A 128645-nucleotide genomic window follows, 5' to 3' on the forward strand; every position below is an offset into this window, starting at 1 on the left:
GCCGCGTGTCCGCGTGCAACGCGGTCCACATGACATCTCGCTCCGCTCGAGTAATTCATGCCACCACGCTCCCGGCAGGGCGGCGCGCCCCTTTATTAACCTCAGTCAACGCTCTTGTTGACTCCATCCCGCCCTTCCTCCCTCACTCACCCCCCAATGTGTTTCCTCTTTCTTCTCCTCACCGACACCAATAGCGCGTACTCCCCACGCCTTCGTGGTCCCCTGCCGTTTCCAGATGTCAAAACATTCATACCTCCTTGCCTTCGACATTATTAAGAAAAATCGTTTTCATAAGTGTAAATGGATTGACATTATTTCATATACATTATAAAAATAAAATAAAAAAATTGAAAATGCTTTTAAGGAGGCTTATTCAAAAAGCTAGACACATTGAAAATATTATTCTTAACATATAGCGGATTTTTGGTTATCATAATAAATTTGAAATAATATATTAAATTTAAATTTATTTTATTTTATTTTTCTCTAAATAAATATTATTTTTAAAATTTGAAGGTAATAAATATTTCAGAATTTTAATCCATTTTTTAAAATTTATTATCTTTTCAATATAAAAGTTATTACTATTTTTTATTTTAGAATAAAAATTAGACAATATATCCAAATGGCTATTAAATAAATAGTAATTTAGCATTATTCCTAACTTATCCTAAAATTAATAATAGAGTATAAAATATAATAAATTTAATAGAATATATTTTGGAAACTAAATGCAAAAAAAAAAGGGTCTTATATCACAGAAAAATAAAACCTTGTATTTTTCTAATTCTTGTGTAAAAAATAATATAATAAATATAAAAGATAAAGAACTGAAACTATTTTCCATTTTTCATGTAAAAAATAGGTGAGGTGGGCATTCGATTGGTTGATAGAACTAGGAGAAGCGGCAGAAGCAACAGAAGCCACATCCGTGTGGATGGTAGCATTATTACAAACGCCCGAAAGAGCGTGGGCATGGAAGGCCACCTCCACAAGTCTATAAAAGCCACCTCCACGCCTCTCTGCTTCTCCAAGCCACTTCTCTCTCTCTCTCTTTCTCTCTTTTTCTCTCTCTGTCTCCCTCTGTTTTCGTTTTCATTCACTGTTTTCACAAACACTTGTACCAAAACACAAAACAAATGGCGCCGAGAGACAAACCTACCGGCGTAACCGCCGGCGCTACCGGAAACAAGGAGATCCGCTACAGAGGCGTGCGCAAGAGGCCGTGGGGCAGGTACGCCGCTGAAATACGCGATCCCGGCAAGAAGAGCCGCGTCTGGCTAGGCACCTTTGATACGGCCGAGGAGGCCGCGCGTGCCTACGATGCAGCGGCTAGGGAGTTTCGTGGAGCCAAGGCAAAGACTAACTTCCCTTCGCCTACCGACCTTGCGGCAGCTGCCGCGACTACTGCTAACCGGAGCCCTAGCCAGAGCAGCACCGTGGAGTCCTCCAGCCGCGAGGCGCTGTCTCCGGGTGCGATCGCTGGTCCTCCGGCTCTAGATCTCAATCTGTCACACCCCGCCGCCGCCGGCCAATTTTCCGCAGTTCGTTACCCTGCGGTTGGTGTTTTTCCTATTGCGCAGCCGTTGTTCTTCTTCGAGCCATTTTCCCGTCCAGAAAAGCCGAAGACCCACCGCGATATGTTCGATTTAGATCGAGCGGTTGCCGATTTTCACCCTGCGATTGCCGGTAGCGTTCACAGCGACTCCGACTCATCCTCCGTGGTTGATTTCAATTACCATGACCGCAGTACCAGGCTGCTCAATCTCGATCTCAACCATCCTCCAGCGGAAGTCGCTTGATTTCATCACTTTTACACCGTCCACGGCGACGATAATCGGATCTCTAAAATTTTCTTTTCCATTTGAATTGAATTTCTCCTTTCCTTTATTGCGTCTCGAATCGAAACAGATGACGAAGCAATCTAGAGAGAAAGCAGCAGCCACGTTTGTATTGATGTGCTGATCGATGACTATTCGATGTATATACATAACCGACCTCCTTTTTGCGACTGAGAAACTAGATTTTCTTAATGTTGTTCCCTCCCTATTACTATGTATGCAAGCTTCATAGTTTTTCAATTAAATTTTGCAGATCAGTTAATTTTCCGTTTGTTTACTACGAAAAAAAAGAAGGAACCAAAATATTCGAAACTTTCTATTCGTTGGCTCCGTTTCTCGCAAACCAAACAGACTAAAACTGGATGGCGTACGTTAGAAACCATGGCCGCTTACGAGAGCAAGGGCCTTACAAACGTACGGAAACCGCACTAGTTATAGTTATTTAATTAATATAGTGTGAAAAGTTGTGACAGAGGGCGGCCTCATGATGAGAAGCATGGGCTCCTCCCTGCCTGCACTGTCGGATCAGAAACCGCCTCGTGATTCGCGTTTCATCTTGTCTCTTTTTTAAAGACACGCATCCCTAGGGTGGATTTGATCCGACGGCTGAGACAACCGGTGTGGGTGGGCCCCAAGAAGACCGCTTCTGTGTGAGTGTAATTTATTGTAGACGGCACCGACGGCGAAACCGCCGAGTTAAAGATGGGGGACAGATAGAGGGCGAATCGAAAGTGGTGGGGCCCATAGCCAAGTGTGATTCCGTGTTGATGAGGTACATGTCGCGATATGGGTTATGGTGACGTGGCACTCCACCGTCCTAATTAAATACCATGTTTTTCTCTTTCTTTCGTTTTTTCGGCAAATCTAAACGTCATTTTTGGCCAACTACTTTGTATATACATGACATACAAACAAACAAAAATTTACGAGCGAATTTTTAATTTTGGATACAAAAATATGATGTAAATTATATTAAAACTTGTCGTGGATGTTGATGGCATAGGTTGAAATGGTACCCATTCCAAGGGTGAGAGGTAAACACCCACTTTTTATGTTAAAAAGGAATTTGCCCCCACCACCTAATATTGATGCCCAACTATGCCAAGATTCTCTTTCAATAATCTTACAAATCCTTCTAATAAATTCCAATTATAGACCCCATTCTCATTTATAAATTTAGAACAAAAAAAAATATTAAATCAATTATTGAAATTTGAAAAAAAAAAAAAATCTAGAGATTTTTTCAACTTTCATCAAAGCCATCCTTCCACAAAAAATTTAAAATTTAAAAAAAAAAACAAAAATATTCATATTAAATATATATATATATATATATATATATATATATATATATATATAATATGAATATTTTTATTTTATTATTTTTTTTCAAATTTAGTCAGTGTGAAGGAGACAGCGATTGGGTCCACGTGTGAATGAGTCTTGCAGGTGGAAACGCGGCGGCCGCTTTTTCTGTGGGCCCCAGTCTTCTCCTCCGTCGTCGTCGTCGTCGTCGTCTTCGTCTTAGAATCTATGGACAGGATTTCTTCCTTACTTGTCATGCATGAGTTACATGCAGGGGTACGGTGACGTAGACATCCCGCCAATTATATATGGACGCGTGTCGTACTGTCACGTGAACGCCTGCTACCAGTCTCTCAGATGCTTTGACGGGTGGTGGTGACGTGTCATGTGTAGGACAGACAGTTAAGCCGGCGCGTCGGCGCTGTTCGGTGGCGGTGGGGGATGGTACAGGGACCGCCGGTGATGAATGAAAATGCGGGTGGCCTGGGTGACACGTGGTGGGTCTTAAAAGCGACCGCCGAAAGAGAATGGAAGCGGTGGTTAGGGTTTTTTTTTTTTTTTGCTTTTTTTTGGGGCAGGTGGTAGCTTACCGCGGCCGTTATAACCTCCGTTTGTTGTGCTTTTGGGTCAGCCCACCCGCTGCTGTCGGGTATAATTATGTTCGTGAAAATGAGGTTTGATAGTGAGATTTTTTTAAAAATAATTTAATATTCTCTTATTAATTATTAATTTCAAGCTCACTTTTGGCACCAAATTAATTTATTGATATATCAATTTTTTTTACATCATAAATAGCAATATAATAAAAATAAAAACGTGACTAAAAATAAAATAATATAACCAAAATATGAATTTAAATAGTCCCTTTTTTTTTTTTTTTCTTTTTTATGCAAAGCTCAAACTATATATTAATATTAAAATTTTGGATTGTATCATATATTATTTTTAATTTAATATAAATTTCATTTTATTATATTAAAATTTTAAATTATATAATTTAAATAATACCTATAATAGATGTTATGAATTCAAAGCAAGAAGATACTAAGTGATAAATGTTTTTAAAAATAATTATGAAAAACAATTTTTGAAAATAAATTTTCAAAATTGTTCTCTAATTTTTGTATAACAAAAATCTGTTTAGAAATCTAAAATGTTTTTAACTATTTTAAATGTATTTTTAAAATAATTTACATATATTATTTTTAATTATTGTATATGTTTGTAAAATTGTTTTTTTAAATAATAATTAGAAAATAAATGAAAATAATATAAAATAACTAAAAGACATTTTATGAAAGTATTATATTTTTTTGTTCTTAAAAATAAAAAATAAAAAAATAATTTTTAGTTACTAAATATGTTTTCTGTTATGTAGAACGATATATCAAGAATTGATTCATATAAGAGTGCGCATAGAATACCAAAGGGGGTTATTTATATTCAATCAAGTTTTAACAATACTATTGTGACCGTTACAGGTGTATGAGATCAGGTGGTTTCTTGGTCCTCGGCCGGTACTTGTGGATTCAGGGGTACAAGAAGAGGGATGCCATTTGCTGCTCAAACCATAGCAAAAAATGCTATTCATAGTGGATCAAGGTACACAACGAGCAAAAGTCATGATAAAGCTATTCTCGTAAACTTCTACTGTTTTTATAATTATTTATTATTATAAAACATATATTATTCTCTTTAATTTATTTTCTTCTAGTCATTGTATCCATTAGATTTTTTTCTATTGCTATTAATGGAATTTTTGTTTTTACAATGCTTATATTAATACTAAAAATTTCCTAAAAATAGTATAATTTTTAAAATTTGTATAACTTTTTAAAATTATTTTATTTTGTTTTACTATTAGATAACCATAGGTGGGCCCATCCACACCAGCCCAACTCACTAAAAGACAGATTTCAGGTTTTGCCCTTTGAGATTTTGATTGGGCTTCGGTTGCCTAAACTTTCTCTTGAACAAGCCCAATCCAATCCAATCCACATCTATTAAGACATGAAAAAAAAAAAAAAAACTTATGATGATATTGTTTTATTTGCTTATCATGGAATCAATGAGATTAACTTCTACCATTTGTTAATCCTCCCACCCAAACATATTTCCACGTATGCCATGAAGGTCGAGTAGAATTTTGGGTTACATTAGTCCCAGCCCATGGGTCACTGTTTAAACCCATCTTATAAAGCTGGAGTTTGGGTCGACATTGGGTAATCGGGTCATTGGATCATGTCAAGTGGAGTTTGCAACTAGCTTTTATGTAGTTACTTATATTATGAATGATAATGAAACAAGTTTTTTCGGGTATTTACTTTTAATAAGACATATTTGAAATTAAAATATGTTGGTTAGGAATGGGTTGAATATTTTTTTTTAAAACCGGAAATATGATTTAGATGTTTCCTTATCCCACTTTACCTTGATAATATATATAATCGATTTGAAAAAAATATTTTTTATTTCCGATTTAAACTTTCTTTATATTTTTAAAGACTCTTTTGGAAATTAAAAAAAAATTAGTGAAAACTAAAATATATTTTAAGTACAAAATTTTAAAAATATATTTATTTAATTATTGGATGTTTACCAGATAGAAAATAAACTAAACTTTTAAATTTAATGAAAAATATTTTTATTTTTATTTATAAATTTATGTGATATTTTAGAGAAATAGTGAGGAGAGCAGAGGTGTCCTGATTCTTGATTCTTCCATAAGCTGGCATTCTGATTCTGCCGCACCGTCAGCCTTGGCTTACCCTATTCGCTGTGGACGCTACGCCTATCCAATCCCAACTCTATCCCCAATCTCTCTCTCTCCATACCGTCTCCATCTTCCATCATCTGAACAGGGGAACTGTGCAGTTGAAGGGTTGAGCCTTTTTTTTGGGGGGGGGGGGGGGGGGCACCAAATGGGAAGGGTCTTTGTGGTTGAGCTCGAGGCCAGGGCTTATGAATGCAAGTTCTGCAAAACCCACTTGGCTCTGGCTGATGATCTCGTCTCTAGGGTAATTCTTCCCCCCCTCCCCTCTTTTTTAATGGTCTATTTTTGGAATATCAGGTTTGAATTTTTGTGGGAGTGTGTCTTGATTTGGGGTTGTTGGTATGGGGTGGGATCAGTAGTGGTTGCAGGGTGAAAAAATGGCTTCTTGCTGATTAAGCAAGACCTGGGGGATTTGGCTTGGTGGGCATGGGGTGGTTGAGTGAACCCATTTGTGGGAAATGCATGCTTGCTTGCTTGTTCAGTTGTTTGCCCCATTAGCCTGCTTGATAGTTGAGAGGAGGGAGTGGAGATCTGGCTGTCAAGTGTTTGAAACAATGCCTAGTTTGATTTTAACTAGACCCATGAAAAGGATGGAACATTCATTACTACCATGTTCTGAATCTAGACATCAGTAAAAAATTAGCTGCAAAAAATGGAAATGGAAATAGAATTTTGTACAAAGGTCTCTGTATGTTGTTGGAGACAATTGAGATGTGGGCTGTGTTTTTATTAGAAGAAAAGACAACGCACACTTGGGATTAGGTCTCTTTTGTCCAGGCTAAGGAGGTATATTTTGGTTTGTTATAGTTTCTGGAAAGTTTACTAATGGGCTAATTCTGTTGGCCTTAGCTTATTTCTTTCTTTATGGTGTTTCCTTTTAGACGAGGAATGGCCCCATATTGGAGCCTTCCTTCTAATTAAAAACCCCTTTCTATAAAAAAATATAAACAAATATGAGACCCTGGACCCATCAGAGAGAGCAGCTAGACTAATTACTAATATGTTTCCCATTTTTAATTAGACCTGATAGGTGAAGATCATTAAACAAATCAAGAACTAGAATTTGGCTTGATCCTGTATCATGAGCAGCATAATCAGCTTAGGAGCTAAACTTATGTGCAACCACTATTTTAAATAGCCCATATAATCTTCTTAATCAAAGGGAATATTCTTATGGGCATTACTTATAATAGTCATGCAGGGCTAGAGTGGGGTTCAGGTGTGGGTTCAATTTGTTGGGTTGTTTGGAAAGGGAGAGAGGGGTGGTGGTGGTGGTGGTTTGGTTTGGATGTGGGGTTACACCCATAATAATTTGTTGTAATCAAGTGATGCATGTTGCAACAAATCAGTTGTAACAATATCCACAAGAATTTGTCTGTTGCCTGCTGAAATTGGAAACCTAAATTTTTTTAACATGGCATTGGCTTTTTCTAGTTGAAACGGGTTGATTTTAATTGACACGAGATCTGAAATCTCATATTGTCTTATTAACATAATTCTAGGCACATGGATGCTGTAATTCTTGTGAAAGATATGGAATTGGCGGAAGTTCTGAAGCCATTGAAAATACAACTGATTTTTATAGGCAGATGTATAATTAAACGTGTGATATACTAAGGGGGTGCATGTACATGCCTTTTGTGCGGGTTTAGTACTCTATATCTCTGTGTTAAAGCTAATGATGAAAATATCGGTAATCACGGATATATCGGTACTTGGATTTTACGGATATATCAGAGATATATCAGTCGATATTTTGACATAAAATATTAATAAACCAAAAATTTATCAAAACTTGTGAAAATATAAGAAAAAACTCTTAAAAATGAAATTAGAAATATAATAGATATTTTAAAGTTGTTTTGTTGAAAAAATTGATATATGTATGATATAATTTGTGATATTAAATTTAATTATATAGTGTCGGTTGATAAGAAATATGAATTTTGTAAGTGTACACTCGTTATAAAGTTAAATTATTACAAATATACTAATTATGTGATTCAAATATATTACTACATTAAGTTAATTTACTTCTATTGAAAATATATTAATTAATTGTAAAAATGTACTAATTTAAATTCAATGCTATACTAATTTAAAAATGTACTAAGTTAATTTATTCTTAATATACTATTATTACACTTGAATATCAAAATAAAATAAAATTATTAATTTAAAACTAAATTATTGCAAATGTACTAATTATATGATTTAAATATATTTATGATTTTTATTTAAAAATATTGATAATTTTATTTATGATTTTATATTTGTTTTATATTTAATTAGTATACAAAATAAATTATAAGATAATTAAAATTAACTTATTTATAATAATATAATTTTTTTATCAATTTTTCACCGATATATCTAATATATCTCCGAAATTTTAGCAATTTTTTCCTATTTAGGGCCGATATTTTGCTTGTATCGCCGATATATCCATGATTACCAATATATCGGCGATGTATCACTGATATTTACCGATATTTCTATCAGACGATATATCCTACCTGTATATCATATTCACCTTCTCCGATATACGATATATCGGCGATGTATCCTGATATTTTCGTCCTTGGTTAAAGCAACCTGTTCAGATAAGAATATGGTACATTGGATTCTGAATTTCTCAAAAAAATAAAGTAGGAAACCAAATATGGTGATTCTACTAGTTATGCACTTCTTGTGTTGAGTGTCATTGTTAACAAACAAAGTTAGAGTCATCTTAGGAATCATAGATTGGGCACACCAACTACTTTCTTTACATGGTAATATAGATGCAGTTATATTGATCTATGTTGATTTTGATAAATGTTTATACTTCCATTATAACTAAGTCTATGGAGGGGAAAATCAAATAGTCAATTGCAAATCTTTTCCTTGTGCAGCTGATATTTTATTTTGTGAATTTTTTCTTGGCTCATTTTCACATACACAGTATTTTTATGTTATACTGTCTGCTGGATTTTTCGTCTTTCTGGAATTTCTCTTATTGCTTGGTGATTTCATCAGGCTTTTCACTGCCGCAGGGGAAAGGCATACCTCTTCAATAATGCGTGAGTTTGTAATGATTCTTCCATACACCACTTTGATTGTTGAAAATTGTTTGTCAATTGTGGATTAATCTGCTTAACAGTTGCTTCACTTACTTTTGAGCTTCAGTGTTGATTCCTTTACAGAAATTGATGCATGTTGTAGCTGTTGTACACTACATATAAATTTCAAAATGAAAACAAAGCTGAAGTTGTTGTAATTTTGGTGAAAATTATACAGTTTCACTTGTAAATTACCTCTTTAAAGATATTTAAACACCAGTTTGATTGCTGAAGATAGTTTATCATTAATGGATTTATCCACTTACTGTTTGTTTTGTTAAATTTGTGTATTCATTGTTAATCCACTTCAAGAACTCGGTGTACAGATGCAGTGTATGCATGTTATATAGATGTCAAAATGCAAAAAAGCTGAAATCAATTCTCTGGGATAGTTTAATAATTTAAGGCTCATCCAAGTACATGTCTATTTTCAAATCCCTCCTCAGATTTGTGCTTGATTCTAATAGTTTTATCCATACTTAGAAGGATAAATCAGATGAGCTTTTGTTTAGACACGTAAAAGGCTGCATTGTTAAGCATATACACTAGATATTTATTAATTTGATAGTTTCTCCCTCTTCTCTCTGCTCTCTCTTCTATTCTGATTGCTCCCTTGATCATTCATGTAGTCCCTGAAACCCCAAGTTATCATTTGTTTAACATATTGCTAATGACTTCAGAGCCAAACTTGACGTTAATCTGAGTTGATGAGAATTATTTCCAGGATGCCCCGTCCCTCAAACTACATATGTTAAATTCTTACAAATATTATTATCGTTTGAAGAAATGGATGAGCCAATAGCAGGCAATGGAAAGATAGACATGGTGAGAATAGGAGAATGATCCAACCTGAAGGGAAAGGAAATTGCTATTTCTTGACTTCCAAACTTATAGGACTATTCCTGGGTCAAGGAAAGAACAAATTGTGCTTATGTTGAGAAATTAATTTTCAGGAAGAAATTGCCTTTGTAGAAATAGATCAAAAAGTGAAGGGAATTTTCTTACTTCAAAGAGCTAAGATATGAATAGAATTAATAGTTAGCGATTCCTTATCTGAGATAGGTACTTGAGACTAGATTTCTTATCTCTATGTTGGAGTCTGTGTGCAGGGTGAATATCACAGTTGGTGCTCAAGAGGAGAGGATGATGATTTCAGGAATGCATACTGTAGCAGATATATTTTGCTGCTGTTGTGGACAAATTGTTGGCTGGAAATATGTACTCGCTCTCTATCTCTCTCTCTAAATATCATACCTGGTTTCTATGCATCTGCTTCCGTAATTAAGATCATCTCAATCTCACATTGCCCACAACCTTCAATTTTTACCACCCAGGAGATGGCACACGACAAGACCCAAAAGTATAAAGAAGGGAAATTTGTTCTTGAAAGGTACATGGCACCCTCAATTATTTTAGAGTTGGGATTGTTCTTTTCAGTTTTCTCAACACCCATGATCAAACCTGCACTTATTTTTCTCATCCTGTGCATTTCTATGAAATAGAGGGAGGATCATTGATGGGGTTGACTCAGAATTCTACATCGATACCCGAGCTAACATGAGTGATGCTGAAGATGCTTGATCCGATAATTAATATGGGTGTACCACATTATGAGAGTAAGAAGAGATGCAGGCATGTATGTGAATAGTAGTATGAGAATATGGTTCCAGTCAGTATATGAGCTGCATGGATGGATAGATGGATACTCGCTCTCTTCCCCTTTTCCTTTTTTGGTTTTTAGTTTCTGTCGTGTAATATGATAAGGTGTTGTGGTGGTGAATCTTATAGAAAATGTATACTATTTATTTAGAAATTAGTGTTCATAAGCCTCTCGGCTTTATTTTATACTGTATCTGGAAATATTGGCTGAGAAGGCTTCGAACTTACTTGGCTTTGAGGCAAGTCTTGAGTCCTTTGGTGAAGAAAAATTGATTTTGCTCTCTAACTCGTCAGTCTTTTGCCTTGATCTAGTCTCCAGATTGGGTGGACGATACCTTGGCTATGGAAGATAAAAGGGGAGAGAAAAGGTCGAGGGTGGTGGCTCTTTCTGTCTCCATGTACAAGCCTAGGGCAAAAAGTCCACCTTTCCTTTGATGACACCACCATGCATAATGGTACAACCAATTGACCAAGATTATAGTGCACCTTCATCTTCTACTCAAGGTCAAAACATTCACACAGAAGTAGAGATTACCCAGTGGGGGTCACCGAGACAATTAGAATAATTGGATTCCATAGAGGAACAAAGAAAAAAAAGTCTAAAATTAGTCTTTATTTTATGAAATATAATTTTCTTTAATATTTTATATAATATAATAAAGTAAGATGCTAGTACCTTGGACTTACCATATCATTACGTGTTGTTTCCATGAATTGATATTTATAATCTAATATGGAAAGTGTTATCAATAAAATGGTTTCGGGTTATTCGATAAGTCGCAAGAGAAGCCCACTTTCTTTATAATGACTTGCCATGTCTATATCAATGATAAATATCAAATTCCATCAAATGGAATTACCATGATCATGACCTAATAACCACTATTCACCTTAAAATCACTCAAGAGGATATTACCATCTCTCCTGGAGATATCATGGTATTGATATTGAAGATGTTTATTATCAATTATTGAATCAATGGTTATTCCTAATATAAAAAATATATGGTCGTTTTAGGATATCATTTGCACGATACTTAAAGTGCTCGCTAACCTGAACAACAGTGTAACAACAACTCAAAATTAAGAATCCATACAATGTTAATTTACGAGATAAAACATATCCATGTGATAGTATTTGTGACATTTTCTCTAAAAGTTATGTTTTATATATGTTACATACGAACACATTTATCTAAAAGTCAATCTTTAATAATAAATCATTCTATGTAAAGGAGGTGATTCACCATAATCATTATCGAGTTACCCAAATTGGTGAATTGTTGTAAACAAATTATCAAATTATAAAGGTTCGTGGTCTATTTTTATGTAACAATTCATATATTTAAACCATGTACAATACAATCTTATCTTACGAGGCAAAACATATACTCAAAATATCAAATAACAATCAAAATATACAAAGTCGTCAATGTTCTTAATAAATGATAAATGTTTCAAAAAAATATTTTGCTTTCCAAGACTTGATCCTAACCTTAACAACTTGTACTAAAAATAAGGAAATAAGGATTGAGACCTAATTCTTAAGTAGTAAAACCTTAAAGTAAGTAGGAAATAAGGATATAAGAAAGGGTTAAAGTTGCCTCCTAATATAAATTTTTTTTTTAAAAAAAAAATACACAATCCTCCTACCAAAATTTCCACCAAATGGCCTTTGGGATTTGTAATCGTTCATCAAATCTTATTGAATTCCATCTAAGGCTTTTTTTCTTTTCTAATCCTTCATGTAAGAAGAAGCAATGGTTCACCAAAACCACCACTTCAATGACCTAGTATTTAGACCTAGAGGTTGTCACTCTTTGATAAATGATTGACCAACCATTCAATCAATGAAGAGTGTTTCCAAAATCTACTCTTTGATCAATGATTCCCCAACACTAAATCCTTGAATCCCATGGGGGCTTGGTTGATTTATGCTCTTATAAACCACATTTTTAGACAACTACTCTTTTCTAATTCAATAGAATGATTGATTTTTCAAAGGAAAAAACTAAAATATCAATTTGGTGATTTGGTACTTAATGAATTTCCAATATCTATTATTCACCTTCCATGATATTTTAGTTAAATGCACCTAACCCCATGGGTTTTAAATTTCATCAAAAACCTCTATTATTTTGAGTGAGGGGGGAAGATGAGTAAAAATAAGAAACAAAAATAATAAATGAGGTATTTGATGAAATTTCAAACTTATAGGAGTTGTGAATGTTTAGTTAAAATCTCAAGGAGGTGAACGAAATTAACTTTAATTGAAAATATATGATAAAAAAAACCGAGATCCAATGAGATTTAGGTACAAATGTAAGAGATTCAGGTACATATAAAAAGTACAAACCAGTACAATCAAAATATATGTGTTACATGACCTAATTGATTGTATATTTTCATAAATTATTAGTAGCAAGATTTTTTTTTTCCTTAAAGATATTATTAAATTACTTCTTTATACTCTATTTCTCAATCATGCATACATCTTATATCTCTTATATTTAAGTTTTGATTTTTTGTAATTGTGTCTCATTGTTTTATACCTTAAAATTTTATTTACTCGTAAGGAAATTTTATTTCTAACGTATCATTTTTTTATACTTTAATCTTATTCATTCCGACTAAATTTTATTTCAAGAATAAAGGGCACAGATTAAAAATTTCATGTGAAAAATGGAATTTTCCTATATTTATAACATCGCCTTGCATCCTAATAGGCCCCATACGGCCATACTCAATCCCATCTGAATACAGAGCATAAGGTCAATGTTGTTAAGCCCAAATTGAATCTGACTCAGGGATAAGGTTAATGGGGTTGGTCCAATGGTCCTAAATTCTTTCTTTTAACCTCTACATGTATATATATATTATATATATAAGGAGGAAGAGAGAATTGGGGGAAAGGAACAGAGCATGAAACAGTAACCTTTGCCCGATCCTGCAATTTCCAGAGCCATTTGTATCAATCCATTCTTTATCCATTAAAGGTTCTTTCCTTTTCTTTCTGGGTTTTCCTTTTTTTATTTTTTTTTCTCTTTTTTTGTGGATTTCTTTTAATGATTTGTGGCAGGTGAAGATCAAAGCCAAATGGGAAAGTCATCTTCTTCTCTCAGGAAGAAACGCTCCAAGAATTCCTCTCAGGTTTTCTTCTCTCTCCCTGCTTATTCAATCGTGTTCGAAGCTTTTCTATCTTCCAGTTTTCTTTCAGTGGATTTTTGTTTTTGCTAGTTTTAGGGTTAGATTTCCTTTTCTTGTTTAAATGATTTAATTTGGGAGGCTTACACTCTGTTTGGTTGCTGAGAAATTGTGGGGAAAAAACCAGAAATTGAATTATGGGTCTAGTGGTTCGTGTTGAACTGAATACTATACTGTTTTTATGATAAAAATCGAGTTGCCCATAGTGTAGTGGTGGGCATGATGTAGATGTCTTGGTACAGGGTCCATAGCTCCATCTGGGATCTTCAATATCTACAGATTTTGATTGTAATTTGGAAGCTTTGTTCAAATTTTTATTTTTGCTATTGATTTTTACTGTTTTTCTTAATTAATTCTGACAATGGATCAAAATCTCCATCAAATTTCCATTTCTAAATGCCTTTAGATGAATCAACATTTCTATGGATATCCCTGATATCTAAGAGTTGACTTCTATTTCCCGAAATCTTTGTTCAAATTTCCATGTTTGCTATTAATTTGTACCATTTTTCTAAATTAATATCACTTTCTTTCAATATCTCTGAATTTCTGGAACCTTGATATGATGATGGATATTAATGTTTTACACCTTGGTGGGGGATTTGGCTTGCTTGGCCCTTTTAATTACGAAAAATATGGTTTGGAATTTGTTTATGATCCTTTTGTTACTTTTTCTTGGCAACCAAAGGGAGTGTTGGGTTTTTAAATTGAATTGATATAATTATGGGCTCTCTGTTTTCAATCTCAATGCCTATTTCTGCATCTATATACATGTATACACTAGGTCCGCAAGCGGAAAAGAAGTAAGAGTAGAAGTAGGAGGAATAAATCCAAGAAGCTCCGTCGTCATGATGATTCCCTTTCTTATTCTGATGATGATACTTCGAGAAGTTCAATGTTAGTGTCATCCTCTAGTTCTGAGGAAAATTATAGGAGTAGAAGGGCTCGGTCTCGCACTCGAAAGGACGTAAAGAGTAGTAAAAAAAGGGCTCGAAGGAGCTCTCCTAGACGTGGAAGCGTAGAGGGTTCACCCCGTGCAAAGAAAAGAAAAGGGTCAAAGAGGAATGGTGATTTGGATGCAAGGAAGAAAGCCCACAAGAAGAAACCGAGGAGAGATGTAAGTGATAGTTCCATGAGCAGCGGTTCATGGAGTTGTTCGACATGTCAAGGTGGGAATAGCAGCAGTGGTGAGAGTGAATTTGAGAGGCCAAGGGGTAGGTCTGAAAGAAAGGAGAGAGATAAGAGAAATTTGGGAAAAGTTAAACATGTTAATAAAAGGAGTAGACATAGGTCAAGAAGTTGTTCATCATATAGTCGATGCAGTGAAAGTAGTGGTTATCAAAGTGTGGAGAGATGGGATGCTGAGAATAATTCAAGACGTTTAAGATCAGTTATTACTGTTGTACGAGAACCGGAAGAGGAGGATGGAAGAGAATTGGATAAGGATGCACATAAAGAAGAGATTATATATGATCATGATGATGGTTACCCTTCTTGCAGAAGTAATGATAGTAATGATGGTGGGGGGAAGAGGGAGTTAACTTATCATTCAGAGAAGAGAAAGCAAATTGAATCAGGGAAAGAAGCTTTTGTTTCTAACATTAGAACCACTGAGGATAAAGAGAGTGACAAGGATTGTGGGACCCAGAATGATGGAAGTAATCCAAGCTTCCATGGGGTCAAGGAAAATAAGAATGAGGCTTCTGATGATATTGGTCATTTGGAGTCAATTTTAAGACAAAGAGCTATAGAAAATCTGAGAAAATTCCGAGGGGTCCAAACAAATGCAAAGACTACTCCGAAAGACGTGACTGCTGCAGTTAAGCATTCACCCACTTCAAAGGCTGAGTTGGTGCAAATCAAGGCCTCCAGGGTGGATGGGACTAGAGCTGTAAGTGCAAACCCAGTAGTAGAGCAGAGTAATATGCCTACTGTCGGGAGAGAGTTCACTTATTCTTCACAGAATCTTGGAAAGATTCCAGATGGAAGATACAGTGAAAATGAACCTGGAGCTTCTGAAAGAGGAGTTGTCTGCCCACCAGAAAAGGTGGCTACCACTTGTGCTCCCAATGATGACAATAGTAGCAAAACTGCTGTCAATGCATTTGGTAATAAATCTAAGCCTGGAACATCAGTACTGAGGCGAGAATCTTTTGGCACTAGCACCCCCCTGAAGCAAGCATCCATTTCACAGGAGCCTCATAGACCAAATTTGCTGGTGACCAGGCCAAGTGTAAATACAAATTCTGCTGCAACTGCTCAAACTGTGCTGTGGAGTAGCAAGGATAATGGTCAACAAGTTAGTGATACTGCTGGTCCTGCTGCTTCGAACCCGCCTCCTGAGCTTAAACCTATTTCAGGAGAACAAAGCTCAAAAGAAGTGCAAGGAGAAGCCAAGGAGGGCTCACAGTTTGAGCAGAAGACAATGTCTGTAATGCGGGGTGGTGAAATGGTGCAAGTGAGTATTTTCATCTGTTATAAATTTGCATGCCACTCTTTGGACCGGTGAAGCATGAATGCTACTCTATTTAGTTTATTTTAGATTTATTTAGCATCATACTTAATATCTCTTATCAGGTGAGCTACAAGGTTTACATCCCAAAGAAGGCCCCTGCATCTGGGTGGAGGCAACTTCCGCGCTGATGTTTGATTTGTGATCATGTCCCCAATGGAATGGCTTTTCATGGAAGTTCTACAATGACAGACAACTATTGAGTGGCCTGCCCTGCAACAGCTGAAAGAAAGCTTAAAAAGGAAGTATAATAATTGAGATTAATAGGTTATTTTGGTCTTCGCTTTAATCATGGAAATGACTCTATATACACACATCTGTCTCAGATATATTCATAGTTTCATTCCACTTGTTTCTCTGCCCATGGTTTCTGTGACCTCTATTTTCTTAGTCATGCATTTAAATTTCAAATATTGCTATGTTGAGGTCTTAGGATGAACTGTTAACTGTTATTGGAAATTGTTTCTGTAAAAGAAGCAACTCGGAAAAGGTGTCATTTTCCCCATGTTGTTCCTGTGTGCTGCATAAATTTTAGATCAGAAGAGAGGCCAGCAAACATTTTTCCATGGTGAGCACAACTGACCAGTCAAGAAACTGAGCATTACCAGATCACATAAACAAGGGAAAAAATGGACAAAGAAATACTAATTTTCATAATTCACAAAATCTGCACATGCTTCAGCGGTTTTAAACTCTTAAACACAAAATGAAGGTATACTGTTTTGACCGCTTCTAGGTGAAAAACAAATAGTCAAGAGTCTGAGCGCAGAAAAATTTGATGTCATGCACCATCTTGACAGATTAAGCATGTTTTTTTTACATAGACGTGAATGTTTCTGGTCGAAATAGTTGATAACTTTAGAGCTTACTAGATGGTCAAGCAGGCAATGGGCATAAGGCCATGACTTTTAACATCAGATGGCTGCCAAGTTGTTAATAATCAAAGCAAAGTCATGCTTCTGCCTCCTGTTTCATTAGACAACGTAAAAATCATCTTCTTCAGTTAACTGTGAGACCCCTTCTCTTTGTGCCACACACGCAGGCCCAGTCATCGATCTCAGTCACAGATATGCTTTCCAGGAGGGGCGAATATCGTTCCATAATGTATGGAACCTGCATCAAAATGCAATTACAAAGGAATTAGGCCTAGCCCTGCTCCAACCCTGACTTCCACACATTTCTTGAGTTCCACAAATTAAAAAAAATGTTAAGTATAAAGCATGACCTTGTGGGTGGGTTTCCCACAGTGGCCAAGACTTACACATTATCATGCCTTTTTTTTTTCTTTTGATATCCCTAAAATTTATCCAACTAGATCTTATAAATAATACCATTGCCACAAGAATACCTGCTCGGATATGATACCAGAAACTGCAACGACAGCCCCAGGCTTGGCATGAGAAACAATGTCATCCGCCAAATCTAATAGAGGATTCAAGAGTATGTTTGCAATGACAATGTCAAAACTCTCTGATTCAGTAGTGACTCCCATGCTATTGGGGCTCTGTCCTTCCACAACTTCATGTGTCCTTCCATCCGGTGGAACTAGAGTTAACTGCATTTTATTAGGGCTTATCTTGTTCAAAGCGGCATTCTGAGTTGCAGCAGTGATTGCTTGGGGATCTACATCAATTCCAACTGATGAGGCAGCACCAAACTGCACCCGAATGTAACAAAGAATTAGTTGGCAACACGAGTAATTCATTATTTTATAATCATTTGAGAATGTATCGATTGAGTTCATCTGTCTGGCACAGAAGGGATGATACTGCATCAGACGTGGAATTTTAGCACCAGAAAAACAACTAGAGATTAAGTTTCTTCATCTCTCATATCTTCTTTCTCCTTCATGTGTTAAAGCACACAGAAGCTCTGTCATTTTCTTTTGGTTTGTAAGATTGATTTGTGATGCTGCATGCCTGCTTTCCTCTTTCTGATCCTTTTGGATTGTATTTTGCCTATGATTTGCATCGCTAAAAGATGACTTCAAGAAACTGTTGAAACCTCACAAGTACAATATGTATTCTTGCTTCCAAGTTTACACTCCAATAGGTAGCATAATGTCACGGACTTAGTCGTTCACTAAGCTCGTGCGGCACTTAGACCAGCCAAGACGCTTGATCTTGCTAAGTCAGCCTTGCTCCCAATACTTAGCTCGCTCGGCTAAAACACTCGCGACTCAAAAGCTTAAGAAGCTTGTTAGGCAACTCCTTAAAGAATGGAAGCTCTTATTAACTCGAGAAGCTTTTACAAGTGCTTGGATGCTCACTTGCTTGGTGCCTTGGCCAAATGAGGCCCTCACCTATTTATAGGCACCAATGGAACTCTCTGGAACCTTGGAGGGTTCCTTACATCTCAAGACTATTCTAGAATGTCCTACACCATTCTAGGTACAAGCCTATATACAAGTATATACAAAAGTCTTCTAGATTTCTCTAGAAAGCCCCGGACTCCTCTTGTGCCTTCCACCATAGTGTAGAATTGTGTGGATTCCTCCAGACTTCTCTAGAACCTTCCACACTCTTCCCCCTCTAGGAGTCTCCAGAAGCTTCCTGGCCCTATATAAGGCCATGGGGAGGCTCATTTGGATCAGCTTGTGACACTCTCCCCCACCTATGCCGCAGACGTCCTCGTCGCGCCTTCTGCCCGGAACCGCTCGATCTGCTCCTGGAACTGCCATAGTGCCTCTGCTGGCTCCCAGCTGGCCTCACTTTCTGGTAGTCCCTTCCATTTCACTAAGTATTCCGTAGCAGGAGGTACCCCTCGTCTCCTGATGACCCGGTCTGCGAGGATGAGTTCTACCTCCTTATCATAGGAGGTCACGACCGCTGTAGGTGCCCTCTTGGACAACCCTCGGCTTGGATCATCCTTGTCTTCATGATAGGGCTTCAAGTAGCTGGCGTGGAAGACAAGATGAATCTTCAACCTCGGGGGCAGCTCAACTTTATAGGACACCTTGCCGACCTTCCCAAGTATGGGGAAGGGTCCTTCATACCTCCTCACAAGGCCCTTATGCACCGGCCTTAGGGACTTGAATTGTTGAGGAAGGAGCTTGACAAGCACCATGTCTCCGACCTTATACTCCGTGTGTCGTCGCTTCTTGTCAGCCCACTTCTTCATTTTCTTAGCGGCCTTGTCCAAGTATGAGCGTGCTATATCAGCTTGCTCGTGCCACCCTTTTGCGAACTTGAAAGCCGCTGGACTTTTCCCCGTGTAGCCAATTGTTAGGGTGTGAGGAGTTAACGGTTGCTGTCCCGTAGCTAGCTCAAACGGACTCTTGTTGGTCGCCTCACTCCTTTGTAGGTTGTATGAGAACTGGGCTACATCTAGCAACTTAGCCCAATCCTTCTGGTTGGCACTCACGAAGTGCCTTAGGTAGAGCTCCAATAAGGCGTTCACCCTCTCAGTCTGCCCATCCGTCTGTGGATGAAAGCTTGTGGAGAAGTGAAGCTCCGAACCCATAAGCTTGAAGAGTTCCGTCCAAAACTTCCCAGTGAAGCGCGGGTCGCGATCACTGATGATGAACTTAGGCAACCCCCAATACTTGACTACGTGCTTTAGGAATAACCTTGCCGTCTCTTCCGCCGTGCAGTCAGTCGGGGCTGCTATGAAGGTTGCATACTTAGAGAACCTGTCCACCACCACTATGATAGACCCATTGTCCTCTGACTTGGGTAGCCCGATGATGAAGTCCATGGTGACGCTGTCCCATGGGCGTTCTGCTATAGGTAGTGGCTCTAACAGGCCTCTAGGTTGTCGCTGCTCCACCTTGTCTTGTTGGCACACAAGACAAGTCCTCACATAGGCCTCAACCTCGTCCCGTATTTGAGGCCAATAGTACGCCGACTCGAGTAGTGCCCTAGTGCGTCGTTGCCCAGGGTGCCCAACCTACTTGGTGTCGTGGCACTCCTTAATCAGGTTCCTCCTTATGTTCCCCCACTTAGGCACGTAGAGTCGTCTCCCCTTTGTATAGAGTAGGGGCCGTCCTCCACCCAAAACCGCTTAGTCTTTCCTTCATGAGCCAGGGCGATTAGGCTTTTAGCCACTGGATCATGTTGCAGTCCCTCCCTTAGAAGATCCACTATATCTCCTTGGGGCTGACTCGTCATGGACGCTAGCTCGGCTTTGCGACTTAGGGCGTCGGCCACATGGTTAGCACTTCCTGGCTTATACTCCAGCGTATAGTCGAACTCGGCCAAGAAGTCTTGCCACCTAGCTTGTTTAGGCCATGGGGAGGCTCATTTGGATCAGCTTGTGACACTAAGCTCAAAACTGACTGCAGACCAAGAGGATAGGAACCCAAGAGAGTCCCAAGTCAAGGAATTGCAGATACTCAATGTTTTGAAGTTCAATGGAATTGAAAGAATAAACAAGTCTGTGACTTTGCGCTACAAGTCCGAGCAAGTTCCTATTGAAAAGCAATTTAGTGATGTCAACAACCATCTCAGAGACAACATATGTAAAGCCTCTCAAGGGGGATTAACCATCAGGATATTAGAGGTAAAAAGTAGCACAAGATGGACATGAATTTTTGCCAATGAACCATCCAATAATTGAACTTTCTGATGCATTAATTGGTTTTAATCTACTATTTGATAGGCAAACTTTCACTTGAAGGAAATTTAGTAAGACAGGTAACTTAGTTTACATCAGTTGCATCAGTATTTCCATAATTTTTTAAATTTTATTTTCCTTTTTGGTTCTATGGTTCTAACACTAGAAAGACGATACTTTATTGATGAAGGAATTGTTCTGTCAGTTTCATGCCACTGTCAATGTTCTTAATCCCTTTCAACAGAAGAACACATTCAAAGATGTCTGATAGTTGAAAAAGAAAGTTCTCTTGGACCCATCTAACTTTTGATTACATTCATTCATCAAGCAATGATCGTTTCAATTTTTTAAAAAAGAAAGACTATATAACAAGGCAACCCACTTAAAAGTCTAAAACAAACATTGAAAAACAAAGAAAATATGCATAAATATGGTGAATATGATATCGATGTCGCAGCTAGATTAGTTTATGATAACATTGATGCACTTCCAGATAAGCTGAAAACTAAAGTTCGATTGTAAAATAAAAACTACATACCTTAAGTGCTGCAATTGCAAGAATTCCAGAACCTGTGCCATAGTCAAGAAAGCGTTCTCCTCCTTTTATCAAGCCATGTAGCAACAATAGACACAGCTTAGTTGTAGGATGTTCACCAGTTCCAAATGCAAATCCAGGATTTAGAATTATATTTGTTGCATGAGCATCCTGTAGCATTGAGAAGAAAACATAATATCCTTCAACAACATCAAGCGTAATATTCAAAATTTATTTGTGGAAACCAAAAACCAATATTATAGTGAGCTCATAGATGTGGAGGAGACCATCACATCAGATTAATACACTAGGATATATTTGTATACACATTTACATAAGACAAAAATGAATGCATGCATGCATATGCTGTGTCCAGAAGATCATTCAAATAGCATGCTTAAATGTTCTCTGCTTAAGCCAAATAAAAATGAAAAACCAACTACAAAGAAAACACATTTTAGATTAAAAAGCTAAAAAGAAGGGACTCCTACATATAGTGAACAACAATTGCAGCAAAACCTTTAGAAAAGATAATTTGAGATGATTAATCATACTGGAGGAGTTCTCCACTCAGGCACAATCCAAAGTCCTTCAGTTACTTCCACTGGACAAAATGATTCCTGTAATAGATGAAAATTCAAAAGCAAATTAAAATGAAATCTCTGACAAGATAGGATCAGGAATTAGAGTTATCAGCATTGGCTGTTTTCTGTGACAAACTTAATTCTCCAAAGAATTAATTAGAAAATCAAATAAATCCAAGAACATAGTTTGACAAATTAAAACCTTGCAAGAGAAAAAACCTAAATGGTTTTCAGCTTCAGTAGCACAGAAGTATTGCATTGCAGTAATCTGCTATGCATGGACAGTACCCCCTACTGTAATTACTACATAACTGCTACAATAGGTTGAAAGGATTTTTTGATGGGCTCAATAATTCAATCTTCCTTACTTTAAATATAAAAATAACATGTGAATATGTTAGACTCAAAATAAAGAGACTAAAGGACCCAAAGAACTAATGAAGGTAGTATTCCAGAATAAAAAGCCTTCTTGTCTGCAGTCTGATCAATCATATTTGTCTAAAACACAGGGGGGTTGGGTTTGGTCAACAACCAACCCAAAACAGATTTCAGTATAGATTTCAATGCAAAGATCATAGAAGCATTTTACATTATTTTTTTAAAGATCTATCGTCCATATATATATATATATATATATATATATATATATAGAGAGAGAGAGAGAGAGAGAGAGAGAGAGAGAGAGAGAAGCAAATTCAACCTGAGTCTTCTTTATCCAGTCATACTGCTCACCCACTCTGACTTCATAACTTGGTAGCTCCTTCAAACCTACGGAATCAGCAGCATGTGAAATGCACACATCCACATCTTGGCGATCAGAAAATATAGAATCAATGCAAATCTGCATGAAAACAAATTTCAGGCCAAATTTACAAAATAATGATTTATTCCTTCTAATTTTTACTTGCATTGCTCAGTGAACCAAAAAGCGTGATCCACTCATAATTAGTCGAAGCAGGAAAGCAACTAAAGTTGAGTGATTATGGACTAATTGTGGGGGAAAGACAGCAAGTCATTACAAGCCCTCCATAGAGTCTCCATAGGAACTTTTGTGTTATTATAAGCTTCAAGTTTATCAAGCTTTGTCATCAAGTGTCTATTATCATCATCGATAAAAGTGATAAAGACATATGAAGAGTGAGATTCTTATCAGGTACTCTATAGGTGTATAAGGATTAATGTTTGACTATTCGTGATTCATGACCACTGCACTTTTCATGATTCAATAAAGAATAGCACAGGCCTTGTTATCTCTTACGGCAGCATAACCTAAAAAGATAAAGGCCTTGTTATCTCTTAAAAAGCTTGCCATATTGCACATGATATCAGGGAAAGACACAAAGGAAATTTGTAGTTTCAAGAGCTTCAGATTGTAACACCATTTGACCATAAAAAAGTAGCCATCGGCAGCATCATATCACAATTATATCTCGAATTCCAAATCTACTTTTTTTCACTAAGGAAAAATGACAAGAAATCCTGAATTAATGACACAAATTATTTTTATTTTTATTTTTTTTATCAGTAAATGAGATTTGTATTAAAAATGCCAAAAAGGGTGCACCAAAGTACACACAATGTATACAGCGGCAACCAAAAAGTGCCAAAAAAAGGAAGGGAAAACAAAAAGATACTCCCTCCCTCAAACCGACCCCAACCAATCAAAGAAATCTACTATGGACATCAATCTTTCACCTATAAACAGTTTGGTCCAAGTTAACAAGTATTACACAAAAACAAATTACACAAATTATAACCCAGAAATCAAACATAAAGAGTGTGTCGAGTCTCTACCTTATCATTACCCTCATCACTGCCTTGTTCATCCATACTGGTAGAACTTGCACCAAAACATAAAAGAGCTTCCGAAAGCATATCCTAACCATCACAACAGCATTATACACAAATCAGACACGTAGTTCCCAAAACTCACCTCAACAAAAACATAATCCCAACCATTCATAGCCTGTCCACCATAGAAATTTTCTCCTCCCCCACCAATAAGATTTCAAATTTTCAGGAAAATTTCCCATTAAACACAAATTTTGTTGACCATCATCCCCAAGACAGCACAAGCCAGAAGTTCTGAAGATGTTTGAGTTTTCAAAAAGGTTTTACACTAAACGCCTGCATAACACAAACCTCCTCCTTTCTACAGCCTCAAAACCAGACTAGTATAAGATAGAACAAGAAAAAATAAAACCCAAGAAAACTTTTGCTGTAATAAGTGACCTTAAAGACTCCATTTCGGCGTCAGGAAAAAAACGAGTGAATTGAAAAGGAAAATGCCAAAAATGGCTCAGACAACCCACTCTCAGAATTTTCCCTCTACTTTCCTAACCTTTCCCACAGTCCAAACAGAACGGACCCAGAAGACGAAGAAAATCTTAGATTGAAACCAAAAAGCAAAAAATAAATGAAATGCAGGATTTGGGAATAGGTTCAAGCTAATGATGCTCACTGCGCTATCTTTTGGGCAGCTGATGCGAACGGAGAAGTAAGGAGATGTTAACGAGTGGGTGGTTGGCAGAGAAGAAGACGTCGAGAAGTTTCGGAACACTGAGCTGAGCCTCCGTTGAGAAAGTGGAGATGGAAAAACCCCATGAATGAGACGGCGTGGTTGTGAGGAAATGCGCCAGGATGAGATGAAGGAAAGGTGTTTGAAGAAATGAGTCCCCCGCATTTTTTAAATCGGAGTGTGCGCGCGCTGCCTCCGGTCGCAGACTTTATATGTCTGCGATGAGGCTATACAACATACATTCATTTCCGAGCTTAAGGGTAAGGCTTCCTGTCCGATAAGGAGATGCCACGTGTATAATTCAAGTCTTATTATTTTATATTTATTACATCATTTTATTAAATCTCATTAAATTATATTTTAATCTTATTTATTTATACTTTCATCTCTTTTTTATAACTTCATCTAATCTATTTATATCGGTTTCGTATGTTTAATTGTTTATACTCGCTCTGATACTTTTTTCCATTACTAAATAAAAAATTAAAATATTAAATTCATTTGAAAAAAAAAAAAAAGTTCATGAAAATAATTTTAATATTAAATTTATTTTACATATAAAAAATTAAATATAATGTATATTAATTTTATTATTTATATTAAAAAGCCCGCAAAAATAAGAGCAGTGGGGTGGCACCGCGGAAATAGTGTAATGCCCATGGCGTTTTCATCGAACCCCTTATCTCTGAGCGTCCCGGACGCTGCCTTCGAGACATGGCTCCGGGACACCGGCTACCTCGAAGTCGTCGACCGGCGAACCTCCGATCTCCACCGTCTCTCCTCCGGCGGCGACTCGTCCTCCACCACCGCCTCAATCCCCTCCAATTCGTTCTTTTTTGTCTCAATCTTGTCCCACCTCGGAACCCTACTCTCCCTCTTCACTCTCAACCCCTTCTCCAAGCTCACCTCCGATGACTTCTCCGGCCCCACCCCCTCCTGGACCCTCGCTTTCGTGGGTTTCTGCGACTCCTATACCTTTCCGTCGTCGTCGTCCCAGGCTCGCCTAAGGGTCCACGAGAACGTCAAGCGCTATGCTCGGAACTACGCGACTCTGTTCATTATCTGCTTCGCATGTACATTGTAAGAGACCACTTTTCTCTCTCTGTTCCTCAGCATACTGAAATTTGTCCTTTGGTTGGTTGCTGGGTAAAATAGAAAAACTTGGGGTTTGAGTGTTGATTTTTTTAATATTTTTTGTCGAGGAAATAGAAACACAAATGTGAAGAAGCTGAATTACGAAAATTTGAGTGGGGAGTTTTGTTTAAGTTAAAAAGCTTGAGATTCTGAAAATATTTTGGTTTCAGTTTGGTTGCTAGGAAAACCTAGGAAAGAGAAAAGAAATGGTAGGTCTGACTCTCGTGTTTATTGTTGTTTTAGTTTTCAAGGAAAGGGAAGAAGAGAAAAATGAGGTAGTTGAGTGGAGATTTTGTTTTAGAAAAAAATTGAAATTCAAAAATTGCTCAGTTTGGTTTCTGGGTAAACGTAGGAAAAGGACAGAGAAAGGAATGTTTTTTAAGTTCATGTTTATAAGCATTCGGAGCTAAGAAAAAAATATATATCCTGCACTCAAATGTTTCTAATGTAACTATTATTTGTCTAAATCAAGATGGGTTGAGAATCTTGGGAATCAAATAAAATGAAGCACACAATTCAAAGTATGTTTTCTTATCTTCTCCTTTCGTTTCCTCAGTTTCCTTTCCAACCAATATAGGGTATGGGTTAGGAGTATCCTTATAAATGAAGGTTTTGGGTAGTCAAGTGCTAAGTGGAAGATATGAAAATTTGTATGATGTTTTGCCCTCTTAAAATGCCATGGAGGAATCAGCTTGTAAGAAGGAGGCTAAGGAGGTTTATGCCAAGTGGGTTGAACTGGAAGAAACTCACTGGAGGCAGGTGTCTAGGGAACTCTGGTTGAAGGCAGGTGATAGGAATACGAGGTATTTCCACAGGATGGCGTCTGCCCATAGGAGAGTTAACCACATGGACAGAATCAAAATTAATGGGATTACAATGATAGAGGAGAGGGAAATCAGAGAGGGGATAGTTAATGCTTTTAAGCAGCAATTTTCCGAAAGTCCGGAGTGGAAGGCGGACATTGGAAGTCTCTCTTTTAATCAAATTTGTGTGCAAGAGGCTGAGATGCTGGAGGTTCCCTTCTGTGAGGGTGAAGTCCAGACGGCCCTGATGGAAATGAATGGGGATAAAGCCCCAGGTCCTGATGGGTTCTCGGTTTTCTTTTGGCAATGTTGTTGGGATTTCGTCAAGGAGGGAATCCTGGAGTTTTTCAAGGAGTTCCACGACCAGAATACGTTCCTCAAGAGTATCAACAACACATTTCTGGTGCTGATTCCTAAGAAAGGAGGGGCCGAGGAGTTTGGTGATTTCAGGCCAATCAGCCTTTTGGGGGGTCTCTATAAGATGTTGGCAAAGGTGTTGGCCAACAGGCTTAAGAAGGTTATAGACAAGGTTGTGTCCCATGATCAGAATGCGTTTGTTAAGGGTAGGCAGATTCTTGACGCTTCCCTGATAGCAAATGAAGTGATTGACAACTGGAAAAAAAAGGGGGACACGGGGGTTATCTGCAAGCTTGATATTGAGAAGGCCTATGACAGTATTAATTGGCAATTCCTCTTGAAAGTCATGGAAAAAATGGGATTTGGCGCTAAGTGGCTGAGGTGGATGTGGTGGTGTATCTCCACAGCCAGATTTTCAGTTATGGTGAACGGAACGCCAGCTGGTTTCTTTCCGAGTTCCAAAGGGCTGCGTCAAGGAGATCCCCTGTCCCCTTATCTTTTTGTTATGGGGATGGAGGTGCTAAGTGTCCTAATCAGAAGGGCTATGGAGGGGGGTTTCATCTCAGGGTGCAAAATTCAGCGAAATAGAGGCCGGGTTGTCCACATTGCGCATCTGCTCTTCGCCGATGATACTATAGTCTTTTGCGAGGCAAAGAAGGAGTACTTAACGAATTTAAGTTGGATCTTGTTTTGGTTTGAAGCCGCGTCCGGGTTGAAAATTAACTTGGCTAAAAGCGAGGTTATTCCAGTAGGAGAGGTTCAAAGGATAGAGGAGCTGGCTGTGGAGTTAGGTTGTAGGGTGGGGAAGCTTCCGTCCGTTTATTTGGGGCTGCCGCTGGGGGTGCCTAATAAGGCGGCTTATGGATGGGATGGTATAGAAGAGAAAATGAGAAGGAGGCTTGCTCTTTGGAAGAGCCAATATATCTCAAAGGGTGGGAGGATCACGCTTATTAAAAGCACTATGGGAAGTATGCCAGTTTACCAGATGTCGTTATTCCGTATGCCCATGTCTGTGGTTAGAAGATTAGAAAAATTGCAAAGAGACTTCTTATGGGGGGGGGGGGGGGGGGGGGGGGGGGGGGTCTCATGGAGAGGAAAACTCATCTGGTTAAGTGGGGGGTAGTGTGTGGGGACAAAGAAAATGGGGGGTTGGGAATAAGAAAGCTTACTATCATGAATAAAGCGCTTCTTGGCAAGTGGACTTGGAGATTTGCTTCGGATAAGGAGGCCCTTTGGAAACATGTGTTGGAAGCAAAGTATGGTCAGGAGGATCATGGTTGGAGGACCAAGAAGGTTGTGGGTGCGTGTGGTGTGGGGGTGTGGAAGGAGATATTAAAGGAAGCTGGTTGGTGCTGGGATAAAATGGGGTTCAAGGTGGGGAAAGGTAATAAAATCAGCTTTTGGACTGATGTGTGGTGCGGGGATTCAGCGCTGTCTCAAAGGTTCCCGCATCTCTATACCTTGGCAGCCAATAGAAATGCAAAGATTGAAGATTTGTGGGACCAGATTGTTGGGGAAGGCGGCTGGAATTTGCGTTTCATAAGGGATTTCAATGATTGGGAGGTGGGGTTGGTAGGTGAGTTGCTCCAAGCGTTGAGAGGGGTTAGGATATCTTGGGAGGATGACTCGGTTTTTTGGAGGGGAGGGGGAAGTGGACAGTTTAGAGTGAAAGATGCGTACAGCTGGTTGGATAGGCCTTTGGAGGTCAACTTTGCGAAAAACAGGATTTGGGTGGGTAGAGTCCCAACTAAAATCATGTTCTTCACGTGGGAAGCGACTTGGGGAAAGATCTTGACTCTTGATAGGCTCCAAATAAGAGGTTGGCAGCTCCCGAATAGGTGTTTCTTGTGTGCTTGCGAAGCGGAAAGTGTGGATCACTTACTTATTCATTGTACAGTGGCTAGAGAGCTTTGGGATTTAGTGTTGGGTTTAGTTGGGGTCAAGTGGGTGTTCCCTAAATCTGTAAAGGAGGTGTTATATAGTTGGGGAGGTTCTTTTGTGGGAAAAAAAAAGAAAAAGTTTTGGAATTCCATTCCATTATTCATTTTTTGGATGGTTTGGAAGGAAAGGAATAGGCTAACTTTTAGGGGGGGGGGGGGGTTTAGCAATTCAGAGGTTCAAATATTCTTTTGTTTGTTATATCTGGGGTTGGGCTAAGTTGTATATGGAGGAGAGGCCGCATTCCCTTTTAGATTTCCTGGAATGGATAGCTTCCAGTTGAGGGGTGGTTTGTTTTTTTTGGTTTGTTGCTTGTTCTTGGCCTTTGCTGCCTGGTATACGTCCTGTATACGTTGAGGTTTTTTTGCCTCTTTAATGAATTGTGTTTACTTATCAAAAAAAAAAAAAAAAAAATGCCATGCAATAGACTAAGTAATGTGGAGGCCAGCTTCTTTTGAAGTGGCCATATTTAAGAAGATAGTTAGTATCTAGCCTATAAAAAAGGGAGATGGTTACTATCTAGGTGGTTTCTTTCTTTCTTTCTTTCTTTCGTTTTTCAAATCTTTATTGCAGTTAAAAGAATTTTTTTTGCTTCTTATTTGGGTATAACTGTTGGTGTTGGTCATATCTGGTTATAGGTATCAGATGCCCATTGCTCTAGTTGGGTTGATTTCAAGTTTGGCACTTTGGGATCTGCTCAGGTTTTGCAGTGATAAATGGAGAGTGGATCGATACCCTGTTGTTCGGCAAGCTTTGATTCACACTGTCCAATGTGGTGAGTTATTGTTCCCTTTTGACACTTCTTGGTTGACAATACATACATGTTTCTGTATCGTGGGAAGGAGCATTGGCTCATATGTAGCTTACTCAAAATTCCTGTATATGGCCATAAAAATATTGTTTGGACAGCCTCTGACATATGAGCTGCCCAAGAAGAAATTCTTGTCATAGCTTTGCATAGTGAGGTTCATTAAATGACACTGTTGTTTCCCACTCTACAGCCCATTCAAATTTTAAAGCTAACAATTGATATTAGAAATTTTTTAATGCACTTAGATGCCAGAAGACATCTTCCAGTCATTCCTCGAAAGCAATTAGCTTTTGGGAAAATGATAAAAGTGATAGCAAATTATCTAATTAAGCAAGTACCTCATCGATTGAAACTTTTGTAGGGAATTTTTTTTAATAATTATTTTTAACCTTGTTGAGCACTAAGCTGGGCTTTTAGTTGCTGGGATGTTTTATTTTGAAGGGTTTCTTGTAATTATTGCTTCTAGCACCTCCTTAGTTTGTTTTCCTTTCTACAAGGTTTTCTTCTTTTTGGTCATGTTGTGTTTTTTTTTTTTTTGTGAAGGATAGTTCATTCTTCTTGATATATGTTTTTGTAATTAAATGACATTAATTCTTTATTTGGGGAAAAATAGAATCGAAAGGATTTAATTTTTGAAATCCTAATATGAAATTACATGGGTTGGAGAAACTGATGCCAATTGCTTTTGAAAAAGAATATATATTCAAATGTGATGCAAATCAAAATAAAGAAAAATAAAAATTCATTGCCACTTCAAATAGTTTGGTTTGTACTACCACACACTACAATGTAGGGGCATTATGAAGGATTGGTTTCTTTTTTCAGCTGTCTTATTTGGAACTTTGGTGTTGAGGTGCTCTTTTTGTGCCCTGTATTACATATGTTTTATATTTAAACAAACAATTTGTTTGATTGAATTGCACAAAAATATACAAAGAAAGATTAGTTATCCTTTGACTCAACCAAAAAGAAGAAAGAAGTTGTGTGTCCTATGCTATTATTTGTATGATTTCAAATGAAATACATTTAGGAGTGTGAAGTTGTTTGGGTTGGTGTTTATCTAAGAAATGATACTTGTATTGGATTAGATAAAAGAAATTTGGATAATACAACGTAGGATGAGAAATCCTTGTGAAAAAAAGAAAAGAAAAGAAAAGAAAATAGACATGAATAAAAGTAAAAGAGAGAAACAAAAGTTTTCATAGTGTAAAGTTTTTTCCTTCCCACTCCTAAGGTGACATATTACCAAAAACTAATGGGGCATGATATCCCTAACAAAGTCAACAAGCGAAAAGGCTTGTTTCTTGGCTATCTTATTAGCTTCCTAGTTTGCTGATCTAGCAACTCAACCCCTTGCTAAGATCCTCAATCCTTTGCATCCAATGGTTGTATTTTTAAGACCATGTCCAATTGTTAGCCACCTAGGAAAAATCCATCACCGAATTCCCCTCCATTGGGATATTAGTGATGCCAAACTCTTGCAATTTTGAGACCTTAAAGTAGAACAAAGTGCCTCTGCTGCATTAGCTATTCCAGAACTAGCTTTCTTTGGGAAAACACAAATATATATATTTTTTTTATAAGAAAAGAGGGGACCAAAAAACAGTGCCCTTAGAGTATTCAAAAAGTATACAAAAGAAGCTAAAAAGCTCAAACCAAATGGGGAGGGATAGAAACAAAAAAATCACCTACCCTTACTTAGAGCCTAACCAATCAATAAAGCTTAAATGCGAGAAGGGGCTCAAATCTACAAATACCCTAAACCAAGACTACAGGTTACAAAAGAATTTTTCAATCTTTGGAGCGAAAGATCCTCGTTCCCAAACACTAACAAATTCCTTTCCTTCTATACTGTCCAAAATATACATAAGGGTGTCATTTGCCAAGTCTTTTTACGAGCTTTACCCACAAACGACCCATGCCACCCAAAAAGAGTATCTTTCACTGAACAAGAATCCAAGACATACCAAAGAGGGAGAAAAGAAAATTCCAAAGAACCCAAATCTTTGCACAGTGAAGAAGGTGATCAACCGTCTCTGCTTTAAAGAGACAGAAAATACCTCTTTGCCAAAAAGTGTCTCTCCTTTGAAGTTGGTCCAGAGTTAAGACTTTCCCCCAAGAAGCCTCCCAAGCAAAGAAAGCCACCTTATGAGGTGCGCTTGATCTCCAAACACTACCACTAGGGAACAAAGGAGAATCTCAGGGCTCCAAGATAGAGTAAAGAGATTTGACCAAAAAGGTCCCATACCTCGAAGCTATCCAAATCACTCTATCTTCCACATCCCTGTGCACCTTAAAAGCTTGGATCTTTTGTAGCAAACGCTCCACCAACTCTAACTCCTAATCACTAAAGGCCTTTGAGAAAAGAGAGGTCCATCCCCTCCCCTTATCACCTTCAGGGTTCCAAACATCTAAGACCCAAGCTTCCTTAAATGAAGAAAAGGTAAACAAGGAAGGGAAAGACTTACAAAGTGGCTCATCTCCACACCACTCGTCCATCTAGAATCTCATTCTCTGCCCATTACCCACTTGGTAGGCCAACCTGCCACTAAAATAATTCCACTCCTTCCTAATAGCTTTCCACAACCCCACACAAATAATCTTGCCTTTATGATCCTATGTTAGTCTAACCCAAATTGTCTAGGATCATGTGTCAAAATTAAACTTTAGAATGCCACTTAGCAAAGAAACCACTTAGCCTTTATGTCCATCATTCTCCTAACTAGGAGGCAGGGTGAACTATAGTACTACAAAATAATGCTAAAAAGAACTCGAAAAAACTCCTTGGAAATTAGTCCCCACCAGTAGCTCAATTAGTAGATGCTTTTACTTCCAAAAAGGGTGTTAATATTTTTTTAGTGTTAGCTAAATAGTATATAGAGATTGATTCTTTGTCTTTACCTTATTTTATTGAGTGGCTTGATTCTGGTTAAGGGAGGGGGTTGTTGTTAGGGTTCTTTTTCTTGTTTGTGTGCTATTAGGCGCTTTTTGCATATGTCTTGTGTACTTTAGAGTGTCCTTATGGCGTTTTTATTTTTTAATGCATTTAGTTTTATTTATCAAAAAAAAAAAAATTAGTGTTTTTTTTGATAGATAAACAGCCAAATATATTAGAAAAGGCTAAAAAAGCCGCATGTATACAGGGGGTATACTAACCAGCCCCAAAGAAGGCTGGAAAAACAACAAAAAAGGGTAAAAACCTCACCCACCCTCAAGTGGTCCCAAGCCACTCCAAAAAACCTAACAGAGAGTAGGTTTCCTCACCAATGTACACCTTAGCCCAACCCCACAAGTTACAAACAAAAGAATTCTTGAATTTCTGAATATCTAAAGACCCTCCCCTGAACACTATCCTATTCCTTTCCTTCCAAACCGTCCAAAAAATGCACAGCGGTATGGAATTCCATATTTTTTTTCTTTTTTTTCCCACAAAAGAACCCCTCCAACCATGAAGCACCTCTATAACCGACTTTGGGAACACCCATTGAACTCCGAAAATGACAAGGGTAATCTCCCAAATAGTTTTAACCACTGTACAATGTAAGAGAATATGATTCGCATTTTCCTCTTCGCATCCACATAAATAACACCGATTAGGTAGCTGCCATCCCCTTCTTTGAAGCTTATCCAAAGTGAGGATCTTCCCCCACGCTGCCTCCCAAGCAAAAAAAGACACTTTTGTTGGAACCCTATCCATCCATATGCGTCTATTCGGAAAAGCACCAACTGAGTAGCCGCTCAAACTTCTGTAGGCCCCCTTGGCCCCAAAAACGCCGTTGCCTTCCCGCTTCATCTCACTGAGTCCTCCTCCTGAGAAATCCTGAAATCCTTCAGAAGATTCAGCATTTCTCCTATCTGATCTATCTCCCAATCATTGAGATCTCTAGCCAAACTGAGATTCCACCCTCCTTGCCCCAAACTAGCATCCCACACTTCGCAAACTTTGGCATTCTTATGACCCGCCAAGGTAAACAAATGAGGAAAAGTTTGAGAAAGCGCCTCATTGCCACACCACTTATCCATCCAGAACAAAACTCTATTCCCCTTCCCAACCTTAAGGTCCATGCTCTCCCAACACCACTCCGCCTCTTTCATTATCTCCTTCCACAACCCCACCCCATAAGGCCCACAAACTTCCTTAGTCCTCCACCCACATCCCTCTTGACCATATTTCACCCCTATCGCCTTTTTCCATAGATTATCCTTCTCATAGGCATATCTCCATACCCATTTGCCCAACAATGTTTTGTTCAACAAATCTATCTTTCGGATGCCTAATCCCCCCTCCTCCTTAGGGCTGCAAACCACTTGCCAATTAATCAAATGGCCTTTCCCCTCCAAACTACCTCCCCCCCGCAAGAAATCTCTTTGGATTTTTTCAATCCTTTTTGCCACCACCTTAGGAATTCGAATAAGTGAAAGGAGGTAGATGGGTATGCTGGCCAAAGTGCTCTTAATAAGAGTCATTCTTCCCCCCTTGGAGATATATTGTCTTTTCCACTGGGCCAGTCTTCTTCTCATTCTCTCTTCCACCCCATCCCAAGAAGAGGCGTTTTTATGATTGGCTCCAAGGGGCAGCCCTAAGTAAACAGCGGGTAAAGCCCCCAATTTACAACCCAGCTCAGCCGCCAACTCCTCCATCCCATCCACTTCCCCCACCGGAATAAGGACACTCTTAGCCAGGTTAATTCTCAAGCCGGAGGCAGCCTCAAACCACGCCAAAATCCAACTTAGATTGGTCAATTGCTCTCTTCTAGCTTTGCAGAAAATTAGAGTGTCGTCAGCAAAGAGGAGGTGCGAAACAGTCAGCTCATCCCCCCCTCTTCCCCGCATCCTACAGCCTGAAATAGAGCCCCCTTCACCAGCCCGGCTAATCATGGTGCTAAGCACTTCCATACCCAAAACGAAAAGATAAGGAGAGAGGGGATCTCCTTGCCGCAGCCCCTTTGAGTTCGAAAAGAAACCAGCTGGAACCCCATTGATTAATATAGAGAATTTGGCGGTAGAAATACACCACCTCATCCATTCCTCCCACCTAGACCCAAATCCCATCTTCCGAAGAACCTTCATAAGGAAGTTCCAATTGATACTATCATAAGCTTTTTCAATATCCAACTTACATATCAACCCTTTCTCTTTTCTTTTATACCAATAATCAATCACCTCATTAGCTACTAGAGAAGCATCCAAAATCTGTCTCCCTCTCACAAAGGCATTTTGGTCAACTGAGACCACTCTGTCCAGCACTTTCTTTAGCCTATTTGCTAGGACTTTGGCTAAAAGTTTATACAAACTCCCAAGCAAACTAATTGGCCTAAAGTCCCCCAAGTCATCAGCACCTCCTTTCTTGGGAATAAGAACCAAAAAGGTGGTATTAAGAGACTTGGCAAAGGATCCATACTCAAAGAATTCCTTAAACAGTTCCATCACCTCCTCCTTCACCACATCCCAGCAATCTTGCCAAAAGGCCATTGTGAACCCATCCGGACCTGGAGCTTTGTCACCCCTCATCTCCATTAGTGCAAAATGAATTTCCTCCTCAGAGAAGGGCACCTCCAAATTTTCAGCTTCCCGGGAATTAAGCTGTTTGAGCTGCAGGCCCTCAATATCTGCTCTCCACCCCGGTTCTTCTGAGAGTAAATTCTGGAAAGCATTCACTATCCCCTCCCTCACCTCTTGATCCTCAGTCAACATCTCCCCATTAATTGTAATCCTATCCAAAGAATTATTCCTGCGATGAGCATTGGCCATACGATGAAAATAACCGGTATTCCTATCCCCTTCCTTTAGCCACAGCTCCCTAGATTTCTGCCTCCACTGAATTTCCTCCATTAGCACCCATTTATAAAAAGCATCCTTGGCTTCTTTTTTCTGCTCAGCTTCAGCCATGGACAGCCTCCTCTCACTTTCCACTCCATCCCAATGTTCCAACTGCTGAAGGGCAGAATTTTTATTGACTTCCACCCTTCCAAACACCTCCCTATTCCAGACTTTAATATTTTGTTTCACAACCTTCATCTTATAGGCCAATCTGAAACTAGCCCTACCTCTTGCCTCAATCCCTTGCCACCACCCCCGGAGAAGACCCTTAAAGTCGTCCATTTTCAGCCACATGTTCTCGAATCTAAACGGAGTTGGGCCTCTCCTTAACCCCCCACCCATCAACAAAATAGGAAAGTGGTCGGACGTAGGTCTATGCATTCTGCATTGGGCTACCCCACTGAACATATCTAGCCACTGCTGGGTCACCAAAAACCTGTCTAGCCTTGCCCAGGATTGATTATTCCTTCCCCCACTCCAAGTGGCAATGCCCCCTTGCATAGGAAGATCAATTAGCTCTAAGTCATCCACAGTTTGGGCGAAATTTCTCATGGCCCCAGACAATCTTCCCTGTCTACTCCTTTCTCGCTGAGACAAGATGACATTGAAGTCCCCCCCAATACACCATGGCTCCTCCCACAAGCCTCTAATCGCCCCTAGCTCTTCCCACAAACAATCCCTGTCTTCTTTGGTAAAAGGACCGTACACCCCAGTAAATATCCAAATCATCCCATTTTCCACATTCCTAATCCTACACGAGACTGAGAATTTCCCCACCTCCGTCTCCATCACCTCCAGAGACCTCTTATCCCAACACACCAGAATCCCTCCTGCAGTGCCCATAGCATCTAAAGCCGTCCAATTAGACCACCTACCAGAACCCAGGCTTCTAACCACTCCCTCCGACAATGTCTCAATTTTGGTCTCCTGAAGACAAAAAAGATCCACCCTCTGACTTCTAATCACTGCCTTAATGACCCTTCTTTTGGCGCTGTCATTGGCCCCCCGGACATTCCAACTCAGTATTCTTATCTTCATTTAAACTCCATAATTTGGCACCCCCTTACTTGCCCACCAACATTTTGCTTCTTCCCCCCTTCATAGTTAATAGAGCACTCTAATCTTTTCAACTCCCTCTCAAATTTGGATTTCTCCAAAATGCTCTTACTATGAACTCTTTCCCTTCTCTTCCGAATTTTAACTAGAAATTCCATAATATCCTTCTCCAATCCTTCCGTCGAGAACCCCAGAAAATTACTGAACTTGGCTAAATCACTGTTCTCCCAGCTAATCTCCTCCCCTGCCTTACTTACTCGTGGCACTATTTGATCAGAGCTCACATCCTTTTCAACATCGTCAGTGCTGCTCTTACTAACCTCCACCAAATCCCAACATTCTCCATTTTTTCTCAAGGGGGATTCTGATCCCATGATCATTTGGAGCGGATTTTCATCCTCATCACATTTCTTTCCAGGCCCAGAGAGGTCGCAAAATTCCCCCACTGGAATCCGACCAAAAATAAAAGAAGGGGAGAGAGGAGGCGCATGGCTTAAGCAATCGGGCTGGACGTACCTCTTCGCTTCCTCTACCAAGGCCAGATCAGTCTTCGTTTGCTCTTTGTGGAAAGCCTCTGCCTCTCTCAGCCTCCGCAGCTCATCCTTCTCCCAAAACAGAGAGCATTCGTGGATTGGGCTTCCCGAGCTTGGGCCGCGACTTTGGGCCTCAACAAGATGGCCGCTTGGCTCCCTCATTGGCCTTTGACCATCTTCTACCAGCCCTATATCCACCGTGGGCTTCCAAGCCTTAATTCGTCTGGAATCCATCTTCCCCTTTTGTCCAATAGAGACCACAAAGGAAGAAGATGGGCTTAAACCCTCAGACCCACTAGGCTCCACCACAAAGCCCATCTCAATAGGCCCACTCTGCATAATCCCTTTTCCCTTGGGCCTTATTTGCAGCGCACCCAACCCACGAGAACACTCCGTGGATCGCCCCGACCCATGAGTCGCTTTCCGCGTCCCATCCACCTTCTGCAGCTGCTCCTCGAGCCACGAGCCTCCCCCAACCTTCCTCACGCGCTTGCCCTCGCGTGGCTGGACCTCACCCTCAACCTCTCCCTCTGCTCCGCCACCCTCATCCTCTTCGTCTGCTCCGATGGATTTTCCTTTCTCGATGGTCGACGTCACACGCATCGTCGGTCTTGTCTCCCACCATAGAGAGAGTGAATAGCACAGATTCTCAACGCATACTTCCACCATTTTAGGGATTTTCCCTTCATTTATCCTAACCCGAATTCTAGCCCACTGTATCTCCTCCTTCCTCTCCGTTTTCTCATCTATGTCCACAAAGCCCCCGCACCCCTCTCCTATCTTACTCAGAATGTCTCGATTCCATAGGGAAATGGGAAGACCCACAATCCTTACCCAGGCCTCTCCTTCCTTCTCTTCCTCCGACAAACATCCCGTTCTTTGGCTCCACTTTTCCAGTCGCATGACGAGGCCCTCGACCTCTATTTCCCCATCAACTAGGGCTTTTTCAGCTTCATTTACCAACTCAAATTCCAATAATACCTTTCCTTCGTTCATTTTGGCCAAGCCTAAATTGCCCTTTAGCCCCCACGCTTTTGACATTTGGTTCCCCCAGCTCCTTAAATCTTCCCCCTCTCCACGCCTTGGGTTCCAACTACCGACAAGGCATTGGTTCAGCTTCTCCAAATTCGCCCTTATAGCTCTGCTATCCACATTTACCCTAACCACCTCGTCTCCGTTGCTGCATTTTTGCTTGACCACCTCCGCAAAGGATTTTCCCCACATGGGTATCCAAAGTTTGCCCTTGTCCTCTTGTCCCGCTTGCCCGCCTGGTCTAGACTCCATCTCACGCAACGCCTCCGCCAATAGGATCCAGCCTCCTTTTGCTCCTCTGCCTTTGGGGATAAAGATACTGAACCTCTTCTTTGCCCTATCAATAACCCCCAATCGAAGGAAACATCCCCCCTTATTTTCGCCTCGCACTAGGGAGAAAAATCTCCCTTTCTCTTGCCAGCGTTTCTCCCAGTAGCCAGCTCTCATGTCCTTTGAACAAGATACCAAGCCTTCAATGAGTGGCCCTAAACTTGCCGGCCCCAACTTGATCCAAGAAGAAACATCTCCCTTTCTTTCCACTATGAGGATTTGCATCTTGCCCTTCTTCTGCTCTGTCTCGACCAGAAAATTCTTGGATTCTATCCCAAAACTCCTTTTCCTACCCCCTGACTGGAAATGGCTCACTGAGTCCCCGATCGCACCCTGGGACCATCTTTCATCTCCCTCGCTTTCACACACTCTCTCTCTAGGTCTTTCTCTCTCTTCCATAGAAAAACCTCCAAGTTTGAAAAGAAGCTTCATTATGACAAATCCAAGATCTGAGTTTTCTTCCCATGATTCATATAGTCTTTTGAGCCGGGCCACCATTGGAATAGTGAGAGCATTGAGATCAGATGGTCTATTGAGAATGGCTGCCCTTGACTTTGCCCTCCCTTCCACTAACACGGGTTCATGGATTTCCTTCCCAAAAAAAAAAAAAAAAAAAAAAAAAAAAAAAAAAAAAAAATTAGTGTTAGCAATTTCTAACTAAGCTAGCACTTTTGAGTCAAGGCAAGTTTGAAAGATTTGAAATCAAAAGGCTGCAACAAGTGATTGATATGTTCATGAGAGGTTATTGGGCATTTGTACTGCATAAAAATTGCATATAAGTTGTCTTACATGCATTGAAATTCAAAATTGTTTTTAACATTAAATTCTTTTTCCTTTAACTAAAATTTTAGTTTGAAATGTTTTTTTTTTTTTTAATTTAAAATCAGTTTCTTATCTTGAATTAGATTTTGATGTGTTTTTACTAGGATGTGCCTTTTTGTAAGTGGGGGGTGGTTAGGCTAGGGGCTAATGGGTATATGTATTATTTCTTCTTCTTGTTTTTTTTTAATTATTTTTAAGATTACCCCATTAACATACTTCAATAACTATATTCAAAATATGTGGCGATGAAAAACAATATTGAAATAAATTCATTCACATAAGTGAAAATGAATGTGTGGAAACTCTTATCAAATATTCATTTAGGTGAAACACGAGTAATGTAGGACATTAACAATCAAATAAGGTGAGCTAGAGCTTCAATCTTTTAGGATTTAAGGAGAGGAACGAGAATAAAATTATGACAATGGGAAAAGAAAATAAAATATGGGAAGGATAAAGATAAAAATGAAAAAATAGGAAACATTTTAGTCTTGGTAAGGCTTTCTAAGAGTTTGACCTAAAATAAAGCAATCGAGTCTCACACTTAGAGGAAATTTTTGTCATGCAACAATCCCATCAAAATGTTGTAATACAACTAAACAATTTTAATGAGATTATGAAGTTGTTAGAAAAGAGTCAAGAAAAACAACCAATTGAAGATGAGGCTATAAACCATCAATTCGGACAATCATCCAATAGACCACTTGGAGAATAATGCAATTTAATGATGAGAAATTGAAGAAGGGGCAAAATTAGAGACATTTGTCTAGGGGTTGATGTAGAGAGTTCCAAAATCTTTGAGCAAGATGATGATGTGAGGAAAATGGTACACCTTGAAGTTGCTGAATTTTATGGAAAATGAGATCCAACAACTTATCTTGATTGAATTATGTCAATGAAAGATTCTTTGATTGGTGCGCTATGACCGACAATAGAGAAGTTCATTTATTGAGTTAAACTTTGATGGCTGTGCTCTAGGTAACCCCAGCTAGCTGGAAATTGGAGGTGTGATTATGGATCATTATGGTATGGTGTTGAGAGCCTTCTCTAAATTGGCAGGAGGGGATTCAGTTATTGAGGCAGGGATTTTAACTCTTTTGGAGGTCTTTTTGTAGGCCAAGGCTTTGGTTCTTTCCAATTTTTTTGGTAGGGGAAGATTCTGCTGTAGTGATCTCATGCATGTCCAAGTTTGAGAGAGGTCCTTGGAAATACGACATGTGCCTTTGTCAAATCCTTGATTTAGCTAGCAGTTTGGGTTATTCCTTCTCTTGGTCCCCTCGTTCAACTAACAAGATTGCAAATCATTTAGCTAAATGTGGAGCCAACATATGATTTCTTTTGTAGGGTATTTCTTCTGGCCTCAAGTTGTGCATTGTTAAATATAGCTATCTTGCTGATCTTGTTAGATTTTTCGTTTTTATTTATTTATCATCCTTTTATTTTGGAGGATTTTTCATTCTTTAGTTCTACTTAAAATTCATGTCAATGAATAGTTTGTTTCTGGGAAAAAAAGAAGAAAGAAACAATTTATATGCAATTTTAATGTAGTGCAAATACTAACTAAACTCATTTGCTTGCCAACCAGTTGCCTTTTTATTTCAAATCTTCCAACATTGCCTTGCTTCATGGCATAAAGTCTCCAAGGTTGGATTTGATTCAAACAATTACATAGCTAGCTTGGCCAGAAATTGTCAAAACTAGAAAAACATTAACAATTGGAGCTCTTTGGCCACTACCTGAACACCACTAAATACAAATATCTTAATAGCAAAGTATGTTTAACAAGTACAAATTTTTTTTGAGAAATCATAGGCCAAATAACACCAAGGAAATGATGAGATCGTCAAAATGTATCAACTCAACCGTATCAATTCAATGAGATCTGAAGTTAGATCCTAGGCTTGCCAGATACATAGTTGGAGGGGTCATGTATTTATGGTTTTCCTTCCTCAGTACTTGACTCCTGGACTTCTTCCTATGTTCAAAGATCCTTACCTTCCTTTCATAATGGATCTTTTGTCCATATATAGGATCCCTTGAGTGTTTCTATAATTTCTAATAATGTGACAGAACCTTCCATTGGTATTGGAAAACTTTGAGACATGTTTGCTGGTCATTGACGTACCTAGACATTGCCTTGATGGGTCATTTGTTATAACCTCGATTGCGAATATTGTAGAGAGAGTATTAAACACTGAAGGGAATTTCAATCTTTAGCCATTATATAGTGAAAGCATTTTGACAGTTGAGATTTTTGAGGTAATTGTTGGAAGGTGTTTCAAATTCATAATATGGTTCAATTGATAATTCTATGAGAATTCCCTTTTAAAGTGAATATTGTATAAGAGATTTCTTGTATTGATTTTTCCTTACAGAAATAAGTTTCATTGCAGAATAAAAATGTGTTAAGAGGATCTCTTTAGATATTCCTAGGTCATAAAGACAATAGTAATGAGATGGATTGTGTCTATAGAAGCTATACCGAGTAAGTAGACATGTGAAGAAGACATAGGAGACATCTGGTGCTTGGGTTGAGGACGGAAAAACTAGTAGTGTAGAAACATGTAATTATTTCAGGTTCAAATTTTGTATTTGCAATTCTCTTTCCTCTATGATGTTTTTTGTTAGTATAGAGGATTAATTTATTTTATTTTTAGATACAAGCATAATTGGTCGAATCGCATTAAAACCTCATTTATCTCTGTTTGTGGATTAATTTGTCTTCACTATTGCTGCATAACATGTTGCTTCCATCCATCACAAGAAATTAGTTTCAGACCTTCCCACTTCCATAACAGTAATCTCTATTACAATGGATGTTAATGTCCCATGCAACATAGGAGGTAGGTGAAGGTGTTTCCTCAAGTGGTGCGTTTATTGGAAATAATGAAGTAAAGTTTTGATTCACTTTTTCTGACAAAAGTAAAAGTATGGGTGATTCATTTGGAGTTATTTTTCTAACTATGTAAAATGCTGTAATTTCTCAATATGCGAAGTTCATTGGCGGGGCTGTTTGAGGCACTTGAGCTATCAACCTTGAGAAATGACCAGGCAATCTCCTAGACAATGACTACTAGGGATATAACTCACAGATTGAACACAATATCAATTTAAAAAGCTGGAAATTAAGTACTTTTGATTTGTCTACATTTTGAAACTGGCTTATTTGTTGTAATATTGACTATTTTTCATGGCTGCAGCAACTGCAGTTGTTCTCTTCTGCTCCAACGTTCAATTTGCACTCTTCTGTGCTCTTGGTGTCAGTTATGCAGGTAACTTCAGGGCTTTCTCAAGTGTTTTTCTTTTGGCTTCCTTTCTTCCAATGATTTATTTTCCATTTCCAAATCCTTTTGTAGTGATGATTTTGCATGCCTCATTTCGGAAGCTGACTCCTGCAAAGCAACCTACCCCGGCAAGGTAGAATTAGGTTTCATCGATGTACAGGAAAACAAGCCTGTATACTCACTGTATACTTAGGTTACATCCCCTTTTTTTCCTCAGCTTTATTCTCTTTTTTCTTGTTTGCCTACCAAAAAAAACCAACGATGCAGAGAGACAAGGTCAATTTTGCTTCAACCTTTCTCTTGTACAAACATGGGTGCCATTTGTAAGAGGTAAGGATCCATATGTTTCATGGGGGTGGATCATTTTCCTGTAGTGTTGATTAATTCTCTCATGGAAGAATTTTCATGGCCCAACCCCTTCGTCACAGAGGACACCAAGGCAGGAATCAGTCATCTGCTAGAACTGTTGTCTGCTGACAATTGTATTTGTTCACTTCATAAACCTTTAGCTCTTAGAATAGTTGGTAGTTTAATGTAAGACAGGACTATTTGAACATCAGTTTCAGCTCTTTGGTCAATTCTCAATTCTTATTGATCTCAAACAATAAGCTTGCAGCTGATAACATTCGTCTTTAAAATAGCACGCTACAAGAGTAAAATGGGAAAATGCTCGTAAAATAGATGGGTTCAATGTGAAAAAAATCTAACTCTAGGCATTATACCAGCAAAATTCTGGTGAGATGATACTTATTAATAAATACAATTAGGGTTATTAATATTACATTTTTACCATAATAAAAGCAACCTGCTAATCATACAGCAATGCTGCAGCTGCTACGAAACAAAAAATGTAAGGGGAAAAAATAGTAATGTCAGGATCAGAAGGGTGAAAAAATACATGTTGCTTATAATGTTATGTACATTGAATCAAAAACAAATGCATAAACAGAAAACACACTATAAAGGGAAGGTGTAACAAATCCTTTTCCGGCATCATCTTTAAGCTGGGCTCAGATCCCTTGAAACTTGGCCTTGCCATCTGCATAACACATGCTTATCCATTTCATGAGCAAGGCATATTTGATATTTAAAGTGCTTCAAATCTGAAATTGTTCTACTGCCTAATAGATCTTTATCGCCTAATAGCTTTAATGAAGAGATCGTAGAATTTTATGGGTAAGAACATTATGAAACTCTCTAGCTATTGGTTTATCTTGAAATTTTTGTGACACATTATGGCCAATGTTTGTTCTATGAAGTTAGGTTTTCTTTGTGTCTATAAATCAAAATGAGGTATGATTGGAAAAGGAATCGATCCACAAACCTTGAGAGGAGGAACCTTGCAAGTGGGCTTAGATTGGGATTCGAGTTAAGTTCCTTGTTCTGTTGTCTTTTCCTGTTATCGGCTTCTGCATTTGCATTTTCTGCTTCTTCAGGAGCTGTCTTGCCCTTGGTGAAGACGCGAGTTGCCAGCTCCTGAAGGTCTTTCAATGAAGATTCCTTTGAACTGCACAGATTTTTTTCTACTTCCGTTATTTAAACTAAACATCAGATGCATTTCTCATGTACTAGATTGAAAAGAACCAAAAAAAAAAAAGTGAGATTATGAAAGGACTTGTGAACCTAGCCAAGTGTTGAAGTAACTTGCTGACAAGAACTTCACAGGACCCAGGCTTTGTGCGCTCCATATTTATGAGTGCATTTGCCACTGCATGACCAATTGCCCCTTTTGAATCATCAAGGCCGGCCTACATTATATACATTGACAACCATGAGAAGTGAAGCATTGTGGGTTGAAGCCATGCTTGACCAAAGGTCACTTCATGAACATGCTAAAAATGTATGCACTGGTATTCATGCTATGGAAGCATACTGCATCTGAGCATCAAACTAAAGGATGGATTCTTATGCACCATATAACTTGGCATGTACTCACCTCTTTTAATGAAGGAATGAACAATATTGATAATGCCTTAGATGATGACAATACAGCAGCTCTTGCACTTTCATCATCATCACTTGATTGGCGCGACCTTGCAAACGCTTTTGGTGCATCATAGTACTCACGAGAATGTCTGGAGGAGTGTTGCCTTTTAGAAATGGTAACATTTAAACCCTGCTTTTTTTTTCTTTTTTTCTTTTTTTCCTGCGGGGAAAAGGGAGGGGAAAAAAACCCAGAAAATAAAAACATACCAACTGTAAAATTTACCTGGAAGAGTCAGAGCTGCTTGTAATTTGCTCTGTTTTTCTTTTTTCCTGCTCATCTTTGTTGACCTTGCCCAATACAGACCTCTCACGAGCATTTCCTTTCCTCAAGCCTCCTTGCATAGCAGCCTTTGCCTGAATAACATACCAGCCGAAACAGAACATCTTAGAACAAGTAAGCCAATTGACATAATTAGGATTAGGGAATTATTCAAGGGCAGGAACAATTTCAAAAATTTGGAATAAATCAGGAAATAAAAAAACAAGACTGGAATCTAGTGGTAAACACAAAAAAAAATAAACAAAATTATCAGAATCATACTAGGAGAACAATTAAGGATGGAATTGAGTGGGGCAAAGGCCATGATCTATTGGGAGAAAAATTAAAATCTCATGAAATGTAATACTGGATTTAATAAGAAAAAATTATCATGTCACAAAGAATCAAGGAAGATCCGTCACATCATATGAACAATTTAAAGTTATTAAATTATATTGAGTTAATCGAGTTAATTGGATCTGATGAAAAAAATCAATGTCTAACCTCAGCAAGGTTTATTGCACTATCTTCAGGTGGGGCAGTTGATGTCCTTTCTTGGATTCCCAATCTAGACTTTGGCGTTCGAGGAGAATCAGAATCATCATGATGACTACGAATAACAACAGTGCCACTGGTAGAAGCATCCTCAAGAGAAGCATATGTATTGCTAGACTACATGGCATGTAAAAATGCAATCAAGTCAAGGGCTAGCACCGCACAAAAGATATAGAAACTTCATTTACTAAGTATTATATTTTTATCATATGAACAACACAGTCACATACCAGACTACTTTGATCACTAAAAGGAATAGATGACTGATATCCTCTTGGAGATCGTACAACAACAGTTCCTGATCCACTCACAGACAATTCGTCCTGTAAATCAAGCACTTCAAACTTCAGAAATAGATACAAGCACATGAAGTCCATATATGCCACTGTCTTTAAAAGTTCAAAAAAATATCTCTTGATAAAAACATATCCTTGATTTAGCTTGAGACAACTAAATTTTGAGTTAGGCTGTTTAACCATAGTTTCATCTAGCTCTTTCAAATTTTGATGAATATGAACTAATGAACTTAGAACTTGTCAAATTTGCCCAGTCAGAAGCAGATAAATAAAAAAAATATATGGTGTAAAATTTTCCATTTTTTCAAATTTAAGTTAAACAATTGAGTTAACTCTATTGTGCCTACTGAGATAAGTAATGATCATCTAAAACCCAACTTCATTGAAGCATATCAGGGCACAAAAATGTAATGCATGGATCTGACTGATTTTTGACAGTGTAAAGATCAAGGTAAGAACTACTTTGACTCATGCTTAAAGCATATTACCTTTTCCTAATTGTACATATAAGATTATCTGAAGTTCCCACTTCATAACGACATAGTCCTCATTCCCACTTTTTTCATTAGATCAATATAGCAACCATTTCCTGGTCTACTAGAACAGAAGGGAAGAGAAATTTAAGTCCATTGCTCTTCGTCTTTAATTAGTTTTTACAAATTCAAATCCACAGCTACTTTTGGAGGTAGCAACTGGGATGTAGGTTACAATTCCTGCAAGAAACCATGTGTATGAGAGAGAGAGAGAGTCTTACATCTTCATGGGAATTGTCTTGTTCATCGTAGTAAGCATCCCTAGCCTCTTTTCCAAGAAAAATTTCTGATGATTCATAACGTCCACTTCCAGATGCAGACAATAGATGGTTGTTACTGTCTGCAGTTTTTCTTGAGGGAGCCTGATATGAAACCTCTGGTTTCCTTTCTCTAGCCTGAGGTGGTCTTATGACACTTCGAACGGTTCCTGTACTCTGTGAGCCACTAAGGCTGAAATCCCATCCAGCATTTCTCAGGGTTTTTCCCTGACTACTGTATATTTGACCTAATTAGTCAAAAACCAACTATGAAATGAGTAAAGCATTAGTTCAGATAAACCCACCTGGCTCGAACAGTTTCTTCACCCCTTGAATCTCTTGTCACCTTCACAGTGTCAGATCCTTCCCCAATACCTTTAGGACCATTCCTGGGGGTTTCTGCATCGTCCTTTATTTGGTATTTTGGGCGCTCTCTATCAAGATGGTAAAAGCAGGATGTCATCATCACACTAATCCACGTAGACACTCCTATTTTAGCATTTTTCTGTAGTGGCACTCTTATTGTATCCCCTTTCCTAAAGTGATAAATACACTAACAGATCTGGATGCCATACAGTGCTCTATGAACTAATCCTGCATCATGGTTCAGTGTGTCTTATATTCCCTTTAGACACCTTATATATGTGAACGCAGGCCTACTTCAAGATCCTTCTTACACAAATGCTCACCAAAAAAAAGAAGTATACCAGAAGTTTCTAAAATAAATTATAAATAGAACTGAACAGGTAGTAGCATCGTAGTGCACCTTATTCTCTCCAAAAGCCTTGGACTTTTCCTTGCATTCCTAATAAAGCGGTGCTTTAGAAGTTCCTTGGCACTTGGCCTCTGAAATTAAAGAGACAAAGAAGTACAGCATAAGTAGATTTACAGTGCATAATGATGATTAAGCTAATAATGGAGTATCATGTCGCCACCCTAAAGAGGCAGGAACAAGAAATCACTAGGTTTCCAGTGAGAGAAAGCATATGTTTCAAGATACAAGGCATGTACATCAGGAAATCCAAAAAGATTAAAAATTAAGAAAACAAAACAAATAGAGAAAAAAATGAACAGACAGCAATCCGTTCTCAAGCATCTCATATAATATATTTTGATACTAATACAGACACTAGGTGGTTAAAGAAAGCATGTATTAACTTTTAATCCCTTCAAATATGCATTAGCACATTTCTTAATTATATATATAGCTTCAAATGATTATTCAAAACTGTGGATGTATCATATAGTATCAAATAACATGCCAATTTAAACAAATTATAAAACTTACATGACAAATCTAAGAAGCAAACTTCACTTCCCATCCTCAGTGTGAGAGGTGCACATTTCAAAATACAAGACATTTCAAGGCTTTAGCCATGATCACTCACTCAGTATATGAGTTGCAAGACATGAAGCATGTTTTTAAAGAGTCTTACAATATAGAGTCAACTCTTAGGAATCAAATATCAAAGACATGGCACAATGATGCGCCTCAGTCATTAAGAGAAGAATCCTTATATCACAGGTGGCAGGCCTGAACTAATTCTATTAGTACTTCACTTGGAAAGAAACAAGAGAAGAGAACAAAAGAGAAAAGAAAAAAGAAGTTAAAAAAATTTACTCAGGTTCTGCAATTTGGTTTGTCCACATCGAAGAAAAGAAAAGAAATAGGATGATAAGAGAAATAAATCCCTACAAATCCACAAAAAATGAGATGATTCAGAGAACTTACAAAGAAAGTTGAGTGCAACATTTTTTTATAAAGTTAAAAGTGAGCTTTAAAAAGGGCTTGGATGGAGCCCAGCTACTCTTCTATTCCTTTTTCTCCACTTATTCTACATAAACAACCTGAAGAAAATGTTCAACATTTTTTTATTAAGTTAAAAGTGCACTTTAAAAAGAGTTTGGATGGGGCCCACCCACTCTTCTATCACTTTTTCTCCACCTATTCTACATAAACAACCTGAAGAAAATGTTTCTTGTCCTTTATGTTCTCCTCTAATTCATTCTCTTGTCTCCTTTTTTAAGTGATAATCCAAATGGAGTATGAGTATAGATCCACCATTCTATGACAAATTTCATTGCTTCAATTTTATTTTTTTAACTATAGGAGGGAAAATAATAGCACAGAACAAGTCATATAAAGGGTTAATCCAAAAATACAAATTCTCAATGTGTGTGTATGAAACATCGTGGATCCATGTTGATTTAGTAGGTACATGTATTAATTGAGTTAATTTTGTTCTCATGGAGGTCAATTCAAAAGGCAATTGGGTATTATATCTATGGTGAGTAATCACAAATGTTCACTTTATATATTCCTCCACATAGAAATATTCAAGAGTCCATACTTCAGAATGATGCATAATCTCCATGATAAAACAAAGACATTCTATTCTAGACTAGTAGACAGACAGATAAAAGTCAAACCAAACAATATCTTAAAAATGATATTGTCAGAAGTAGGGATGTCTATACAGTCAATCAGTTTCTTATCCACACACCAGAATATTTAAAATAACAAGAAAATCAAACAGAAGTGAGCTATTTGGAGGGTAGAAGTACTTACCTCAGCAGGAACCTTCTTTAAACACAATGAAACAAATTCCTTCATGGGGCGAGAAAAATGCTCATCCAGCTGCACAACAAACACAAAGTATCTATCCTTTAGAACTATGGAGAATAATTTTCCATCTGGTAAATGACTCTCATTATTCAAGATCAATTGACAAGAAAATTAGTAAGTATGACATCAAGGAATGATTGGCAAACCTGAGGCGGATTTTCTCGAGGTATTATAAAAAGCACTCTCATTGGATGGAGATCTGCAAGTGGAGGCTCCCCTTTTGCCATCTCAATTGCAGTTATTCCCAGAGACCAAATATCCGCCTGCATCATTGTTCATGGCCCAATAATATCAGAAGTGGGAGGAAGCACCAAATGGACAAAACATGGCAAAAAAGGAGAAACACAAATACTGACCACCTCACAACTGCCCAACAAAACCAAGCCAAACACAACCCCAAAACAAAAATACATATATCTTATATTTATATATCTTTTTTATTAGAAAAAAGAGATTGTGAAGGAAAACATGAGAAGGATAAAGAATCCTCCCCTCAATTACAAAAAATCTGATCAAAATATGATTGAACTCCCCACAATTATATATATATATATAGACAAGCGTGCACACACACACACACAGAGGGAGAGAGAGAGAGCATCTGTATAGATACCTTCTCATTATATCCTTCTGAATTCTGAATTACCTCTGGAGCCATCCAGAATGGTGTTCCTACAAATGTCTGTCATTGTTAAACACATTAGTGTAAAAATATATATCATGAAATGAAGTAAGAGGCATTCGATCCATTCAACTTTTAGACATGTTCATTGGTTCCTAGCCACAAACGGCGATGCAATAGGAGTGATGTGAGTTGTTGGGGCTAATGGCATAAAGCTGCAGAATGGTGTAGCCATAAGTGTCACAATATCCATCAGCAAAGAAACAAGAAAGTTGATTTGCCATCTAGTGGCAGCTGGGAAATTTTTCATTACAAAAATTTTACAACAGTATAAGCTTTGTGCTGATGAAAAATTAGAAATTAAAATGTCGTAATCTCAACTAATTAGAAAAGTGACATATTTCTTACAACTATAAATATATATGTGTACTTCTAAATGCTATAATAATATATATATATATGGTTTTTATAAAAAAATTATATACTTCTAGATATCATATTGATTTATGAGAACAAGATATAATCATAGAACCAATTGTTTATGGGATTGGTGGCTGCTAGGGTCCAAAGGGACAAGCAAATTTACATATACTGTTCAATGTAGAACCTGTTACAAGATACACAACAATCTGCAGAAGACTCTTACAGAAATGGGATATAATTATAGAACAAGAATAGGATATAATTTTGTAGGTAGAAGACGCAAGAAGGCTTGCAGAGCCGCTCCATTATGTATTTTCTGGACCATCTGGAAGGAAAGAAACTGAAGATGTTTTGGAAGTGAGGAGATGTCAGATCAAAGATCATAAGTGATTTCTTAAACAGTCTGTCTCTGTGGGTTAAGGTGTATATAAGTGCAGGCACTATGCTTTTGGTTGATTTTATAGATTGGTTGGCTTTTTGTTGATGGAAGGAGTATTTTTTTGTTTTCCCTCTTTTTTGTTTTGCTTTTTGGTGCTCATTGTATATGTCTTGTGTATTCTTGTGCATTAATTGCACTCTTTAATACATTCTCTTATTTATAAAAAATAAAATTATAGAACAAATCTTTCAAGAGATGATGGTTGTGCCAATGTATATATATAAAGAGAGAGAGAGACCAAGTGAAGGAACTCGACACAAGTAAACAAACAGGTTTATCACTGGGTGTACTTAAGCTATATTGTAACCAAATAAAGCAAAGAAAGGCAGAAAGCATAGTCAATAAACCATCTCCACATATTTGATAAAAAATTAACCCTTAGAAATTGGAAAAAATAGTACCTTCCTCCTTGAGATTGTCCTTGTTAATTGCGCAGAAACGCCAAAATCTGCAACCTGTTACAAGGTCAGAAACATAAAATTCAGAAACCAGAAAGAAGAGCACGCATGCTCATCCATATTATGTATAGCATTCTTCCAATGAGTTAGATTTGGTGCAAAGGATTATTTGAGCATCAAGGATTACCTTAACATCGCCATTCTCAGTCAACAAAATGTTTGCCGCTGCAAATTTATAATATCAATGTTGTCATTCCACCAAAATAGTTTACAAGAAGAAAGAAAAGCTCTAATTAGAGAAATTATTAAAAACAGCAAATCAAAAGACACTATTTCAAGCAAAGATACTTGAGTTAACAAAGGGTCCATTTGATGACAATACCTTTGATATCTCTGTGAATTTTTCCTTCATTATGGAGATACTCAATTGCATGGAGTAGATCACGTAAAATGCAAGCTATAGACATTTCATCCAGTGGTTGACCAGATTGGATCTGCAAAATAAAATTTTCTATTAAGGCAAATGATTTACCTGGGATTGTGCCAAAAAAGTGTAAATGTCATCACAACATGTTTTTTCAACAGAAACAAAGATTTCATTGCATCATGAATTAAAAAAGTATGGGAAGGATGAGTCATCCTTCAAAGCAGAATGAAAAAGGGAGAAAAGAGTCCCCAAAAACAGCCAAACAAGAGACCAAAATTTCTCAACTAGCAGTCCTATGCCCAGCCAAAGAATCCGCCAACTGGTTGGCCAAACATGGAAACCCCACAAAGGAAATCCCCAGCATTGAAGAAAAATATGAAATCCTATGCAACAAGAAGTCCAACTTTCCAGGACCTCTCTTCCTCTGACAAATGCAAGCAATAATTATTGCTGAATCACCCTTCACACTGATATGCTGAAACCCAAAGTGTAAGCCTAAGTCAAACCTGCCAAGTTCCTACAAAGCTAGCACCAAGTAGGCATTGGGAAAACCTCTAACCACTCCACTCTTATGATCTCGAAATACTCCATCAATTCCTATCTGTCCAGGATTGCTCACAGAACATCTGACAAAGTTGAGATTCAAACAGCTCAAAAGAGGAGGTGGGAGAACCAGTTCAAAATGCACTAATGTGGCCTTCTCTCAGAACAAGCAGCTCTCTAATCCAGGATTATTGCATTTAAGCAGGAGCCTGAGAGTCCTGGAGCTACTAATACCCAGAGGGAAGAGAGAGAGTACACCACATTCTAAACTGTCTCCAACAAACTCCATCTATCCTTGAAGATCACAGCATCTCTCTCCAACCAAATCACCCACAGGAAAGCAAGCCTAGCCATGCAGTAAAGTGTTCTATGCCTCCCATTTTCTTCAAACCCACAAAAAGCAAAGCCATCATATCTGCTACCTCTCTAGGAGGTCCCCCATGCCAAACCAGCAGCTCTGAAAAGTCTACCCCATAACGACTGGATAGCAAAGAAAAGAGGTGATCTACTGATTCACTACTATTCAAATACATCACTCACCACTCAGGTCTAAGGGCTTTATGAGGCCTTTGTTGTAAGAGATCATAAGTCTTTGACCCTTTTATTAGCCATAAGCCAAGCGAGGCTCTCATCTTAGATGAAGTGTTGAATTTCCATATGAATTAACTAGGAGAAAAGTGACTGGTTTCCCTAGATTTGGCCAAACCAAAAGGTAAGTATGGGTGGACAAACACCAATAGAGGTCAAGGACCAAAATTCTGATATCCGGAACAAAGGTGATGGATATATAGTTTTTTTTTTTTTTAAAATAACTGAGGAACCTTTTATGGTTGAGCCCTTAGGACTCTCTATGAGGACCTAAACCTCATGGTGCTGACTACCCTGCAACAACCTGCATCGGATACATTCAAGGTATCATCAGTGGCAAGATTTGAACCCAAGAGCATGTGCCACTTACTGGACCACGCTTCCCAGTGTTCGCCTTAACCAACTAGACTACCATATGCCACTAAAGGTGATAGATATATAGATAACAGAGAATGCAACAACATCGAAAGACCTTCACCTTCTTGGTTGGTCAAATTTCATTGAAAATCAAGATTCCATCACATGGAAGGAGAAGAATGGTCTAAAACAATAGAGATGGTGGAATCCCTAGACCTGATAAGCGGATAGAGGTTGGGAAATTGGAAGTGCAGGAGTTGATGTTTCCACGAAATATCTTCCTCAAACGACTATAATAACCTTATACCAAAGAGCATCACTTTCCATAGGAAAACTCCACAACCTCTTACCTAAGAGGGCTTTATCATTCAAGGAACTCCTACCAATACTTAGTCTCCTCCAACTTTGGGCCTGTAGACATTATTCCTGCCTATCAAACTCTCTCCTTTCCTGATCACAACAACCGAAACTCCACTGAATCCTCTTAATTCTAGAAACAATATTAATTGAAATCTTGAAGACTAAAAGGAAATAAGAAGGAAATGACCTAAATTTGATTGACCAAGAGTGCTTTTACCTGCAACAGACAGGTAGGCCTTCTTCTACCCATCTAATCTCTTAAAGATGCTTCCTAAGATTAGATCCCAAAACATAGGAGCTATTGAATTTCCACGAAAATGAAGACTCAGATCAGAGAGAGTCCAATCAGTAATACTGCAACCTAAATCTATGGCTAATTTATTGAGACAATAGAGGTTGATATTAATTATAGATAAAGTGTTTTTACTTAAATTTACCTTAAGCCTGGGCACCTTGCAAAGGCTAATAGAATAAGTCTCCTAATATGAATATCCTCTTATCATATCTATCAGCACCATCCATGAATTGTAGATGTCTCTCCCTTTCTTTTCATGGCAAAAAAGCAATATACCAAAGTACACAGGATGAATCCAACAGGCACCAAAAGGCAATGCCACAAAAAAGAGAACACAAAAAACAACTCTCTTAGCATGATCCCAACCAATCTATAGGCATTAAACCTTCTTTTATGTACAACCTAACCCATTTTATTTTATAGGTAAGAGCAATTGTATTAAAAGCGCCTAAAGCATACACGATGTATACAAGGCCCAAAAAAAAAGAGTGATACACAAAAAACAACGCCCTCGCCTCACTTATAGCTTAACCAATCAATAAAGACAAATAAAGCCAACGTGCTAGACCCTAAATGCACTATGACCCACTCCAAAAACATGTACATAAAGGAGTGTAATATGGCATGGTCCACCAGCATCATTTCCAAAGACCCACCCCATAACCTTCCCTTAAGGCTCTTAGGAACCTCCAGCATGCTAAAGGGTTGTTACTAAGGAAAGAACATTTCAGCTTTTGATCAGACTGCTCCTCATTTTTTTACATCCATTGGAGATGTCACACTCTAACATGCCATCAACCCACTTGAAAATATTCAAGCAAGCCCCTATCCTACAACCTACATATCAAAAAGAAAGGGAGAAACTGGGTCAATCTCCTCATATAATTTCCTTTGAGGCCTTAATCCATCCTTTTGCACACCCATTGACTAGCACAAAAAAGTTGCATTCCAAAATCCAAGATCTCCAACTAGAGTGAAGACTACTTCTAAGTAAGATGAAATTCATCTCAATCTACATGATCATGGGCTTCATCGAAGTTACTTTTGAAACCATTCCTCCAAATCTGAAATTTTCAAACACCAAAATAGTTTTCTATTAATACTACATCCAATAGTTGTCGTTTCCAAAAAAGCTCCGTGCAAAGATGCAATCATTTCTTGTAACAAAGCCAAGAGACGCTTAGGGAGCACCTTAGCCATGATCTTGTACAGAATAGTGACCAAGCTAATAAGCCTAAAATAATCAACCCTATTGGCAGAAGCGTTGTTAGGAACCATTGCAATGAAGGTTGTGTTGATCCTTGTGTTAAGAACCCTGCTATTATGAAAAACAGAGAAAAGATCCAATAAATTCCTTTCATACTGACCTGACATCCCTGAAAGAAACCTAAGGAAAAACCATCTGGACCCAAAAACAGCCTCTTTTATTTCTTCTTTTATAAAAGGTTGCTCTAATCAGCTAGCCCTTTGCTTGAAAATAGGGAACCAATCTTAACCCCTCAATCCTCCACTGGCCCTTATGGCTTCAATAAAGTTTCCCAAAACAAAAAACAAAAACAAAATAAAAACCAAGGGTCTCTGCTATCTTTAGCCACTCTATTGAAGAATTTAGAGTGACAATCTCCTTCCTTCACCTATTTTATCCTAGATTTTTTTTCTCCAAGACACTTCTTCCTTCAGCAGAATTTTTCCTTGCTACAACTTCCTCTTGGCCCTAAGAGATTTCAGACAAACCTCCTGAACCTTCCAAAGTATCCACTTTCCAGTATCCCTAAGAATAGACTCTTTGTCCCTTTTGTGGCTGCAAAAGTGACTTTATTCCAAAGTTTTGGCTTCTAGAAATTTTTGCACATGCCTAAGGCCTTGCCACCCATCAGCTTGATATACTCTCCACTACTCACAATCTGTATTTTTAAATCTGGGGTAAAGGAGCCACATATTCTCACACCAGAAGAGAATCAAACCACATAAAATAGGATTTGTGTCTACCTTGACTGGGTTAATGGGCAGAAACTGGTCAGGCAGAACTTCTTGGAGACAATAGGGAAAATGGTTTTCAATTTTTTATGAAATGACAAAAATGGCGGCTGGGGAAAAAGGTCTACAAGACGACTAACTGTACCAATTCCATTTCTCCTTTATGTTCCTTCATTTTTCTATGCAATGCCAATGGAAAATTGCAAACTGAACAAGACAATTACAGAAAAATAGAAAGAGATCATAGGCTAAGCATCTTAATATATGCCACAGACAGTGATATCAAAACACAGACAACATTTAGCCCTCACACAGTTACAGAAAGGGAGTGCAAGAAATGTAATTGGAACATTATATCTGTTATAAGCCGCCGAAAACCATGAAAACATGCAAAATAATAAGAGAAATCGTGTCTGAATTCATAATAATAAAAGAAACATATGAAAAATGTAGGAAATGAAACAAGGAATGCAACAAAAGAAATTTTTAACGGAAAAGTCAGGACTGCCGTTTTAAGTCTCAAAACCAAGTTGTTCCGTTGCTTCTACAATTAGTTGGTATCATCTTGTTCACTAGCATCGTATTCTAGAACAAAATGCCTTTCTTGGTGAAATATCACCCCTTACTAATCATCCCCAACTCCCCATGTGAGCAAGAATTAATCATATCTAAATTCTGATATTTGAGCATTCTCTATCTTTATCAACCACTGCCTTTCTCCATTGATGCCCCCTTTCAAACTCATAATTTCACTAACAAATGAACTTTTTTTACTGTCTAATGCTTCCCACAGAAGTAAAGGCCACATTTCTCCACAATTTCTGGTTTCAGAGCGTTATTAACCTCATTCTTTATGAGGATTTTGCTTCTGCTTCCAGTCAATAGCCATTATGTTTTATTATTAATCCATGTGTAATAATCTTTCCTCCTGGACTCACAAGCCAAGACCACATCTGCTTGTTGGTGGGAAGGATTGGAGGAATACTTGGCCTATAAACTAATGAATTAGGTTTTTCAAAAAAAAGAAAAAAAAAAAAAAGCAAACATAAATTGGAAGACATGGATAAACCTTAAAAGAACACGGTTCCTAGATGGCAAACTGAAATCTTAAATTAGTTTTTGAGATTTGAAGCTTTTATACACCAGGACAAGTGCAAAAGAGCATTGATACTTGGTAACTAAGATCGTATTTAGTTATTCTGCAAAATTTTTTGTTTTACAAAATGGGAAAGAAGTTGTCTTCATTTTGTTTCTACATTTTAGGCAACGGAAATACGATTGGTGGTTATGCTCATCCACTATTGAAAAGGAAGAAAAAACTCAGACACTAAAAAAAAAAAAATCAAATTTAGACTTTTGGAAAATAGAGTTGTAAGAAATGATGATGGGAATAAGGTAGCAGTGCCACTAGTGGTGTAAGGGTGGTAGTGGAGGAGGTGCTAACGGCAGTTGAGGCGGTTGGCAGTGGTGGAGGTGGTGGTAGTCCTAGGCTCAGTGATGGCAGCGATGGAGCATGACGGTGACAATGGCATCAGCAGAGTGCAGCAGTAGCGCTGCTGGAAGCAGCAGTAGCGCTGCTGGAAGCAGCAGTAGCGCTGCTGGAAACAGCAGTATGAGGAAATTTTCGGCAGAGGCGATGAAGCAGCAGCAGTGACGGTGGTGGTGCTGAAAGTGGTAGCAGCAGCAGCAGTGTATTGGTGGAGGTGATGGCAGCAATGGCAAAGGCAGAGTGGTGTTGCTGCTGGCTGTGATGATGGTGCAGTAGTTGTAATGTCAAATATGGCATAAAGAATTACGAAACTTGGTTTTGGAACTGCTTTAAATAATGAAAACAAAAAGTCGTTCACTCAACATGTTTTTTGTTGGCTTATTTACCATTTCCATGTCCTCAAGAAACAGACAAGAGAAAGCAAACAAATGGGTTCTTAGTATCTGAATTTAAAAAGTGGCATAATTTTATTGATCCTAATTCTTTCTTTTTTGTTTCCTTTTTTTCATGGAAAAATTGCAGTAAAAATGAGTCAAAGCAAATATAAAAAGCACAAATAATGCAAACAAATAATAAACATATAAAAAAAACCAAAAAAAAAAAAAAAAAAACTCTAAATGGGGAAAAAATTTTGAAGAGATATTATGATATGCAAATAGCTTCGAGGAGTAGAGCCTTGGAGATAAGAGGCTTAATGACAAACACACCATTTAAAACTGGTATATCAGTGACACTGTCTATGAAGGATTTTCTTAAGCAAAACTTCTGCCTCCCAGCTTACTGGATTCCTCCACGGAAATCTTAATCCATTTAGCAGGTAATAAGCATTTAAACGAACCAAATGATGATTCTTTTACCAAAGTATTAGAAATATTTTATCACATGAAGAAATCTGATAGAAGGCTTATATAACATTGTTAGCACAAGGGGAATAAATGAGAAATGTTTTATTCCTCCTTAATACTGATCCATGAAATGAAATGGTTATGAGGTTCATGCATTTAATATGTAGAAGAAAGTCAAGAAAAGTAACCCACTAGGTCAGCAACAGAACCGCCAGCCATGTATTCCATTATTATCCATAGTTTGGTTTGGTGCAGATAAGAACCATAGTACTCGGTAATATATGGAGATCGACATTGTGATAAAACTGAGATTTCCTGGAAGAAAAAGAATTTAGATAAGCAACCTAATCATTTGTGTGGTAGATTCATTTACTGGTAATTGATCAAGACTCTGGAAAATACCTTCTGAATGTCCTCAATTTCATCTTCTCTGTTGAAGAAAAATTCCAAAGCCAGCTTTAGAAGTAAATCATAAAGCAAGGGTGAAGTAAACATTGAATACACACAAGCATGTCAAAAATTCCACTGAAGAGCTTATTTGCAGATAGAAATGTCCAGCAAAACAATCATTCAGGAACCAAGGCTTAGGCATATCTAAAAATCATAAATAGAATGCAGAAAAACATAATTTTTTAAATTCTGAAAATAATGAGAAACTTATTCAAGATAGGAGAAGAATTTGTTTCTTTCTGACTGATTTCAATTTCCAAAATCCCAGGAAGCACAAACTCTTCAGGAAATTTAAATACAAGAAGGAAGGATTAGTTTAAAACACCTTTGCACAATCTTAAAAGCTAACACAGTAAATTTGAGGCCTTTAACAATAATGGTAGGATGTCATTCGACTAATCATGCGGTTATATGTTTCTAAAATTGTACATTAACCATGAAGAAGATACAGCATCAAGAAAGTTGAAACAGAAGGAACTTATTCATGCAGAGCTGCTCAGTGTAGTTTGGGTGATTTCTTCTTCAGTGAAAGATACTCTGTTAAGTTAGCATGGTTCCTTTGTAGGGGAAAAAAGGGAAAAAAGTAGGTAGAGCCACTCCCCTTTGCATTTTTTGGACAAACAAGAAACAGGCTAATCTAAAGATAAAACATTTGTTCCTTTGTAATCTTTCAACATGGGTTAGCATGTACATAAGAGAAGGCTCAATGCCTTTGATTGATTTTGTAAATTGGGTGGGGTCTTGTTCAGAGTAAGGGTGGTATTTTGTGACTTCTCTTTCAAGGCCTTCCTTTAGGTGTCCCTTTTATATCTCCTGTGTACTTTGGGGGTAACTTATTTAGCCATCAAAATAATAATAATAATAATAAGGAACTTATTCATGCATTTAAATGTTGATTTATGTAAATATTTGGTTACAAGGCACTTAATTTATGTAGTGTTAGCCCAGTACACATTGTGGGCCAATTTCCTAACAATTTAAGCTTTTAGGTTAATTGATAACTTAAAAGGGTATCAAAGCTATGATTAACTAGAAGCCTCAAGTTAGAGTCTCTCCAACAGTTTATTCTCCTATCTATTTAGCTTTAAATCCATAACTGCCGATTTGTCTCTCCACATGAGAGAAGGTATACATTATGGGCTCATTTCTTAACAGGTCAATTGGTAGCTTACTCTATCTGTTCAATCTTAAAATCTCTTCCATGATTGGAGATGGAAACTCCAAAGATCCATTTCATGATAAGGGCATGAGGGTTATCACCCTCTGATTGAACAGTGGATTCATTTTTGCAAGATATGTCCTTACATGTCATTTGGGTGATTCCCTCATTACTTGTCTCCTTTTCATAAAGCATGCAGCTGATACGAGCTTCTAATGATTAACCAAACGTCTAACTCTATGTTGGACCAACCTACATCACTGACCGTCAATTCTTTATCATAAGCACATCGAAGAGAAAAAGCAAAAGGACAGACCCTACCTTCTACCTAAATCATGAATGAGATCTAGAAAGGAACCAACATTACAATCTGGGGAAACTGCAGGCTAAGAAAACAAAGAATTTAAGGTGGATTTTTTCACCAACATTTCCAAATTTTTCTTGCCCTTGAAGCTTCTTCTATTTCACTCTTTCCAAATGGACCAGACTACACACAAAGGAGCAAGCCACTAGAAATGCCCTTCACCTTCCAATAGAACTCCTATTCCTCCCCAGCAACAACTCATTCAAAGACCTGGAAATTGGAAGCACCCAGGAATTCCCAAACAGAGAAAATTACAAAAGTCACAAACTTCCAGCTAAGCTAATCTACAGAGCATGAGGATATGGTTAGCCAATTCCTCATCCTGTTTATAAAGACAACACCAGTTAACAAAAGACCATCCATTTTCATCAGTTCGTATGTTGCAAGGATTTTCACCCATATAGCTTCCTTGGGGACAAAAAGTGATTTTGGAATGGCACCAAAGGAGACCAAATGTCCCTTTTCGGAAAAGGCCCCAACCACCTCAGACCCAAAAAGCCATAGAAAGATTAGCAAGACAAAGTACCATTCCTCATCATTGTACAAAAAAACTTATCACTACATCTACTTGCACAGAGCCGACTGAAGACACTGAAGAAAAGCACACACCACCTCCAACCCTCTATCATGGAAGCTTCATGGAAAGTGAGGCGACCAGTGATGACCAGTCACCAAGAACACCCTCTCCTTCCTAGAGGTCTGCCATCCAAGCATTATTAACTAAATTTCCTATATGTAAAGCAGTAAAGGTTATCATCACAACAAAAACACTTCGAGATAAGTATTTCACTCCCGAAATATCAGTGAAACCAGGGAACATGTTAAGAAGTATCATAGAGATATCAGTGTGTGGCAGGGGATTTCAATGTTGTGAGATTCCCTGTGGAGAGCAGTAGGGGAGGCAGATTATCTGCTTCAATGAGGAGATTTTCGGAGATTATGGAGGATTTAATGTTGAGGGACCTGCCTTTGCAAGGAGGCTCTTTCACCTGGAAGGGAGGATTGAATAACCAATCCCATTCAAGGCTTGATCGGTTTCTGATTTCGAATGAATGGGAGGATCATTTCTCTGGGTCTGTGCAGTATGTCCTTCCTAAGCCGACTTCGGATCATTTTCCAATTCTTCTAGACGGGGGAGGAGTAAGGAGTGGTCCGATGCCGTTCAGGTTTGAGAATATGTGGCTGAAGGAAGAGGGGTTCAAAGAAAAAATGCAGGGGTGGTGGGTGGGGCTCAATTGTAGTGGGTCTGCGAGCTATGTGTTGGTTTCTAAATTGAAAGCTTTGAAGTCTCTGTTGAGAGATTGGAATAAGCTGGAGTTTGGGAAAGTGGAGGTCAATAAGGCTTTGGCTTTGAGTCAGGTGGATTTTTGGGATAAAATGGAGTTATCTCGGACTCTCTCTGTTCAGGAGGTGGACGCAAAGAGAGGAGCTAAAGAGGATTTTAAGAAGTGGGCTTTGATGGAAGAGATATCTTGGAGACAAAAATCAAGGGAAGTCTGGTTGAGTGAGGGGGACAGGAATACTAAGTTCTTCCACAAGATGGCTAACGCTCACAGGAGGGGGAACATGTTATCCCGGGTCAAAATAAATGGTGTTTGGTTAACAAAGGAGAATGAGGTTAAAGAGGGGGTGGTGAATGAGTTTAAAACTATGTTGTCTTCTGCTGGAGGTTGGAGACCCAGCTTAAGGGGTTTGTCTTTTGAGAGATTGGAGGCGGTGGATGCAGCCAGTTTGGAGGAGCCGTTTTCGGAGCAAGAGGTGATGGAGGCGCTTAAAGGTTTTTGTGGGGATAAAGCTCCCGGGCCTGATGGTTTTTCTATGGCTTTTTGGCAATCTTCTTGGGAGTTTGTGAAAGAGGAGGTCTTGGGGTTTTTTAGGGAGTTCCATAACCATGGCAGGTTTGTTAAAAGTCTTAATGCCACCTTTATTGTTTTGATTCCAAAGAAAGGAGGGGCAGAAGATTTAAGGGATTTCAGGCCTATCAGCTTGGTGGGAGGTCTGTATAAGTGGTTGGCTAAAGTTTTAGCTAATAGATTAAAGAGGGTGGTGGGGAAGGTGGTGTCCAAGGCTCAAAATGCCTTCGTACAAGGAAGGCAAATTCTAGATGCTGTTTTGGTGGCTAATGAGGTTTTAGACTCGGTTTTAAAAAACAAGGAAGAGGCTGTGATGTGTAAGCTGGACATTGAGAAAGCATATGACCATGTGGAATGGTCCTTTTTGTTTTCAGTCATGAGGAAGATGGGGTTTGGGGAAAAATGGATTAGATGGATGAAGTGGTGTATCTCCACTGTTAGCTTCTCCGTTTTGGTGAATGGGTCTTCCTCAGGTTTTTTTCAAAGCTCTAGAGGTCTAAGGCAAGGGGATCCTCTCTCTCCGTATCTTTTTGTGTTGGTGATGGAAGCTTTTAGTAGTCTCCTAAGGAAGGCAGTAGCTGGGGGCTTTGTGTCTGCTTGTAAGGCAAGAAGTAGGGGTGGTGAGGGAGTTAATGTGTCACACCTTTTGTTTGCTGATGACACTTTGGTTTTCTGTGGTGCTTCCAAGGTGCAATTGCTGCATTTAAATTGGATTTTAATGTGGTTTGAAGCCATGTCGGGCTTGAGAATTAATCTTGACAAAAGTGAGCTTATTCCGGTGGGTTGTGTGAATAATGTGGAGGAGTTGGCTGCAGCTATTGGTTGTAAGGTTGGAAGCCTCCCAACCTCTTATCTGGGCTTGCCTTTAGGTGCGCAGTATAGGTCGCGGGCTGTTTGGGACGGTGTGGAGGAGAGAATGAGGAAAAAATTGGCTAGATGGAAGAGCCAATATATATCCAAAGGAGGCAGGATTACTTTGATCTGGAGTACTCTAGCTAATATGCCCATTTACTTTATGTCCATGCTCTCTATGCCTAGAAAAGTCAGACTGAGGTTAGAGCGGATTCAGAGGGAGTTCTTATGGGGAGGTGGGGCCCTTGAGAGGAAGATCCATCTTGTTAAGTGGGAGCTGGTTTGCCTTGAGAAGGATAATGGGGGGTTGGGGGTCAAGAGTCTTTCTATCCTCAATAAGGCTCTTTTATGCAAATGGAGTTGGAGATTTGCTATGGAAAGAGAGGCTTTTTGGAACCAAGTGATTAGGGGAAAATATGGGGAGGAGCAAGGGGGATGGAGTTCAAAGGAAGCAAGGGGGGAGACGCATGGTGTGGGTTTGTGGAAAACTCTTAGAAAAGAATGGGAAGTTGTGAAAAGTAGGCTTGTTTTCGTTGTGGGGAATGGGAAAAGGATAAAATTCTGGAAAGACATTTGGTGTGGGGATGAACCCCTTTGTGTTTCTTTTCCTTCTCTATTTGCATTGGCTGTTTCCAAGGATGCTTGGGTTAAGGATGTTTGGAGGTGCAATGAGGGTGGGGGAAGTTGGAGCCCGTTGTTTTCTAGACCGTTTAATGATTGGGAGTTGGAAGAGGTGTGCAGTTTTTTTGTGGCCTTAAATAGGAAGCAAATTCAGCAAGGGGTGGATGATAGGGTGATTTGGAGAGAGACTAAATGTGGGATGTTTTCGGTTAAGTCTCTCTACAAATCATTAGTATCAGGACATCCAATCTCCTTTCCATCGTCGGCTATTTGGAAAGTTACGGTGCAGCCTAAAGTGAGTTTTTTTGGGTGGGTAGCAACATGGGGAAAGGCTCTCACATTGGATCAACTTCAAAGGAGAGGTTGGGCTCTAGCGAACAGATGTTATCTTTGTCAAAAACATGAAGAATCAATTGATCACATTCTTCTTCATTGTGAAAAGGTTAGAACTCTTTGGGTGCTGCTCTACTCAATGTTCGGGGTGCAGTGGGTGCTGCCTGCCACGGTTAAGGAGACGCTTTCGGGGTGGAATGGGTCTTTTGTGGGGAAGAAGAGGAAGGGTGTTTGGAAAGCAAGTCCTTTGTGCCTTTTTTGGACGGTTTGGAAGACAAGGAACAAAGTTGCTTTTGAGGAAAAGGAGTTGTCAATCCAAAGACTCAAGGCTTCTTTTGTTTATTTTCTTTGGTCGGAGACGAAGAGGTCTATAAAAGATGGTCCCTCGACCTTAGTTGATTTTGTTGGGTGGGTGGCTTCCCGTTAAGGGTGTGGATAGGGTGGCTCTTCGTTCCTTGGCAGGCTGCTAGGGAGCGTGGGGTGTTTTTCTTTCTTTTTCTTTTCTCCTTCTTGTACTTTTTTCCACTGCTTCGGTGGTTTTTAATACAATCTCTTTATTTATCAAAAAAAAAAAAAAAAAAAAGTATCATAGAGAGTTTCTAATGAATAAGGGTGTCCTACTGTTGGGCATGTGCCAATAATGGTAGCATTCCTCTATTGCACCTTTTCAAATTCATTTTTTTTTACAAGTAAAAGGGTAATGTATTAAAATAAAGATATACACGATATGTACATATACAAAAACCAATATGGGCAGGAACACATACAAACAACCGCACCCTACGGGGAGGGGAGCCTAACCAATCCACAAAATCTATCAAAATTGTAACTTTTCAAATTCATGAAATCAAACAGGAACAAAAACATTGCACATTTTGTGCCATGGGTGGTCATGCCTTCACAAAAGGGTTTCCTCAATTCCCCTAATGTAGAGTGATTATCATCAAATAAAGAACTTCTAATATACATAACACAGTTTCTATCTCAATAAAGTACAAACAAAAACCCTGAATAAACAAGAAGTTCATAGAAGAGCAAGCATCTAAATCAATGAACAGAGAACAAGATACTAAAAACAGAAGTATCAAACTAGATACTCACGCTTCTTCCAAATCAATTACTTTAATAGCAACATCTTTGTTAAGCTCTTTATCAAACCTGCAAACAAGAAGAGGTATTAGGGGCCACTGGCCTCATGTGCAAGCAGACTTCCCAAAACAGATTCAATAATAAACAACTTAACCAGCTTGATATATTTATTGACTCATTATTTAACAGCCTAAACTTAAACTCAATTGCTAGTTTAATATGGTATCTAAGCTTTGACTCTTGAAGGTTGGGGTTTAAACTTCCCCATCTGTTTATTCTTTCCTCCATTTATTAATCCAAATGTGAGAGGAAGTTGCATGTTAAGCAGGGTATTAACTGTTAACTAATTTAACATACATGAACGGTATTCAATAGACAAGATTTTGGTTGTTTATTCAACCAGCCTGTATTCCTACAGTTGACTGAATTGTCATAGAAGGCAGGAGTTCTAACTCCCACTTCAATTGGTAGGAATTACCAACTACTGCAGCCTACAACTTTTTTTTTCTTTTTTTCTTTTTTATAGGTAAACATTTTTTTCTTTTCCTTTTGTTTTGTTTTCTTCCTTTTTTTTATTTTTCTTTTTTTCTTTTTTGTTATGCCTGTTGAAACCTGAACCTGGAATCTGCCACAACCCCACCCTAACTCTTTACCACTTAAGCTTGGCCTTGTGGGCTGCCATGCCTGCAACTTCAAGGGAGCTGCTAGTCTCATATTAAATTGTTTGAAAAGGATGCATAGCTTTAACCAAAAGAATATTGGTTAAAGACTCAAGCATCTTTTTCATCTTGGAAAAATCATATATTGGATCCAGATAAGAGCTTTTTGGCTTAAAAGTTGCAAAAAGGTAATTTTGCCCCAAAGTACACGTAAAGAGAGGAATTGTTTTTGTTCCTTTTTTTATGAGAATTGTTTTTGTTCCTTTTTGCTGATGCCTTTTGAAAAAAAGTGATTGTTAAAAAATTATGATACACAATATGATATGTTTTTATGAAAAGGATAGTTATCACCAATATGTATCTTATCTTAACAGTATCCTATATTATAAATACAATACATCATACAACAATGCAAGTATCTATGACTAATTTAGCAGTTTCTAAGAAAAAACAAATTTGACAATTTTTTCTTAAAAACTATAATTAAAATATACTTTAATCTAAACAATTGAAGATAAAATTGGAAAGGGAGAGGTAAAGGTCATTGGAATGGACAAGGAAAATGACGGAGAACTTAAATCAGGGGCTACTTGTAAGTTGCTTCTCTTTAAGGAATAAAATGGATTCACCGGAGGGGAAGAGCTTTTCTCATTGAGGATGAATTCACTAAAGAGAGTCTTTATTGCTGAAGAATGATTGCACAGAGATAAAGAGAAAGAGGGTTCAAAAGAGAGAGGAAACCTAAGAGAGAGGCTTGGGAGAGAACAGATGGAATTTGAGAGGTTGTGAGAAAGAGTGGGTTTTAGGAGAGATATGAAATTTGAAGGAGATTTCAAGAGAAAAAAGGTGGTACAGGGCATTGGGATGTTCATGTGGTGTTGTTTCTCCCTCAAATCATTGGCAAGCCAGTTTGACTCAAGGCTCAACTAACTGTCCACGGACCTTGAAGTGCATGCTTACTAATGAAGACAAAAGAAGGGGAAAAAACGGTTTCACTTAGGATTCAGTTATTATAGACTCCTGTGTTAGGCAGTTTTTATTTAACTTAATACTAAGTTTAAGTTTGGATCTTTGAAATACTGATCTGTCCAGTATTTTAATTTCTATGTCATGACAACCACTTTAAGCTTTTTATACAGTGTGCAACACAAACAAATGCAACTCTTGGATCATCTTTAGGTTTTTTTTTTTTCTTTGGATAGGCACTTTTGGATCATCTTTAGTCAAGTCCCATACCCTAAGATTTAATTGAACATCTAGATACAAACCGATGCTTGATACCCATACCTATACCCATGAAACAGAATGTTTTCTATGTTGTGTGTACAATCATTTCCACTTCAAGAAAAGGAGGGATGGTGCTCTAAAAGAGTGAGGGAAGGGTATGAAATGGGCATGTGGAAGGGTATCAGAAGTAGACAAGAGGACTTTAAGAGCAGAATGATTTTCAGAGTGGGAAATGAGAAGAAGGTGAAATTTTGGATGGACAAATAGTATGGTAACAAACCCTTAAGAGAGGCTTTCCTTGTGTTATTCTCAATAGCCATCGTCAAGCATGGGTAGCCGAGGCATGGAAGCAAGAAGGGGATGATGGTTGTTGGAACCCAAGGTTCACAAGACAGATCCATGATGGGGGGCTAGATGGGGTGGAGGCCTTTTGTAGGAGATTGCATGGGCAAACAATTTGTAAAGATATAGAGGATAAGATGGTTTGATTGAACTCAAAATGTGGAAATTTATCAATTAAATCCCCTTATTCATCCTTATCTAATGAAAGATTTGAGGTGTTCCCCACAAGCATAATTTGGAATCCTTAAGCCCTGATGAGGCTGCATTTTTTCGCTTAGGCTTCCAAAATGGGGAAGGATATTGACGTTGGACCGGCTTAAAAGGGAAGGGGGGGGGGATGGAATATTTCAAATAGATGTTATATGTGCAAAGGAGAAGAAGAAACAGTTGATCACATCCTCCTTTATCATTCGAAAGTAGTCATGCTATGAACTAATTTATGTTTTTTTGGGATAGAATGGGTAATGCACTCCTCAATAAGAGATGTCTTTTTAAGCTAGTAAAAATCTTTTGTCAAGAAGAAAAAGAAGAAAGCTTGGAAAGCGACTCCTTTGTGCTTATTTGGGTCCATTTGGAAATATTAAAGAGTATGATATACATTGTGGAAGTTTTTAAGAAAACTAGTTTTCCAACATGGTATCAAAGTCTCATTGGACAAGTGGTCATGTGTTTAACCTCACTAGATAATATTTATTTCCCCGATATATTAAACCTACATGTATGCCTAAAAAAAGCTGATTGCGGTTACCCGTCAGGGTAGTCCAGTGGTAAAGGCAAACACTAGGAAATACGGTCCTAGTAAGTGGCACATGGTCTTGAGTTCGACTCCTGCCACTGATAATACCATGAATTTACCAAATGTTGGTTGTTCCGGAGCGGTCAACACTCCGAGATTTGGGTCCCCATGAAGAGTCCTAAGAGCTTTGCCATGGAAGGTTCCTCGGTTATCAAAAAAAAAAAACTGATTGTGGTTGTTTGCTTATGGACTGGTGTGTTTCTCCACGTGCAGATATGGGGCCACACATAACAAAGGGTGTTAAAGAGCACTAATGAAAAAAAAATGTTAAAGAGCATAATACACATTACAGACCCAAATCCTATAAGCTTAAACTTTTAGGAAAATTGGTTGTCTAACAAAAAGAAAGAAAGAAATAGGAGAACTTTTGATAATTCTGAAAAAGCGGATCAAGCAATCAAACAATCCTTTTTGGTACAACTTTTTGAAGTGGATTAGAGTGTACATGGTGGATAGCTCCTTGTCCATGTTGGACTTTATTAATTGGTTGAGTTCTAAGTAAGGAGGGAGAATTGTTATTTGTTTATCTCTTAGCCTTGGTCAACCTTTTGGCACCTTTTTGTACACACCATATATACCTTTGCACACCCTATTGTTTGGTGCTTTTAATATGTTTCATCTTTGCCTATAAAAAAAATAAAAAAACACTGCAAATAGTCTTAATCCTACACATAAAATGCGTATCAAACATGCATTCTTTTGATCATTTTCACTACAAATGATGTGCTAGTGTTCGTATTAACAATCTCAAAAGTTTTATGTAGATTTTCTCATGTTTTGTAGTCTTTCTCTCGTTGCTTTATAGAATATTCCACAAATCGATTTTTGTTGATATTGCCATATATTTGTATGGTCAATGTGTTTGAATGTATTGACATTCTTATTCTTCCTCAGAATTATGATTTGGTCTTCTTTTACTATTCTAATGAAACTTGGAATAATCTTGACTATTAAATAGATTGCAATTCAGATTGTGTGTTAGCAAGCGAGTAATGCAAACCCTAAATACTTTAAAACTCGCCTTAAAGTGAGATGCAATTCAGAGCAAAGAAAAATAAATATTGCACCAATAAAAACCAATACTGACCCTTTATAGACGTCACCAAATGAACCTCTTCCGATCAACTCCAATGAACTAAACCTAGACCCAGTCGCATCCATTATTGCCGCAGCTTCAGCCATGTTTGCACACAAATCCTTGCTCTCCACAGCCACTCAGTCCGAATGCCAGAGAAACCACATTCCTCAAAACCAAAACCCAATTCCAATTTGAAATGGAAATCAAGTGCTCATGAAATGGGGCTAAGAATTCCCGGATTGGCTTCAAATCCCATATCTGAAACACCATTTCCAACACTTTAGCCATTCAATAGAGGAATGTTTCCACATAATTAGACACAAAAAACACACAACAAAACCAACCAACCACACTATGGGATCTAAAAATCGAAAAAAAAAATCAAAATAAAAGGCAAAAATTCACATCCCAATGCAAGCAGCTCCTGAATCAGACAAACCCATACTGAGGCCTAATATAGTTCCAAGATTTGTTAGGTGGAAGTAGGATTCGCCAAAATGACAGCCCAACCAAATGGGGTTCCGGAACGCCAAGGATTCCATTGGATGACAACCAAATGAAAGCGAAATCACAACGCAATAGGTGGCTTCAAAAATGAGGTTTGTGAACACAATTTTTCTAGGGTTTTTAATGGTTTAGTGATGCTCTTCTGATGGAGAGATTGAGATTTGGGACTCACCTGTTAATAGGTTTGTAGTCGTTGATGAGAAGAAGCCATGGATCCTTCTCTCTGGATTTTCTCTCTCTAGATTTCTCGGAGGCTTCAAGACAGAGATTGAAGTTTCCTCATTTTTTTTTAGTTTTTTTTCTCTCTGTAATAATTATTGGCTCCGCCTGTGGAATATTGGACCGGTCCGGCCGGTTTTGGACCGGATAGTCAGGTTTTCTTTTCCTTTTTTTCAAATTTTAAAATTAAAAACAAAAAACCATTTTTTTTAAATTTATAACAATTTAGGCAAAAAAATTTCTCCAAATAATTAAATTTATTAAATTTTAAATATTATTGAAAACACATAAATGGGTCCAATTAATACTAGAAAAATAGGGAACTAAAAAAAAGTGATTGAATTCATATTAAAAAAAAATATATTGACTAAAACTAGTCTTTAATGACTTCATTAGTTTTTCTTTACACGTAATTATATTTATAAAAAAACATTAAGCAAATAAACTTCAAATTAGACAACATTTAATTCATTAAAAAGTTTAATGAATTTTAAAATTAATTTAAAACTCAAATGCTAATCCAAATAATATTTTAAAAAAATTATAAACAAAAATTGATTAAAAATGACGCTATTTTTTTCTCTTTTTCCATCATAATTTTTAAATTTTTTTCATCTGATGTATCGTACTTGTGTCTTTTTGGTTGAGCCAGTAACAACTTTTGATCATTAATAAAGAGTAAGTAATTGTTTAAAAAATTTCCCGAGTCATAAAATATTGAAACAATTTAAGTCCATATTTTATAATATATATTAAAACAATATTAAAATTTTAATTAAAAATATTAATTTAGGATTTTTTAATAATATTAATATTCATGTTTTATTAACAATTATTTTTTATTTGTAAGAAGGTGTTAATTCAATTCCACCTACATCTAACATCAGTGGTGAAGTTGTGGCTCGGTTTAAGATTTAAATTAGATTTTGATAATATTATGTAAAGTGAATTTATTAGACTTGAATTAAGTTTAATTAATATTATATAAATTGAATTTAAAATTTTGTAATAAAATCAAAATAGAAAAATTATTTTAAAAATGTTAAAAGACCCAAAATTCTAATGGGAATTTAAACAAACTCACTAGTATTTGGATTGCTCTCAACTTCATTTTCGTCCATATTGCCGGGTGCCAAACGCAACTTAATAATGATGTTGAGGGTGTGACCAAAATTCTTGAAATCTCACACATGTTTGAAAATTTTTGTGCAAAAATCTTGATGTTGATTGAAGATGGATTGAAAAAATATGTCAAAATAGTGGTAGAATCATAGAGAATTTGCAAAGAAAAAGAAAAAAATATGTCAACCAAAATGAAATTGAAAATGTGACCTTTGAAAATGACAATCAAGGACATCATAAAAGATGGAATTCCAATCATGAGAACACACTTAATTCTTTAGGGAAGTCTTTTTATTTTTTTAATTTTTTTTTAGAAATTTTATTATTGTTATGTTATATTTGATTGTCTGAAAATTTGAGGGAAAATGTAAGGGAAAGAAAAAAAAAGTAAAAAAAAATAAAAAGTAAATTTAAACCCAAGAAATTATTTTTATATGTTACTTTAAACTCAATTCTATTATTTTAATTATTTGATAAATGAATTAAATAAATTAAAAATTAATAAGTTTTTAATTAATTTTAATTATATTTTATTTTATTTGATATTTTTTATGATAAAAAATCTTTGAAAACTTTATTTTTTTTTTCGATTCCAATGAAACAATTAGATCATAGGAAGTTGAAAAGTTGAAAGTGATCGATACAATGTTAGTTATAATAGATCATTAATGTGATATTAGTTATAATAAAAAGTCAAAAACTACTTAGAAAAATATATTAAATGCAACAATTTTCGTTTACTAAAAGAAAATCAAATTTAATTAAAAAGTTATATATGTTTAAATAATTTGTTTTTATATATAAAAAGGTTAAAATAGATAAAAATGAGTTTGAAGTAATACATAAAAATAATAATTTATTGATTTTAAATTTACTTGTTTATTTTCCTTTTATTTATCCTCCCTATTTTTTAAATAATAATTAAAAAGTTATGTTTTTCTTAACTTTTTATTTTAAATAATTTAAATTTAATAATAATACTAAATTATTTAATAAAATCTTTTTTTTAATAGAGTTATCTAACCAAATATACTTATGTCTTCTTTCACGGCTAGTTTCTATTTTTGACTTTAATTGAAAGTTGAACTTGAAGCCAAAACTTTAATTTCAAACAATAAAACACTATTAAAGGTTTTTTTTTTTTTTTAATATCAAAACACTTGAACCATGTTTGGAAAAAAAAATTGGGGAAAAATATAAAGAAAAAAAATTAAAAATAGATTTAAAATTAATAAATTATTTTTATATCTTATTTAACTTTTTCTATATAAAGATGAAATAATTTGAAAATATATAAGGAAAATACTTTTTTTAATAATTTAATTTTCTTTTCCTTAAACTTTCCACATACAACCAAACAAGAGAAAAAATAGTAAATTTTTCTTATCTTTCCTTTTCTTATATTTTTCTTCTTTATTTTATTTCCTTTAAATTTTTTAGCAACCAAACAATTAATAGAAACTTAAAGCAAAATCTCATAAAGTAAAACTAATGCATAAACTCAAGGAAATGTCCAAGTGAAACTTTTGTTGCATTTGGAAAAATATTTTTCTTATATTTGGTTTAATATAAAAAATACTAAAAAATTTAATATAATAGTTTTAAATGATTTAATCTTTATATAAAAATTAAAATAAAATCAAGTGATTTTTAAATCTATTTTATTTTCTTTCTTTATTTTCTTTCCCTTGTAATTTCACTCGGGCCAACGGCCCATACAAAAAACTTCATCTTACTGGGGAGCATTGCTGTTTTTTTTAATCTGGGGTCTGTTTGGTTGTTCTAAAAGCCCTTCATGCCACCTCTTCAAAGCTTCTGATTGGCAGTTGTTTTTAACAGATTCTTCTTCTGTACAACTTTATCTGCTAAAGCTCCAAAGTGGATTACATTCCATGCAAGACTGGAAGGATTGCATAGCTGACAAGATATGGCAAGTTAGGGAATTAAAGCACCTTTTAGGAGATTATTGCGAAGATTGATTCACCATATACTGACAAACTTCTTTTGAAGATTTTGAGAAATTTCTCTGCTACTATTCTTGACTTCTTTTGCATTTTCCTGTGATTGATGACAATTTTCTATCACTATCATGGGAAAATGATTGCTTGGTGCGATTAGCACAGGATTATGGAAATAGATTGAGAATAGTGGTGAATGATAATAGTACTTGCATGACCCAATTGCACCCTGCAATAAGAAGTTAAGGGTTAGTGATTGGGCTTACAAGCATAACTTTTAGAGTGAGATTTGATTTTTAAAACAATGGTGATAGACATTTGGATTCTCTTGTGTAGCTCTCTAAACATGGATTAAGAGAAATGTGATATTGTAGAAAAATTAACATGTATCCCGAAGAAAAACCCGAAAAAAATAAAAAGCATAGATTTATTCTTTATAATATATAATAATTTTTCAACATAGAAAATACATTTCACGACAATTTTCTTGAAAAATTATTATAAAAATAAGTTGTTTTTTAGAATAGTAAAGTATCCTAAATAACAATTGAAAATATTTTAAGAACTGTTACATTATACATATGTGTAAATCATCTTTATAATGAACAAGTCGTGAAAATTATTTTTTTTATTTGAGTTTTCAAATAAAATTTTATTATTGAAACTAATCGATCAAAACGTTGTATTCTCCTTGATTTATCAATTTAAGAAAAAATAGAAAACATCAATGCACTACAACTCATGCACACGGCCAAACAATCATATTCCTTTGATTTATTTAAGATTTAAAAACCTAAAACATCAAAGCACTAACTCATGCACACAACCACATTATAATCTACGATTTTGAAAAGACCAATGTTTTTCGTTATTGATGTAATAAGAGAAGCTAAATTTTGTTCATTTCTATCCACACAAATAGTCTTTTCTCCTATTAGAAGCTTAGTAAGAATCACACCAAATCAAAGTTCAAAGTTAGCAATGATAGCCTTTAACAACATAATATTAGATGGAAACCTTAAGGCTATCATTACTTACTTTGAATAAACGTTATCAAAGAAACAGCTTGAAATTTCAAATATAATTTTGTTTTTGAAAATAATTGAGAACTGTTTTTGAAACATGATCAAAGCGAACTAAATTCTAGGTGAAGGTTGTTTCATTCACTTTGATGGATACCAATACTATGAGGTTAACTTTACCATAGGCCGGACTCAAACAACTAGGTCTAGTATGTTACAATTTAGCTATACCAAGATGAGCCAAAAGTTGACACTTCCTTCATTGCATACCAACTTTCCTTGTTTCATGCAGCATCAAATCCACTTTCCAAATTTTCCCATCAACATTTCCTCTTAGGGTTTTATCATTATAATGGTGAAGCATGGGGAAAACTAAGGCCATAAAGGAAGATATATGGGAAGTTTTTGAAGGGTAAAAGAAGCTTGTCCCCCCAGTGAGACCCCACTAGTTGGCCAAGATGAGCTGCCATGTCCAATTTTTTCTTATGCATGAAAACATGAAACGACCTCACCTAGGAACTAGTCAAATGAAGCCGATTATTACATACATGGTTTTAAATCTAAAGCAAGAATAGTCAAAGTTTGTTGGGTTTGGGTTCTCATTACCTGGGATTAATAGTATTCCATAGTTTTATGTCGTGTTTGAATTAACTTTTAAAACCTTCTTAAAAATTTAAAATGTTTTGATACGATTAAAATACGTTCGATAAAAAATTATATCATGTTAAATAAAACTTTTAACATATCAATAATGTTATTTTAAAATCGTTGTTTTGGCTTTAGATTCAATGTCTAGGTAGAGCCAAAAACCAAATTATCTCAAATGGCATCCGAAAAGTTTAGTTCAAGTGATATGATTACATACAACTATTACATCATTGATTAAAGCGGATTATAAAGACAAACAGAATCTTGAAATATCTCACAAAACCAACCCTAACTTGTTTGTCTACTTAACTTAATGATTCATGTTAATGCACTAGTCAAATCTGAACATGTTCATGACTTTTGCTTAGGATGTCTTTGTTGAATTATGATGACTTAGCATAATGATTTGATTTAAAATAAGATGTCAAAGGACAAGAGTCGGTTGGGAAGTGTAAAAAGAGATGATATAATGCAAAAGGATCATGACTTTAAAAATCGATATAGGATTGGACGGTGAAAGAAAAAAAGGAGAAAGACGAATTTGACCTAACGTTTGGCATACATTGTATCTCAATCCACTACTCCAGTTGTTTTTTATTAATGGAAATTAGACCGTACTCATCTTAAAGCTAATAACAAACGTCTTTTACGGTGCAAATAAAATTTATTTTTTTTTTTAAATATATTTTTTAATTTTCATGCAATTTAGAATATAATTTTTGTTCATTTTGTTCATTTTTTTTTACATTATAATAAAAAAAATATTTTTTAATTTTCATGCAATTTAGAATATAATTTTTGTTCATTTTGTTCATTTTTTTTTACATTATAATATCAAATTAAAAATAATAATAATAATTTGAAAAACTTGTGTCCAAAAATGATCAATTTTCAATTCTTCTACACATATTTTTCATTTTCTTAATTACTATATCCAAACAAAGTTAATGTGCCCTAGGTCTTAGATATATGCTAAGCTAGCCAAATTTTACTCACAAAAATGAGCTATTTTTGGGACCCTTGATATGATGGAAGACATAAGTGCCCTTTGACTAGGGGAATATGAGATGAAAATAGTGTGGGTATATTTGTCATTTGGTTATTGAGATGCAAGCTGCCCTTCAAATTGTAGGACGGTGTCCTAAACATTAAATGAGTCTTTGTCTTGACACGCGTGGGACTCCCAACATTCTAGACAACTGCACGTGACTCTGAAGGTTTGAGTTGGTAAGAAGTTAATAACTAATAACATTAATTTTGTATTCAAAATAAAATTTTAAATTAATATTTATTTATTTAAAATATAGTCTTTAGCCAATAGTACTATGTGAAATCATTTTTTCCTCGAATTAAGTTTCACTTCAATCCACTTTCTACCCTTTATGTTTAAAACCAAACAATAGTAGAAATGTGGGGAATATTTTGAAATTATTTTTTATAATAGTTTTCTATTTTCTAAAATAAAAAATATAGAAAACATATTTCACAACAAAAAACTGTTTTATACTTTCTTCCCTTAAAAATAAAAAATTGTGTGTTTTCATATAACATATTTTTATTGTTTTTATTTATTTTCTAATAGTTGTTTAAAAAAAAATTATACAAATATATAGAATGATTGAAAATAAAACACTAGATGTAAAAAAAAAAATTTAATATTTTTAAAAATATTAAAAATATGTTAAAAATATTTTAAGTTTTCAAACAGACTTAAGTTTTATAAAAATTATAGAACAATTTTCAAGAACTATTTTTCATGATTATTTTAAAATCAATTACCAAACATGCCCTTATATTCTTAAAATTTTTAAATTTTGAAATACAAAAGAAAAAATGAATTAACACATCATCAATATCCTTTCAAAGTAAATATTTAAGAATTATTGTATATTATAAATATTTTTTTTCTAAATAAAAAACATGAAGTGTATCGAAACAATAACTAAATGAATTGTTTCAAATGGTGATATTATGAAGTTATTTCATCGAGAATAATGACCACAAGACTTGTCTAAATACTTAGACTATTTTTGATTGACAAGATATAATAAGATATACATTTTAAAAAATATTATTATCAATAGAATATGTATATCGTAATATTTCATTTTATGAGAGATTATATCAAATATGAGTTTGACAGTATTTCTATTTAAAATGTTTTTAATATGAGTGTTTTCTTAAAAGTATTCTCTAGAGAATCACTAATCAAATATGTTTTTCAATTTTTAAAAGTGTTTCCTAAATTTTATCAATCTGTTGTTTTTTCTTCAAAACTAATTTTTAAACTTAATTGTTTTCTAGAAACATCATCAAATGCACTCTTATATCATGTTTATGTTTAGTTTGTATACCGAATAAAAAAATAAACTATAAATTATATTGCATTTCAATATTTACTATTCAAAAAAATATTGAATCTTTCTCATGATTATTATTATTTGAAAATTATTCTACAATTTATCACTAAGTAATTTTTATTTATTGTTAATAATATTCATTATTAAAAAAATTTATAAATAAAAATAGTATATTATGTTATTAGATTTATAAAAACATTTTGCATGTTCATATTAGTATTATTTTATGTTATATTTCATAAATATAATTTTAATTTTTTATTTTCTTAGAAGAATTAATTTATGATCTATATGATATTTATTAGGATTATCATATCTCATGCTATCTTTAGTTGAATATGACATATAATAGGAGTATATAATATATTATTTTATTATCAACTATGTGTAATAGGATATATTATTATATTATTATCCTATCAAATATTATTATTAGCAACCAAACATGGCCTAAAAGTTCCACATTTGATAGTGGGTTTAAAATTTGTTTAAGTTTTAGCAAAATCTACTTGATGAATACGACAAGATCAATGGTTTCTAATCATATATGACTAGTGTCATTTAGTAGTTATTCTAAAAACGTTTCTAATTTTTTTAACACTTTAAAAAGTTTTATCAAATGAGATTTTTTCCTAATGTTAAAAAATTATAAATGTTTTATAAAAATAATGTCAAACAAACCCCTAATATTACTAATTGAAAAATCAATTGAATTAAAACGATCTCTTGAAAGTAATTATGAGACAATTATAAGTGTTTTCTAAACATGAGAACATTGTTATTTTATAAAAATTAGATTTTCGACAAACTTGTAAAAATCACTTTCAAAAATTTAGAGGATCACCACAAATTCTTTCAAAAATCAGTTTTTTTTTATCATATAACATAATAACAAAAACACTCTTTAAAATACTTTTTTGTTTAGTTTATATCAAACTCTAAAAGCCCATTCGAGAGAGGTTAAAAGTGTTTCTAGAATAATTTAAAAGCATTTCCTGGTAAATGATAAATTTTTAAAAATTATTTTAAAATTTATAGAAAATTACTTGAAGTGATTCTTGGATAATTACTTATTGGAGCCTATTTAGTAGTGTTTCTAAAAAGCACTTGTAGTATAAAAAACACTTTGGAAGAAAAATTAGGTATTTGACAAATTTTAGAAAACGCTTATAAAAAATTAAAAAACACACTTGATAGTTGATTATCCCAAAAACACTTTTAGAGCTCATGTTTTATTATATAGTGGATTACCAAAAACACTATTCATGCATTTTTTTTTTTAATTACATTTCCAAAAAATAGTAATTTTCCAAGTGTTTATAATGAAAACATTATTAACAAAAGCATTGCAAAATAAAAGTTTTTTTTTTTTTAATTAAAATCACTTCCAAACAAGGTCTAAATGATTCCCTTTAAAAGTATTTATAATGAAAGCATTATTAACAAAAATGTTATAAATAAAAAAAAGTTTTACGAGAATCACTTGAAAGTGATTTTTAAAATTTAATCAAATATTTAATTTTTATAAAATACATTTTCAAATATTCGAAAATATTTAGAGTGGGTTTGACGATGATTTTAGAAAACGTTTTTAGTTTTTTTAATACTTGAAAGATAAAAATTTTATAATGTTAAAAAAATTAAAAACACTTCCTAAAATCACTACCAAATAGGGTCTTATAGTCCTCACAAAAACACTTTCAAATTAACTTAAAAAATCATTAATCTTAACTTTATGTTGTTTTTCTCGTGTTTTGTATTTTGCTCTCTCGTCAACATTATCCTGGGAAGGCATTGAATTTTTTTCTATTTAAGAGGACATGCTTTGTGAAAAAATTGAAATGAAGGGTTTGGAGGTGGATGTCAAGCACGAATTTCATGGTTCCCTTTTTATTTTTATTTATTTTATTTTATTTTTAATTATAGTGATCTTCTTAGTCTATGATGGAAAAAAGTATATTTACATTTTGCAGGCATGAAACATGGGTCACACCTAACTTTGATTTGAGATGCCAATTTAAAAGTGTTATTGAAAATATTCTCTCTTTTTTTTTAATATAAAATAATTATTTAATTCATAAACACATTTGATAAACTTTGATGGAAAACAATTTTTTTTAAGAATTTATTTTGAAAACCAGTTTTTTTTTTTTTTTTTTTTTTTTTTTGTAATTTGAAGTATTTTTTGGGTTTTTTAAAATTGTTTGGAGCAAATATTGAAAATATGGATATTACTTGAAAATTTTTATAGTTTCTAAAACTTTTCTCGAAACCTGTTTTTGAAAATACTATCAAAGAATTCTTAATATCTCTTCACATTGTATCCCGTAATATATGTCTTTTTTCACATTTAATCTTATAATATAGGCCTTGTTTTTATATGTAATTCCTTTTTAGTGCCTTCAAAATAATTATTTTAAAGTAGATTTACCCTTTGTTTATATTTAATTTTGAGAAATTACATGTGACTTACTATGGGATTTATTTTTTATTTAGATAATTTTGTTAAAGAATTTATATTAAATAATAACAATAATATAAAAGTCAAACGACATATTATTTTTGGTAGGAGACACGTTTGACTGATAGAAGAGCATATTTGGAGCTTATTTAACTTGAGAATGTTAGTTTGGTTTGGTTTTTATTAGTTAGGAGAAAGAGAAACCAAAATCTGAATTGATTAAGTCAATTTTCATAATTCTTAAATTAAATCGAGTTTTGTTTGGTTGTCGAAAATTAAATTAGTATGGTCAATTTTCATCATATTGAATCAATTTGTCAGTTTTCACTTAAAACTTTAGCTAAGAAGGGAAGGTAAAAAAAAAAAAAGTTTAAATCCATTTAACTTTTATTTAATAATTATTTAATTTTACTTCCTCTTAATAAAAAAAAAATTCAAAATTCATTTAAAAATAGAAATTTCATTTGAAAATTTAAGTAATTTTTTTTTCATTTTATATTTTTATGATAAAATTTTGTGTTGTTAATTTGTATGCCCAAACAAAATAGAGTTCCAACAAAATTAATGAGACCTAGATATGTGGTATATTCTAAGTTAGTCAAATTTTACTCACAAAAATGAGCTAATGTTGGGTCCCTAGATATAATGGGAAGACAAAATTGCCCTTATGCTCAAGGTATGTTGCATGTAAGTGAAATGGGTATAGTTGTCACTTTGTCATTGGATAGTCCCATTGCCCTTAAAATATTGTGGGACAATGACCTAATATTCAATGGTCTTTGGCTTGGCACGCATAAAAGTGCCAACCGCACGTGATTGTGAGATCTTCATGTCTACCCAAACTAAATAAATCAATAAACAATATTTTGTTTTATCAAAGTTCATATAAAAATAAAATATAGTTAAAATGTTTTAAAAAAATAAATTCTTAAAGATTAGTTTAGTACGAGGAATGAATTTATTTATTTTTTTGTTAAAAAAAAAAAAAACGTTTACACTCCATCACTTGGAATCCATTTATTTGGATAAAAAATATATATTTATATTGTCAAAATAAACTTTTTTTAAAGAATTGTTTTAGGGATAAATTTTGAAAAACATATTTTAATTCATATTTGAAAGGCAAAAAATATCTCATTTTAGTATACTTGCTCTCAATTTTCTTCAATTTTTTTTATATTTTTGGATGAAAAATATAGTTTGCGAATTAAATATTTGATTTTTTTTTTCATATTCTATGGATAAGAAATTATAAAATAAAATAAAATAAAGTTGAGTACAAATAATTTTAATATTAACATTTTCATTTTAAAAAGTTTGACTATCTATAATAGAATGAAAATAATACATTTTGTAATGGAAGTTTCTTAAATGAAAAACACATGAAAAATGTAAAAAAAAAAAAAAAACATGTAATTCATGCCTTAACTAGATTTTGAATGATACTTTGATACATCCCTTCTTGAATTTCATAATAATTTTGGGTAATTTTGTTAAAAATAAAATTATTGATTAAAACAAAGCTTCATGTATAAAAGTTTTTTATTTTGTTTATGTAAAAATATATTTTATATTTAATAAAATTCTTATTATTTGAATAGTATTTATTTTATAGGATCCATTGTATTAAGAGTCACGTCACATACTACGAAGGCATATATTAAAGATGGATTGAGCAATTCGAACTCGAAACTATTGTTTCCTTAAACGCTATTCAGACTAACGATCGTAACATATATTTTGACAAAATAAATTTCTAATGCCTAAAATTAAGGATACTATAATCATTATTTAATTATCCATTAATAAGATACGAAACAATATAGATCATTCAACAATCAATAAGGTCAGACTTTTCAAACCGGCCAAATCAAGACAATATAAAACCCTAAGATTGGAGTGGATCAAGGTACGCATGTTATATCATAGTCGATATTTATTTATTTATCTTTACATTATCTTCATATGTCACCTTCTTATTAATTGTTTATGTTTGATTTATTCGTCGAAAAAGGGTTAGTCAAATGACCTCCCCACTCTTGACTATCTTCTTTTATATCCGTGAAGGTGATCTTGTACTAGTTACTTTTTGAAGAAGGTATAATTTTATTGGAAATTTTTTAAATACATCTATATACTTATAATATAATTGAAAAATATTTTTTCTCTTTAATAAATTATGATAATTTAAATAACAAGAGACAAACAATTCTTTCAATTTTATTTTTATAAAACATTTACGATATCACACATCATATAGGGAGAAGAATTTATTGACGTTATATAAATATGAACTCCTCTTAACTTTGTAGACAGAGTTATTTAAATTTAGAGCAGATAATATCTACATGATTTAGAGTGCTCAAACTTATTAAAAACTTCAATAATTTTTCTCTTATTTTTTTCCTATTTCTAAATTTCCAAAATTATTATCTATCATAAAACTAACCACTTAAAAATAGACAAATAAAAAACCCATACATAATTAGATCGTAGAAAGTCATTACAAGTCCCCATTGTCTCCTCAAGTCCATTTAAAATAACTATATGATAAATATGAATTAAAAATATTAATTATTTAAAATAAAAAAGCATCCACGGTACACGTGCCACCTTAATTTAAAAAATAAAAGAAAAAATAAAAGCACCATGCATTCCTTTTGAAAAAAAAAATCTAAAAATGAAAAACATAACAAAATGTTGACCCACAAACCCTTCATATAAATTAAATTAAAAAATAGTTTGATTACTAGTCTTTCTTCCTTTGAACGCCCATGCAATGCATCTTCCCATCTTCAATCACCATCACAAAGGTCTCTTGACAAATATTAAACCCTATGAAAATTCCACGTAATTGTAAATTTGATGATATTTTACTAGCATGTATAATATAAAGAATTTTAAAAAATGTGTTGAAAATCAACAGTGATATTACTAAATACAATTATTTGGAATGATGGTATATAGAATGAGTATTTTCAAAAATCGATGTATTCCTAATAAAATGAAGTTGGATGAGATTATATTTAGTATAATTGTGCTAGAGCGGGTTTGAGGTTTTAATTGTAAATTGATCAAAATTTTGAGCATTATATCACCATGTTTAACTTAAGACATTTGTAATGGTCACTATAATCATCTTTCTTAGCATTTTTAATAATTATATTTTTAATTTAAATATTTATTTATGAGTGAAGAAATTTTTGTTTTTTTATTTTTTTAAAAAGTTAAATCGAGAAACAAATAATTATGGGTAATACTAATACTTAGGTGGGTTGGTCCCACTTAACCCGAATCCAATGTGATATTTGGAAGGGCTTGGATGAGTTATTTTAACACTCAAGTTAGGTTTGAGTGGATAAGCCTCAAATCCGATAAGTTTAGGTAAGAGTTCATGCAACTCAACCTTAATTTGAGAGGAATTTAATATTTTATAACATTTATAACATATATTATTTTACTTAGTAACATCAATTAATATTCTTTTTAACTATTTTAAAATAAAAAATATTAAATTTAATTATATTATATATTGCCTTATTTGCTTAGAAATATAAATAGATGGTTTTTTTATTATTATCAAAGTGTGTTATTTAGTATTTAAATTTTGATAGAGAAAATAAAAAAAATAAATAAAAAAATCCTTCCACGTGAGTTTAGCTCAATGTAATCTAAAATTTGACCCATGTAATTTGGTCCAATCAAAGTTGGCATAACAGAACTTAGCTGGAGTTTTAAAAAAATAGAAATGAATTGGGTTTGAATTTGAGTACTTTGATTAGAAGTTGAGTTGAATACGTAATAAATTAAATATTTATTAATTTTTAAATGTGTTAAAGTCCGATAAATAATATTAAATTTTTATTTGAGATATAATTTTAAGTAATTTTTTATTTTCGATTTTATTAAATTATAATGTTGAAATCAAGGGAAAAAAATATAATTTTACTAGGAAATAGATAAATGTGGGAAACAACATTGAAATTAGCAAATAAAATATTTTACAAAAATTAAGGACATTTGATTCAGGGAAGGGATTCTGATATTAATAATAATTTATAATTTTAAAAAATTTTAAAATTAAAAATAAAAAGGAAAATTGGGGTTAGGGTTGAGGTTAGGTTAAGAAGGGAGGGTTAGAGGATTTTGGGGTGGGCCCTACAAAAGATTTGGTCGTGGGGTTTGGGCCGAGGCCTGGCCCGGTCAATGCGGAGGGCGAGAAGGACTAGATTGATCGATATTCTCTTCCTCAACCCACGCTCCTATTTCCCCACGCTCTATTCTCAGGGTAGGCGGAGGTGACGTGGCTGCATTTAACTGGTCTAATAACGCGTGGAACCGAGTGCGAGTGGTGTAGAATGTAGAGGAAGGACGCAGTGCCCCGCAATTCGTGCGGTCCGATTTTTTTATGAGAAACGATGCACCGACTCACTGCCCATGTCACGTGGGCACGTGACTCCTGTTAATCTCTCTTATATACAATATTATTATTCTTCTCAAGCTTTTGTTTATTAACTTTTCTTTTTAATAAATACTTTACTTTCCCGTTAGTCCTACTTGATTAGGACACCCTCATTCCATGGAGGGACACCTACTTGTGAAATGACAATTATGCCCTTTACCCATATTAAAAAATTTGCCTAATTATTCCATTTTCAAAGTTGGTGCAATTGACACACGAAGTAAATGTTTTTATTATTTAAAAATTATTATTCACGTTATTAAATGTATTCAACAAGCAATTTGAAAAATCTATTCAAAAACTAATTATTTACATATTATAAAAAAAATAAATATTGAAATCGTGTTTTGACGCTGAAAAAATAATGTTTAAAATGACGACTTCAATTATCGATACTCAAATATTCAAAAATACTAATTATTTGTAAATAAAAAATGATTGATTTTGGATGGTATAATTATATTTTTTTAGAAAAATAAACTTGTGAGTTATTCAAAGAAAATGATATGGAGGAAATTTATATATGCCCCTCATCTTATTGAATAAATAATTGATTTAAAATTATTAAAATAAAAAAAAATTGTCATCATTCAAAGGGCAATTTGGAACTATCAATTTCCTTACTTAGGAAGCTAGGTCAAGCAATGGCCAAAAGGAAGGGTGCCCAAATGGCAAATGTTTTTTTTACTATAATGGGTAAAAAGAAAAAGAAAAAGAAAAAGAAAAAATTACAATGATTATTATTATTCTAAGTTCCTTTTAACAACTGACAAACCCTAATATTATAATGCCATTAAAATATTGATCCAAATCTAACCCTCAGAATCCCTCATATCACTTTTGACTCTGAAAGATTCTGTTGCATCCCAATTGTCATAAGTATCCCTCCATCATTTTTGTCCTCAAAAGGTGAATTATTTTTTTATGGGTGTTTGGTGAATCTTGGAAAATTGGTATTAAAAAACATGAGTAATCTTAGATTTTTAGAAAAAATTTGTTCTAAATCTTGAATACCCATTTTGAATTCAATAAAAATTTTGTGGAAATTTCAATACCCATTTTCATACATTTTTTTAATTAATTTTTTTATTTTTTTTAAATTTTTACACCATTTGTTTTAAGGGTTTCGAGGAAAAACATAATTGAAAAAAGGTTTTTTTTTTGGATTTATTAGGTTATGTTTGGTTGTCAAAAAATTTGAGAAAAAATATGAAGGAAAAAAAATTGATAAGAAAAATAAAAAATAAATTTAAAATTAATAAATTATTAAAATATATTTCCTCAAATTTATTTTACTTATTTTTTTTTATTATATAAAGATTAAATATTTTAAATATATATAATTTTTTAACTAATTTTAATTATATTTGATTTTTTTTTTTATAGTGAAAGAACCCAACAAAACTTTAACGGAAAATAAATAAAATTTTTCATTAGGTAAAATTCATAAATAATTTTAATTTTATATAAATTATTGATTATTTATTTATTTTTTATGATGGTTATGTTAACTTGGTGGCAAAAATAAAATATATTCTTGGAAAATATTTTATTTTTTAAAAACACAAAACAGGTTTCCACCCTGTTCGGAATACCAAAATTTTCACTTCTGAAAAGTAGTTTCCAAAAGCAGTGCCAAACACGCACAAAAAAGAAAATCACCCACTAGCCCACTAGGGGCCCTTCATCATCCAAACAAAGCTCGAACAGAGAGGATTGTACAAAAAACCTAAACCCTGCAACCAAAACTGAAATTCCTGACACACCCACAAGGGCAAGAATGTGATTTAGGACACCCAAAGCCAGCCAAAGACAAGATAAAAGCTGTCCCCACTGTTTTTCATGGTAAAACCCCCCAAACAGCACAAGCAAAATTTTCTCTTCTTTTTACCTGCATCTTTCTCGGAGAAAATTAACAAAACCCCTGTGATGAAGGGAGGGTTTTGTATGTGGTTGTTGAGCATTGTGGAGGTGCTAAGGAAGATAAAAAAGAGAGGGGCAGTGTCTCAGTGAGTGCAATTTTGATGGAGTAGTGGAGTGTGTTTTGCTCAGAGGGAAAAGGGTCTTATTTGTAGCGGTGAGAGAGAAAAAGAAAAGGCAAAGAGAGAGAGAGAGAGGTAGAGAGAGAGGGTGAGAGAGAAAGTAAGAGAGAAAATGGTGGGCTCAGGAGGATCAGATAGGAGCAAAGAAGCAGTTGGGATGATGGCCCTTCATGACGCCCTTAGAAGTGTCTGTCTCAACTCAGACTGGACTTACTCTGTGTTCTGGACCATCCGTCCTCGCCCGTATGTCTCCCTTTCTACACTTTTTCTATCTATCTGTCTGTGATTTTTTGGTTTTCCTGATATTTTCTCAAACGGGTATCTTCCATTTTTGCAGAAGAGTTAGAGGAGGTAATGGGTGCAAGGTTGGAGATGACAACGGCAGCTTGTGAGTGTGGTTTCTGTTTACCCCCTTTTGTTTGGTTGCTGAGAAAAAAACAGTGGGGAAACGGAAAAGAAAGTCAATATTTTGAATGAATTTAATGACTCCTGTAGTTGAACTTCAATTAGGCTTAGTTGAGGGTGGGTGTAGTTTTCTCAGGTCCCACATAGTGAAAGAGTTTGCTTTCACATTCCAATTTATTTATCTTTTCCTGGATTTTCCCACTAGCCAAACAGAGCTTTTTTGTGTTTTCTTGTGAAGACATAGGAGAAAAACAGGGGAAGCTAAGAAAAATTAAATAATAGGAAATTGGGTCTTAGTATGTAATGGTCTAACGATTGGTAACAAAAGATGGATGCTCAGTGTATTATGATTTGGTGTTCTTTTGAGTGATTTCTTGAATTGAGTTTTTTGTTTTTCCCCCCCTTTTCTTTTGAAGGATGTTGATGTGGGAAGATGGGTTTTGCCGAGGCAGAGTTGGAGAGTGTCTGGAAGAGATTGATGGTGAAGATCCTGTCAGAAAAGCCTTCAGCAAAATGTCCATTCAACTTTATAATTATGGAGAAGGGTGGGTACTGGGTAGGTGTTTTTATTTGATTTCATCTCTCTCTCCCTCTCTTTCCCTCTCTCCCTCATTCCCTCCCTCTCTCTCTCTCAACAATAGGGAGGAAGCAGAAAAGTGAAAAAATAAAAATAAAAAACAAAAATTCCTCTACATGGGCTTTGATAGGATGAATTGCTTTTATGAGCAGGTTGATGGGGAAGGTTGCATCTGATAAGTGTCATAAATGGGTTTTCAAAGAGCCTTCAGAGTGTGAACCAAATGTCTCCAACTACTGGCAGAGTTCTTTTGATGCTGTAAGTAGGAGAACCTCAAACACAAACGTTCTCTTTTGATTGGGTATTTGATAAAACTAATTACCATTGTGTGGGCAAATAGTGGGTGATTTGATAAATTTGGAGAAATGGGTTCTTTTTGGCATCATGTCGTGGTCTATTATATGTTAATGATTGATGATGTTCTTAGCTTTTGGTTGAATTAATTGCAGCTTCCTCCTGAATGGACCGATCAGTTTGAGTCAGGCATTCAGGTCAGAATCACAGTAGTTTGTGGTTTTCTATTGTTGGTCTTTGCGTTATTTGCATTATTGCTTCTTTTCTCTGTCCCTTAATTTTGTCATCTTTGTATGTCCCTTGACCAGACCATAGCTGTAATTCAAGCTGGCCATGGCCTTCTTCAACTCGGTTCCTGCAAGATTGTGAGTTTCATTTGTTTTTGTGCTTTGATCATCTCTTGTCCTGCTAGTAATTCTTGATATTTTTCAGATTTTGTTGATATATGTATGCGTTTGAGCCTTTGTTTCCTTGAAAGGAGTTGATCTCATTGAGATTATGTATGCTCAGATACCGGAAGACCTTCATTTTGTGCTGAGAATGCGGCATACCTTTGAATCTCTTGGGTATCAATCTGGGTTCTACCTCTCCCAGCTCTTCTCTTCAACTAGAAACACTTCCTCTTCTTCCTCACTTCCTTCCAAGCAATCCACCATCCCAAGCCGCCCGCCGCCTCCCATCTTTAATTGGGGCCAAAGGTCGCTTCCATCTGCGACTTCCATGCTTGCTTCTCCCAATTTTCAAAACTCTGCTAGGCTTGGATTTCCACACACGAAAGACGAGACCCATATGTTTCTCCTTCCTCATTCATCTGAAACCCGAATCGAAGATATTATGGCAGATCATGAAAATGACATCAAATGGCCAAATGGGTTGTCTTTCTATAATGCTTTAACTGGACGAAGTGATGACGCCAAGCTTCTGTTCAGCCCTGAGGGGCTAGGAAACAAGCCAGACCAAAATCACCACCCTCTTATCCTCGAAGGAAAGAATCCAAATCCGCATTCGGACTCAAACCCCAATGAGTTTCTGAGCTTGGACAGCCACCCAGAGACCGTCCGGAAGATGGAAAACAAGTTCAAGAGGAGCTTTACCTTGCCTGCAAGAATGGCTTCATCATCATCTTCAACTTCACTCGATCACCATCAGCACCACCCTGTGGAATATAGAAATTCCGAAGCCGGGATGTATCCAGATGTCATGGAGACCTTCTTGGAGTGATCATCTGAGGAAGCTATAGGGTTAGACCATAAAGAATGAGATGTTGTATGTAGGGAAAGCTTCTGTGGCTCTCTTGCTGCGCACATTCTTGTGCTTGTTTTTTAGTCTCTTTTACATCTTGTGTTTCCTTGATCCATTTACTGAACTTTTTTCCACTATTTGTTGTAGTTTTTCCAATCATAAGTTTTCCTTTCAACTTTTCCCACAATCCTACTAAAATTTCAAAGAGGAATGGTGAGAATTTGAATCATTTGTGCTGCAACTGAAGTGGGGTTAAAGTTACACAAACCTTTCTTGGCTTACAGAGAATCTTGCCATCACCATTTCTTGCTTTTCATTCTTGGGAGAAACCCACTTTGTTTTTTCTTCCTTTTGGTTGAAAATTTTAAGAAACTTTGCTTTCAGAAGCGATATCTTCAAAACACAGAATGGAATCTTTCAATTTTAATGTATCTTTCCCACGTCCATATATTTGTTGGTGCACAATGTCTAAGCCTTTCATACAGAGATCCAAAAGCAAGAATTTCAGTGAAATGACCCAAGATTATTGATCTTGGAGTAATTTTGTTTTTGTTTTATTTTAATTATTATCTATTTATTTATTTAGTTTTTATCCATTTGACCCATTTAGGACAAAATATAATTGTTTTGGCTCCACCACAGCCTAGACTTAAATATGACATCTTTTTCTTTTGACCATCTTTCAAATTAGTGTTTTTTTTTTTGTTTTGGTTTTTTGTTTTTTTGTTTTTTTGGTTTTTTAAATCCTTGTTCTTTTTTTTGGGGGGTTGGATCACCTTGAAAGTGACTAATGTTCCACTTAAAAATTATCAATTATTTTTCTTTAAAACTTCATTAAATCATTGTCTTGAAAACACCCTTTGCCAAGAAGTTATCAATCTTTGTTTGAAGGTTATTCAATCATCACCTTGAAACATTGAGTCTCCATTTACCTTGAATTCAGTGTTAAAATGAGTTGTATTTTGTCTAAAATTGGACCAAATAAGAATGAGAATTTATGCATATGGTATAAGAATATTAGGGGAGACATCTTTTTGAGATGAAATATTCAAGTTGATGCTATTTCCTAAGTTTAACCCATATGAAAGACTCTAAATTAATGGTCTTTTTATGCCAAAATCTATACTGAATTCACATTGGGAGAGCTCGATGAGCTTGATTTTATGAAAGAAAACCAGACACCACTCAATCTTTTGCTGCTAACTGTCAGCTGAAACACAGTCGTGTTGATTACAAATCACAACCCTTTACAGCATATTGCTCTTAGGTCCTTTTATATATATATAAAAGAGCTTGAAATATCAGACAAAACCACAACAGAATCATCAATAGATCATGAATGTAATCTTCTGATAGCATTTTGGGAGTAGTTTCTTTGTTTTGAATGTAAAAATTAAAGCAGTTTTTGCTTTCAAAAGCAGGAAAAACACATCAAAATGCTAGCAGATGACCCCATAAAAAATGCTTGACAAATGAAAACCCCAGATCCATGAGTTGTTACCCTGACTTGATATTTTCTTTCCTTGATGGTTCCATGGCATGGCATTCTCTGCAGGCTGACATGAATAACCTGAAAAACCTCCATCCAATCCCGGGTTTCGCCCTCCTCTTCTCCACAGCCACCTTCTTCTGCCTCAACTGGTCATCTTGCACTGCAGCTCCAGCTCTTCTCCGACGCGAAGGCTCACGGCTCAGGACCGGTGCTGGTGTGATGAACTGCCATCTCTGAGAATTCCCATATGGTTGAGCCAAAACAGGCCTATTTGCAAGGTACCCGTCTCTTGTTATCGCGGTTTTCGCCACAACTTTGGCCTGCATAGTAGTCCATGCTCTCATCCTCTCAGAATTATCGCTTGAGCTTGTCCTTGCACTGCTACAGCTGCTGCTCCTACTGCTTGTGCTATTGCTTCTGGACGACACCAATGAGTCTTTGCTGCTAATGCTGCTTGTTCTGCTGTTTGCTCGGGCGATATCGGTCCGAGGACTAGCCGATTGGCAGGGAAACACATGCGGTAAAAGCTTGCCATTGCAGAACAAGTGATCAGCTGGGGAGCTCTTGCTTGAAGGCAAGTCTGGTGTAACACAACCAAACTCAAACTCAGAGTCTTGGTCCTGACTGTGAAAAGAGAAAATATCACCGGAACTCTTGTGCTGCCGGCGACTTTCCATTGGATCATCTGACACTTTGTGTACAAAATGTGTCTCTATTTATATCCAAACCTCGAGTCTCTGATATGATCGATGTAACAAGGTTGGCCGTCTTCTCGGGAGCGTGACACGTGGAACGATCTGGACCGTTTGGTGGATGGTCCTGATCAGCTTAGTGGTCTTAATCATGTACGTCTTCTTGCCAACCCTAACCTTTGATTCAAACACATGGTGTTGCAATAATCTTTGTAAGTGAGGGATATTCCAAAGTGCTTGTGTTATAATATAATTAGTCTTATTAATCAAACTTGAGCCTCACATTTTGCCAATGGCCCACCTTGTAATCGATCCATATCATCCATCCAGGGTTTCAATTTGAATGGCATTGATGAAAGAGTTAGGTGGTCGGACATGAAACGATTGTTAATAATGCATCTTAATTTGTCGATAGGAGCGGGTTTTAAAACTTAGAAGGTCTTAGTGTGACTCTACTAGAACTAATCATATAATTACAACAAAGTTCCCTATTTGACTTTAATACCTTAAACCTTAATGAAAGTAAAGGAGGAACACGAGGAAATATTCTCCATAAACCCTTGATTATTTTAGAATAGCTCTCAATCTTTTTCCATATCTCTGTCTATTTGCTACTGTTTTAGAGGGACACAGCCTCCAAGAAACACTCTTTCATGTAAAGCAAAGAATGGAGCTTGGAAGGGAGGGTGGTACATAATATAATTGCAGGGCTGAGGCTCCCAGAAGGACCATGCAATGATGGGTTCAACATAGCCTCCTTTTTTCCATTTTTATTTTTTATTTTTTATATTTTTTTGTGTGTTGTGGGAAAAAAAAGGCAAGTGTAGGGACTGAGGCCCATACAAAAGAATGGGTCAACAAACACAAAGCTTTCTTTTGTGTTGTGGAAGCAAAAAGGGGCAATGAGTAGGGACTGCTTGAATGAAATCAAAGCTTATTTTAATTTGATCAGACACTTTCTTCACTCCCAAACATGGTGACAAGTTTTCCTTAGAAAATTCTTTTGTCTCCCATTTGAGGTTTCTGTGATGGGCCCATGGGCCCATTTCCATCTCATTCTGCTTTTTGGGTCAAGCCTGGTTTGGTCTCCATTCTTCCCCACCTCCCAATTCGTTTCTTAATCTTCCTTGGTTGATGGTAGGACCCCTGATATTAAAACCCTACTCATTGGAGCTTCGTTGAGTCGAGTCGACTCGTTCGGTCTCGATGAGCTAACTCAGTACCCTATTTATATCATATTATTATTATTATTATTATTATTATGATTTTGATTTTATAAAAATGAGGTTGAGTTGAATGTCTTGGATTAGAGTTCAAGTTGGATTGAGTTTGGGTTAATTGTTTTTTTAATTCAGATTGGGCTCGAGTTAGCCAACCCTACTCATTGGAGCCTTATTGAGTTGATTTGACTTGTCTGGTCTTGATAAGTTAACTTGGTACCCTATTTATATCATATTATTATTATTATTATTATTCCAATTTTATAAAAATGAGGTTGAGTTAAGTTTGAGTTGAAAACCTTGGGTTAGAATTTTAGTTGGATTGAGTTTGAGTTAATTGTTTTTAAATTCACATTGAGCTCGAGTTAGCCAACCTCACTCATTGGATCCTTGTTGAGTCGAGTCGACTTGTCCGGTCTTGATGAGTTAACTCAATACCCTATTATATCATATTATTATTATTATTCCAATTTTATAAAAATGAGGTTGGATTGAGCTTAAGTTGAGTATTTTGGGTTAGAGTTTAAGTTGGATTGAGTTTAGGTTAATTGTTTTTTTAATTCAAATTGAGCTCGAGTTAGCCAACCCTACTCATTGGAGCCTTGTTGAGTCGAGTCGACTTGTCCAATCTCGATGAGTTAACTTAGTACCCTATTTATATCATATTATTATTATTATTCCGAGTGTAGAAAAATGAGGTTGAGTTGAGTTTGAGTTAAGTACTTTGAGTTAGAGTTCAGATTATATTGAGTTTAGGTTAATTGCTTTTTAATCTAGATTGAACCCGAGTTAGCCTTCAAAACAAACCAATCCACCCAAGTTGTAACCTTATAGTTTTAAGTTACATCAAATAGAAAGGAAGTTGATAAATAATATAAAGGGAATTATTGGAAGCTTTCTTTTTTGGGCGAGAAGAAGCAAAGAACCTTTTTTTTTAAAAAAAAAAAATTAGTAATTCCTTTTAAAAGTAAAGGCCCCACAAAATCTTTCAAATTTAATAAAGTTACAAAAAAAACCTTCATACCATGAAAAGATTAAAGAAGATAATGCTTCTCACTTTCATTAAAAAAAAAAAAAAAACTTCCAATTTTAATTGCATTCATATTTGCCATAAACTCAAATAAACGCACAAACAACATATTTATTAGAGAGGTTGCATTAAAAAAAATGGAGGTTTGCAATTTAATTATCAAAAAAAGATTTTTTTTAAAAAATTAAATATAATATATATGTATGTAAATAAAAAAAGTTAAATTATTTTTATATTTTTAATTATTTTTAAAAATATTTTATAAAAAATATAAAATATCTTATATTTATTATAAATAGGAAACCCTTTTCAGAATAAGTTTAACAAAAATAAATAAATAAATATATATATATATATTTTTTAATTTTTAAGATAAAAAGCAGGGATATAATTTTCCGGGAAAATATAAACAAATTTCCCCGGAAAGGAAAGTCGATGGTCGAAACGCTTCATGACTTTATAGCAAAGAACGCGTCTGAGATGCGAAAAGGTTCGCGGTGGGTGGGTGGGAGGTCGTGTCAACTGTTGAAGCGACTTCTCCTCCTTGAGCTCACACTTGTCGTTCTCTCCTCTTCTTCGCTCTACACCTATCCCTCTGCCTTTGTTCTCTTCTTCTCTCTCCCCCCCTTCCTCCTCTTACATATACACCCCATCTTCTAATTACAAAATGGCTGGCAAAGAAATCATCAATAAGATGAAGGTAACCCCCCACCCCCACTTTTTTTTTTTTCGTTTTTTCAATTTTCATTTCTGTAATGGTTTCTTGATAGTTTTAGGTGAACAATGGTGCAATTATGTTACATGGGTTGATGTGATCCTCTTGGGTTTTTATTTATTTTTGGTTTCCCTGTTCTAATTAATGGTGCAATATGGATGTTTGGAGTATAGATGTTGTGGATTCTGGCATTGTTGGGCTATTGGGTGTGATGATGTGAGACCCATTTGAAGGGTTTTTGAGATCATGGTGTCTGTAACCCAGTTTGCCTTTCTTTTTTATTGGGTAGAATACAGGGGTTTGGGGGTTTGGATGTGTGTGAGTGTTGGGAGATGGAAAGGGAGGAAACTGATACTGGGCGAAATGGGATTTGAACTCTGGGGAAGAAGTAAAATGCTGTGATGCAATCAAGGGAATGGTTAAGGACTAAGGAGGGAATGGACAAGTAATATGATTATATTTCGATTTTCGGGTTGTTGAAAATTAATCAGGAGAGTGCAGAACATTTCAATGGAGGGGTCTTTCGTTACCTCGAAAGAAGTGTTCCGAAACTTGGTTTTTTGCAACCCTTAATGTAGGAATGGGAGAAGAAAATTAAGAGCACAAGCCTTGCTAGGATTGTAATAAACTTTGTACCTAAAAGCCCTTTTGTTGAGATTGAGGCTGAAGATTGATAAGCATCTTTGCCATGATAAGCCTACAAATTGGGCACATTGAAGGTTACTGAAGTTTCTATCTTGCTGTTAGACTAACCATGTGAAAATCTTGCTTGCTCACATGCTTCTATATCGAAAATGGTCCATTGGCCCAATCTTGCTAGTTGCCATACTATGTGGAAATTTCTCTCATGTTGATCCAAACTATATTGACTTTGTAGTCCACATACATGAACATTGCCACTAGATTATCAGATATAGGCAAAGGAAAAGGATCTGATGGACCATTTGGGTTAAATTGCACACTGCTTAAAACAGATTCGCTCAATAAATCTGTTGTTTTTACCCAACAATTAGTCATTCTGTCCTTTGTGGATGATGAGAGCTACTATATTGAAGCTTACCTCTCATTTTTCTCCCTGGAGAACACCAAACATGTCCTATAAAATTCTTGTCATGATCTGACAGTGAAGGGAAAGAATACTGTTCAGCTTCTCAAAATTTCCCAAGAGTTTGTCCAACCCACTTGACCATAATTCATAGTGTTGTGACTAGGTACAGAGTGAGCCATTTTAGTGGAGGATAAAAGCAATGTTCCACATTGCCAGGGATCTGGCTGTCAATATTCGGAGTTTGGCCACCCTTATGACATCTTTGCTGTAACGTGTTTGACATGTTTGTACATGTTTTATGGAATCTACATGCCATTTCGACTGATAGATCCTGTCTTTGATATTGGCCCCTGCAGATTTCTCTTTAGTTGTAACCACAATTTTGTCTTGCTGTTTTTAATGATCACCTATCTACATGAGCAACCTGGAAATTGCTGTTTTTGAACAAATAACCATCCTGTATCAGAAAATCGCATGTCAAAGCTCCTAAATCTCAGACTATATACGGCCAAAGTTAGCCTGTTGCAATTCCTTCAAAACTCTGTATAGCAGATGTGCCAATGGTGTCTTTCAAAAGAGATCTCCCACTCAAATCATATGGGAGTTTATATAAGTACCCACTTTGTATGAATCATGGAGTTGCAACTTTTCAACTCCACTAGCTTTTCATGCTGAAATTTCAGCACTTGTTGATTGCTTACTTATGTGCTTTAAGCTGATGATCAGTATGAAGGATGAAATCGTTATGCTTCGAATATTTCCTCCATTTCCATAAAGTTTGAAGGATTGCTTAAAAGTTCCATATGGTTGGTTAAATGCCAGAACAATTGTCATTTAAGTTTTCTCTGTAGAATGCAATAAACCACCCTTCTTGGCTAAAGACAGCACTTATTCCACCAATGAAATCTCTAAAAAACTTTCTGGAAATCTGGAAGAGCCAAACACAAGGGCTTCTGTTCATTGCTTAAAAGATGTTTTTGGTTGTTTCTGTCTCCACAAATACACTGGATTTTAAACAATCAACAATATGTGCTACCAATGAACTGAGTTCTATTGTGAACAAGCCTGAAGTATATCGGTGAAGCACAACCAGGAAATGCTTAATATTGTGAGCCAGTCACTTTCCTTATATTTCTATTAGGACAAATTAAAAATATTGTTTAAGAGAAAAACTTAAAAGAGGAATTTTGTTGAAATATTTATCCTTTAACTACTTTTGAACATGGTTTTAAGTTGAGGTATTGGTTGTTGACTCAGTAGGTCTTGGGCTCAACATCTTAGATCAATATCGGAAAAATTTTAGACAAATAATTACAATTAGACAGATTCAACAAATTAATAAAAAAAGCATTTATGACATTTTACATTATCTAAAATGGTTACAAAAGCATGTGTTCGAGTTGGTTGGTGATAGTTTTAAGAATTGAATGCTCTTAAAACATTTACCATACCCATTTTTACACTCAATACCAATTTTTGATAATTGGTGTATTTTGAAAATAAAAAATGAAAATAATAAAAAGAAATTTGATTAATAAAAAAATAATTATTTGAAAATAAATAGTTTGAATTTTTTGTTTATGCTTATGTATTGAGGTAGAGTCATGGTGGCCATGATCTAGGCAGATGCCAACTGGCCGAGACTGGTATATCTTAGCAGATACTTTGAACTATGTTTGCATATCACACGAGGACATGCTTGTTGTATTATCTACTCTTGTTCCAAGCATTGTGTTTGACTTCTTTTAGTCATCTATATCGTGTGTCCCATCCATGGTTGTTCTGTTGAATACTGTTTCACTGATTTGTGCAACCCTCTGAAATTGGTTACATAACTCCAATTCTTGCTCTTCCCTGTTTGAATCACCAGTTTCCAAATATTTGTTGCAGGAAAAAGTTGGGTTGGGTTCATCTTCCTGTGACACTGGCAAAGGGAAGAGCAAGATGTCAAAGAACATAACACATGGCTATCACTTGGTAAAGGGAAAATCAAACCATGCCATGGAAGATTATGTTGTTGCACAATTTAAGAAAGTTGATGACAAAGAGCTTGGTCTGTTTGCAATATTTGATGGTCACTTGAGCCATGATATTCCTAATTATTTGCGGTCTCATTTATTTGATAATATTTTGACAGAGGTAATTCATGATATCTTCATTGCATCATATTTTTTCTTGTTTGGAATTGCTTTCTATGAACTATTTATAGTGTCTGCATGTGGGTAACCTTAGGCCATTTCTTGAGTGGAGTTTAGGACTTCTGCCTCCATACTCAAAACTTTGAACTTTGTCTTGGTTAATTATGGAAATTTGGATGTAGATTAGTTCGCGGTTGTTTTTGAAAATCTGGTTAAAATCTGCTGTATTTCTTTTCTCTAATTATTTGATTAAACATGTTTAGTTTTTGCCTTTTCTTTCCTTCTCTACCTCTGGTGCTTTTTTGGGTTTGTTAAAGGGATAGCAATCTCAGCATCTTTTCTCTTGCTGCGACTAGCCTGACTTCTGGACTGAAACGGAGGAGGCAATTAGAAGAGCATATCATAATACTGATACTACAATTTTGGAGAAATCAGCTGATTTGGGTAAAGGGGGATCAACAGCAGTTACAGCAATATTAATTAATGGGCATAAGTTGATAGTAGCCAATGTCGGGGATTCTCGAGCTGTCATATGCAGAAATGGGGTGGTCAAACAACTATCAGTTGATCATGAGCCGAGCAAGGAACGAAAGAACATTGAGGACAGAGGTGGTTTTGTATCAAACTTCCCAGGTAAAATGATGTCTGAAATATGAACAGATTCTTTTAAGGTTGTCCAGACACCACATGGCAATTATATCATTCCATCATCTATATTTTGACTTGGCTATGTTTCTTTCTGAACACTTATTTAATGTAAGTTCATTTTAAGATTTTCACGACTGTTCTCTTAATAGTCTTTGAGGACTCTATTGGGAACAAAAACCATGCTCCCTATCTTATGGGAATTAAATAAAGACATTTCACTTCCCTGTGCGCTCAAACGAGCCGTTTGAACCCCATCATGGGATACCACATGTAATGACCAACAGGGATTCTGAAGAGGGTTGTATAGCTTTTCAATTGATATAAGTTGCTTCTGCATGTTTCCTTTCCCGGTATTAAGGTGGTATGCATTTTTTATTCTTATTTTTGCGATTAACCATCAGTTTTTTTATTTTTTATTATTTTATTTACCAACTGTCCTAGTATGTTAATGTGATATCAATGCCTTCAATGGGACTATCACCAATAGCGATGTTTTCACACTGCCTCCTTACTGCAAATCATCCATTCTCAGATGAGTTCTTATGTATTTGTGATTAATTCAGGGGATGTTCCTCGTGTTGATGGGCAGTTGGCTGTTGCAAGGGCTTTTGGTGACAAGAGCTTGAAGGGACACCTCAGTTCAGAACCAGATGTGGTGGTAGAGCACATACATGATGATACAGAGTTTGCTATTTTGGCAAGTGATGGATTATGGAAGGTTTGTTACCTTCCAACTTCCAGTAATGCTACCTTCCAGTAATATAGACTTTATCGTAAACTATCCATTGCATGGAAATAAAATTATTTAGGCTAACACTGGGGAAGAAATGCTAAGAAGAATTGGCTACATGTTCAAGGAAATGTATTAGCTTTCTGGACAAATGAAGTCCCATGGAAGTATTCTAACTAGATTTCAATATGTAACTTGCTTGATGACCGATAAACCTGTTTATCACAAACCTAGATCGTACATGAGTACTGAACTGATTCCTAGGAAACACTTAGTCATTAGAGAGGTTAAGAAAGCCCCAATTAGTGGCTGCAAAAGAAGAATGCCCTAATATTGCATACTTGAGCACCTTCGACAGACTCCCCCTAAACGTGTTTAATAGATACAAAACTCTGAGTCCAACAACTATAACTCAAGAGAAATGCATCATATGATAGTGTAACCTCTGCAGTGCACCTGACTAAAGAAGAGAATATCGTTTACCGATAGTTGTATATTTGTGCCTCAAAAGCCTTGTGGTCAAGCAATATTTTGACAATGTGGATGTTGGGTGTCATTCATCTTCTTTTCCAATGTAATGTAATTGGCATGGACTGAAATCCAGGTAATGACGAACCAAGAAGCAGCAGACTCAATCAAGAACATAAAGGATGCCAGGGCTGCAGCAAAGCACCTTACTGAAGAGGCACTGATTAGGAAGAGCACAGACGATATCTCCTGCATAGTAGTAAGATTCCAGTGAGATACTTTCTTGCTTCTTGTTGTGCTTTTCTTTGTTGGATTGGGGATGAACTCTCTTCATGATCTCCTTGGTGTTTGGTTGAGTATGCTGTAAAAATGAACCTGATGCATGTCTTTTGTTGCCACTGTAAAGGTCTTCTCTCTCTGTTTTTCTACTGTATCAGTATCGGAGGTTCAAGCTCATACTGCAGCTGAAATGCCAAATGATATATTGCAAACCTTCTTTGTGTGTTGTATGGTAAAAGAAGAAATCAAACATGACTCCTGTTTGGGTGTTTTGAGTGACTTTTAGAACTTGAATCATTCTATTTTTTGTTGGGATTATTTGATTGACCGGGATGAAATGATCCCAACTTTATAAAAGTAATTTCTCCCGTCTTTGAACTTAAAAAATAATGATATAAATGTCTTTTAATATTAGATTATTTTTTATATATGTTTAGACTTAAAAAAAAAAAGCATTAGAGGTGGTTTTGTCAAAAATTGGACATTATTTTAATTTGAAAATTTAATATTATTATTTTTTTAATCAAATAACCTTTTTTGTTTTAATTGGAAATTGGTATATCGGGCCTTCCTTAACTTTGACATGAAATTAAGGTTATTTTTTGGTTGAATAAAAAAAGTCAAAATATTTGGTTTTTTTTATTCAGCTAAAAGTAACTTGTTGACATGAAAGTTTAATTATGTTTGATGATGTCAATAGATTATTTTTAGCTTAATAAAAAAATTTAAATATTTTGGTTTTTTCTATCCAGTAAAAAAACAAACACCACATAAGTTATCAACTTTAAGTGAAGGGCAGATCATATTTAAAAAAAATATTTTTTAAAAGAATGAAAATAAAATAAAATTATTTGTATAAATAAATTTTAATTTTTAAAAATATTTTTAATTTTTAATTTTATAAAAAAAAATTGTAAATTTAATTTATATAATGTTAATTAAGCTTAATTTGAGTTTTTTTAAAAGTAAAATTTATTTTTTCATTATAAATAAATTAAAAGTAATTTTTTTTAGTGAAATATGAATATTAATATTATAGTAAAATTATAAATTATATTTTTAGTAATATTATAAAATATGGATGTTAATATCTTTATAAAGATATAATTAATTATTTTAAAAAGGTAAATAATGATAATTTTAAAATAATAAATGTTAATAATATTTTATTTAAATTTAAAAATATGTAAAGTTTTTTTTTTAATATGTAAATAAGTTAAGTCTTTTATTATATGTATATATATTTAATGTTTAATAAAAAATGGAATATTTTTTACTAATTTTGATTTGGTTTGTAATTGATTGAATCAAATTTTTGAATTCTTAATTATTCTTAAAAATTGGTAGATTAAATAAAGAATCTAAAATATTATGTCATTTAATTTGGTTTCACTTGATTTAAAATTTGTTTGTCTAGTGACAACATTAAGAAAATATAATTATGTACAAAAGACAAATCATAAATTTATAACTCATTTGGGATCAGATTTGATTGAGTTTATTTTTGAGTTATATAATTTTAAAAATTATTAGACTCATCAATAAATTTAAATTAAGTCTAGCTTGATTTGAAGTTGATTTGTTTATTGACAAAATTTGTACAATAGTAGTTATGTGTTAAGAAGAAACAACATAGTCATTGTCTATTAATTTTAGTCCATAAATTTTTAGTTAAGATTGAGTTGTTTTTTGAGTTTCAAATTATTTTTTAAAATTAATAGACTTGTTAAGGAATACAACGCTTTGCGTCTTTATGGATTTTGAGTCTATTTGTTTAGGGAAAAAAATTTTAAAAGTTTTTTAATATTAATAAAAACTTATTTCTTGAATAATTTGATTTGAAGAAGTAATTTACCAACCAAAATTATAAGTTACCCTTTTAAAAATAAAATGATAAAATACATGGTAGATATTATACTAAATAAATAGAACTAAATTAATTGAAGATATCATCAATGATTTTATTATTTTTAATTAATTCCAAACTAAATGAATGGATTAGAAAAGTAGTAATAATAATAATATATTTTCAAGTCAAACAAAGTTACAAAATCAATTTGTACAAAATTGGAGCTACACTACACGTTGGGAGTGCTTACGAACTTAGTTGAAATATCAAACAGCGAAATCATTTTTTTAGTATTATAAAATAAAAGGATTTGAATTGGAATGAATGAAAAAGAGAACAATACACGTGTTAAGGAATAATTATAACTTTTCAACTCAAACAAAATCAATTCGATATTGAATTAGAGCTACATTACGATTGGTTGATTGTTCATGATTTTTGTTGAGATCATCTTGTTAGATCAAAGTTTGGTTAATCTTAATTTTAATAATAATAAAACAAAGTTTGGATATAAATGTTGGGAGAATTATGTTTTGGGGGTAGATGGACCCTCAAATTAACAAAAGGTCCATGTAACTCTTCAAATTGAGCCCAAGACCCAATGAAAGTATGAAAATTGAGTTGAAGGATATCATCCTTCAGTATTTCCAAAAATGCCCTTTGTTGATTTTGAGAAAAAAAATTAATATTTTTGAAAAATACTTTTATTTAATTTAATATTTAAAAAAAAATACTTTTATGTAATTTAATATTTTTTAAAATACTTTTATTTAATTTAATATTTTTTAAAAATAAATTTATTTAATTTAATATTTTAAAAAAATTTAATTTAATATTTTTTTTAAATACTTTAATTTAATCTAATATTTTTGAAAAAAAAAATTTTAATTTAATATTTTTGAAAAAAAAATATTTAATTTAATATTTTTGAAAACTACTTTTATTTAATTTAGTATTTTTGAAAAAAAATTATTTAACTTAATTTTATAAAATATTTTATGTGTTCTTAAAGGGTATATTTGTCTATTACTATTTCATATCCTTCAACTCAATTTGAAGACTTATATGAACCTTTTGTTAATTTGGGGGTCCATCTACCCCCAAAAGATAATTCTCCCATAAATGTTTATCTTAAGTAAAAGAAAATATATCAAAGAAAAGAACTTTCAAGACTTACTTGTCTAGGATTTCTTTGTAAAGTTGTTGATGTATTAGAACCTGCATTTTATTTTTTACTCAAGTATCTAAAGTCATCCAAATACTAATTTGTTTTAATTTTTATTTTATTTTTATAATTAGATGATTTCATGTTTTCAATTAAAAATCTTGAGTGATCAATTAATTTTTCTGATTTATTGCATCAAAACACAATTTATAACTAAATTCACTATTTTAGAGTAGTTTGTACCTGGTCAAAAAATGGTTTCAATACAAACTATCGTAGTATAGTGGTTTTTAGGTGTCGTCCACTAGGATGAATTATTCTCGGTAATTAAGGTTTGAATGGGAGGATACAAAGTGATTGTAATAAAGTGAAATTGATTTGAAAATTTATGGTGAAAAATCAATTTAACAATGGTCTCAAATTGAGAAGAATAATGAAATGTAAACTAGAAGAAAATTAATAGAAAATGAAATTCTCGGAGTTAGGATTTTATAGAAAACAATTTCTAAAGTCAATAGATGTTGATATCTAATTTTCATCAAGTTAGATTGAAAACCTAAATTCTCATCTAAACTGATTTTAGATGTAGCTTTAAGTCTAAATCTAATTTATCTTCAAATTAGGTTATTTAATCCAAGAGATCAATTTAAACTATAAATTCAGTTCATCTTAAATCATCTTCCAATGATTCATACAATGCAACTATTTGATTTCATTAAATCTAACTTTAAAAATTTAATGAATCCACTTAGTTTGCAATGTAATAGTCATCCAAGACAATTTGACGAGAAAAACCCTCAAAATTCAATCAATTAATCAAATGGATCAAATTACCTTTGTAATTCAAGCTCATTTCTCTAATTCACCATGGATCTTGCTTCAAGATCCTTATTCCTCCTAGAAAAATGAGATTTAACCACTCATGCTTGGAGATTTGGTCTCACAAGACATGTTTGGCTAGTGAGAAAATGAAGGAAAATAGAGAATTCTATTGAGAGAGAAAATCTGGAAAATTCTACAATTAGAAAATGTTCAAAAAGTTTTCTCCTCCTCCATTTTCTTCATGAAGAATTGAAGTTTCTATTTATAGGACAAGGTCAAGTGGACACTTGGGATCATGTAAGAGGTCTTTCGAAAGCTTCTTCATCAAACAATTTGGAGTTTAACTACAAAATGACCATTTTGCACGAGCTCAACCAATTTCGCATGGTTGTGTGAAATCAATAATTCAACAGTAGCAATTGCAACTCTTTGGAGCATTTCACATGACTGTGTGAAATTTTCGCATGATCATGTGAAATCAACTTGACAATTCTCATTTGTTTGCGGCACAATTCCACATTTTGGTCCATTTTGCATAGTCATGCGAAATGAAAATATTTAATTTTTAAGCTTTCTTTTGTCATTTTTTCCATTTCTTCATTTTGAATCCACCTCAACTACCTTCAAATCAGCTCCAAATCTCGATCCAAATACATTGCTTCTTCCTCATCATCCATATTATTTGCCCTCCTCAATTCCATTTCTCTTTTGTCACTCAATGCTTCAAAAATCACCTTGAAATCCCTCCAAAACTTCACAAAAATCATTAGCATCTCTTGCAAGGGTAACAATGTATTACTTGGGCATATTAGGCATAATTACTACTCAAAAGGTATGGAATTCATGAGAATTATTATTTAAAATGTATAGTTTTTAAGTAGTAATCATTGAGCCAAATATTTTTTAAAACTTATCCTAAAAGGTTTTAAGAAGTTATACAAAAGTTGTTAAAGGTTTCAATCCTTAAAATGGGGTTTTAAGCACTTTACAGTGCAAATGGTCAAAAGTGTTAGGAACTAATTGGGCTCAATTGGTCAAGGGGTATTTTCACACCCTCTCTCTTCTAGTAGCGAATATTGAGTCAGTTAAAGACCAATAAAGGGTCGATTGACCTTTTGACCTCCAATGGCTACTTGCCAAAGTATTAAATGTTAATAGTTAGTGAACCAAATTGAATTGGTTACTCAACTAGTTGACCCTCAAACTTGTCTAACAATAGTTTTGAGCTTTTAATATCTATTTAAAGGCTTCAAACTCTTTGTTTTTGTGCCCAAGAGTTCTAAATCTTTTATAAAAATTATTTGAGTCTTGGGAGAGTGTTTTGAGTGCACTTTGTTTTAAAACTTACATATCTATTAGTGCACCTCAATCCTAGTTTTTCTTTGTACCATTTGAACTTGAATTTGTAAAGTAGGAATCCTTTTTTCATTTCTATATCTTGTGAGGGTATTTTGGAACCATAATCTAAAAAGAAGAGTTTGAAAACTGTCTTGAAAAGTCTTGTTGTGAAGGGTGTTTAGAACCATAAATCTAAGAGGATAGTTAGAACCATAAGTCTAAGAGGGTTAATTGAAATTATAATCCAATTGTAAGCTTTGAGACTTAGGTCGAAAGCCTCGAAATAGTGGAATCTTTACTTGATTAGGACCTTGAAGATAGTAAATGTAGGTTGCGTTGCATTGAACCACTATAAAAACTTGAGTTTACAATCTTTCTTTCTTACTCTCTTTTATGCAATTACATTTTATTGCATTTATTAGATAATTTTCATTCACAAGTAACTTATCGTGTTAACTTTTATAGCAATTTGGTGTCATTCATTTCATTTATCTTCTCCTCTCTTTCAAGTTATCTTTTATTCTTATTAATATTTTTACACTTATTTCCACCCTTTATTTGAAAAAAAAGAAGTTAAAAATGTATGAAGAATGGTATTTTTGAAATTAATAAGTTTTTAAAAATGTTACAAAGACATGTTATGTGACTTTTTGTGAAGTTAAAAGATATTTGCATAAGTTTTATGGAAAATAATAGGAAAAGAAAAGTGTTCGAAAAATTTTAAAACTTTTTGTTGGGTTAATTTTGGAAAATAACAGCAATGAAAATAAAATATAACAAAATTATTTACAATTTATATAATTTTCATTCTTGGTATAAAGAAGAAAATAAGGCAAATAAATTCAGAAAACATCTGAGAAAATTTTATAAATTAGAAACTTCCTCTCAAAACTTTTTAAAATTCAATCCCTTCTAGAAAATTAACCGCATTAGTCATCAACTTCCATAAATTATTTGTGTAAAATCAAAGCAATTGAATATAGGAAGATTAAGAATGTGTTTGATAGTGTTTCTATTTGAAGTAATCGTTGGTACACAACTTTTAGGGGGCAACTCTCTATTGGCTACCCTAATTCTCAACCACTTAGTGACTCCTTTTAATATAAAGGGTTATTTAGATAGGTGACTCAGAATAAAGGTAAAATTGTAAAAACAACCTCACCAATTAATTGTTTTGAGAGATGACCTAATTTGGACATTTTTACCCTTATTAATTTCCTTCCAAAAACACATAAGATCCCCCACCAAAGACATGATATCCCTCAAAAAATAGAAAACTTTAGCTTTACTTCTCTCATCAATACTATATCTCTCAGCATCTCTCTCACTTACACTGTGAGTACGTCTCTATACGCCATTTTTGTAACCCACCAATAAAATTAAGCTAAAAGAAATAGAAAATAGTAAGATCATCCACTAAAGACATGATATCTCCAATAGCAAAACATTTTAGCTTTACATCTCTCATCGGTACTACATATGTCTGGATATCTCTTACCAACAATGTGAGTATGTTCCTATACACCATTACTGCAACCTACCATTAAAACTGAGGTTAGAGAAGCAAAGAAGATTAAATAAAAACATATGGCGAGGTCGAATGAAGGTATGTAAACTCATTTGGAAAAAAAAAAATACCTTAGTTTTGCTATTCTCAACATTATTTGGTTGTAAGGAAAAGAATGAAATTTTTAGAGTAAACATGAGTGAAATTTTTTGTTAAAAAGATTTGTATGAAAAAAGTAAAGTTTGTATTTAACATGTAAAAACTGGACGTAACTAGTATTAAGTTCTTTATATATAAAACTTGAAGATAGTTGAGTACAGTTCAACATGTTAATCGACAACTTTGCAAGATTGACTTACTTATCTAAATAACTACTATTTCAATATTATTTTTTTGTATCAATAATTCAATTTATTTATTTATTTTTGTTAAAGTGATTGATAAAATGGGAATAATGCTTCTTTATGAAGGAGATTGGGTGCAAAATGGAAACATGTATTACTTTGAAGGTTGCCAAGGTAAGGGTATTGAACCTAAGAAGACTACAACATATGAAGAATTATTGAAGATTGTTTGTCACATTTTGAAAGTAGATCCAACAAAGCACAATCTTTCGATGAAGTATGTATTCAATGACAATATACCAACCACTCCTATATAGCTAAGAAATGATGGAGATATGAAAATTTTCATTCTTTTAAATTGTACTGATGGTAAGTTGCTAGTTCCATTATGTATCATAATAGAGAAAAAAGTGGCAATCATGGGTATGAATCAATCATCAACACTGATTTTGGCTCTCATACTTTATCTAAGGTTAAGAAAGAAATCAATATGGACCTGATATTCATAAATAGTAGTGAATCTTTAAGTGGTTTTGATTATGAAAACAGAACAAGGTTGAGCTATGATCCACTTAATTGTTTTGATTCTCATAAATTGAATATGAACAAGGATGATGAAGATGGTGGAATGAATGTTAACCCGAATGAGGATAGCCAAGTGATGCAAATTGATGTAATGGAAGAGGCAGTTATGGAATCATTTATAGTTGGTTATAGTGAAACTGGTGATGACCATAGAGAAGAACACCTAATATACTCCGATAAGAAAGAATTGCATAAGAAGTTGTGCATGATTGCGTTGAAAAGAAAGTTTCAGTTCAAAACATTAAAATCTTTGACCAAGTTATTACATGTTGGATGTGTCGATAAAGAATGCAAGTGGTGACTTTGTGCAATCAAGTTGGAAAATTTTGATCTATTTCAAATAAGGAACTATCATTCAACACACACTTGTAGCTTGGATACGATATCCCGTGATCATCGTCATGCAAGTAGTCGGTTGAATGGTGAAAGCATAAGAGAAATATATCAAGGGGTTGTGGTTGATGTGGTGATTATGGTCATAACCAAAAGTTGTGCAAACGACCAATCCCCCTGCATTATCAGAATGATAATAGTGGACACACTGAAATAGGAATGCAAGATTGCTCTTTACGATTAGAGAATGAATGAAATTGTCACTAAGCCAATTTTATGGCGATTTTTTTGTTGTTTTTTGTAGATGATGATTGGGCATATAAAAGATTTTATATTGTAATTTTTTGTATATTGTGAATAAGGACACAAAACATGTAATCATACTGACCGAAATTTCTCTATTGTACCAAAATACTTAGCCTTTTTATGTAGTAACTCTGGTCAAGAAAAACTAGAGAAAGAGTCACTACGACTTTTGTAGTATTCCGGGTATCGTTCTCAAGGACTGGCTTATGAAAATTGTCAATACTAGAATAAATGAATTGTTTTTGTTTAAATCCTTAAGTGAAAAACAATATGTGAATAATGTGAAACTAAGTAAAAGAAATTGGATTAATAAGAGAAAATGAATATTGATTTTAAATTCAATTGATTCAAGTTTGAGGTTTTCCACAATCCAACCTAGGGTATAGAAATTATAGAAAACAAGGGTATTTTAAGTAATATGATCTTAGGGTTTTGGGATCCTTGGCCACTCGCGATCAAGTTGGGTTCTATAACTCAAAATTGCATCCGAAACCTAATTTTTCATTTTTCAAACATATTCCTAAAACCATCAAATGAATGAGATTGATTATCAATTTAAGATTTGGCTTTTTAACCCTTCCTACTCCTTATAGCTTTATTTAAGGGCAAATAACGGTAGGTAAGGCGAGGATAACTAATGATCAAGAATTACCAAGAATCACTAGTATCAAGTAATAACCTACCGTATCATTCCCTAAACGAACCCACAAGGATAGGATAAAAAAATTGATAAATTGTCACCCAACCAATAATTAATCTCATTGTTAAAATAATTTACCCATTGTCCCTATAGGTTTCCTAACCCTTAGGTTTTCATGCTTCAAGCCCCAAGTTGGATCTTAGCCTCTCATGGGGGTGATGTCACATTCACAATCCATAGTAGGGTAAAAATCCATAATTTGAATCAAAAGAAACTAAAAACAATGTATTCAATAAAGAAGAAAAATAAAACAAACCAAAGTTCTCGTCTTCTTCCTCCTTCAATGTCAAAAACTCCAGAAAAAAAATCCAAGATTTTCGATTCCTAAAACCTAGAATTGAGAGAGTTTATATAATATCCTCAATTACCTAACATGTGGCACACTCTCATTGGCCACTTATTACAAAATAATTTCCTAAAAATGATTAAAAAATAATAAAATTGTGATTTCTAGTCGTGTGGGGTTCACCTAGGGCGGATGGAGTGCTTTAGATGCAATTCCCGAGGTAGAGGAGGTGGAACATCAAAGTGGCAGTGGGTGAATTCGAAATTGGTGTCATTTCGAAGTGGATTTCGAATTCATAAGTTGAATTTCGAAATCATTTCGAAATGACCCTCCAACTTGGTGCAGTTGTCTTCAAATGGCCATAACTTCTTCATTTCAACTCCGATTTGCAAACCGTTTGAAGTGTTGGACTCCTAACTTCCCGAGCTTCGAAACGATATATAGTATGTATATAATGGACTCCAGAAAGTGCTCAAAATTTGTCCTCAAAGTCAGAGTATATAATGCCATCAGATTTTTGAGTTCTAAATTTCCATACAGCTAAATCTTGCTTCATACCTCATTCCCCATGCTTTCTTGCCTTCTTTCTTACTCCATAATGGTCATTTATCATCCTCCAACCTCATGATATCCTTGTTTTGCCTTTCCTTACGTTCAATGAGTCTTGACTCACTTATTTCCTCATTTAGCCATTTCTTGATCTTTCAAAATCTAAAGTCATTCAATTTGCACAATTTTCTTCCCTTGAACCTGAGATAAATCTCCAAAGTATAGATTAAACCCATGGCTAGGGCCTTAGCATTGATTTAGGTCAAGTTGGGTGATTTGAATGTCCTTTGGTGCACAAATCATATCGAATATGTGCCATTAGAGCACATATTTTGGCTCCAATCACATACTTTGATTCAATCCCTTTTAATTAAGCGATGAACTTAAAGCTTAAAAATGAAGTTTAAGTTCACCCCTCAATACCAACTCATTTGAAATGACAAGTGAACTCTTTATTTTTTTGGAATACTAGTCTCATTAATATTTGATCATACATATTTGGAGATGTTTAAGTTTATTTTGCAAAGAACTTAACAATGGTTAAGTTTTAGTTAAAAAAAATTTACCTGAACAAAATTGAAGTTAAGTTTTTTTAATAAAGAACTTAATAGGAGTTAAGTTTTAATTGAGGATATTCACCTGAACTGCATTAGGGTTAAGTTTAATTTACAAGTAACTTGACACTCGTTAAGTTTGAATTAAAACAAATGTCCTGAACTACACTGAAGTTAAGTTTTTTTAATAAAGAACTTAGTAGGAGTTAAGTTTTAATTGAGGATATTCACCTGAACTACACTTGGGTTAAGTTTCTTTTACAAGTAACTTAACACTCGTTAAGTTTGAGTTAAAAAAATATGATTTGAACTACATTGAAATATAAGTTTCTATTATTATGCTTACTACAATAAATTTAAACTTGTTGACAATCATAACACAATCACATTTATAAAATATAAAAAAAAATTGCAACCATTCATTTCTTTGGATGTACGACAAACATGTAACTATTTAAATACGTGCTATAACATAGGAATTGGCTAAACAAAAAACTTCAATGTTATTACATAGAAACATATTCCACTATTCATTTACAATGGGATCACATAGGAAGTTCTTTATAGAAAAATAACTCCATTGTCATCTTCTCACAAAACCAATCCATCCACTCTCCTCTTAGTGTATCCATTGGATGGTTGTGCATCAGGTATTCCACAAATTTGATAAAAAAAACATACCACAATCACCACTGCATGAACACAAAAAAAGTGATGTTGATAATATTAAATATTATTGTATATATGATGAAATATGTGTGTTGGCATGGAAAATATTATACTTACTTATATACAAGAATCATCAACACATTAACATACCAAATAGTACCAAAAATACAAACCTTATCATTAGATTCTTTAGTATTTTTCATTGAAGATGAGTTGTTCACTTTCTAGGATGATCACTTTTAGAGTTATACCAAATTGAAAATCTAAGTTCTTTTTTCCTTGTCCTTGAAAAATAAATATAAAAAAAAATTCAAATAACAATCATGAATTTAGTTATTAAAATCCATAAGTTTATACTAAATATATATAGAGAGAGAGAAAAGAAAAGAAAAAAAAGAAAGAAATAGAGACCATTGTACAACATTCTTTTTCATCACCTTATAAACAGTTTTTAGAAATTTGCATTTGGATAAAACTTACACTCCATTTTTCATTGAATTCTTTTAAATGGATTATTGATAAAAAAAAGATTGCATAATGCACATGATTTTCCAATGAGTTCAAACACTTTGGTTATTCATGCCTAAATTTTAAGAACTAATGATGAGTCCATGTCATATTACTTTTCCTTGCATCTATATCTAGGTATGAATGAAGTTCTAAAGGACCATCCTTACTTACAGAAAGCGTATGACAAAAGTATTTTAGCTATGCATAAGCATCATCTCACTTAATATTTTAGTTGTGAGTAATATTTCAGTCCTCAGTTGAAATCATTCTTTGCCATGACTTTTGTTAGAGATTACTATTTGAATGTTGTGGTTTGCATTGCAGGACCAACTGGGTTCCAAATTTAGCAAATGTCACTTATGATTTGGTAAAAGAAAAATGGAAATTGTAGATAGGCAAGGGATGCAAAAAAATTGTTTGATGAAAATTGAGGTTTTCAATTAAACCAACTTCTTATCCCTTGGGAAGAGAACTACAAATAGGAAAAAATATTTTTCCCAAACTGTTGAAAAACTAGATACCCAATTGGCAAAGGCTATGATGATCTTCAATTTTGTCATTGATAGAAAAGAATGACTATTCATGTATATCAGATTGGTTCCATTACTTAAAAGTTAAGTAGCACAAAAGAAGAATATTTGACCTAAATGCTCATAAAAAAAGTATTGTTTTCACTTTATGATAGAAACCAAAACTACTTTAAAAGAGGGGTTTTGAATTTTGGAAAAGAAATCAAAACCATTCTTCCAACACTGCTCATGGAAAAAGACTTAAATAACACCTCCAATATCTCCCCTTGAGGGGTTTAAGGAAACAAATTCATTTTCCTTTGTGGGACAAATGGAATGTTTCTTCCGATCACCAAGGATGAGAAATCAAAATGGAGTCAAATTCTATTTCTCTGATTCTGATTCAACTCTTTAGAACACCAAATTGGTCAACACATTTATCACTTTTCCACTAGATTTATGCTTAAAAGTACATATGCAACAAGAACCACAAGAACAATTTTTTACAGTATAGAAATAGAACATTTGCTACAACATCATGCTTCAAAATCTTAACAAGTAGAGCAAAACATCAAAATAAAATAGTCAAGAAATCTAATTAAAGACATTTTTTTTTCAATTCAACTAGATATCTTCTTTGGTAGACCAATGTGTTTTCAGAGTTCAAAATCAAAGAGGAATAGGCTAACAAATTTAAGAAAAACTCTTAAATTTATGTTTAACAAAAAGTGAACATATAAACCCATTACTTTATCCTGCTTTTTTTTTTCTGAAACAATGCAAAAAGAAAACATACACATCAAGCAAATGTATGAAATCAACAAAGAGAAAAATCTAAAAAAGCAAACTATTTCAAAGTAATAAATGTACTTTTCAAGAAAGGGAATAGGTAAAGTATAAATGAGTGGAACAACCATGGCATAGCCCTAAATGGAAAGGGAGCCACAAGTGGAGGGGATTGTGAGGTATATAGGGGGGAGATATGAAAATTGAAATGACCCATGAGAAGGGAGAGGAAGAGGGAGAGAAATAAGAACATAAATAAATGAGGAGAAGATGAAAGAGTATGCAGATTGTGGAGAGAGAGCATATTACTCTTTTTGTCATTCTTAGTCCTCTTTCTTTTTGTAAGCTTCTTGTCCTAGGCTTTGATTGGTTGAAGGAGTTAATTTTCCCTTGGAAAGTGGCATGTTAGGGGTTTAAATGTCGAGGATCATGTAGAGCTTATCATTGGTTGGTTAGGCCTATGATGAGTGGTGTGTGCTTGATTAGCATGAGGGGCCTCCTATTGATGGGATAGAACAAAATTCATTTTGGGATGTTCCTTGTACGCATCTTGTCACAACCCTTGGTGTTTATGCCTTATAGGCTTTGCAAGTGACCTGATGGACTTTATCTAGCTTTGCTTCCCAAATGCCCAAGTTCAACCTCTTGATCTCTTATGAATTTTCAAGAACTGTTTTCTATTTTAGTAGGTTTAGATGTGCTCTTGAGCCATGAGCTTTTGTGCGAATGCCAGAAATCAAATTATGGGATCGGACACTAATTCCCAAACTTAACGAGGTATTTGAAATGATAAGGCTAATGGATTGATAGTACTTGTCGACTTGAATAGGTCATTCTTTGTACCTGGTACGTTCGGTCATAGTAAAAATATTTTTAAAAGAATCACCATAAAGAATTTCTTCATGAAGTATAATAAGTAATTTTAAAATTTTTTAAAAGTATTTTAAAATTTTTGTTAGATGTTTGATTTTTTTTTTCTATTTTTAAATGCATTTTTAATAGAGATGATTTCAAAAAAACCAAAAAGGACTAATTTATTAATCATTATTAACCATAGAAGTACATGGCACATAATCACACACCAACCCAGAAGGCCTAATCCACATGCAAATAGCCCACAAATCCTAAACACAAATCACTCAAAGGGGGAAGAGAGGCCAAAGATCAAAGGCCAAATTGATATAGGATGATGACAGAAGAGAGGGAGCAAAAACACTTCGAATTTTTTCCTTTCCCTTTTTTTTTTTCATCTGATCTGGAAATGCTTATAAGAAGAGGTTCCAGGGAGGTTGATCTCAACTCTGCCTGCAGCTCTTTCCTCGGCTTGCCTGCACTGATTTTCCTTCTCTTTCCCGCCTGACCCTTCTGCATTCTGAGACTCCGATGCACCCTTCCTCCGCCTCTCATTGTGGCCGGCCAACCGCCTCCGGCAACTCCTCTTGGCTTCATCAAACTCAGACAACTCATGGAACCTGTGAAAGAACTGATCATCATACATGGATGAAATATAAAAACCATCTGCAGATTTTCAATTATCATCATGAAATGATGCCAAAAACACAGGATTCATCGGTTTCAAGAGTGTGAAAATCAAACTCCAACATATATAAATTGCAGAGAAAAAAAGGGAAAGTTTTACAACATTGGATTCATTTGTTTGAACAGAAAATCTTCAGGGAAAATTTGGGGTTCAGTGAAAGTAGTTTTTTTGTTGAAGAAAGGTAACTGAGGTAAATTAATATAGGACATGCCCATATTTTCCATCAAAACAAACAGGAACGCAAGTTTATTTGCATACAACATAGAATTGAATAGGGGACTGCATTCAATTCAATGCTGAAAAAAATGTATGGAAAACCCAAAAAAAAAGTCCATAAAATATCAGTCCAAATAAATGAAACCCTAAACCAAAATTAAATTCTTTCCAATGAAATTAAAACTTTCTAGGAATACTTTCCTTGGAAACAAACAGATATATAAATATATATAGTTAGCTAAAGAACCAAGTAGGGTTCCTCAAGACCTGCTGCATTGCTGACAAAACCGCTGCCGGAGCCCGGCCACCTCAACCATCGCTGCCTTGGCATGAACCTCACAGACCTTATGCCGTCGATGATACCGCTTGGCATCAGTCAAGTCAGCCCCACACTTCTCCGCCTGGCAGCAGGGCGACCCCACCCCACCACCACCACTCCGGCTACCTGACACAGCAGCCACCGTTTTCTTCTTCTTGTTAATACCATCATCATCCTTAAACAGCGCCCTACCACCATAAGGGTAATCATCATCATCATCTTCTTCTTCTTCAAAGTCAAAGTCAATTGCACCAGTCTCTTGCTTTGGCGCAACTTTTTCTTTGAAAGCAAGCTTGGTTTCCAGGGCTTTTGGGGTGGTAGAAGACTTGGATTCCATTGTATGAGAGGCTGGTAAGGAGGAGGAGGAGGAAGAAGAAGAAGAAGGAAAAAGTTGGTGAAGGCATATGATGGAAAAAGGTCAAAAAAGAGGAGGAGAAGTGAGGGTGTGAGGACCACAAGACCAGCTGCTCCATATTTCTCCGTGTTTTTTGTCAGTCTAGGTTAGTGACACAGTGAATGATGGTTAAAGGACTTTAAACAAGAGGGGCTCTGCTCATTTTTCATTTTTGTAATTCCCTCTGAATTCCTTTGTCACCTTTTACTGAATGTATTTGCAGTTGCCCAGTGAGATGTTCATTCTCCAAACAAAAAGGAAAGTGATTTATAGCATGTGGATAAAATGCAATACATTAATCTTAGTATTTAATTTCGCGGAGAGGTCAAGACTGAGACCCGATTTTCTTTTTTTCATAAAATTAATATCATACATGTTACATGTCTGTTGAAGAAGCAAATTGGGATACGACTCTTACTAGAATGTAAATAATGAGTAATTCTTTGGTATTACTCGCCTTGCCATGCAAAGGGTGAGCATGATATTCATTCTTGACATGAAAAAAAGAGTTACAACATGTGCATAGAATCTAATACATTAATCTTAGTATGTAATTTAGTCGCAAAATCTTAGAGGGGTCATGGCTTCAATTTTTTTTTTTCATTAAATTAATATTATATATGTTAGATGTTTATCGAGATATGCTCTAACTAGAATGTGGAGGATGAGTAATTCTTGGTATTACTCTTGTTATAATGCAAGGGATACGAGAAATTATTTGATTTTGTATTTTTAGGTGATTTAGTTAAGAATGATTGGATGACTTAATTTACTAAAGATCTTAATTAATTAAGAGGTATTTAATTAGAGTCCTTACATTAGCATGGTCTTTGAAGTAATTATTCAACAATGTATCTTAGTTTTGTTGAATTTTTAGGTTTGGTTCAGCTCTTGAAAAGTTTTAAAGAAGATATGAAACGGAGAAAAATATAGTAGGAAAAAAATGAGGAAAAATAAAATATAAACTTAAACTTAATAAAAAAATTTCAAATACTTTCCTAAATTTATTTATTTTTCTTCTTTACTTAAAGAATAAAGAATCGAAATATAACTTTTAAATAATTTTAACTTTTAATTATATTTATTCCACTTCATCTTTTTAATACTATACCTAATAAAAGATATCGATTCAATTTTTTTCTTCTTTATGGAATTTTTGTAGCAAAAATAAAGCATTATGGCTTATAACTATAGAATATTTCACTACCAAAAATGAGTCTTCCACCTTCCCAACATCACTACCATCATGTTATTTTCACATATTAATAAAGGGTTCATGATAAGGTGGGGATAAGACCTTATCCTTAGGCAACCTTTTTCCATAATCTTTATATACATAGATGATCATAAATTCAACAAATTTCATGATTTTAAAACTTTTCTACGTAAACATTACGTCACAAAATTACATGACCAAATAGTTGCTTTATAATTGGTGATCAACTTTAAATTAATGATCTGATATCATTTATAAGTATTATTTTATTTAATATAAATATATTTAAAATGTGTTATAACTTATAAGTGAAGAGTGATTTTAATTGAACAAAGTATATAAAATTCAGCTGAAAGTAAAGAAAAGACAAAAAAGAGTAAAGAGCCGTACAAATGGTAGAAAATAATAGTGGGTAGGGGCCATGTACCCTTGTATGGGAATTGAGTTTTGTGCAAGATTTATATCATTGCTGGCAAACTGGTACCAAACCCACCAGCACAATCCCAACTGCTTGGTGGGTTTCATCCACATCAAACTAATCTCAAGTATTTTTTAAAAATCAATAACCTATTTTGTAACATTATTTTCTAAAACTTTATAGAATATCTTCAAAACAATTCCCAAAAATTGGTTTTATTAAAAATAATTTCATTTACAAACCCATATAAAAAAATATTTTTTTAATTAAAAGTGAGTTTTATATTGATTTTAAAAAGTATTTTAACTTTTAAAATATTTAAAAAATAAAAAATATAAAAAATATATTTTTTTAAATCACTATCAAATAAACTCTTAATATTAAATTATTTAATTCTAAAAATCAATGTTACAAACAAATTTCAAACCGATTACTAGAATCTGGCATCATGTTAATATCAATCCAAAATTATTGTAGAAACATTTACTGTATCCTACTTTCTGATATCTAGAATGAGCTTGCACCTCCAAGAAATAGGGGAGATCTCAATGGGCAGAAGCCAAAACCCTAAATAAGAGGGGCAAGGGAGTAGTTGAGAGGGACAGCTCAGTAATGGAGGGACCCCCCTTTAGAAGGGCCGTACAGCACCAATGTTTCACAAAATTGAAGTCTCTGAGTTGGACACAGCAGTGCAGCACAGTGTCCTATGCTACTCCTTTCTTTATTAATCCCTAGCCCCTGGCTTTTATTCATCTCTCTCCTCTCCTCTCCTCTTCTCTTTGCCACATCTTGGATCTGTACTACCAACATCCTCTAATATCATCTCTCTTAAGAATTCAATGAAACCCCGTATCTGTTTCATTGTAAGGATGGGCCATGTGTTATAACTCTAACTCAAGGCGTTTTGTTGTCCAAATTTTTCACGATGGGTCATGGAAAAAACTCACACACATGATCAATCATGAAAAACACTGGTTAATTGGTCATAATTGCAGTATATGGTGTGATTCAGTGGGCTTTGTAATCTCCCAAATGGGGGAATTAGATGCAGAGCTTAGCCTGATTTTGGTTGAAAGGCAACAAGTAGTTGAGATGAGAGTATGAAAGAAGGGTACAAAGGGAAACAGGAAGGGAAAGGTTGGGGAAAGAGAGTAGTCCTAAGTACTAACATGGAGAAGACAGGGTCATAAGTAAATGGACAAAGTTATAAAGATTGGGGCATGGGAGGGGGACTGGGGAGGGGGAGAGAGAGAGAGAGAGAGAGAGAGAGAGAAGTTTTGGCATGAAATGTTGTTATGTTGCAGCAATTATTATGAGCAGGAGGAGGACAAAATTGTGCAATTGACATGACCCAACACCCATCATTTCACATGGCTCCCTTGAGCAACTGTACCATATGAAAAGTCAGCCTAGTTGTAAATTTGTAATGTAAGATCTCAGAACTCAGTAGTCAGGTACCCATACCTCACACTCACATGTCCTACTTTTATGTTTATTTATTTATTTATTTATGTTTGGTGATGGGTAAAATTTTTTTGAGAGAATTACCCAATAGGTTGGACAAAATAATTATTAGAAAAGATGATATCTTTTAATAATTATTGGGGATAACTTTAATAAGTTTAATATACTAAAACTGTCATTTAACTAAAACTTTTAAAATTCAAAGCATTTAAAACACTTTTGTCGATACATTTATGGTACATGGGTCCCACATTTATTGTAATTATTGATATTTAAATTTTAAATCAAAATTTTGGGTTTAACCCTTACAATTATATATAATTTGTTATTTAAATTTACTATTTAAAACAAAAATACTTTTAAAAAATATTTTCAAAATATCATTTATTATTTTTTTACATTTTTTATTTTTATTCTAATTTTTAATTTTATGAAGAAAAAAATAAGTTTTATAATTATATAATAAAAATGATGATTTTTTCATATATATATATATATATATATATATATATATATATATATATATATATATAATTTTAAATTGATAAATTATATTTTTGTATTAAATTTAAGGAAGATAAAATGTTTAATTTTTCATTTAGATTCTCTAAAAATAATAAGAAAATGATAAAAAAATGTTTAATCATTTTTTTTTATATAATAAAATAATTTAAAAAAAATTATATGATTTTTTTTCCTTTGCATAATGTTTTTATTTATTTTAATTTTCATATAAATTTTTTTTCTCAATGTATCGAGTAGATGATGTTAATATATTTGATATGTTGAATATTAATAAGGTATAAAAGGTGATCCTTAATATTATTATTTTTATTATACAATACAAGCACAACAAAAATATGTTATAATTGCAATATAAATACACTTACATTATAATACATTACAATAAAACCTAATTAAGAAATTTATGAATTTTTTTATAAAAATGGTAATTTTGTATGATCATACCATATTTCACAACATACCTATATCATAAATAATTTCTGAAATCAAATGAAATACTAATTTGAATTCACGTAGTTTATATATATATATATATATATATATATATATATACAAAAATTATTAAATAATTTCAAAATACTAAATAAATGTTGTTAATATATTAATACGATGTGTTAATACCAATAGGGTATGAATAAACATTTTTAAAATTATTACTTTTATAATGAAATATAGGTACGACATAAATGCATTATACTTACAATATAAATGCACTATCATTACAATATATTATAACATAATTTAATTTATTTTTATTTAATTTTTTCACGTGCTATGTTACCCAATAAATAATTGTGAGTTATTCCATTTAATAGGTGTGTGTTAGTCAATTGAATATTTATATATTATTCAATTGATGAGTGCTCATTATTTATTATATTATGATAACAAAGTTTTTAATTGTATGTTTTATATATAAAACGATATAATAACTTTAGGATATGGTTTTTATTTATGAGATATTAAAAAAAAAAATTTTACAAGATTCTTTAAAAAATCTCAATTTAAAAAAAAAAAACAGATTTTTAAATAGTTAATTATTCAAAAGTGATAACAATTTTTTCAAGTTGAAAAATGTACCGTTGATTGCCTATCAACATGTACTTATCATCATGTATGAGTCCCACATCATTTATCAACTTGTATTTATCATCATGTATGAGTCCCACATCATTGACAATCTCAATTTATTTATAAATAATATAAAAAACATATTAAAGGGTAAAATTGTCTTCTAAAAGAGTGAGCCTTCATGGTCATTATTTTTTCTAACCCACCATTTTGGGTAATTCTCCCAATTTTTTAAGCCATATCACCTCTCCATAAAACAATTGATTGAAAATATGACATATATATATATATATATATATATGTATTTACATGATATGTTTGAATAGGCTCAATTTCTCATATAAATTTCTACCTTTGGTTTCATAAATTTTGCGAAACAAATATAAGGAAAAAAATTAAAGAGAAAATATATAAAATAAATAAATATGAATAAAATTTAAAAATATGTTTAAGGTATATAAATTATTTTTATATTCCACTTTAAACTTATTTAATTTATTTTAAATTTTTATATAAAGATTTAATAATTTTAAAATATATAAATTTCTAGTTAATTTTAATTATATTTGATATTTTTAATAATTTTCATATTACAAGAAAACCATTTTCTTTAACATTTTTTTTTCCTTCATGGTACTTTCTAGAAATATTAAAAACCCAAAAAATTGTGATGAAGATAAAAGTTGAATACAACTTAGAAAAGTTTTGGTTTTTACCATTTTCTCTCTTATTTCTCAAACAAATTTACAAATAGAGTTTTCTTATAAATATTTACTAAAGAAATGAAAAAAAATAAAAATTAAATTAAAATTTTTTTAAACATAAACCAAAATTTAACTATATGCATTTAGGTGGTATTTGTTTTTTAAAACTTAATTTTAAATAAAATTTAAAACTAATCACCACTTAATAGTATTAAGTATTAAATTATTTTTTAAAAAATATTTTATCTTTATTAAATGATAAAAAAATAAAAAATAAAAACCAATAAGTTATTATTAATATTCAGATATGTTTGGTTCTTTGAAAATACCAAAGGAAAAAAAAAATTAAGAAAAATGGTTTTTTAATGTTTGGTTTTATTATGAAAAAAAATCAAATATAATTAGAAATTTATATATTTTAAAATTATTTAATCTTTATATAATAAAAAAAAATAAGTGAAATGAGTTTGAAGTAACATTTAAAAATAATTTACTAATTTTGAATCTTTTTTTTTTTCCTTATACTTTTTCTTTCTATTTTCTTTTTTTCGCATTTTCCCTCAAATTTTCTAGGAACCAAACATAGTCGTAAACTTCATAACATTTAGCTCTATTCACATTTCAACCAATAAAAAAAAAAAACAAAAAAGTGGCATAATTGTTTCTCCACAAAAATGTTTATAATAAAAATGTCAAATTCTATGAGTTAAAAAAAAAAAGTTTGAAACGGTTCTTAGCTTGTTAGTACACGCACTTATGTACCATGCAAAACTTTTGAAAATGTTTTCTATACTTTTAATTGTTGCTCAAAATACTTTACAAAAACATCTAAAAATTATTTTTAAAAACCTTTTTTTTTCTTTAATCAAAAGTTCATCAAACATATTTAAAAATAATACTCTCCAAACAGGGCCTACATTTCTAAGAAAATGACCTCCAAATGGGCCCTCTCTGTGGGCCTAGTTATTATCCAAATGTAGATAGAGGAAACCCCAAGTGATATGGGCCAAAGAAAGTTGTATCTGCGGGCCAAAGAATTTGGTGTTTTGCAGAGCATAGGGACCAAACTTAACAAAAATATATTCATGTGCACATTCACATGCTAGTCCATACTGAAAAGTGTATGATGGTGGTGAGTAGAAGACGAATTGGTGATTATGACCTTCTCCATTTGAGCCCCATTCAGTCACTTTCCAATGGGGTACTTCCTCCACCTTGTTAGAATCTCACATTTCTATCATCTTTCCAACATTATCTTGTTATTTAGGGATAAGAAATCGACAGGGCATTGGATTCATTGATTTTTCATCCATACAACTCCATTAATTTTAGGAAAATGCAAATTACTACTGAATTCCTCGGTTGAATCGGTGAATATGTGTGACAAAATCTAAACCGTCGAATGAGGATACAAACTTATAAAACCAAGGTATAAAGGCACAAACAAATGGAATCGGGGAGTGCATATGTGACACCATTTGATCGATGGCACCTCAATGTATAATTTGATGCCATAGTTTGACCCTTATTTATAATTACCACCAATTGATGCATTTGAATAAAATTTAAATCTAATTTTTTAAGAGTGCGTTTGACAATGATTCTTAAAAGTGTTTCTAGTCTTTTTGATACTTAAACATAAAAATTTTCAAGTGTTAAAAAAGACTAGAAATACTTTCCAGAATCACTACCAAACGCACTCCAAATACGACACAATTTGCAACTATTTGTAAATGATTTTGATAAAAATGCTTTTCTAATATTACATAATAAATAAATAATTTTTAGAAGAAACACTTATTTAGAACCCGTTTAGTAATGTTTTTAGAAGATATTCCTGACATAAAATATTTTGGGTTGGGTACTTTGAAACCACCCATCTAGAACCCAAGCCCTAATTCGCCCAATGTTGTATGGGATTTAAATGGCCCAAATCTTAGCCCACATCCCAACACTTATCTTAGCCCAAACATTTTAGGCACCAAACTTGGAACCAACTGCATTTAGTCATGGATTCAACCTACCATCTAACTTTTCTTGACATATTTCACAATATGCTTGAACCTTTTCTAGAGAACATATGAAAGAAAAGTAGGACTGGATTTTTGGGTACCTACCCTGCCCCTAATAGGACAGGTTTTCCACACCATAGGCTTTGGTTTTTATGGGGTTTCAATCTTATCAGAACAACTTTTTCCATCTACAAAGTTATCTTTGCTAGCATTTTATTCTTAAACCAAAGGAATCACTTTCCTTTTTCAAAAGTAACTTTAAGTCCATTCTTACCGATTCGAGGAAAACGATCCATGAGAATAACCCGCATGCAGAAAATGTGGAGTTGATTTCACATCAGAATGCGGAACGGGCTATTGGCCATTGCATGTAAAGTCAAAAGAGGATCTCCTTGTCTCAAACCTCCTTCACCTAACCATAAAAAGAGAAATAATAAGCACTTAACAAGCATATTAGGATAAGCTTCCCTTAGTTCCATTCAACTATTGATAACTTGCTTTAGCTATAATTGTCAGAGGGAGAGAATCCAATGTGTGATTTTCCCTTTTCAATAGGAAGAATCCCATGTCTCATTCACAGGGATCTCTTTGAACCAAACAAGAAACAGTTTCTTGCTTCCCTTAAGATAAGAAAATTGCATGGCATGACAACAATTGGTTTTCAGTTTTCTTTTCTCACCAAGCAAACATGATTTTTTAAATGTCCTTTGATTTGATCTCAGTTATCTCAGTTCCTCTGTCTGTTAATAATAAAGTGGATAACAAGATCATCAACAGGAGTGCAATTTTGGGCCTGTTTTGGATTGTTTTTGGAAACAGTTTCCAAAACATGGTCTTTAAGAATAATTTCCGAAAACAGTTCTATGATGTTTTCTAAAACAAAAGTCTACTTAAAAAAATTTCTCTAACATGTTTTCTTTGTTTTCAAATATTTCTAAAAAATAATTTTTATTTATAATGCTTTATTTTTAATCATTCTCCATTTGGTACAATTATTTTTTAAACCAACCTTTAAAAAACACGTGAAAACAACTTAAAATAATTAAAATATGCTTTCCTTGAATCAGCAACATCAAGACCAATATATGAAAGACAGGGTATTCACAAGGGGGATAAAAGAGAAAAAGCAACCATGCCTTCTGGGGTTTTGCAGATATCGATCTTTTTACAAGCTCCTTGTGCTGCTGAACAGGCCCTGATTATGACATTTCAGAGCATCTGCAAGATGTTGTAGGTTTAAGATCTGTGTCCAAAGCCTTCTGCAAAATAAGGTGGATTGGGGTTGTTAATATGGAAGACTACAAAGGAACAAAAAAACTGAAGCAACAATGGTAAAAGAAATCATAAACAAAATACTCTGCTTTCAGTCATACTACCATTCATGCATTTACCAGAGGTCCAGAGTCTAGTTTACAACAAACATTGAGGAAAAGCTCACCTGAACTTCCCGACTTTTACCAGATTTGAGTATGGCAAGATGCCTAATTAAGTCCTACAAACAGAAAATGAAGGTTGCATTCATGAACCAGAAATAACAGTAGAGAAATGGAACTATAATCCATGAAATCTAAAAATAATCTTATACATTTGATCAGCTAGACTCAATTCATATGCTAAGAAAGGAAGAAAGAAAATGAGCTAATTTCAAATGCTATAAACAATGGAAGGCTTTCATTTTCACAAGACATTGAAAATGCCCCCAATTGATGAAGATTTTATAAGAAATTTAGACAATCTATAATGGTTATTTTAGGTGGAAGAAATGGCCAAACTGGCCTAGGTATACAAAGTTCAAGCCTGTCAGTATACAGTACCAAAGGATTGTTTATAAAGAAATGCCCCCCCAAACTCATAGAAACTTTAAATCCTGTTGCTTTACAGTTATACATGATGTAAATCCCAAAGGAAGCTGAGCTCCAGAAGAGGAAAACACAGAAATGAAATTTGCTGTTACACGCCCTCCTTTCCAACAGCATCAAGCCATGAGACAACTTGATCGATTGAGGGTCTCTGCCTTGGATCTTGGTCTATACATCTACAGGCAATACCAAGCACTTCTAAGAACTGCTTCTCACGATCCTTATCCCAAACCGATGAATCCATAATCTGCTCCTCTTTCTTCTCTGATTTCATCTGAAACACCCATGACACCAAGTCCCTACAATTTTTTCCTTTGCATACTTCCACAGGCCTCCTACCAGTAAGAAGCTCGAGAAGAACAACACCAAAGCTGTAAACATCACCTTTGAAGGTTGCTGTTAATGTCTGACTATATTCAGGAGGAATATAACCCAAAGTCCCAACCAAATCCGTTGTTACATGAGTATCATAAGGCCGAAGTAGCCTTGAGAGACCAAAATCTGCTAAATGAGCTTCAAATGTTTCATCCAAAAGAATGTTGCTAGATTTAATGTCTCGATGAACTACACTTGGCTCACAAACCTTGTGCAAGTAAGCTAATCCCCGACCTGCTCCTTGAGCAATCTTGACTCTTGTGTCCCATGTAAGAAATGAACCTCCATCAACTCTTTCATGCAGCCAATAGTCCAAGCTTCCATTCTCCATGTAGGAGTAAATTAACAATCTATCATTACCATGCCGGCAATACCCTTGAAGAGAAACAAGATTCTTATGCTGAGCTCTTGAGAGGGCTTCCACTTCAGCTCGAAACTCGCGCTCCATCTGCCCGCAATCCCCAGAAAGCCTCTTGATTGCAGCCCTTGTGCCATCAGGAAGATTGGCTTTGTAAACCAGACCAAATCCACCACAACCAATTATATTTGCTTGGTTGAAATTGTTTGTTGACTTCAACAAGTCTGCTACTGAGAGATCCTTGCAACCTGAATTCTGAAACAGGACCAGCTTTGAAGACCCAAGCACTTCAGATAGCCTGTGTGGCCGGCTGATTTCCTCATCCAGATCAACGATTGGATCCCCCACATCTCTCCTTGACATTCTAAGCCAAACAACTGCCAGAAGTAAAGCAATCCCAACTCCTACACTGATTGTTATTCCAAAGATACTGCCTTGACCAAATTTACCATTCGAGCTTGCTCTGATCTCTGGTTTCGGGTCCATAGTATCATCAGTGTCACAAGGAATATACACTTCTCCACAGAGGCCAGGGTTACCCTCAAAGCTCGAGTTGGGAAAGCTTAGGAACTGCCCCCCAGTGGGAATCATTCCACGCAACTGATTGTCAGCCACACTGAACTTTGATAGGAAAGTGAGCTTGTTCAATGATGAAGGGATCTCCCCATGCAGGTCATTGCATGATAAATCCAGAACTTCCAAATTTCCCATGTTCGAAATGGAGTCAGGGATGGTACCTGTAATGTTGTTTCTGCTCAAATCTAAGACGTGGAGCTGTTTAAGTTTCCCAATTTCAGGCCAAATTGTCCCATTAATTCTGTTATTGCTCAGGAATATTGATGGAGGGAAACTTGAGACCTGGTTGTATTGCAAACCATTTGCACTCTGGTTTCGCTTCACATATAGTGGAATGCCTGCAGAAGTAGTAATATTTGACGAGTTACATTTTGTGAAGATAAGGCTCTTCAGCTCCGTCAAGCTTTTCGGTATTCGTCCTGTGAGCGAGTTATTAGAGAAGTCCAAGTAAAACAAATTCTCCATTTCACCAATCCAAGGAGGGATACTCCCATCCAAGTGATTCCACGACAAATCAAGGACTTGCAACTTCTTGCAATTCAATAACCAATATGGGATTTGGCCACGAAGTGCACAATACCCAAGTGCGAAAATCATTAAGCTCTCAAACCCCTTCACATTCTTGGGAATTTCTTCTCCATGGAAATTCTTAGTAAGGATAAGAGTGGTAAGATTTTTGCACTGCTGCAGTACAGATAATGCCTCAGTCAAGTTCACAAAACTGTTGTTCGACAACGTGAGAACCGAAAGGTATTTGAGGTTTGCAAAACTTTCAGGGACCGGGCCTCGTAAATCATTCTTAGCAAGGCTCAAGAGTTTCAATTCCCTACAACTAGAGAGTGTGTTTGGCAGGAAACCAGAAAAATGATTTGTGGCAAGATCAAGCGCACAGAGATGTGGCAACCCAGTGAAATTAAGGTCAATACGACCTGTTAGGGAATTGTTTCGAAGATCAAGCACTCGAAGCTTTGAGCACAAAGCCAAGGTTGAAGGCAGCACCCCATAGAATGAATTTGAGTGTGCAATTAATATTTCCAGTTGTGTAAGGTTCCCAAATACATTCGGAATTGGACCCCTGAATCGGTTTCCAAATATAACCAAGGCTTTAAGGCTGTGGAGCTTACTCAATTTTCTGCTTAAATGGCCGGAGAAATTGTTGCCGGGGATCGAGAGCTGCTCCAAAGATGGCAATGAAAACAAAAACTCTGGAAGCTGGCCTGAAAGAGAATTGTAATCCACATGCAGGTTCTGGAGAGATGTAAAGCTGCAGTTGCCTAAGCCTTCAAGCCCCCCTGTGAAATGGTTCATTGACAAATCAATCATCTGAATTGCATTAGAAGAACTGCAAAACTGAGAACTGATACTGCCATTGAAGAAATTGTTGCTTATGTTGAACACAACAAGATTCAGAAACCCTCCAACTCCCAAGAAATCCCCACTGAATAAATTGCTTGAAATATTGAGTGACTTTATAGATTTCAAGCCAAGAAGGGATCTTGAAACTGGTCCCAGGAGCTTGTTGTAGCTCAAATCAAGAACTTCCAGCTGATGCAGATTTGAGAGCTCCATGGGTAATTCACCATCTAGTTGATTGCTTGAAAGATCAAGGAATTTCAAATGATCTAAACGACCCAAAGCTGTTAAATTCACTCCTTTGAGGCCTTTGTGGGGCAGAATCAAGCTAGTGACTCTACTAGCAACCGACCCATTATTAGAATCCTCACAACCAACACCATCCCATCTACAGCAGTGAGAATCATTGGACCAAAGGAAGAAAATTGACCCATTGGTGAGGTTTCCTGCAAATTCCTTCAGTGCACGCAAATCATTTGGATCACAGGATTGGGTTAGGTTTGGAATTTGAAGGCTTAAAGAGGAACAAACAAGACAAGCCAACAATGCCCACTTGAGGAAAGTCATTGGAGTGAATTCCAGCATCACCATTGCAGAAATCAAAGGAGATGCCCAACTCAAATCAAGGCCAAGACACCCCTATAAACTGAGTTCAACCTGATGGGTAATGGGCATGCACTGCTTTTCAGAAGTGAGAAGAAACACAAATGGTGAAACTTGCATACTCACATCCTAAAACCAAAACACCTCCCACAAAAGAGACCCAACCAACAAGTTCCAAGTGAAGCAGCTATCAAACGTCAGATCAACTGTGATTACCAACTCCCACCTGAAATCAAATCCATAGACCACAAATCAAGGAAACTCAAAACCCTAGTTGCAGTGAACAGGGACTGCCTCTTATAGAAAGAGTGAAGAAAACCCAAATGGAGAAACTCAACCCATAACCAAATAAAAAACCCAACTATCAACAACAACTTGCATGTGAAGCAACAATCACCGGTAAGACCAGCATAGATCCCTAGTCCCCACCATAACCCCAAAGTCATAAAACCCAGAACCCTAGTCTCAAGTACAATATGATATTGGTGAACTACCACATCCCCAAGTGGAAAACAAGATACATTAAATATTATTAAAAAAAAGGGGGAAGAAGATAACCATATGAAGAAACTTCAAGCCCACATCCCAATAACACCTCAGAGACCACAAACACCAACACCCCCAACTTGCAAGTAAAGCAACAATTACCAGTAAGACCCAATGAGGAACGCCAACTGACACCAAATCCCCAGATCAAAGATCAGCAAAGAAGAGTAGCAGGAGCGCAGAAAAGAAAGCAACCAACTTTTCTACTCTAGACCTGTGTACCAAAGCCTTACAATGAACACCCCCAGAGATACATCCCATTTCAGTACCCATCACTTGCAAGTGAAGCAACAGCCCCCTATGAAGCCAACATCAAGTAGCAGGTAGCAGGCAGCAGCCAGCCACTTTTCCACAACTGGGTCATCCCACAATTTCAAACCAAACCAAACTCCTCCTCTCTTTCTCTCTCTCTCTCCCTAGAAATTTTAAACAGAATCTAGAGAAAGAAAAATGAAGAGGGAAAAAGAAGGAAAAAGAAAGAAGAGATTTCAAATCAAAGGAACAGTGTTCAACACACCATTACTATTAGTCTATTACTCACTGTGTTACAGAAAAGGGAGGCTGTCCTTTATTCAAAACTAGTTTTTTATTGGACAAACACATGGAGTAGTCAGTGTGGAGTGTGATTTGAAATGGCATGGCACACAAGGGCTGACTTTTTGGACAATCTCTCTCTCCCCACCTTTTTCTTTCTTTTCTTTTTTCCTTAGTTTGTCCTCACTTCTCACAGATTACTAGTGTGGCTACGGTCTAAGCGTCAAATTTCAATACCAACATTTGTCTCTTTCTTTATCTCTCGTTGAAAAACACATTATTTAGTGGGTGGAGGTGGGGTTTTGATTCAGGACTTGAGCTTCTCTCCATTTTGGTTGCGATCTAGCCTGGATACCTGGGAGAGAGATCATGCCTATGCCCACTTGCAGTTTCTGCGCTTGTAATCATGCATGCTCCCATCATTGCAAATTTCATCCTAAAATTTTGAGTTCTTGCCCAATTCTTGTGATTATGAGAGGATTACAAGATCAAAGGCAATATAAACAATTTGTGTGTGTTTTTTTTTCTATAGAAAACAGTTTTTTAATTCTAAAAACATGTTTAATAAAATTTTGATAAAAATAATTTATTCTGAAAATAAGTTATTTTTAATAAGAATTCTTTGACAACAGGTTTTAAAAACATTCCCAAATCAAAATCATATATATGTTCTCCAATAAAAACAAAAAATAATTTTATGTTTTTAGAAATAGAAAAGATGATGTTTTTAAAATATTTCATTTAAAAGTTTTCGGAAGTACCTGACGTTTTATATATATATATATATATATATATATATATGTGTGTGTCTTTCTCTTAATCTATATTGTTAAGTACAAATTATTATAAATGGTATTAAAATTGATCTTCAATCTTGATAGAGGGGTTTATTTAAGATTTGTTTGGTCCAATAAAATGTTGCATATAAAAATATTTTTTAAAATATATTTAAAAATATAAAAAACAAATGAATTTCTTATATAAACATTTGTATTATAAAATATCATTAAACAATCCTTTAAAATTATTTTTGAAAACACTTATCAAATAGTGTATTATTTTGATTTTTTGATTAGCATTCATTAATTATTTCTTTCAAAAATTACTTTTTTATCCAGAAAATATTATAAAAATACTTCTTCTTTTTTAAATTGAGAAGAACATGACTTAACATGACAATTCTAAAATTATAATAATTTTACAAAGCAAATTATCTTATTTATTCCTATTTTTAAATTAATAATTTCAATAAAATAATTAGGTGCATATTACACGCGCTAGGAGTGGTCGAGTGAGAGCGGGAGAAAGGAGAGTTGACCGGGAGTATCCGGTGGAGATCACGGGCTACAGCGGTGGATCTAAACGAGA

General features: G+C 34.8%; 11 protein-coding genes across 15 annotated transcripts; 6 read left to right on the forward strand and 5 right to left on the reverse strand.

The window, feature by feature from the left end:
* Positions 1 to 1018: 1018 nt before the first annotated feature.
* LOC100243603 (ethylene-responsive transcription factor-like) lies at positions 1019 to 2108 on the forward strand. The gene has a single exon (XM_002285110.5). It carries the CDS (start codon positions 1140 to 1142, stop codon positions 1800 to 1802), a length of 663 nt encoding a protein of 220 aa, XP_002285146.1. The 5' UTR covers positions 1019 to 1139; the 3' UTR covers positions 1803 to 2108.
* A 3694-nt stretch (positions 2109 to 5802) lies between these two features.
* LOC100267441 (protein yippee-like At5g53940) lies at positions 5803 to 10965 on the forward strand. Of its 2 annotated transcripts, XM_002282582.5 has the most exons (5): positions 5803 to 6163; positions 8938 to 8981; positions 10130 to 10238; positions 10355 to 10410; positions 10523 to 10965. In XM_002282582.5, exons 1-5 carry the CDS (start codon positions 6068 to 6070, stop codon positions 10599 to 10601), a joined length of 384 nt encoding a protein of 127 aa, XP_002282618.2. In that variant the 5' UTR covers positions 5803 to 6067; the 3' UTR covers positions 10602 to 10965. The 2 variants fall into 2 exon arrangements, with proteins under 2 accessions (XP_002282618.2, XP_059591373.1); XM_059735390.1 differs by having other exon boundaries at positions 5820 to 6163; positions 10355 to 10922.
* A 2443-nt stretch (positions 10966 to 13408) lies between these two features.
* Positions 13409 to 16756, forward strand: LOC100248740 (uncharacterized). The gene is made up of 4 exons (XM_002285106.4): positions 13409 to 13674; positions 13758 to 13828; positions 14667 to 16340; positions 16460 to 16756. Exons 2-4 carry the CDS (start codon positions 13775 to 13777, stop codon positions 16523 to 16525), a joined length of 1794 nt encoding a protein of 597 aa, XP_002285142.1. The 5' UTR covers positions 13409 to 13674; positions 13758 to 13774; the 3' UTR covers positions 16526 to 16756.
* Positions 16757 to 17024: 268 nt separating this feature from the next.
* Positions 17025 to 24857, reverse strand: LOC100245135 (uncharacterized). Its single transcript, XM_002282577.5, has 7 exons — positions 24529 to 24857; positions 23862 to 23945; positions 22768 to 22908; positions 22038 to 22103; positions 21487 to 21654; positions 17743 to 18051; positions 17025 to 17507 (listed from the first exon to the last, which is right to left on the reverse strand). The coding sequence occupies exons 1-7, from the start codon at positions 24748 to 24750 to the stop codon at positions 17394 to 17396; spliced, it is 1104 nt and encodes a 367-aa protein (XP_002282613.1). The 5' UTR covers positions 24751 to 24857; the 3' UTR covers positions 17025 to 17393.
* Positions 24858 to 25192: 335 nt separating this feature from the next.
* On the forward strand, positions 25193 to 43083 carry LOC100253837 (PRA1 family protein H). Its single transcript, XM_002285093.4, has 4 exons — positions 25193 to 25665; positions 29456 to 29592; positions 42422 to 42493; positions 42578 to 43083. Exons 1-4 carry the CDS (start codon positions 25238 to 25240, stop codon positions 42640 to 42642), a joined length of 702 nt encoding a protein of 233 aa, XP_002285129.1. The 5' UTR covers positions 25193 to 25237; the 3' UTR covers positions 42643 to 43083.
* A 115-nt stretch (positions 43084 to 43198) lies between these two features.
* LOC100258981 (uncharacterized) lies at positions 43199 to 69414 on the reverse strand. 3 transcript variants are annotated; one of them, XM_059735342.1, is made up of 21 exons: positions 69283 to 69414; positions 68613 to 68861; positions 64514 to 64570; positions 58183 to 58210; positions 57973 to 58095; positions 51282 to 51393; positions 51087 to 51124; positions 50903 to 50956; positions 49631 to 49699; positions 49164 to 49280; positions 48961 to 49029; positions 47158 to 47237; positions 46697 to 46825; positions 46356 to 46623; positions 45536 to 45628; positions 45255 to 45422; positions 44715 to 44845; positions 44442 to 44580; positions 44129 to 44253; positions 43830 to 44012; positions 43199 to 43544 (listed from the first exon to the last, which is right to left on the reverse strand). In XM_059735342.1, the coding sequence occupies exons 2-21, from the start codon at positions 68705 to 68707 to the stop codon at positions 43505 to 43507; spliced, it is 2118 nt and encodes a 705-aa protein (XP_059591325.1). In that variant the 5' UTR covers positions 68708 to 68861; positions 69283 to 69414; the 3' UTR covers positions 43199 to 43504. The 3 variants fall into 3 exon arrangements, with proteins under 3 accessions (XP_059591325.1, XP_002285125.1, XP_059591326.1); XM_002285089.5 differs by having other exon boundaries at positions 46356 to 46626; XM_059735343.1 differs by lacking the exons at positions 68613 to 68861; positions 69283 to 69414 and having other exon boundaries at positions 46356 to 46626; positions 58183 to 58236.
* A 15650-nt stretch (positions 69415 to 85064) lies between these two features.
* On the forward strand, positions 85065 to 88059 carry LOC100264152 (protein RICE SALT SENSITIVE 3). Of its 2 annotated transcripts, XM_002285083.4 has the most exons (7): positions 85065 to 85647; positions 85742 to 85792; positions 86226 to 86354; positions 86539 to 86644; positions 86836 to 86877; positions 86989 to 87045; positions 87191 to 88059. In XM_002285083.4, exons 1-7 carry the CDS (start codon positions 85517 to 85519, stop codon positions 87899 to 87901), a joined length of 1227 nt encoding a protein of 408 aa, XP_002285119.1. In that variant the 5' UTR covers positions 85065 to 85516; the 3' UTR covers positions 87902 to 88059. The 2 variants fall into 2 exon arrangements, with proteins under 2 accessions (XP_002285119.1, XP_019072446.1); XM_019216901.2 differs by lacking the exons at positions 85065 to 85647; positions 85742 to 85792 and adding an exon at positions 85820 to 86127.
* A 227-nt stretch (positions 88060 to 88286) lies between these two features.
* LOC104877505 (uncharacterized) lies at positions 88287 to 90121 on the reverse strand. The gene has a single exon (XM_010645878.3). The coding sequence runs from the start codon at positions 90089 to 90091 to the stop codon at positions 89420 to 89422; it is 672 nt and encodes a 223-aa protein (XP_010644180.1). The 5' UTR covers positions 90092 to 90121; the 3' UTR covers positions 88287 to 89419.
* A 2721-nt stretch (positions 90122 to 92842) lies between these two features.
* On the forward strand, positions 92843 to 98661 carry LOC100241870 (probable protein phosphatase 2C 39). Its single transcript, XM_002285073.5, has 5 exons — positions 92843 to 93056; positions 96010 to 96258; positions 96614 to 96890; positions 97469 to 97623; positions 98240 to 98661. The coding sequence occupies exons 1-5, from the start codon at positions 93024 to 93026 to the stop codon at positions 98375 to 98377; spliced, it is 852 nt and encodes a 283-aa protein (XP_002285109.1). The 5' UTR covers positions 92843 to 93023; the 3' UTR covers positions 98378 to 98661.
* A 13541-nt stretch (positions 98662 to 112202) lies between these two features.
* Positions 112203 to 113738, reverse strand: LOC100255434 (squamosa promoter-binding-like protein 3). Its single transcript, XM_002282562.5, has 2 exons — positions 113218 to 113738; positions 112203 to 112666 (listed from the first exon to the last, which is right to left on the reverse strand). The coding sequence occupies exons 1-2, from the start codon at positions 113604 to 113606 to the stop codon at positions 112441 to 112443; spliced, it is 615 nt and encodes a 204-aa protein (XP_002282598.1). The 5' UTR covers positions 113607 to 113738; the 3' UTR covers positions 112203 to 112440.
* Positions 113739 to 122722: 8984 nt separating this feature from the next.
* LOC100260504 (phytosulfokine receptor 2) lies at positions 122723 to 127352 on the reverse strand. Its single transcript, XM_002282552.4, has one exon. The coding sequence runs from the start codon at positions 126183 to 126185 to the stop codon at positions 123024 to 123026; it is 3162 nt and encodes a 1053-aa protein (XP_002282588.1). The 5' UTR covers positions 126186 to 127352; the 3' UTR covers positions 122723 to 123023.
* Between the last annotated feature and the right edge of the window lie 1293 nt (positions 127353 to 128645).

This window comes from Vitis vinifera, chromosome 19, assembly GCF_030704535.1.
Source record: "Vitis vinifera cultivar Pinot Noir 40024 chromosome 19, ASM3070453v1".
NCBI lineage: Eukaryota > Viridiplantae > Streptophyta > Magnoliopsida > Vitales > Vitaceae > Vitis > Vitis vinifera.

What these genes read in the sequence shown, in the direction of transcription:
- LOC100258981 (XM_002285089.5), bottom strand. Translation starts at nt 68,707, where the DNA reads ATGGCTGAAGCTGCGGCAATAATGGATGCGACTGGGTCTAGGTTTAGT. An exon ending in CAGAAGGATATAATGAGAAG is followed by an intron (nt 49,281 to 49,630) that starts GTATCTATACAG and finishes ACAATGATGCAG; the next exon opens with GCGGATATTTGGTCTCTGGG. An exon ending in GCAAGGTTCCTCCTCTCAAG is followed by an intron (nt 43,545 to 43,829) that starts GTTTGTGGATCG and finishes TGTGTTATGCAG; the next exon opens with ATGGCAAGGCCAAGTTTCAA.
- LOC100253837 (XM_002285093.4), top strand. Translation starts at nt 25,238, where the DNA reads ATGCCCATGGCGTTTTCATCGAACCCCTTATCTCTGAGCGTCCCGGAC. An exon ending in ATCTGCTTCGCATGTACATT is followed by an intron (nt 25,666 to 29,455) that starts GTAAGAGACCAC and finishes ATCTGGTTATAG; the next exon opens with GTATCAGATGCCCATTGCTC. An exon ending in GATTCACACTGTCCAATGTG is followed by an intron (nt 29,593 to 42,421) that starts GTGAGTTATTGT and finishes TCATGGCTGCAG; the next exon opens with CAACTGCAGTTGTTCTCTTC.
- LOC100243603 (XM_002285110.5), top strand. Translation starts at nt 1,140, where the DNA reads ATGGCGCCGAGAGACAAACCTACCGGCGTAACCGCCGGCGCTACCGGA.
- LOC100267441 (XM_059735390.1), top strand. Translation starts at nt 6,068, where the DNA reads ATGGGAAGGGTCTTTGTGGTTGAGCTCGAGGCCAGGGCTTATGAATGC. An exon ending in CTGATGATCTCGTCTCTAGG is followed by an intron (nt 6,164 to 8,937) that starts GTAATTCTTCCC and finishes TGATTTCATCAG; the next exon opens with GCTTTTCACTGCCGCAGGGG. An exon ending in GCATACCTCTTCAATAATGC is followed by an intron (nt 8,982 to 10,129) that starts GTGAGTTTGTAA and finishes GTCTGTGTGCAG; the next exon opens with GGTGAATATCACAGTTGGTG.
- LOC100255434 (XM_002282562.5), bottom strand. Translation starts at nt 113,606, where the DNA reads ATGGAATCCAAGTCTTCTACCACCCCAAAAGCCCTGGAAACCAAGCTT. An exon ending in TTTTGTCAGCAATGCAGCAG is followed by an intron (nt 112,667 to 113,217) that starts GTCTTGAGGAAC and finishes GTTCTTTCACAG; the next exon opens with GTTCCATGAGTTGTCTGAGT.
- LOC100248740 (XM_002285106.4), top strand. Translation starts at nt 13,775, where the DNA reads ATGGGAAAGTCATCTTCTTCTCTCAGGAAGAAACGCTCCAAGAATTCC. An exon ending in GCTCCAAGAATTCCTCTCAG is followed by an intron (nt 13,829 to 14,666) that starts GTTTTCTTCTCT and finishes TGTATACACTAG; the next exon opens with GTCCGCAAGCGGAAAAGAAG. An exon ending in GGGGTGGTGAAATGGTGCAA is followed by an intron (nt 16,341 to 16,459) that starts GTGAGTATTTTC and finishes ATCTCTTATCAG; the next exon opens with GTGAGCTACAAGGTTTACAT.
- LOC100264152 (XM_002285083.4), top strand. Translation starts at nt 85,517, where the DNA reads ATGGTGGGCTCAGGAGGATCAGATAGGAGCAAAGAAGCAGTTGGGATG. An exon ending in CTTTATAATTATGGAGAAGG is followed by an intron (nt 86,355 to 86,538) that starts GTGGGTACTGGG and finishes TTTTATGAGCAG; the next exon opens with GTTGATGGGGAAGGTTGCAT. An exon ending in GGCAGAGTTCTTTTGATGCT is followed by an intron (nt 86,645 to 86,835) that starts GTAAGTAGGAGA and finishes AATTAATTGCAG; the next exon opens with CTTCCTCCTGAATGGACCGA.
- LOC100241870 (XM_002285073.5), top strand. Translation starts at nt 93,024, where the DNA reads ATGGCTGGCAAAGAAATCATCAATAAGATGAAG. An exon ending in TTGATAATATTTTGACAGAG is followed by an intron (nt 96,259 to 96,613) that starts GTAATTCATGAT and finishes TGCTGCGACTAG; the next exon opens with CCTGACTTCTGGACTGAAAC. An exon ending in TTTTGTATCAAACTTCCCAG is followed by an intron (nt 96,891 to 97,468) that starts GTAAAATGATGT and finishes TGATTAATTCAG; the next exon opens with GGGATGTTCCTCGTGTTGAT.
- LOC100260504 (XM_002282552.4), bottom strand. Translation starts at nt 126,185, where the DNA reads ATGGTGATGCTGGAATTCACTCCAATGACTTTCCTCAAGTGGGCATTG.
- LOC104877505 (XM_010645878.3), bottom strand. Translation starts at nt 90,091, where the DNA reads ATGGAAAGTCGCCGGCAGCACAAGAGTTCCGGTGATATTTTCTCTTTT.
- LOC100245135 (XM_002282577.5), bottom strand. Translation starts at nt 24,750, where the DNA reads ATGCGGGGGACTCATTTCTTCAAACACCTTTCCTTCATCTCATCCTGG. An exon ending in CTGAGTGGAGAACTCCTCCA is followed by an intron (nt 21,655 to 22,037) that starts GTATGATTAATC and finishes TCAATGCTACAG; the next exon opens with GATGCTCATGCAACAAATAT. An exon ending in TTGCAATTGCAGCACTTAAG is followed by an intron (nt 18,052 to 21,486) that starts GTATGTAGTTTT and finishes ATTCGGGTGCAG; the next exon opens with TTTGGTGCTGCCTCATCAGT.